General features: G+C 41.6%; 1 protein-coding gene across 4 annotated transcripts; it reads right to left on the bottom strand.

The window, feature by feature from the left end:
* Positions 1–56,845: 56,845 nt before the first annotated feature.
* On the bottom strand, positions 56,846–128,697 carry FAM53A (family with sequence similarity 53 member A). Of its 4 annotated transcripts, XM_068943598.1 has the most exons (7): positions 128,590–128,622; positions 108,546–108,567; positions 107,712–107,824; positions 107,375–107,621; positions 101,900–101,954; positions 98,812–99,614; positions 56,846–58,044 (listed from the first exon to the last, which is right to left on the bottom strand). In XM_068943598.1, exons 4-7 carry the CDS (start codon positions 107,450–107,452, stop codon positions 57,721–57,723), a joined length of 1,260 nt encoding a protein of 419 aa, XP_068799699.1. In that variant the 5' UTR covers positions 107,453–107,621; positions 107,712–107,824; positions 108,546–108,567; positions 128,590–128,622; the 3' UTR covers positions 56,846–57,720. The 4 variants fall into 4 exon arrangements, with proteins under 4 accessions (XP_068799699.1, XP_068799698.1, XP_068799700.1 ...); XM_068943597.1 differs by lacking the exon at positions 108,546–108,567 and having other exon boundaries at positions 128,590–128,697; XM_068943599.1 differs by lacking the exon at positions 107,712–107,824.
* Between the last annotated feature and the right edge of the window lie 15,482 nt (positions 128,698–144,179).

The following is a 144,179-nucleotide window of genomic DNA, read 5'->3' as shown; positions in this document are numbered from 1 at the left end:
AAAAAAAAGGAGCTTTTCCCTAGCAAGCAGCTTTGCTGACCCTGGGGAACAACTGGGAGGGGTCAGATTTTTCCCTAGTAGCTAAAGATAGTGCTATTTGCACCTCTGGGTGCCAGCCCTGTCTGATGGAGGACTTTTTTCCAGGAAGGTATGGGACAGGGAGGGGAAGCTCCCCACGAAGATGGGAATGTTTAAATTTACCTGGAGTTTGAAATCAGGGGAAGAGGCTTTGATCAAAGACATCCTTTTGCCAGTTCCTGACTCAGTCCAGTAGGAACAGAGCACGCAACCATACTGTCACGTATGGATGCTTCTTGGAAGCCAAAATCGGGATTTTACCAGCAAGCAGGATCCTGGAAACACCGCATCCCTACAGCTCCTGTAATGGGAGAACCAGTAACATCTCCAGATTTACTCCGTGCCTAGCATAACTATGGAGGATGAAGAGAGGCAGCCATCTCACTGAGAGAGCTCCCTGGCTGTACAAAGTCAGGGATGTCTTAATGATCAGCCATGAGCGTGTGGTAACCTGGATGCTCTTCCCAGCTGTACCACGACTTCCCCCATGCCAGCAGGTAAGCCTCTGCACCTCAAAGGCTCCCTCTATAAAGAGGGAATATCCTTTCCCACATGCCTTGACTGTCCAGGCTAATTAACCATGTGGGTAAGGATTTCATCTGGCTGCAGTTTTGCAGATAAGAGCGCACAGCGGGAGCCCTGATCTCAGCCAGGGCCTCTGGGCACAACAATAATGCAAATGATTAGTACTATTGAGCCGTCAGGGCAGGCAGCAGCCCTGCCTGTTGTGTAGCTCACACCACTCACATTAAGGCTCCTAAATATCTCTCCTAGTGATATTTACAGAGCAGCCAGAGCCGTGGATGTTGCTGGCCCAACAAAAGGAGGACAAGGCAGGTTTTCATCATGCTAACTTGCTTTCATGCTGACATGCAAGCTTAGAAATATTACAGAAATAATTGCTCAGCTATATCTTAGGCATTGGCTGGAGCAAGCTCTCTGCTGGAAACCTGTTGCAGAGGAGTTGCCTCCTGGCTCCCAAACAACAAATCTGGTTTAAACCTATTTTCAGTGCCTTTGCCCAAATCTTTGTCCCAAGGTTCCCTCTGCATATCAGACCCCTCTGCCTGTCTCTCTCTCTCCCTCCCTCTCCCTCTCCCTCCATCTTCCTTCCCACAGCCGTGGGAACAGACTTCATCACTTGAGAAAAATGCCCTGTTCATACCCCCTGCTGTTGCTTGAAGCAGACAAAAAAAATTAAAGTCTTTGAGCCGAGAATCCTTGTCAGGACAAGAAATAATACTGACCTCAGTGAGGACAGCGTGTACCGCCGGAGAGGTGGTTCAGTCTGTGTGTGCTGCAAACAGCTGTCTGCGCGACTACAATACAGTATAGAGTATATGGAATATAATTTCCCTCTCCATTTACATTTAATACAATGGCTTTGGACCACACATTATTAAAAAAAATGAAGTCTGGGCACTTGGCTTTCACTAATGGCTTGTTACTCCTCTAATAGTGTCTCTTCAGTGCAGAAAGAGAGACTGATTTGTGTCTCTCCCAAAGACTCCCCTAGCCTCCTTCCCTACCATGTCTGAAATTTGCCACTTTTTAAAAATAATAACACCTCTATATAACAGTGGAAGGACTTGACGCACATGGGTGGTCTCTTATAATGAAGGTGGGTTATCTGGGAAAAATATTTTAATGTGTTTTGCTTCTAATTGAGTTTTTCCAGCGTTTGGGATAATTATTTCTACCAATTAGCCCAGTGGTATTGTTAGCTGGAGGAGCCCAGTCCTTCCTCAGGCCTCTGACAGAGGTTTACAGTATGCACAATGGTGCATAGTCCAGTTTATGAGAAAAAAATTGCCCCTCTGCTCCCAAAACTATGGGAAAGGACTCCATTGTGTGACGAATATTTCCCATGGAAATCGTACCAAGAAGCCTCATAAGGGTTCACGTTTCAGATAAAAGCAAGTGGGTGGAGATGTTAAAATAAGGCTCAGGAAACATGAAGTTGTGCCTGAACTAGAGAATGGCTGAGGATCGTGGAGGTAGCGGTGAGACTGGACAAGGCGTCCGACAGCTTCCTGACTAATACAGCCTCCAGCGCCCACAGCGTTATGTGAGAAATGCTAAGCCCCACGCCTCTGAGACTGAGCCTATCCCTAAATATTAAAGAACAGGTTAAGACTTAACTAGAACAGTGCTTGGATTACCGTAAACCCACCTTGACCTGGATGTCATCCCTTCCCGTAAAGTGTTGATACCCACCAGGGCAGAGAAGGAGTCTCATACGGGCTCCTCACAGAAATACCCTTTCCCCCACTGGTGTTTTTGCCCTGAGGGAAAGGGAGAATTTCTGGAGTGGGGGAGTCTCTGTTAACAAAAATCAACCAGGGGAGAATGGAAAAAGGAAATGTCAAGGAACATGAACAAATAGTTCCAGCAGGTTTTGTCCCAGCTTTGAAATGAGAGGGGCAGTGGCTGGTAGCAGGACGTTCCTGTTCCCTGGAAAGCCAGGTAATTGCAAGTTTTCCAGCTCGCCCCAAGGTATCCTTCTGTGCACGTGTGGCCTGCTGGGATGCACGGGGCAGTGCTGGGATTAGCGTCCTGCTTGGATGCCTGGCACACTTAGGCCTTTTTTACACTGCTATTGCAGGCGTTGTGCAGATGCAGGCTAATACTGAGCGCATCCAGAGTAAATTTTAAGCCTTCCTTTACATGTATGAGAGGGAGACACTTGGTTTTCCTAATGCGTGAAAGCTGAATAATGATGCAATCGCAAGATTCCCAGAACAGTGGCCTTGGGCACAAGACTGTGGTGACTTTGCCTTACGTCAGCCTTGAGCAGGAAACTTTTTAGCAGAAGGAAGAGACTAATACTGGGGAGAGAGGGCTGGCAAGAGTTCAGTGCAGAGAGCCTGCAGCAAAAATATGTAACTGTTACGAGGGCAAAGACTAGGGAGGAGTAAGGTAAGGAGCTGTTAGCATATAGGACAACCCTGGGGAATTACAAGCCAAGTCCTGCAGGACCAAATCTCTGCCTGGGCAAAATTCAGCTAATGAAAGCACAGGAAGTTTTGGAGTCAGAGGCAAATGAGGCCTGTACTTAGCCCAACATGCAAATAATCTGGTGATGATGGCCGTACATATGAATGTGGGTCTAGTTTTTAAAAAAAGAACTCTTTCCTAACTCTATAAAGAAAGAAGGGGGAGGAATGCTGATTATAGAAGATTAGAAACTTCTCAGTGAAATCTTTTTCGTTACAAAAAGCTCACTTGCGGAAAAGGAAATTGTTTGTGGAAGCACAAGAGCCTCAGCCAAAACACCTCTGCATGCAGGATGGAGCTTGTGGCCTGCCCCACAGCACTCGGGAAAGCGACTTGTACCAGGACAGCCTGGTGAACTGCTTTTTTTTAGCTGCAACTTGCTCACTGTCGCATTTGCATTCGTTGCCATTTCACGTCAATGTCAAAACAGCCTCTCAGCCGGCCGCTGTGCTTGCACGAGGCTGAACTGCTGCATACCTTGCATGGCTGGGTGTGAATAATTGTGTATTCAGACTGTGGGCTCTGTGTGGCAAGGAAACCCCGGAAAAATGGCTCAGGGGCCAGGTGGTGGATAGTGCCAGAGCTGCCTGAAGGATACCAAGTTTTTACTGGCTTAGGACTGATCCCTAAATATGCAAATATAATCAAATAAAACTTACAGTAACTTCTATTACTGGTACGGAAGAGGGGCAAGAGAAAACTGAGTGAAGCTTCTTGTGAAGTCAAGCCAGAGAGAAGACTCTTATGAATGGGAAAAAAACCACATAATGTTCCTACAACAGGAAAGTACGTACAGGACAGTGGGAGGGGATTTTAAAAAGAAACCCTGTAGAGACAGCTCCTTTTATCAGCCTTTAGATGTGTGCCGATCCCTGTCTTCCTCCCTTTCACTCCCGTCCCAGTAAATCCCTGCGCTGGAATGGTCTTTGAATTACTCCGTTAGCAGTTTCAGTGCCTCAGCAAAGAAAGAGAGAATCTATTATTAGGAGAAAAGTCTCAAACAGCCTTCTTAGCATGTGACACACGTCATTTCAATGATCCCTTAAACAACAAATATCTCCATACAGAACCGGAGGGACTGAAACTGAAGTGGAGTCATTCACCTGACAGCTGGGAAGGTAAGGCTCAGAGACTTCGACCGATCTCCCTGAGCATTACAGAGACAATTTACGACAATATGAGAAATATAAGTCATTCAAGCCTACTGTCTTCACCAGGAGATCTCTTTCTTTATAAAACATATAAGTAAATATTTTTAAGAGATGTGCTTCTACTCAACATTGGTTTCCCTTGGAAGCAATGGTCCTGGTCTTACCAAGGATGTTTCGGACGGGACAATGTCCTGTGGGAATATGTGTGGCCAAGAAAGCTGCCTACACAACTAAAACTGGAACGAGGGAGAGAGCTCATGGTGGGGGTTTGTCCAAAAAGCCTAAGAGCCCTGGCTCTCCCTCCTCACTTGCTCTTAATTGATCTTTTCTACATCCCATGAGGTAGCCATGAGCATGGGACTGTGCAGCTTTCTGCCCTCTCCCTCTGCTGGGACTGGGCCTGTGCCCCATCCTGGCTTTTGAAGGATTTGTCTAACCTGTTCTGCAGTGAAGGAGACTCTACTATATCCCTTGTTAATCTTGTTTCATTTGAAATGTGAGAAAATCAGGGTCAGCGTTTTTTAAGGCAGAGTTGGATGCAAAGGAAGTTTCATAACCTAGAAAAGTATTGTTTGTTCTTCCATTCTTACTACTGTGCCGCTTAAGCTATACTTTTCAGTCCAATGGTATCCAGTGTTTGGATCTCAGTTTTAACTATCCCAGAACAGCCTGTATGGGTTTTCACAAAAGATAAGAAAGCTCTGTTACGGTTCCAGGCAGGAAAGGGTTGTTTTTCTGATACCATGCCATAATAAATGGCCTGGTATCTGTTACAGTAGAGATTTAGTAATCTTAAAAGATGTAGAAAGATAAAATCCCATCTACAAAATCTTGAAGCAATTCCTAAAAAAGAGAGGTCTGTCTCAGATTACCAGAAAGTCCCTTGTGACTTTCCACATGCTTCTATGAAGAGACTTAATAGAGCAAATCAGGCAGCAGTCAACACGGACGCCCTGGATCGGGCCAAATGTCCATCCATGCAAGACATTTTTTCACATACAAGTCAGCATCAAATGCTTCAAATGAAAAGTCATGCAGCTGTGGAATAATCTGTCTGCCAGGACAATTTCATCCTGAATTCTTATATTTAAAGACTTAAACCTTAAAGAATGAGGTCTGATAATATTTCCAAAACTCTGATTTTCATAGCTTTAGAATTATAGTTCTCTCTGCACTTACTATCAATATAAAATGTCAAATTCCAGTTCGAATCTTGCTAAATTCTTAGTTTCAAAGAAAGGGGTTTGGTTTCAACAGTTTCTTTAGACTTCATAAGTAAAGTAAGGAGAAGGAGAAAACTTTGCAAGTGCATCAGACACCAGAACCAGCTCGAGGAAAACATCACACTAGTAAAGATAAAGAAGAAGTATAACTTCAAAGGGTCAGAGAGTGAATGTCTGAAACAGCTGAAGAAAAGCCATCTCTCATCCCAGAAATTTAAGACAACCAGGAGAAAAAGAAGAATATAATCTTGAAGAATACGTGCTTCCGACATGCAAAAGCAGGTTTTCATTGGTAAAGATGTTAAACTGAAACTGTTTAATATCACTTTTCCAACAGATGTTGGCTACATTTGTGCACTACTCCAGGAAATGGTTGAGGTGGATGCAAAGAATCATGAATGTAGGTACTTGGAAATACTTTATAAATCGCTCTAGCTTTCCTGCAGGCAGTGGAGCTCTGCCAGTTGCACAAGCTGAAGATCTGGACTACTCATTAAAAGCTTCAGATTTACAGGAAAGGCATGTGTTCAGAGTTGGGGTCCCTGACCTAAAAACCCTAGGAGAGAGTGGCAGAATGGAGCAGCCCATATAAAAATCCCCCCCAGACAACTGTCTCAGAGATGCACGGATGATCACATTCAGGTCTTTCAAAGAAGAAATTGCTCATATTTCCAGAGGGTATGCTGGAAAAGGGATCTTAGTTTTGCACGTCTTTTTAGGAGGCAGAGAAGGGCACTGCTAATGAGATACAGGAGCCCTACTTCTGAGAAAGATGTGAATCCATCCTGGATGTTTGGGTAAAGCAGAAGCTGGTCTATGGTAGTTAAAACTAAGTAGCAGGATTATTCTTGGTTTAAAATACATAAAATCATTAATTTTTATACAGAAATTTCTGGGCAAAAATGTGAAATAAGGACAAAAGAGACCACCTGCGTCAGGGCAATGCTCCATCTAGTCCCATCCTCACCAGTATCTATAATAGCTTAGGGGAAAGAAAGATGGCATATATAGGGCAAGTATTTCCATGATAGACTCTCACAGACTCCAGCCTTTCCAGGATTTCTCAACCTGGAGGAACCTTGTATTTAATATCTGTTCATGGACTCTTCCTCCTTGAAATTGCCTCTTTGAACTCATTTATAATTTTGGCCTCCTCAATATCCCTAACAATGATTTCCACAATTCCACTGGGCGAAAAAGTAGTGCTTTGGTATCATTTATTTTTAAACCTGATACTGGATGCCCTTGAGTTTTTGGGTTGCATTCACCTTTTCTGCACTGCTCAGAATTTTGTAAGTGTTCACTGTACCGCCTTCAGCTGAACGGTCACAGTCTACGTGCCAAAGTTATTCTCTTCTTCTTTTTCCCTTTTTGCTTTTCTTTGTTCCAGTTCTCCTATATCTATCTTAATAAAAGGGTGACTAGGATTACGCTTAGTATCTGAAATATGAGAAGAACACAACATTGAGTATGTATTCTCTCTCCTTCCCCGAAAAAAGTGCGTTTTAAAAGAAGATAATACAGGACTGGTCAAGATCTTTGTAAAGCCTCATTGATTTTATTGTTTCTTCTCATGGGCTCTTAACAGTAAACCAGTTTTGCAGGACTGTGTGCTTAGATCCCATAGACTTGGCTCTTTTTCCAACAAACTTCAAAGCAAAACCCTCACTTACTTTAGCAGGCCCTCTTGCTTTTGCACTTGAGTTGTATAATTGTTAAGCCAAAACATCCTGTCTCAATGGTGCCAAGCACTTTAAAATGAAAAAATACTCAAGCTTGGAAAAGTTACACAAACCACCCCGAAAATTGCTGGCCTACCGTTTGCGGTCGACACATTTTAGTATTGGAGTAAATACTTTGTATGCCTCTGGATAATCCCTCAATAAGCCCTCAATAGATGTTTGCTCTCTGGGCTTGGACTCTGTAGCAGGCACCAGGTAGCTGATTACAACACAGGCTAAAGCTCCTGGGAAATCAGCTTTCCAGGATGCACTGCTGGAGTGGGATTAGCAAGGGAAGATATCATGCAGAGGCACAGATTTAACAGCATTTCTTCCACTTTAGTGACCACAACAGAAGACTACGCAGGCTCTGGCACTGAGTTAGTTCATCACTAATCCACCTCATTGCTCCTCGTGTTGCTTTGTCGGGTTCCCAGATGTAAAGACTTGCTTGGTGTGCGAAACCCCCAGCCTCGCCGCCTTGCAATGGTCCTGCCTACCCTTGCTCCCTGCAGGCATCCCCTGGGGAGCTGCGCGGATAGTTCTGGGCTGATGACTATTTTGCAGTTGTGCTGGGAGGCCCTGAGGAAGGACCTCCATGTCCACATGTGGTCTCCTGTCCATTAGGTGGTCCCTGACAGAGAACACAACGAAGTCCTTTGCCAAAGATCTTCCAGATGATGCAAAGCAGAAAGGATGATTTACACAACCAAAGGTTTGACGTGCAGACTGTTTTTACCCAGTAAAAAAGGACAGAGTACATTTGTCTTGGTTCTTTTTATCTGCCTGGGCCCAGGGAGTGTGGGTTGAATCCTGGGAGACACTTGGAAGAACCTTGCTATTCAGAATAATAATTGAGAATTAATTAATGGATATTTACTAACACATAGTGTTGCCATGTTCAACACACTTGGCAACTGGGAACCTTCAATGCATGCAGGACCAGACCTGTTTAATCCATTAATCCTCACAACGTGTTGAAGCAGCCAGGTTTTATTGTCCGTATTTTGCAGAAAGGAAGAGCTCAGGCAGCAAAACTGGGTGACTTATCTTTCACCACAGAGAAAGATGCTTTCTCCTTTAGCTCTTCTCACTAGTTCCGAGATCCCATGCTTTCTAAAATAAGGGGTCAAATTGAAAATGCACTGAACTCAACTGAAAGACAGGCCAGCCTTCGGATCAGTCAGGGTTCAGGAAACGGGGATTTACCTGGCAGGCCTAGGCTGGGATGGATCTTGCTGTGCCTCTCACATGACAGTCAGTTCTCACACTCGCACCCTTGCTTTATGTCTTTCAGGGGGATTCATCTCTCTCCAAATAATTCCTGGATTAAAAAAGCAGGTCCATTCTCATCCAGTGCTAAACTTCTCCTATTCCTGCTCCGGGAAGAATGGAGCATGCTCAGCCCAATAAACTACATAAGACCTTAGCATTTTTCAGAAATGGGCCCAGTGAGATGAGAACCAGCATTTGCTGTAACTAAAATGCATGTTTGTACTACACAACAGCCGCCTTTATAAAATCCAGGGCTATTGGTGCTTCCCTTTTTCAAAGGAAGCTTAAATTTTCAGCAAATGATAGATCAATAGAAAGCATTAAACGTAGTTCATGGTAACAAGAAACCAATGGAAGTTTATGACCAATCAATCCACTTAACTCTGCCAAAGCAATAAACCACCATTGGTGTTATAAATTATGGAGCTGAGTTAGCAGTTTTAAAATGTCATCCAAAATCAATTGCTACTCCAATTAGACCATTGGCTGTCAACAACTTAGTTAAATAATAAGCCAGTAGTTAGCATCTGCTTGGGAACACAGCTAGGCCAGCGCCGTTTCCCTGGCTACTTGAGCCGAATAAAATTTTGCATCTGTTATCATTAACATGAGTATGGGTAGGAAAGCAAAAAACTACACTGGAAATGAAACCAAGTTCCCCACCCACTGCCCAAAGCACATAAATCTTCCAAGTTAATGATGCCACATAATAGGTCTGATTGACTACAATGGGGGTCAGGGAGGTATGAGGAATGCGGGGTCAAGTCCCGTATATCACAGACCTCTTTAAGGAGGTGTGGGCTATCGTGGCCTCCACCGAATCTGCTGCCCAGCGCCTATCTGGCACTATTAGTCTCCATCTACACTCAGCACTCATGACCTCCGCAGACCCCCTTCCCTTACTTTGTCTCCATGTGGGCAGGAGGGGCTGCCCTGTTAAAAGGAGGCTGCGACCTCCTCAAGGACCTGAACCCAGCTCCTGCAAGCCTCCCCCCGCCCTCATCCATTCCCAAGACCCACAGACTCTCCCACCCACTTTCATTAGTATTTTGGTGGGGATGGGAGGAGGGTTGTCAGCGCTAGGAGAATACAGCCTGCCTGCAAACATGGCCCTGCCCCAAGGATGGAGCAGAGCCCGTGCAGGTACCACCACCCAGCTCTGGAGCATGGCAGGGAAGACAAAGCACAATGGGCCGCCTCTAAGCCTCACTTATGGCACAGCACAAGTCCGATGTCCCGGGCACCTCACTACTCAATACTACATCATCTATTCTATTCTCATGCTGATTTTATGTTTTTGACTCTCCAGAGACGTTAGGGACGTCCTCGGTGTACAACATCAACAACCACATTTTACACTTGCCAGCTCTCTGCATTTCCCAGTATCCTTGCTCAAAGCAAAAGCTGTAGGCCTGCTTCATTTGTGGTTCACACTCTTATACTAGAGCACAAAGCAATGAATGACCAAATGCCAAGTGCCCAGCCACTGCTATTCAAACAGCAGTGGTACACTTGGAGAGCAAAAAATTGAGGCCCGGAACAAAAGCAGGAAATCTTATTTAAAGCCATTCTCCACCACATTCTTCCTGGGCTAGTTTATTTCCTCCCAACTTTCAAATTACATTTTTGCTCCTAGTTGCATTTTTACCAGGATCTAAGCAAATAACTCTGCCATGCTGGAGCTAGGCATTCGGTAAATGGGTTTAAGTGCATCACAGAGGCAGCAATTATGTTGAGAAAGGCCCATAGCAGAAACTGAGGTTGATGGCTAAAATACAGTGTCACGTAGGTACCTTTACTTTCCAAGATGGGGCAAACTAAGTCAGTGTTACAGCATAGCTACATTCACCCAGAGATTTCAAAGCAGGGACAGACAAATATCCCAACACTTCCAAAGTCTTTTTCCTTGCACTCGCCACCGTGTTATATATGCGAAAAATAAGTGGATATAAAACCATCACATTAACATTATTCAAAGCGCAGCCCTAACCTTGCAGTGCTCTTTCCTCCGGAGCATGCTTTGTCCTCCTGTGTGTAGTTATTTATATTTCTTCATGCTGTCCTTTCCAGCAGGCTGTTCTATTTAACACCCCCCTGAGAGGAGAATTCCCAGCAGGACCTCTCTGCAACAACATTGGTTTTAACCTACCATTATAATGACCATAATTTAATGCCATTGTATTTCTCCCCCCCTCAATGTTAAACATTAACCTTGGGCCCACCATCGACTGCTGAAGGCATCTGCTGCAATCATATGGGAAATATTGGGCATTATTTGGCTCTTCAGGAGATGAATGCATACAACGGTCCATGCTGTGTTGTTTCAGGAACAGCAGAAAATGTCTGCGCTGAGCTAGTCTTGAAATTGGTCTTTAAATTGGGCTTTCAGAACTTCTGTTGCCAAAAGTTGGTTCAGTGAAGCACTAAATCTTTTCCCTAGCCCTAGGATTCAGAAGGCGCAGAGGTTTCCTTGATGATCAAACTTGTCAGCTCCGAGGACCTATTCTTTTGGAGCCCTCATTGTGTGGTAAGAAAGAAGAAAAAATGAGTTCTTGGAAGTAAAGACCCTCCTTCTGTTCAGGTTTGAATAAAGAAAGGGTCACTGCCCCTGAAGGCTTGCCTCTCTCTTTTCCTTTTCTTAGACCACATAAATAGAAGAGGAACACCATCCCATAAGCTGAATACCACGGGTTCCGATCAGTACACCAAAGCTTTTGCAACACATGAAACTCATATATGCTGTCACACGCACAGTTCTTTAATCCTATGCAGGAAACCTTGTGAATGTACAGATTCTTGTCTTTGTGGCTCGCATCTCCTGTGGCATAATATCTGAACATCACCCTTTCTTTGGAATAAAGATCTAAGAATTTTTCTAACTGTTTTTAACTTGAAAATAGATGGCTGGTGGTAAGATTAGTAGGTATTCATGGAGGAAGGACTAGAGCTGCTTTGAGCCAGAGAATGAAGTGGAGAGATCCAGCTTCCCCAAGCTGCAATTTTTTACCACAAAGTAAACAAAATTGTGCCTTGGATTTTCAGAGTCTGACTTGGAAGGCATTACTCAACTTTAGCTCAAGTCACCCCAGAGTAAAAGGGTCAGGATCTGGCTACCCCTTGACATAGAGCTCAGAGGACTGACTTGTCTCCCTGTGGTCTGCAGACCTCTCGGTATCCAGGGGCTACTATCTAGGATTCACAAATCTAAAGTGGTTCAAAACCATGATCCTGGGGCTGCAGGTGGGAATCCTAAAAAACATCTCCTTTTCCTTTGTCTTCAGAGGCCCTCACAGCTCTCCATCCCCTTGCTTCCTTTGACCTCTTGCCCCAACTTACCCATAAAATCCCTCCCACCGAGTCATTGGTGACCTTCAGCCTCCTTTCGCTCAGTCAGTATTTTGAAACACCTCATGTGCCTAAAAGCAAGATAAATCTAATTGAACTGTCCTCCTCTACCCTCTCACACTGCTCACATTAGCAGACTGCAGTACATGACAACAGGGCCCTTCATGTCCAGCACCTTGCACGCTGGGATGCACGTCCCTTAGGTGCATTCACGGGCACCTAAGAAACAGGTGACGGTCCTACTGGCAGACACATCATACAAGGTAATCCAGGGCCCAGAGAGTTTGCAAAGCAGACAAAACCTCTTTGCTCCCTAATGTAAAATGGGATGCTGATTAACCTCCCTTTTCAACAAAGAGTAACAAGAGTGTTGCACTTACCCAAAGCCACATGGGAAGCTGTGACAGAGCCACTGGATAAGCTCAGACAGCCTCTTCCACTCCTCTTTTCTCTGAGGGTAGAGACTATGTCTGCCCCTAAAACTCCCTGCTTTCCTTCATACCCTCTGATGAATATATTCAGTTTAACTCTGTTTTCCCTTTCTTTTCTTTTCCTGCTCCGTCTTCGGTCTTGCCGTGTTTATATCACAATGAAACTTTTTCTTTGGTTGAAAAAAATTGAAGCAGAATGGTATCAAATATGTCAGCCCTCTCTAGGTCATACGTACCTCTCTTGTTCCTCATTAGGTAATGGGCTTCTGCCTGCTGCTGTCTTTCTCTTACTTTACTGTATTTATAGCACCTTTCTCCCTCTTTCTTTACACTCCTTGGTGGTTGTAATTCATTTAGCACCGCAACCTTTCTGCCCTACATGCTTATTTTATTCCTTGATCTCATCCTCAGTAACGTGACCTCATTCTCCTTTTTAAAATAGTTCTTCTGGGACTCTCCTATCCTGATAAACCCTCTGGTTACCCGCGCTGGGTGGAGGTGGATCTTCTACTGGCTCAAGCCTTTACCACCAGGGAGCAGAGCTGCAGTGGCTTGGGATATTTGCCTCGTGCCATGCCAAGCCAACCGTGGGATCCAGTGTCACCTTCACAGCCACTGGCTGTGCTCACCTGGCAAGACATGGGAGCTCTGTCAACGGTGGTAGTGCAAGTCTCTTCAATCATGTATCATCTACTAATCCTCCCCTTCTGGCACTGACAGATAGGCAATCTTTTGGAAACTGCCAGCTGAAACCCTCCTACCCTTGTCCTTCAGCAGGGAGTCCTTGACATGCTGTGACAGGCAGTGGGTGGGAAATGGTGGGCTCCTTCCTTCCATGTTCTCACAGCGAAGGATGGGTGAGCATCCAAGGAGAGAACAAGAACTTCTCTGCTCTCCATGAGCAAGGGAAAGCCATGAGAAGCTCCCCCTCCATTGTAATATCTGCTGGAGATCTTAGTGTCAGCTGGAGACTTATCTGGTTTTATTCTGCTGCAGAAGTGAACCCATTTGCATGAGTGGATTCACTATGGCAAGGTTAAAAGGACACAGTCTCTTGCTGCTCTGCTCCCCACTTCCTGCTGCACACGGGGACCGATGCTCCTCAAACCCACCTCTGCAAAATCTACCATGAATTAATGTGACACTGGCAAAAATAAAGCTCTTAAATATGTTTATATCTTTAAAACATATATTTCCGTTGGCAAAAATGTCTGAAGTAAAAAGCAAAAGCAATTGCTACCTCACAGCAGGGGTAACTGAGTTTCAAATGTTTCGCCTGTCCTGGTAATTTCTCATAGCTCTGAATTAGCACACCTTACACTGCCCAAGTGGCATCAACATAGGCAAGCAGTACACTCTAATGATGGGAAAGCTCATGTAAGTGCTACTTAGCAGTACAGAACTCTGCAGAAATGGGACCAAAAACTGTCCACTCTTCCCATGGTAACAAATTCATGGGCCTACGGTACTTCCTGGTGCTTGGGCTACATGAGGATTATGACACACACAAGTTTGATGATAATAGCTGGCGCTTTTACAGTTTTTGTTTTTTTTTTTTTGTTCCCCCAGCAGTCTTCAGTCTTGGTAAGCTAATCGCAGAATATACGTATGTACGCACAGGGCCCAGTTCATCCTGCACTGAAACACAGTTGCTATTGATAAAATCACAAGATTTAAACAGCGCCAAGCAACATTCAGTGACAGACCAAGAAGGAAAGGAAAGCAGAACATGTCCAGCAGAGACTGTGCAGGAGCGTCTGACAGAAAGTTCATCCACGCTTTACTTCCCAAAGACATCATGAGATCACAGCCTTGCCTGTTCCCGTCGGGATGCAGAGCACCACAGCTCCCAGGCAGACATCTCTACAGCGCAATGCCGGTAGGGAGAATTGCCTGCTGCGTGATGATGATCTTCTTCAATGCCCTTCTTGTGATTCCACCAACAGCAGCCCTAGGAACTGCTGAAGAGAGAAGAATTTAAAAAAAAAAAAAAAAATCAGAGGAAAAGCTGACACCCAAAATTAACAATGGTGGGGAGAGACAAGCCCAGCCTGTGCCCGGGCTGGCTGCTCCTCTGCATCACCTGAGCACGTCCTGCAGGCAGACTTGAGCTGGAGCAGAAGTCATGGGGAGGCAGGAGCTTCTCCTGGCACGCTAAGGGGGTCCTAGCCCGTGCCTCATCGCCTCGCAGGAGGAGATCTGGAAAACGGATAATACCATCTCTTTCAACTTGGGACCTCAGAACAAACGTGAAAATATGGCTCCTATAAGCTGTTACAGTTCAGACAGGGCTGGTGAGACACCAAACATTTACTGTGTCCAGTGGCTTTCCTCATCAGCAGGAGAGGCCAAATGATCTGCAAGACGCTTGAAATTGCGTTGATAAATGCTCGCTCTACTGGACGAGTATGTTTCGGGGCAGCGCCTTAATCGCAGCCTGTGCCTTCTCAAAACGATTCCTCGCTGAGGTTGCAAGGACTTGGCACTCAGAAGCAGAGGAAATGGAAAGCTGTTGCACTTTTTGAGCGAGTAGCCCAGGTTGTTTTATTTTGCTGTGCTCAGAAGCAAACATCTCCAGAGCGTGTAACCTCCTTCATTATGGTCACAAACAGTTAATGCAGGACTGAGGACAGAAGCCAACAAGCATCACAACCCACTCTTCCAAACTTCCTAGATTAAAACCTGATTTTTAAATATTCTATAGATGCGCTTTTAACATTTATGACGCTCACTCACTCACACATATGTCTGACTACCGAGGTGCAGCAAAGTATCAGTTATAAAATTACAGAGGTGCTGTCCTATTGATGTCTCTAAACTATCTCAAACCTCTTTTTCTCACAGAAAGGCTATGGTATGTTTTGTTTTGTTTTGTTTTTAAAGCCTTAAATCTTTAAATTTGTGTGAACTCCAAGGAGTTTCCTAAAGTCAGCCCAAGACCACATTCAAAAAAGCCTAGGTAAGAGATCAGCTGGACTGATTTATTTTTCAGTCCGCAGCTGATCAAGGATATCGCACCCTACATGCCCTTGGGTGAACCAACCTGGCCCTACTGGCTGCCATATCAGGTTATGTGAATGCAATCTAAGTTCAGTAAGCAGCCCTAAGTGATGCTCCTTATGTTTATTTGACTCTATGAAGATACACGGTGATCTAAGTAATAAATCTCATCGTTACATAGAAACTATAGGGATCATCTCATTTTCAAATGCGCCCTGGATAGAGCCCAAGATATCTAATACTGCAGGGAAAACACATATTGAGTGTCAAATTAAAGCAACAGCAGCTCCGCAACAAACAGAAACTTCCTCCTGGAAGAGTCAAAGATGGCTGTAACTGCTGATGCTTTTAAACGTACCTTCAGATTATTAATAGAGCTGATTTGTTTAAAATAGTTCCCCTCCTGCCATTTCCTGCTCTAACTCATGGTCAAATGCTAAACCTACTGCGACTGTTCCTGCTAATACGCTCCCTGACAAATCACAGCCATGCATAGGTTTCCTTTCAGTATTTTCAATTTGCTTTTTAACGGGAGACAAATGCATCCTATTTGCTGACTGCTTCATGAGTCTTAAAGAACTTGCAGGCTTGCAATAGGATGGTGCTTATGAGAGCTGCTTGCAAACGTGTTTTATTTGTTTACTTGTGTGCCGTAGGATATTCATTGGCACTAGGTAGTGCTGCATCAGGCCATGCAGGAAGAGGTAAATCGGTATATTAGACAGGTGAAAAAACAGAAATTTCAGTGGGAGTTTTCACATTTAAAGATGACGAGAGTCGGGCACCGACATGTCATATCGACAAGATGTACCTGCTAACAATTGCTTTACTTGCACAGTTGTAGGACAGCTATTGCTACCTGGTTTCCCATCTTAAACCTCCTTTTGAAATACATCAAGGCCCTGATCCTGCCAAATTAGGCTCTGTTTAATTTCACACACCTAGGGTGAATTAGTGACTCTACAGAAGGGCTTTTCTGGCACATAAATTAGGCAAAAATATTTGTAACCGCTCCTAATATCTCTAAAAAAAAAGCCCTGAATCCTTTTGCAATTCCACTTGCTTTAAATCACACCAGCACTGATATTTCCTAGGGAGTTCAGAGACATTCAGGGGAGAGAGATTTTAAAGCTGCGACATTTCTGTTACATCATTTGAGCCCTTTATTCATCTGCTGGAGCTCCCTCCTAACATCAACATGGCTTGGCCTGTCCCCCATGCGTCTGGTTTTGGTGGCCATGTGAAGGAAAGATGCCTCTTTGTGGAGTTTTATGTGACTTTTGTTTTGTTTTGTTTTGTTTTCTGAGGGTGACACCAGAAGGGACCCAGAAGGATGCAGGGGATAGTGGTATGAGGAGAAGATGGGGGGAGCACCAGGGAATGGGGGCTGGGGGGGGGGGTTGTAAAAATATACAGTAGATAATATAATTTTGGCTAAGATGTGAGCAGGTTTGCGCTGGAAAAGTTTACTGCTGTCCTTCGCTCTTCTTTAACAATGGGTTTTGGGGGGATCTGGGTTTTGTATAAGCTGTGTGCACGGAGCTATGTGCACTGCAAAGCCCTTTCTGTAACAAAGAGCCAGATGCGCTGAATTTTATCAGTCAGATGGAGTTTGGGGGAAGAAAACACCCCAAAATAGATGGTCATTAGAATAGAAACAAAAAGAGAAATTGTACATTGACCCTGAACTCATATGACCACAAAAAGGAATAAATCCCTCATTTTTCCAGCATAAAAACCTATGTCATTTTCTAGAGACTAAGAGGCCTTAGATCTTACTGCTTTGTCTTTCCTACTGCTAGTAGGGCATTCAGCCTTAAGAAAACCATTAAGAATATGTTTTCCCAGGGTATCCCAGGCTTTCAATAGCGGGGGAAAAAAATGAATTAATATTGTTCTGTTCAACCGTTGGTTTCACAAACAGAGAGACGACTTAAGGATTTTCCTCTCTCATAAAAGTTCTACTTTGCATGCCTCAACTGTACCAATACCAATCAAAAGTCCTGCAAAACAATCCCTTTGGTGCTTAGGACGCATTTGAAATATGCAGGCACAGCAGATGAAAAACATCAGTATGAAATTATTGCATCAAGAGAAAGAGGTGAGGATGGGAGCCTTGCGGGCTGGCTGCTGGCGGGTCCGCAGCGTGCGCACGCTCTGCTTTCCTCCCGGTGCCCTTGGCTGGTCAGGCTGCTTTGAAAGACAAAAAAGAAAGTTGGTAATCATACACCGACAGATGGTTCCTTGGTTAGTTACTCTTTATTTAGAGGGAAGCAACTGCGATTCATCAGCTTTTTCTTTTTTTATAGCTACATCACGGTGAACTTCCAGCTCCAAATCTATTTCTAAGAAATATTGTGTGGCAAGATCTATTAATAACAAACCCTGGGCTGACTGGAAATTTATTTTTTCAATACACATATTCCATTGTTCGTTTCATCTGATTTCGTTTCACTTTTCTATGACAGAGCTGTCTAGAAAGTTTTCCAGTAAATGCTATGCTAAATGTGCAACTCCTGCTTCTGTAGTCAGAACTCATTAGATAACTCTTCCCTATTTTTGGAGCGTGTTTCTTTAATTTTACCTTATTTGCAAACTAGCAGCAAATGAACTATTTTGTTTTTATTTTCATTTGAAACAGTTTTGCTTGGTTACTTTGGGGCAAATGTTAGTTTTTTGTCACCTCCCTAAGCATTTCAGAGTTAACCTACTCCTGCGAATGGTCCTTTTGAAAGGTATTACACAGTACTGCGTATGCCCTTAAAGTTAAGAGTGTTCTTAAATGGGTTTGCTAGACGGAGGCTGGAATCCAGAATATGGCCCATTGGCTGAAAGTTGGAGGAGCTTTTCTCTAAAATAAAGAAGGCATGTTACAAACCAGCTCATGCCTAAGTGCTCATTTTCCTTCTGATCTTTTTGTGTTGATCTGGGAATTCATTGCACATTTTAGATGCCTAAGAACAGCAGTTTCTGCAGGATGCTCAAATTATGGAAAAATACTTTATTAAAAACAATGAGAAAAACTTTAAGGGGCTTCTGTTTCTTGTTTCCTACCTGAACAGACATCAGTCCAGGCCTACACCAGAACTAATGAGCACAAACAACTGCGTAAATGAAGCACTGTGTCCAACTATTCTTTTAGAAAAGCGGGGGAGACCTTCATTGATTTTTTTTCCTGTAGCATAAACTCATCATATCATAACTACTCACTTTTCCAGGTATTGAAGTGGGTTGAGAAAAAAGATCATTATCTTTACTTTTTTAAAATAGATTTTTTTTTAATAATTAAGATTTGAAAAACAGAAGAGGACTTTCTCTAAACCTATTAAACTATACTTATTATTCTTACGAAGAACTTAATGTGATTATTTGTTTTTTTAAAGCCTCTGAATTTTGTAAGGGAAAATCTCAAGGAGCTCTAACAGTCAATTTAATATTCTAATTCTAAAAGTATCTGAGTCAAGCCTGCTCCAAATTCTTTGATATTATGGCTTGAGATTTTAGGCTAGTCCATCACAGATCTGTGGAATTCGGATCTACATCAAAACCTGTCCATAGCTGGTGGGAATGGGCAGACCTGAGAGCTAAATTCAACACCATTTCCAGGTCACTCAGCACTAGGTAAGCTTAAACTTTTTGAAAAGTCTTCTCTTTTTCTCAGATTTTTAACCACTACCAAAATATGTGTCTCAAAGTTCATTATACAACAGGAAAAGTGAGAGGAATAGTCCCTTTCCCACCGGTGTTTTAGGGATATAATGCATTGTCGGCCTTCTTGCCAAAAAAAAAAAAAGTGTATATTGATTTCCTCTGAGGAATGCCATGTTGTCAGTAGACCGGATCATGGATATGAACAATTAACTGCTTTGCAAACTGTTCCTCTTCTTCCTATCGCAAAAAGCTCTTTTCTCACTGATATACCTCAATAGACAATTGGATGTTTCTTCTCAAAAGAAGCTGTTGTTTTATCCTTGGTTCACCTGCCAGAACTTGAGATCGCCCAAGCGCTCCTGAAAGGCATTAGGATAACACCATGGCTTTATATGGAGAAAGAAGGTGCCGCAAGGCGAGGCAATGTGAGGTCCCTTGGGCAAATCTATCCAAGGGACTGGACCAGCCATCTCAAGGTTTTTTGTTGATGTCCTCCAAGCAGGAGGACTCAAGGTAGACCGTCCAGTCCAGGCAGGACTCTCTTTTTCCTCTAAGAAACCAGCACGTTTCCAGCACTCTGCTCAGCCAAACTGCCGTGCCGTCACTGACTTTGCCCTCCACTGGCTTGGTGGAGCTCCTGGTCACTGCCCTCCCGCTCTCCTTGGTACGGATCTGAAACCCCCCTGGGTCACACAAGGAAGGGGCAGTGAGATTAAGAATGAGCTTTACAAAGACGGTGCCTTTTTAGACAGCTTAGGAGGCCAGATGCTCAGCTGAGGATCAGGCCATCTGTCTGTTCAAGCCTTACCCTGTGTCAGGCAGGTTACTGCTGGCAGAACTGCTGGGGAGGAGGGAGCCGATTCGGGATCACAAGACCAAAACCCAGCTACAAAGGGACACAGAAGGGTACTAAGCACATGGAAGAGAAAATGGTAGGTGGTATTCAGTGCTGATACTGGCAACACGGTGCAGTAGTAAGACGTAGATAATCCTAACTGCATGCACAGAGAAGGGCTTCTTCACCTAGCCAGGACCTGCGAAGGAGGCCAAGTCATTAAAAAAATGTTATTATACTAACTTTAAAACTCACACTGCCAGAGCAGTGTTAACTGAACTGCCCCTATAAATGAGAGTCAGGCCCAGTCTCCCTAAAGCCAGCTGTTCCTTTAGTGCAGTGATCTGTCTCTGTACTAGCTGATAAGCAGCCTATGCCCTGTGACTTATAATAAAAGGGAATGATGGTCCCTGAACAAACCCAGAGAAGAGGTATTGATTTGCAAATAGTTTAAAAGAATATTCAAGGGTCATGAGATGACCCTTTTTCAGCTCTGACATTTTATATCGGGGAGGATCCTATTGAGATGGGAATTCATATCCGAGACATTGTTTTGTCTTGTTTCATAAATAAGTTGAATAGCTTAATTGATTGACACCCACTGCACTTTCCCAGCTTCCTCAGGCTCAAAAGTATACTGCTGTTTTCTGCCATAAATAATATGCACTTTCAATCAGCTGCCAGGCACAAAAAGGAACTGAAATTTCTTCATACAATAGCTGCAATCTGGCATATGAGGCACTGCAGGTCTAAAAAGGAGAACAATATGTGGTATCACCAGGTATTCTTTTTCTTCCTGTGGCAGCAGAAGCCTTTTCCAATGAAAATGACCTTAACAAGAAAAATCCAGGGGTCCCCACAGGGAATAAGAAACAATTTTGTCCTGGAAGGCTTGTGTGCACCCAGAGGTTAGGACACTGGTTTGTAACCCTGTGAAGACTACCCTGGGAAGGATGTGCTAGTTCGTCAAAGCCAGTCCCTCAGAGGCACAGGTACTACATGCCCTCATCCCTCCTGGAGACTGAGCCAATATCATCTTAACTTGAGCCATATTATTTGTCCCCAGTAGCCTAATTTGTTCCAGCATCTCACTCCTCTGATGGTTATAAACCTCCTCCTCATTTCCAGCCTATGCTTATTCCTGGTTAATTGATATCAGTTGGTTCTCAGACCAGACTTATTCTTTTATTTAATAGCTCTTTTCTTTCCCAGATATTTAGGCCCTTGATGCATTTAAAGTGAGCGTTCATATCCCTTCTGCAGCCCAGAATTCACTAAAGGAAATAAGCCACACACTTCGAGTCTCTTTGAAGACAACTGAATGAGTTTGTCAGCAATTCAAGCGACTTTTGGTGAGCTCTTGGGCTAATTCATAGCCCACAGTTTCTAAAGCTGGGTGAAAAAGTGAGTTTGAAAGCATTCAGCGCTTCCTCTAGAGGAAGAAAGGAGTGGATATAAGAGCTCGCCTTACCTTCAGCTGCTCAAGTTGGAAAACATCAGCTTTCAACCTCACTGTGCTTTAATTTCCTGATTAGTAAAAGAGAAAGGACAATATAGACCTCAAATTGAGGTATCTATAGTGTTCTGAGATCTCTAGGTGAAAGGTCCAATTCCGAATGCAAAGTTCTTCCGTCTATTCTTCTTTACTGGCTGCTTCTTAAGGGCAAACACCGGGGAGGTGGCACTGAACCCAGACTAAAGCCAAGGGAAGGCTTTCCTATTGATCACAGAGGAAAATTTTATGCAGAAAGTTTCATAGACGGTGCCAGCTGCTGACATAAAGGGACAAAAACCGGGAAAGGAAAAGTATTGACTGAAACTCTTGCAAGACCAAATGCTAAAAGAAGTAGTTTTCCTCTAGAGGAAAAGTCAAACAGTTAAATCCTCTCCAAGGATGACCACTATATGCATCCTCATCTGTAATTAATAAATGTTGGGAAGGACACTTTCCCATTCAGCATATAAAATTATAGATGATCCCTTAATTCCCCAGACATTTGCAAGCCTTGTCTTGTCAGAATTGAATTTACTACAGCTGATTACCCTGAGAATGCACTGACCTTCTTAGCTCCTGCTGTGGTCTTTATTTTTTGCAAGGCAGATAATATGGGGACCAGAAACTGGGGACTTGGTAGTAGGGATTATGTGATACTAATGAGACAAAGCTTATTGTTGATGTTAGCTGTTATTACCACCAAAAAAAGTACACAGCTCCAGACAGATGGACTTCACTTTGTTATAACAGAAGGGAGTGAATACATTTTGACAGTCGCAGCATCTATTTAAAATCTGGATCACATCTGGTGTCTCTCTGAGGCGGACCATATCTGATCAATCAGAATTATAGCTCTTCAGTTTCCAGACAAGTTAGAAGAAATTCATTATCTGTTTTGAAGCCTGCTTCTCTTTCATCTATTAAAAAATGAAATAAGATTCATTGTCACTAGATCCCTTTAGCTACCGAAGGAAAAAAAAAGGACAGTAATTAAACTAACTAGCAGGCTTCATATCTGAAGACAGGTATAACTCTTTGAAACACTGTACATGCAGGTACTAGGCTCACACTGGGCTCTAGCCTCCAACAGTTTCTTAGTTAATAAAATAAATAGCATAGGACGTACCACAATTTCTGATTATTTGGTTAACTCGTGGGAACCGCCACAGAAATTTCTTCAGGCTCTGTCAGAGGTTGCTATTTGCGCTTCAGGCACATTTAAGACTCGAATCACTGGTGTCCTTGATCCGTCTCTCCACTTTTCCCAAAGGTTTGCCTTTTTATGTCCCAATGCCCAGCAAACAAGCTCACAGACGAGGGGCAAGATTGGACAGAAGGGACACTGGTGAGAGAAAAAAATTGTGTTTTGGGGAAGGAGAAACACAGGGTTTGGGTTGAAAACTATAAGCTCTGAAAAACAACTTAAAATGCTTACCAGCATTTCTGAAATATATTTCTCAAAATTCATCCCAGTCCAATTGCTGTTTTTGATCTATTGGTACTGGAGAAATCCGGAGAAAACATCTGCATTACAGTGATCATAACTTTCCAGAGAAGGATCAGGTGTGCAAAAGAGACTGAGGCTGGCATTTTCCATCATACATATAGCTTTAATTGCTTCTGTAGAAGTGACTGTTCAAGAGCAAATGATTCTAGATGTTTATGGATTATGCCCAAATAGGTAAAGTAAAAAATGAGACTATAATGAATTTCTGTCCCAAACTGATATAGTATAGTTTTTGATATAGTTTAAAACCAATCCAGGTTGCAAAAGGATGCAAAATGAGCAATAATAATGATGAATGCATGGATGGATGATGGTCTAGGAAAAAGATGAGGTAAACACTGAAAATGCGTTAGCGTCTTAGAGCTATAGAATAATAAGGATATAATAAGAATAATAAGGAAGAAAAAGGATACAAGGAAATGCATACATGGCCAAAGACTTATGAGCAGTGAGCAGCAGATGTCTGAGTATATTAGGCACAAGAGTAGCCCTACCAGTATTATAAGCCCATGAATAGTAAGAACATCAGAATTATCAGTAATAGTGCAGAAAGTCAGAATGTTACAGATATGCCCATTCCTTGTCTCGGAGAAAACAAGATGATGTGTCCATATCATAAGGAAAGGATGAATACTTTTCACTCTAGCCGTAACCAAGCTGATGTAACACAGTCGTTGGTTAAAGTACTATATGTTAATATTAGGACATCCAGATAGCTTGCACTTGGCTTACTAAAAGAGCTACTTCGGAAACTCTTGATGCTGATTTTACCAGAAGCTGTGGAAACCGGAGAGAAAGCATATGTTATGGCACTGTGTGGACAAGGTAAAGGAGATGATCAAACAAGTACAAAATGGCCACCTTGACACTTACTGAGGGTGAAAATAATAGAAAATTTTATACAAGATTTAACTGATAAAGAATTCAAGTAGGTATTGTAAATAATAACACTTTGCAAAATTTATGGTAAATAAAGCTTCTAAGAGTAACTTGCTATCTTTTTAATGGCTTTTCAGGTCTGGCTGATAAAGGTCCTGAGTAGATAAATGCAGAATTTTGAGGTATTCGACATAATTACCTCTCAGAAGTATGTATACTCTGAAACCTTAAGCACTTCAAAAGTCAGAGACAGTTAGAAACCATTATTTTAACTCGTGTTTATCTCCAGAGAGGATGAAAATATTGAGCTTTAGCCCCCTAATCAGAAAGATTTGAGGGTTAATAAAACTGACACAGAATTCAGTCTTATGTTCCTTGAAAAAATATTTGCTTTCAAACTTAGAAAGTTGGATGTGGTCATAATTAGAGCTAGTACAATTTGACACTATTTTTCATTGAAAATTACCAGCTATAATCTGTAAACTTTTGGTTAGTGGCGGTGATGCTGTAATATTTTTGCCAGTACCAGATTTTAGCAATTGCATAAAGCCTTGAAGTAGTGTGATCCAGAACAGCTGCAGAAACCCAAAGCTGATCTGAGATACTCTTTTCCACTCTTATTTTTTATGAACACTTAGAGAATTAACCTCCAAAATAGATAAATAAAGTATTTGTGAAAAAGTGGAAAAGAAACACCCAATCTCTGATCTCTCCTGAAATCAGAACCAGCCATGAAGCACAGTTTCTCTAAATATCTGAAACATTTTTTGATCTGTAATTTCTTTGCTGAAATAAGGCACATCATTGAATTCCTTGAGGTGAAGAGACAAATTCCCTTTTTCGCCTGAACTTTCTGAAATAATCTGAACACATGCTCAGCACACAGATACTGCCGGCCCAGATGGAGCATGTAACGGCAGGTTACTGAGTTCAGGAAATGACTGGGGTTCATTTTGCCAGTTGCTTTGTGCAGTTATTTCTGCATTTTCCAACAGACCTTTTACCATATGGAGATTAAGCTCACTTTCAGCCTTCAAACCATCACACCGGCTTTAAAATTTGCTGTGATTTAAGGAGTGGGTCTGAACCCACAGATTAGGACACAAGTTTACTTAGTTATCCAGATTCCCACTGCAGTCAGTAGAGACGTAGTCAATGCAGTCAGCGGGATCTGGAGAGCTATTTGCATAAAGAAGATGCCCACTTTGCTCAGCTGATAGCTGAAGGTTAAATCCCACCAAAACCTATTTAACATTTCAATTTTCAGAGAAAAGAATTGAATGCTTTGCAGCAGGAAAACTGAGCCTTCTTTTCCAAGCAAATTTTTCCATATATTTTTCTCTCTGTATTAAAATTTCTCCACAGAATGGTACAGAAAGCATTCCTTACCTATTAAACATCAAAACATCCTTCAAAGATGCTCTCTCTCCTCAACTTTAGGGAAACTCTTATCTGCTTCACAGCTCTGTCCGTTTCATGCATGATAATGTCTGAGGGGTGTAGCTACCCCCAAAATTTTGCAACTACCGTGCCTGTTTTCAAGAACAGAGAGAAAAAAAAGTTTGCATTGATTTCACTCTGCCTTTTGTAATATTCGTATAGCTGTTCATTCTTCCCTCGTCTCTCAGATGTGCCACCTGACTCTTTCGAAGTAAGGACAATTTTAGCATTCTCCCATTTATCGTGTGTGCCACTCCAGCTTCAGCCCGGAAATAAGAGCACATTGGAGCCAGGCTTGCAGGGTGTGCAAACCCCTTGTGCCAAGACAACCCGCCCCAGCAGCCAAAATAGAGCAGTCTGTTTTGCAGTACAGAGCTAAGAAATGAACAGTAATTTTGTTCATGTCAGCCTAAACCTTAACCTTCAGTGCTAACTCCACCGCTAAATGAATGAGATGGCAAGTGCACGGTATGAAAGTGCCTCAAGTATAAAGACACATTTGTTTCAGATCTCAGATAATCAAGATACGCTGTTAAATAACTGTTTATAGATATTGGTTATCACCAGTATTCGAGCACATCATGTTAAAAAAAAAAAAAAGACCCCCAAAACTGAGACAACACCTTGCGGCAGCACCTCTGATTGATTATACAAACATACTTCCCACACCTACCAATTTCACCCCAAACTAACGTCTGTTTAATACTCACTAGCGGGAGAAAAAAATACTCACTCTGGCTTTTGATCAGCAATTAGAGAAAACCTATTACCGTATCAACAACCAGCTATTTCTGTTTGATGACTGTCAAGCACTTTTGGATGAGACGTGTTAGTCAGCTGTTCTCATTTGGGACAAGTGCATGATACAGACGTATATTAATTTTAAAAAGCAACCAGATAACTTGACTTATACATTGAATTAGAAGGAATCTCATGGTGGATCTCAGCCATGAGATTATCTTCTTCAGACATCCCAGTTTGTGTTTGGATTTTAATGCTAATAAGATTTAGTTAGAGGAGATGAGCAAATTTTTAAGTGTGTTGACAGTATGTTTGCTTCGCCAGCCAGGCCAGTATCCAACTATTAGCACCTTACAAACTTCAGATCTTCACCCCTGACATTTTTCTTCAAAGCATCTATTTCAAATTCTTCAGGTGTTCTTCGGAGCCCTACTTAATTTTCCCATTTGAATGTCATTTGCTCACCTGCTGCACAAGCCCAGAGTTACAGTGCTAGTTGACGTACTTAACCGTACAGCACTGCAAGAGCCCAAGATGCTCGTCATCACAGTGTTTGACAATGTAAATATTCCCTGGAAGAAAAATGAAAGAACTTCTTTTTTTTGCACCGAAATGCTAGATCCTTATTGACTCTTTGGTCCTCTCCCCCTAAAAATTATTAAAACCAGAAGTGTAGCATGTTTTAATGACTTTCTTAAAAAATGTTATCAAACCTAAATATATTAAAGAAAGATATTGAGCTGGACACAGGGGGCAACAAAGTCTTGTAGCCCTTGTTCCTATATCCATGTTGGAATTCTTTGGGATTTTGGCAAGAGCCAAGCAGTCTCCAGTTGAGTCTCAGTAACTTGAGAACCATTATAAACCTGGCCCCAGGCCTTTGAATAGCCTAAAGCAGCCTACACAAGAGGAGCCCCTTCCTTGGGGTCTTTGCTGGAGCATGGTTTGCCAGCAGTCGAGGATGTGTCCTGCTCCATCCCACCACCACTGGAAGCTGCTCCACCTTTTGAAGTCAGCCAAGTCCATTTGCGTCACACACAATGCCTTGCCCGGGTTGGTTTCTTTTTTTGGGAGTGCTCCCGTTTGGCCAGTGCCCCGACCCCCTTTTCCCTGTGGCTGTGTTACTGCAGCCTGCACACACAGGGATTGCAGCTCGAGCACTGGTTTGGCACTTCAAACACCCGGCACCTGTTGTGGAGGTTAACAGATAGCGACAGGCATAATCGCAGCCTCGGCTGAAGCTTGAGCCTGACAGCCAGCCAATTCCGTTATTATTTTCAATATTTTTTTCCCCGCATGCACATACCTTGTCACTTCGCAAGACGGCTCTGCAGACAGCTGCAACCTGCTCCGTTTCGACAAGATGGACACATTTTCTCCTCTCCTTCCCATGGCTCTCACTCTCGCTCCCTGCCGGCTCCTCCAGCCAACGGCACTGATCCTTGGTGGAGGAATGACACCCGGGTTCTCCAGCAGCTTTTGTCCACCTGACATTCATCAAAGGCTGTCACACAAGGTGAGGGCACCTCCTCTGTCCTATTTATCACCTCGATGGGCTCTAAGCCCCATGGACTCCCCGCCACAAAGGCAGGAGGGCGAAGACTGCACCCACAGCGCTGCTAACATGGCCAAGCCTAAAGGCTCCCACAACCAGGAAGTTCTTCCTAATTTCAGTGCAAACAGCTTTTTTTATTTTTTCCCCCAATGAAAGCACTTTGACAAAGGTCCTCTGCCCAGGCAACTTAAGCCAGTCTCCTGCGTAGCCCAGGAAAGAGAGCCTTAAAATATGGTTTAGTACCAGCCATGGCTGCCCTCAGGCCTCTGTCCCCATTCCCCATAGCACACAGTTTACCGATGCCCAGTCCTACGGCCTCAGCAGGAACGTTGTTCTTGGCCGTCACGAAGTATGCAGCAAACCACTGGCCAAAATCTTTACATTTACAGCATCAGAGTTCTGAGAACTTCCATCCGGAAGCTCATCTGGATTTTTCAGTGCATTGTTCTGATTTAATTTGAGAAAAGAGCGCTTGCCCTAACCCAAGCTTTCTCCTCCCCTCCCTGGGGAGGAGAGGAGAGCAAGAGGGTCCAAAGATACCCCCAGTACTAAGAGCATTTAAAGTGCCTCTCTATTACAAAAGCTACTGACCTGAGCTAAGTAGCGTGGACCCTGAGCTGGCGTCCTCACCTTGGAGTGCTCAGCCTATACATCTCAGTTGAGTGCCCAGTATAGAAAAAAGTACTGAGCATGGTGGATGCAGTCTGGAAGGGGAGGGAGCGGGGAAGAAGTTGTTGCTTTATGAAGCAGAGGCGGTCAGCTTTTTAAAAAGACATTGTTTTTTTTCCCTAATTTAGCTGAAAAAATCGGCAGCTATAAATATTCATTTAAGGGGTCATTAACTCCGCTGCCCAAAATAAAGCAAACATGGTGGTGTTGAAAAGAGCTGTGACGGCCTGACAGAGTCAGCAACACTCCTCCCCAGTGAAAATTCATTGCTCCCTTCCACCCGAGCCGGCGTGCGTTTTCCATACGGCGATGCAACGTGGACGCCCCCATCCCAGCAACAGGGATGCCAGCCACGTTTGCAGCGCTGGAGCATGGCAGCGCGAGCAGCACTTGCTTCTTTGTGATGGAAGGTCATGGGCTCAAGATGTAGCTAGAAAACATGGCCCTACTTCCCTTTGCTAACGTACATGCATTAAAAAAGGCACCGGGCTTTTTCCTTTGGGTGGGAGGGACACAGAGGCCGCAAGATTCTTCTGCTTGATCTCGGACCCCCGCGTAAGGCAAAGCCGTGGGGAGGCAGATCGGCATCCGCTACCTGCGCGTCACAGCACGGAGCCAAACACGCACACGGTGACGGCCTGGCTGGGGGTGTGGGACCCGGTTTGTGGCCCTCACGAAGGGAAAAGGTTATTTAAAGGGTGTTTGCCTGGGATATGCACCAGCCTCCAAGGCACAGTGCTCTCTTGAGAGGCGAGGTACCGACAGCCCTGCCAGCAAGGGGGAGAGCGCGAGGTGAGGAGGTAGGTGCCAAGTTCTCATTAGCCTTTCCCAGCCGTAACGCTGCTGCTAAATTTAAACAAAATCTGTTCCCGTCTGTTTTGCACATCACGCTCTTCCCTGTCACTTAAGGCGAGCTGAACCCGATACATGCTCCAGGCTTTTTTTTTTTCCCCTGCAGCCTCTTCACCTGGTGACTGCACATTGCTCCAGAATATGCCCATGACTTCAGAGGACAGACCTGCCGCCGGGCACGGCCGGGGCACCTGGAACGAGCCAGCCGTGACTGTGCGTAGCAAAGGCTTGATGAACGCAGGAAAGCTGCTGATGTGCTGCACCAAATGTCTCCAGGAAGTGTAAAAATGTGCATGCTGCACAGCTTTTATATAACGCAGGGCAGCATATCTTTTTCACTAAAAATAAAGGGCTGTGTTTGAACCAAAACTATTCCTGGAGAGAGGCTAACTTCACTAATGCAGTTTGTGGAAGAAGTGGTAAAATGCCTGTAAATGGACTAAACTCGCCAAATCAGGAGGAAAATTAGGGAGTTTAAATCTATTCAGCATTTTGGCCCTTCACTTGGGATGCAGGAAACCTGTTCCTCTACTGCGGCAGGTCTGAACCTACATCCTTCATGAATTCCCCAAATACCAAACGGCAGGGCCAAGGGGCCAACCATGACATCGGAGGCACAAACCTACAGCAGAGACATGGGGATCCTGGGAGGGACACAACTATATCCCCTTTGTTCTTCCTGCAGTTATTCTCCGACTGGCCTCTCACCCAGGGAGCACGGCTGGGATCATGTTAAACTCACCAGCGCACAGATGACCTCCTACTGCTTCTTCCTTCAGTTCTGATCAAAGGGCTGGGGATGTTGGAAAACAATATTTCCGACCATCACCATCACCAAAGGATGATGACATACCGTCTTATTTTTTTTGATGCAGTAGGGGACAGTGAACTCGAGCGAAGCGAAGTGATGATCACCTAGGCAAATGCTTTGCCTTTGCCCGAGACAGGAGAGAAGAAGAAAACTTGCCTGCCTAGAGCTCCTGCATCTTCAGCTATATGTCAGGTCAAGGAAGAGCAATGAAACACCCCATCAGCCGAGCCCAACGTATTAAAAATAAACCAGCGACGCCGTATGAGATTTTCCCATATCACATAGTCAAATAAACCCCAAATTTCCATTCCTTTTCAACTGCACTAATACCATTGGAATGACACGCAGGGAAACATCAGGAAAGCTGGCGCTGTAAAATAAGCACCTGGGGTTTAGTTTGCGTACCAGTGTGGGCTCCCACATTGCATGGATTGTGGGCTATTATCCATTTCAACATATTTATTTTACTGTGTATTAGAAGCAGAGCTTTTAGAAGCTTGAGAAACAGTATGTTTGCGTAATGCCTTTAACAAACTGTTACTTAAAACATGCTGCTGCATATTGCTAATATTGTTACACCACCACCAGCTAAAAATCACATGGCAAGTCCTTAGCAGAAGGATGAGACAAAACACACCTATATTCCACACTGGGATCCAAAATTTCCCATTTGTCAAAGCCAAAATACTATAACAATCATAAGATTTCTGAATGAAATCTGAGCTGAGTAGGTGGGAAAATGTCAATTTTTTAAAATTTTCTTTCAGAAATTTTTGAGGAAAAAAACAATAATTTAGCTTACAAAGCATTTCTCAGAGAAAAACAATTTGTTAACAATTAAAGAAAAAACGACCACTTCTAGTTACACATGACTCTGTCAAAGCAGTTTGTACGATGTCTACCCCAAGAAAGACCAGGGTTAACCCAGTGCTTATTTAACGAAAGTAATATGTAACAACATTAAAGACTTTACAGCTATGGCCGTGGTCCTTTTTGGCCTGAGCTGACCAGTCAGGTAGAACAGAAACTGCCAGGAGTCTCTGGTGCCTGAGTCTGAGTTTTTCTTTCTTTCTTTTTTTTTTTTTTTTTGTTAAGGTAACTCTGTATAGACTCACATGTTCTCCAAATGAAGCCAAGCTAGGAGCATCCAGTGCCACCGAGCTCGGTCCCTCGGATGTGTTCGACAGCTCCCAAACATGGATCCAGCCCAGTCCTGTTCCCACTGATAATTCCATCCCAGGAATCCTCTGTTTAACCGCTTACGTTTAAAAATGGATGGAGAAGAGAGGAAATTTCCCTTTTCATTTGTTTTCTTTAGAAAGCCTAACAAGTAAAAAGGGAATTTTTAAAAATCTCCTCCTGCATGATATTCAGTGTTTGCAAAAGGGAAGGTGAGACTCTTTGGCACTATACAGGCAAGTTTGTACAGTAACTGCTCTGACACCTGGACCCAGTCTTTTCTCCATAAAGGCTTAGCAGGTTAATGCTGAATCACTCAAGGTGAACCTACAGATGATTTAGAGCAGCTGCACAAGATAAATGACTGAAACCTTCACCCCAGAATAATCTGGAAGAAGGCTCAGATTTCTAATTCAATATCTGTTTTTGCCATAGAGGATAAACGATTTCCGTCATCCAGAGCTGGAGCTAGTTCTGCTTATGATAACTTGTCAACAGGAAAGCAGAGAAAGGCAATTGCATTAGCCTTTCAGTCCCTGTGCATAAAAGTGTGGATGGATTTCTGGGCTGTTGCTTGAACCTAAATACCAGCTCAGCACCACATGCGCTAAGCTCACTAGATAAATAAAGCCACCTACATCATTTGTGCATAAAGGAAAATGGTGGACAGCAGGGAGAACCTGCCTGGTCCTTCGGAAGAGGGTCATATCTGAGCTAAGAGCAGGGACCTGCTCCCTGACGTGAGACTGAGGGCACTGCCACTCCATCAGCTAATTTCTCCATCACATCAAGGCTGGGTCCAGCCCCCATCTGTGCTTGGGAGAGCTCCTGGCAGACAGGCTGATCCCAGTGCGGGTGGGGATGGTAGGAGAACATCTGCTGCTTTGACTCTTCCCTATGCAGCACTCTGCCTGGAGCACCACAGAGCAATGCTTGAGGCAGCACTGGCCTTTCCTCGAGGTGGAAAATACTCCTTGGTTCTCAGCCGGTTGGTAGGGCCAAACATGCCTATGGCCCCAAGGACATCCCATATATATTATTTTTAAACATAGGGAGGTGACCCGCGCCTCAGTCATGATGCAGCTAACTGATGATTAACCAATTAGATTGATCTGAGTGTCTTAAACAGGATGAAGTCAGCATTTAAGTAGATCACTGACAAAAATAGAAAATCAAAAGGACCAGGGAGCTATTTTGATCTAGCTTTTAACTGTAAATGGTATGGCTGATAGCTGAGACCACTGGCTCCATTACAAGTAAAAGCCCCATTTAGAGTAAACAGATGACCTGACATAGATAGATTAGTTTCTGTTTTTACACTTTTTAAATCTCTTACTATGAGAAATACTCTTAACGGGGTCTACATTGCCTTATCCCAAGGTTCCTTACAAGGGAAGCATTTAACCCCTGTTGTCCACGGATAGTTTCTCGCTTTCATGTGTAGCCAGCTATTGCTGCATACAAATGGTTTCAGATGTTATCTTTTGATTCAGGACACCAATATCCCTATATGAAAATGCAGCCCATATTTTGTAGCAACGTCACAGGTCCAGTTCTCAGCGGATAAGATACGATTGCTGCACTAACCCATATTTTGGAATGCAATGTCCAGCCTCTGATCTCTCTGACTTAATATTTACCTCCCACTACAGCATTTGAGAAATGCTAATGGTCTCTTTATTTTTTCCAGCCGCCACTTGTGAGAGGGAGGGAGGGAAGTATTAGCGTCTCTGTTTTACAGAGGATCACTATCAGCAGAGACAACCTAAGGTCAAGGTTGTCTGAAATATCTACAGCCCAGACAGAAATAGTTCTAGGTCCTGCTGAAGTGCTTTAACCATGCACTGAAAGAGCTAAACTTCTCCTGGTGTAGAAGAATGCTTAATCTAGCAAAAACATCACAAGACCTAGTAGGTGGAAGCTGAAATAAAACTCTGAAATAGACTGTATTTTTCCCAGTTATAAGGATAACTAATTTTATTGTGATCTCCCAAAGATGGGGTCGAATCTCCATCATGGTGAGTCCTTTAGTTGAGAGCAGACGCCTTGTTCAAACTCATTCGGAAGCTATGAGCTGGATGCAAAATCATACCTTATGGTCTAAATTATGTAGGAGGTCAAACTGAAAGATCATCATAATCCCTTCTAGACTTAAAATTATGACAGATTAGTGTCTTTTCTGGGGATAGTTCTTGCTCTGAGCAGATGCTGAATTATTTCAGCATTCATGTGTTTTGCTGCTGGCTGTGATAGTATTCGTTGTCCCTAACATGCTGCCTTTCAGCTCTTTATCTTCAAGAGAATGCCCTGCTGGTAAGGGCTGACATGAACTTTGTTTTCCAGTCACCATTTTATTATAACAAGCATTGAATTCGTAAATGGACTGACAAAGTAAGATAAGACCATAGTAGCATATCAGTTTACAGCCTTGCTCTCAAGAAAGACATGTCCCAGAAACACCAACAGAATACATGGAGGAAATGCTTGCAAAGCGCTTCCTGACCTGTTTTGCTCATATTGCTCTGACATGCTAAGGATACTCAGGTATCTACCTGGGAGATTTCCAAAGAGTATCCAGGATGCCAGAACTGACGCTTTAGTAGAGGACATCTCTTAACATGTCACCTTGGAATGATGTCCATTGAGGAGAAACTTTTTATTAGAGTTCAGCCTAATTGCAGAACCATGCAATTATTTAGGTTGAAGGGACCTCTGGAGACCCCTGCTCTAACCTCTGCTTGAAACAGAGTCAACTTCAGAGTTGTCTGCTCCAGTTTTCAGTATCTTCAAGGATGAAGAGTCCCCAAACTAAAGCCATGTAAAAGAGAACAAGGATGGAATCACAGAATCACAGAATGACCAAGGTTGGAAGGGACCAACCTCCCTGCTCAAGCAGGGTCATCCAGAGCATATTTCCCAGGATCACATCCAGACGGCTTTTGAATATCTCCAGGGAAGGAGACTGCACTACCTCTCTGGGCAACCTGTTCCAGTGCTCTGTCACCCTCACAGGAAAGAAGTTTTTCCTCAGGTTCAGATGGGACTTCCTGTGTTTCAGTTTGTGCCTGTTGCCTCTTGTCCTGTTGCTGGGCACCAATGAAAATAGTCTGGCCCCATCCTCTTGACACTCTCCCTTTAGATACTTGTATACATTGATGAGATTGCCTCTCAGTCTTCTCTTCTCCAGGCTAAAGAGGCCCAGCTCTCTCAACCTTTCTTCACAGGAGAGATGCTCCAGTCCCCTCATCATCTTCGTAGCCCTAAGACTGAAGCCAGACTCTTCTTGGCAGTGGTAAAGAGTAGAACAGGGGGCAATAATAAAGGTTTGAAGAAGAGGTTCCCAGGTTGCAACTTGATAGATTCAGACTGGCCATTAGTACAAACCTGTTCGCTAGGTGGATGCTGCAGCTCCTGGACCCATACCTGGAGGGGAGATGGAAACTCCACCCTTGGAGATTTTCAAGACTCAGACAGATAAAGCCAGAGCTGGACTGATCTAGTGTTGGTGGTAGCTCTCCTTTGGATGGGAGGTTGGACTAGAGAACTCCAGAGGTCCCTTCCGACCAGTGTTTCTATGACTGTATGAAATCAGTAGATCAACGGATTGATCAATCAACATAGCTTTTGTAAAGGTAAATCACACCTCACAAATCTGTTAGATACGTTTGAAGGATTATCAGATGTGAGGGCCATAGCAGTTCAGTTGATTCACTGCACCTGGGTTTCCAAAAGCTTCAGTAGTTGACTTATCTCTCCCAGTAAAGGCTCTTATAGAAATGATACTGTCATGGATTGTCATAAACTCACATGAGATTAAGACACTGGCAATTAAATGTTGGCTTAATTATATGCATGCACACATACACATATATGTGTGCATGCGTGCATATGTATATATATGTAAAAACATACAAACTTACATATACTGATGTATATATAAGAGAAGAAGATTTTCTGGAAAGTCCTCCAAGAACTCCTTCTGGAATCTCAGCTGTTTAGTAGAGTCACAATGACTTAGAAAGGGGTGAGCAAGGAAAGGACCAAGGGAACAAGTGCTAAAAATTATCCAGGATTTTCAAATCTAAACCTGGACGTGAATAATTGCTGGAGAATCTCATGACACTGAGTGATCAGGCAGTGAAATGGTAGGTGAAATTTAGTGTCAATAAGCACAAAACAATGTATATGGGAGAAATCACCCTAGTTATACATAGGAAAGGGACTAGAGTCATTGTGAATAACTGTGAAAAATCCCAGCTCAGTAGCTTTGAAAAAGATAGAGACAGTGATAGCAATTACCAGGAAAGCACAGAAAATAAAAGAAAAAAATCCATTGCACACACCCAAATTTTGGAAATTTTGGACAGCCCTGGTCAATCTCTCTCAATAGGGAGACAGCAAAACTAGAAGAAGTTAACGTGAAGGGCAACACTGATCAAGGATCTGGAATGGCATCCATAGGCCAAATGACTGCATCAACTCTTTGGCTTAGAAAGAGCTGATGGAGGGATGGGTCTCAGGATGCAATGACACCAGAAACAGTAGGCTGCTACTAAGTCTGCTCCATCTGCAGGTTTAATTTCGCCCAGCCCTGGCTTAGGTTACTTGCAAAAAGCATGACTATTCAGATTCATACCAGTGCACCCAGACATCACCCATAATATCTGCAGAGGCCAGGGCAATTAGCAGCCTGAAGCCACTTAGGTATTTCGTTCAGAGATGGCCAAATTATATGTATGTGACAAGATCTACCAGAAACCCAGCATTTTAGTCTGCAGAGGTAGACTGAGATAAGGAAAGAAAGTAAAAGACAGAACTCTGACTCACAGGTGCTCGGATGCAGTAAGAATAAACGAAAAATGGTTCAAAACAAGCAGCGTCTTTCATAACAGCAGACCCCATAATGGGACTGTAACAACCATGTGTTCTTTGAGTGGCGTCAGGAACTGCGGGGATTTCGATTTAATGCCGTTACTATTTACTTATAAATAGTACCAGTGGGTGGAAACTCCTAATTCCAGTTTTGTATGGGAACAAAACATTCTAGAAGTCTCTACTCCATCCAGAAATATCAGCATCAGGGGACATGACTGGCTCAACAGCTTGGAGGATGAAATCTGGGCGCTGAGTACAGCAGACAGATAAAATATATTTCATGTGCCATATTGGGTCTGGTACACAAAATGTGGCTCACCTGCAGCCATTCCCAGGTAGTTCAGCTGAAGTAAAAGCAGAACGCCCCTTGGATCCAAAAAGTCTAACTCCCGGTCTCAGCCATGCATTGCTGCAAGAGACGGGGACCGGAACTGCCAAACGCTTCTGGGATACTTCGACAAAGTCATTTTGGGATTCCAATGGTAGGTGGACAGAAGACAGTCCTTTCTAGAAAGACGTTCATACAAAATGTTACATGCACTGAGAGATGTATGATGTAGGGCGTTAAGAGCTAGGATGACAACCTGGTTGAGGAAGAAGTTCCCACCCATATTCAAGCCCAGCTTTCCAGGCACTAAGAGAAGAAAAGGCCCTTGACCATAAACTTTTGAGTTTGATGAGCATCAGCCAAATGGACTTGGGCTTCTCCTTCTGGCATAGTTACTGTTGAAGTCACAGAGCGGCGCTTCTCAGCAGTAGTGCTTTACTGTTGGCATCTTACAGAGTAACGAAACACTGGTAATTCACAATTACAGGTCCTGCAAAGCCAAGCAAGCTCTGAAATAATGCTAAAAAACATGCTGCTTTTGAGTTTCGGTTGTGCCTGACAGGTTTCAAAAACCAAAACTCAACCACACAAAGCTTTGCAAACAGAGAGTGACAGGAAAGTTGGCCAGTACCCAAGCCCATCCTGACAGGGGAAACTGGCACAGCTGTTTCTGAAAACACCTACTCAGTTCACCCATGCACTGAGCAGTTTTATAACTTAGTCATTAACCACTTCGCCCCCACTGAGTCCCACATAGTCTATAATAATCTAATGATGTGGCTATCTTTAGCCAAATGCCTTAAAGAAATGCAGCAGATCTAAACCCTCACACACCCCTTTGGAGTCTTGTGAAAGAGCAGAAGGAAGGAGCTATGGAAAGAAAACTCCCATAGCATAGTTTAGTTTTCAAAGAGGAGTTAGGGTCCTCTACAGATGTGGCCCCAAGTGACAAAGGTGAGTTATCCAGAGTCAGATGAGGTATTACAATACCTGAAAATAGCTGCTGCTACATTTTGCAGTACTGTCCACTGGCAAGAGCTCACCCAGGACATGAGAAACTAGAGTTCCTCCTCCATCTGGAAAAGATTCAAATCCCCCTGCCTCCTGAAGATGTCTTAAACAGAGGGGCACTGGCACTACTGGATCAAGGCATATCCCGTTGAAGTTGGCCCAACTGGTAGCCAAGACTCGCAGGGCTAGAAAGATGCCCAGTGGAGAGAAAGGAGACCTGGCAATTCAGATATTCAGCACAGACCTGACTCCTACTCTTGCTCCAGCTGGGCATCTGTGTGACTAGACCATGCCTCCTGTTTTCAGGACTAAGTCTGCATCTCAGCTGTCATTTCCTAAACCATCCATAGTTTTCAGTGGCCTGTTAAATCTTAAAAGTTCAAGAACAGATCACTCAGAAGAAGATCAACTCTTTTCTTTGATTGGGAGATCTACTCAGAGCTGTTTGCTGCCACGGAGCCCCTTGTCCCCCCAAAGCAGGGCAAGCTTCAGGGCTGGGAGGGTTAGTGCAAGGGAGGATTTCCCGACCACCTTCTGGCACTTCAGCAAGCTTCCAGTGAGCATGAGGGGCTGCAGTGAAAAGCTGGAGAGAACATTTGATAAACAAGGGATTTCCCTGCCCCTCACAGCAGTGACATTACGGAAGGAAGCAAAGCAAAAATTGAAGGCTGAGATAATACTCTGCAATCTGGCTAACCCACCTGGTAGTGTTCCCTCTGCTCTTCCAGGCTGGGAAGCCGCCTGGGAGATAACATGCCCTGAACGCAGACCCAGGGTCTTTGCCATAGCAGCTGTGCTTGTACCTACTTTCCTCTCTCAAACGCTGTATTTTTGCATGTGTTTCAGTTGCAGTCAGGGAGCGGGTCCGGTAGGTGGCATTTGTTCAGCTGCAAACAGCCTGGCTACCTCCGTACAGCGAGAGGCAAGCTGCATGCTGCAGGCCTCACCGAAGAGTGCCACATGCTCCTGAAGGAAGGAGTTTTACTTCCATCTGGCAGCTCTTGATACAACAAAGCAAGTGATGCATTGTTAGTTTTAAGACAAAAAAGGGGAGAAGAACAAAAGATCAGAGAAGAACTGATTTCTGTCTTGTCCTCCTCCCTGGGGCTCTTTCCTGTTTATGAAAAGTTTGCTGAGGGTTGCACATGAGCTTCAAGTACAACCTCTGCTCCAAACAGCCTTGAGCACTTGGGAGGAGGAAATGACTCCAAATTTGGCAACACGGGGACGGTCCTTGCCTCTACCTCCTTCCACTAGCTTGAGAATAGAAAGCAAAACCTCTCAGAGGGGAACGTGCAGAGCATTGCTTTTTGTCTCAGCCCTCAAGCTGAAGGAAAATGCAAACTGAAATCGTGGCATCTAAAAAGACACAGGGAACCCACCGGTCTGGTTGAGTTAAGGATGTTGTGGTGTCAACAGCACATCTAGAAATGAGGCTCTTTTGCAATGCAATCACCTAGCACGGCGCGTGGTGAGGAGCCGGCCTGAGAAGCAGTAACCACGTGAGAAGTTACGCTGAAGTTCATGGAGTTGTTGCATGAGTGACTCGAAGGGAGCAAAGAGGTCTCACCTTAAAGCTGCTGAATTCTTTACAAGGCTCACGTTGAACGCTTCTGGCCTACAAACCTTGGGCGTACTGCCAAATATTTATGGGAAGACTTTCCCCTTTCCAGATTGCATTTGTAAGGAAGTAGTAACGCTACGGCACTTGCAGATTCCTATTCCTGCAATAAAGGTAATTATGCAGGGTCCTGGTTTCAGATCTTTTTGAAATAGGAGCCAAACCTCAGCCTGCAAACACAAGAGGCCACTTTGCCTTCAGAGCAGGCAAATCTACTTGTAATGGCTTGACTTACGAGCGCAAGTGTATACTTGGAGCATGCAAGGGATCTTGAAGTTGTGTGAGGAGATTTCATGGGATGAGGGACCTGAGAGAAACTCTTTCCAATGGCTCTACAAGTTCATAATTGCTTTTGTCAGCTTGAATGCCCACATGAAAAGCAGAAGCGCCCTGTGATAGGGATGTCCCTGGCACAGCCAGGAGCATGGATATACTGTTACTAAGGGCTTTTCAGGCCCCTCTACCCATCTGTTCACGTGGACCTAAGAAGGTTTGAAGGTAACGGCTTTAAACATGAACACAGCTGCAGCTCCAAATTGGTTGTACAGGAGCTTTTTCCTTTTGGAGCTCTAGTATAGATCCAAAGCATGCAGAAGAGAGAGAAGGGTGCTTGTTAACCAAGCCACCTAACTGTGGTATCTCCCCATCCTCCCCTCCAAGTTGAAGGCCTCAGGCTTGGCACAAGGAAGTCCTTTGAGGAATACGGTCTCCTCAGCTGCTGGTTCAGCATAGAGGCTGCCAGCCCACCCAGCTGCTGCTTTCTACCTCCTCACCCTGCCAGCAGTGCTGCCCTGTGAAAGACTCAGGGCTCAAGTAACACATTCCCCTTTAGGCCGCACTGTGTCTGCCAGGGGAGGAAGGTGGCCACAGCACCAAGGTTTGTTTGAAGGTGAGCCCCTCTCAGGGTACCTCTGCCACCTCTTATCCCTGCAACCCCAGCACTGGGCAGAGCTGGTGGGGAAAAAGAAGAGGTCGAATATCTTGGGGGGGACAAGAAAAAAGACAAAAAAGTTTGCCAAACTGTGCCATGGCATTGCCACCACCTCCCTGCCTGCCAGCAAAGCTGCTGCCACAGAGGCGCTGAGGATCAGCTCTTTCCTCGCTCCCACAGCTCCAGTGACAACCGTTGCCCACAAGAGAAGCAAAGGCTTTCCCAAGTGAAGCTGGGTGACCCTCATCCTGCCAGAGACCCTTCTATTCAAAATGACCAGCTAAATCTGCTCACCGTTGTGCCCTTCTGAGGCCCCTGTTATAAGAGGTGAACGTACAAACCAGCCCCATGGTACCGCAGGGAGCACACCTGTGAGCAAGCGCAGTTCAAAGGCACTCAGCAAACCAGCAAGACAACGTTTTCCTGCCCACTGCCAGCCCTGTGAATGCAACCTGTGGTCTGAAACCCCACTGCTCTCGGTGCAGTGCCACTTTGGCTGTAGCTATGGCTCAGGAAAGCTGTAGTCCTCCAACACCCTGATACATGCGCTGGCATGGGGCTACCCAGCCTGAGTCAGGAAGCAGAAAGACAACAGCTCAGCTTTCCAGTTCCCAGATGAGTCTCCAAGGTCAGCAGTAAACAACTCACTGAGCCTTGTAAACAGAGCATGTGTAACCAGAGAGACAGCAAAGCGACAGAGCCATTTTCAGACGGCTGGAGTATTTTGCAAGTCAGGGCTAGTTTGCGTGGAGCTGGTCACAGGTTTGTGTCTAGGCAAGGCACACACAGCTTCTCTGGCCTGCCTGGCAAAACCCAACATGTCTTACAAACTAGGAGAAGGACCCAGAGGAGATCCTGCAGGGTTCAAGCGCTCTCTGCTCTCAGAGCTTGCTGCGTGGGTGGGACACGGTGGTGACTGGGTGCCACTCGGACAGGGAGGTGCTACTGAAAAAGAAGACTGAGTTACAGCTACATCGCCTGAGAGATGTCCTTTCCCTTTGCTGCATTTCAGGCTAATTAACTCCATATTTAAACTCCACATTTACCTGCAGATAGGGCCAGGGACTGTCATCTTGCAGAGCTCTTTCTTCCCACACCATTAGCCCAGGTTTCTAGAGACTCTCTTCGTGGTCATGTCCCTCTCTGCGTGGATGACCAGCCTCCAACCAGCAGCGTGCAGGAGATTTCCTGGTCCCCCCATGCATGGAGCAAGGCTCTGCACAGCCCACAGGAGCAGTTGTGCCTCCCTGCCCAGGGAGATGAGCCTTTCAGCCACAGAAATGCAGTTTCCATACACCAAGTGCATAACTCGCTGTGCCCGCAAGGGCAGGCGAGTGCCCAAGGACACTCTTGAGCTGGGATGACACGTCTTGCCCCAGACAATGGCCACGCCAGTGCACTACAGGTGGCCGCAGCAACTGCAAGACGTCCTGAAACTGGAGCCTTTACAAATAGTTAGATAACATATATGGTCCATTAGTTTGGCAGGCCGACAGGCCTCAGTGCCAAAAAGCCCATCTCTACTCAAAAGGGACACTGTTAACAGTAACTCAAGAGGATGCAACAGAAGAAAATAAACAACAGTTGAGGCAGTTGGTGTAATTGGCCGGCAGACGAAAAATAAATTTATGCCCGCTTGTGAATACGGCTGCTGAGCATGATTCAGTGTGTAAATCGTGTGGCACAGAACACAGAGCAGGCAGGAATAAAATTAAGTAAGAGACAAAGGCCAGTCTGCCTCTTGGAGAATATCGCACCCCCCGTTTGTGCCTGTTTGCTTGCACGCGTTCCCTAACATCACAATGTGCGGGTTTCCCAGCCAGCCATAATATTTTTCTGGAGGGACCTATGCCTAGGCCACTGCTAAAACAAATACCACCACCCCCCCTACCAAAACCCAAGCCGAATTAAAAAAAGAAAACGTTCACTAAAAACCCCAATCTTTTCAAGTATGCTTTTAGCCCCTTACATGAATAACAATGAGTGAGGCTGCCATTTATTCCTTTGCGGATCACTTTTAAGATCGGCTTTTGTTCTGTGCTTTTTAGAGCAGCTCAGGTCCAATGGGCAAAAATTCCATTCCCAGGAGCACACAAGAGAGAACCAGGAGTCCTAGGCTGCACATGTCACCTTTACTTTTTTATTCTATACTATAAATGTTCTGCATGGTCTTAACACACTGAGCCAGTGTCTTCCTTTATGCAGTGCGGCCAACAGCTTGGATGCTGTGATTTTGCATGGAGAGAAACACCACAGAGGCTACCAGTGACGTGAATCATGTAGAGAAAAAGCCTGGACAGGATCCCTGTAAACGTGCACGTAACATTGACTTTGCAGTGCTGCAACTGGAGCTTATAGGGCGCAAAGGAGAAAACATCTCCCCTTTTCCCACCGTGACCTGGGTATGGACAAGGCAAGTTAGACATGTACTCATCATCTAGTCCAGCTGATGAGAGCGCAGTGGTTTGCTGCTGTCTCTGTGAAACGGTGACCTACCTTTGTTTGCAGGAAAGCTCCAGTTCTTGTTTGGGGTCTCAAAGGCAAAGGATCCCCAGTGCTCATGTTCCCTCACCCTCTCAGAGATGTGCTCGATGCTGGTCCAAGCCCATCATCCTTCACAGAGAGCTGGGGGTTTCCTTTGTACAGAGAGAGCGTGGGACCATCAGGGAGCTCTCAGGAAGACCTGATTTCCTTGCTGTTTTCCTCAAATGGACGGACTCGTCGCTCCCCTCCTGAATCCTTGTTTACATCGTTCCCCTACATTTCTCGAACAGTAGTTGACTAAATCATAGTGCTAAGCAATGAGGTCACTGTGGAAGATGTCATCACTGTGATCCTAAACTCCCTCACTCTTCTACTTGACTACCTTGTTTTCCTGAGCCATGCGGAAAGATGTTCCCACTGCCTCTCAGCAAAACGTAGATGTGAGAACTCTCAAGGGCTATGCCTTAGATAGCAACGACACCAGAATTTCCTTGACAATTATAACTCTAAGAGTTAGAATTTTCCCCTTTTCAATTATAGAAGAATATTTGGGCCAGATTTTCAAAGATTAGTTTAAGTCCCATTTAGGCACAGCAAGTAAATGGCCTGTTTTTTACCTAGAACTTAGAAGTGCAGTGCTGAGCTCTTTGGAAAATCAGGTCATAAATATCACAATGGGAGCTGCTGGAGGCAGATGCCTTCTGACAAACCTTGCCCCAAAACAGCTTCCTGGTCCTATAGAACTGTTCTCTTTTAAAGCTTCTAAAAAAAGCTTGGGAAACAATGTCACCCTGGTAGCATCAGAGACCTGGAGCAGGTGGGGACCACTGAAGTTAATGTTAGATATAGCTGGCATATTTAAGCAAATACGTTTTCTTGCTATGAAAGGATGCACACATTCATCAAAACTGAGGCCAAGCAGATCTGTAGCAGCCATGTAGCCTGGCCTTTTATGGTGAGTACATAAACCATTTCCCAGGTTGGATATAACAAAAGCACCAGCAGCATGAGCTTAAAGTCGCCCGGTATCTAGACACAAGGCAATTTAGGGAAAGGTTAATTAACAAACAATTAATTGTGTTTCTTTCTTATTTAAAGCCATATTGCTCCTTTAGGAAGTCTGTTTGTGGACAAATGTGGTTGCACACAGGCACGTCTGACAGCGAGGAGACTCAGAAGCGTATCCATTGTGCTTGCGTATCCATTGTCCCTCATCCAAAGTTCTCCAACTGTCCTGCAAATATTAATTGATGACTCACATGCCTGGGACACAGGTAAATATCAACCCCCCTATTTTGCAGACAGCTCAACTGTTGCATAACGCCAGTTTATGTCACTGAGAAACTAGAACTGAAAGTCACACAGTTATTTTCTGTTTTAAGCACCATATCCAACTCCCTGCATTATGTAACATTACTTAATGTAATGCAACCATTCTGATCCTGATATTTTACGTGTGTCTGTCCTAAATTCTGCTGCCTTTGGTGATTGTTTGTTCTGCATCTGTAGCTAGGTATTTTGCTTATCTGTTGGAGCTCTCTGTTATCTGGAGGCTTTTGTCATTTGGGGGGAGATCCCCAGTAGCCCTCAGTCCCTACAAAGCGCCATCAAGCCCCGCACACAGGTACTCAAAGGGACTGTCTGGACTCAAACTTTGAGAGCACAACGGGTGTCACTGGGGCAAGCTCTGAATTGGATACTCAGAGTTTAATGGCTTTTAATGGTTGTCCGGATGAACCGACCTGCAACCCAGAAAATAATGATCAAGCCCAGGTGACAAGCAAGTCTACCCAGGTAACAGCACACCTAAGCAATCACTTGATGTTCATTCTCGGTGCTTGACACATAATTTCTCCTTTGGAGAAACCCCATTGATCAGAGGATTTCTAGCTCACCACACCTCCCTGAGGCAGTGGGTGTATTAAACTGCATCTCTAAGAGTGAGAGAAAAGGTGTGATTTCAGGACAGACTGTTGCTGGAGTGACACAATCAGCCATGATACATATTTCAGCTGTGGTGCAATTTCTGCTCTTATATATGGGGGACCGTCTGGTGCTGCTTCATTACTAAAAGGTGCAATGCAGACCAGCTTTAAAATAACGGTGCTGTTTGCACCATGTAGTTCCAGCTTTCATCTCCGAGTTCACCTCCTCCTGTTTGTTTTCTCTTGTTGGCCAAACTTGTGGCAGAGCTCTGCCTGGGTTAACAACGCTGAGTTACAAAGGCTGGGTAGATAAGGAGCAGGAGATGGGTTCTCCGGTGGACACAATATCAATATTACCGTATCAAGGTCAAGAAAGAAGAGATCTCTTTCCCTACCCATCCCTTTTTTTTTTTTTTTTGGAAAAAGAGTGAAACAAGAACACTATTCCTGTCATAACTACAACGTAGCTGGTGACAAGCGATGCCAGAGGCTGTTACTTGAGTGTCTCCCTCCCGTTCCCCCAGGGTGCCATGGAGGATGTCCCAGGGGAATGAACTAGCTTTGACAAGACCGACAGAACACGCAGCCCCAGGAGACACGAGCCCCAGAGGATTCTAGTGGGAAACGCCAGAAAAGGCAGTTTTTGCAGGCATCAGCCTGAGGAGAGCTGTGATTTGCTGCCACCCAACCATCCACCTGCTTCCTTGTCTTGCTGCTGAGAGACGAGGGACAGGACAACCCTCACCTGGCTTCTGCTCCCACACTACACAAGCACGAGATGTGCTATTACCTAACCGGATGAGACACCATGTAGTCTTTACAAACACATCTTCTCAGTATTCGTTGTGCAAGTACCGTGTTCATCCGACTGCAATGGTGAAGCATGAGTTTTGACCCATATCTACCAGTTCAGTGATAGCTCTGCTGGTGCGCGAGGCTAAAATATCATCCTCTGTGCAAGTTACCTTGAGCTTCCGAATGGACCCTCTTCCACCAGGAAAACATGTTGTGTCTGTCCCAGATCTTCCTTCTGCCTAACCTGGTTGTGCTGGAAGACCTAGGAGCAGCCCACAGGTCAGTAGTAGTTAGAAAGGCGGAGGATATACACCGCTTACCATAGGTGCCTCCCTGCCCAGCAGCCGTTGCAGTGCAGCATCTTCTAGGTTCCCAGAAGGACCATTTTATTCTCAGAATGGGTCTTTAACCTTTTTTTTCTTTCTCTTTTTGCAGCCCAGAAGGGGAAACACTAGCCTCGCTGATAGAGCAGCGTGTTTCGTGGAGTGAAAAGCCAGCCGTACCGAGGAACATAAGCTCAAGAAGGAACTCTGCTCAAACTAATGCCCTATTGTGAGATAAATTTTTCTTTTAGCGATGAATCAACATAATAATCCATCTGTAACATTAGATGCGTCTGCTTGTATTACAGCAAAGGGCCATCTGCCCATCTGCATATATGTTCAAAATGCTGCCGGGACAGCCACGATGGTCTCTTAATGAAAGGCAGGCAGCAATTAGTACTTAAGTGAAATCATGCCCATGCGGTTCTGAACCCTCATTTGTCCTTCCCACTTAAACGCAACAAGTGTTTGCCACTTTTTTTTGTTTGTTTTTATCCTAGTAATTTCTTTTGAAGGTCAGTTGTTGGGGGTGGGGGGGGGCATGAACACGTTCCAATTCCTGCAACAGCAGGAGCCAAGTGAAGTTGTAATCGACATATGTCCGCTGTGAGCTGGGCAGCCCTGAATTAGGAGGGCAAACTGCTCATCGTTTCCAAAATACCCACCTGCTCGGGGGGCCCGGCTGCAGCAAAGCCATCGACGACGTGGTTCCATCTGTCTGATAAACAGGCTGCAGATTTGCTGCGAGCTGAATCGTTTTGCCTCTATTTACTTCCTTTCTTTCCTCTCGTCTTCCCCCCCCTCCTAATTGGAGCTCCCTTGAAAGGTGCAGACATCCACAAAAACAACGCAGCACAATGAGGCCAGCGCTGACGTTTTGTTAAACTGCTTCAACTGAAATCCAGGCCGCGCTTAGGCTAGGCAGGTGGAAAGGAGACAGACCTTGTCAGCCCCACGCCGCATCGGGGACGGGGAGAGAAGCCTTGAGCCGTGCCGTTTGCTGACGTCGCCTCCCGACAGCAAAAGCTTTGCCTTCTGCCCAAAAGCAACGCAGTAGAGTCTAACCTGGTGGAAAGACCCTCTGTCAGGGCCATCCCGCCAGCACACGCTGTTACCCTACCTTAAGGTGCGCTAAACAGTTAGCAGCGTCAGTGACATTAAAAACATTAAGCAAGCTATGAACCCGCACCGAAAACCCGTTTCAAGTACACGGTGCTTTCGTTCTAAAAGCAGCAGCCACGATGCTGAGGGTGCTCTAACACATGGGATCAGGGTCCTCCCGCTGGGCCTCCAGAAAACCGGGTGCAAGAAGGCACCTGATGCACTGCGGACCAGCTCCCCACCACCGCGCAGCAGGAGGGCGGTGCTGAGCTGGAGGCGCGGACGTGAGCCTGGGGAGCCCTAAAGTCCCTCCGCAGCTCTGCCGCCGGCTCCCTCAGCAGTTACAAGGTCCTGGCTCGAGCAAGGCACTCATGCACTGACCCTGGCGTGGAGATCGCACCCCAGAGTTAGGTACAAGGAAGCGGTGGCAGTTGTGTGCGTTGACATTGTTGCGCGGGAGAAGCAATCAAGAAAGTCGAGTCTTTTGGAGGAAGTCATCCGTTACTGTCCACAGCCAGGAATCACAACAGTGCTCCTGTTGCTGGTAAAATAAGAGGAATATTTCTTCTCCTACTTCAGAAAAAGTGATGGCTGAATTACTCCCAGTCTGGCAAGCACAGACGGCTGCACGCAGTGTCTAGGCCGGAATATATTACGGTCATCATTCGTTTTCCTCATTTAGTCACTTAACCTCATTAAGGAAACGCTGGATTTCTTTTCTAATCAGGCCTCCCATCTCACTTACAAAAAGGAGGAAAAAAAAAGAGAGAGAAAAATGTGATTGTGATTTTTAAATACATTTTTACCAAAAACATTGAACACCTTTTACCAGACAGTAAAGTCATCCTCGGAAAGCACCTTATTTTGCTAATAGCCTGGAATATCTCTATAGGAATCAGTCAAATATTTAGACGGGCTGCTTGCAAAAAGCATTAAAATTAGATGGCAAAAACCATTCACAGGAATTAACACCAAGAGAAATGCAGATTTTCCAGCAAAGGAATGACAAATGGTGAACGGATCAGTGTTCAAGCACCTGATGGGTCAAAAAGCACCTCCCTTCTCTAGGGAAGGAGACCTCCTCCACACAGACAACAGGGCCCTGTGCCACCCACGTGGCGGGCTGCTCCCAGCAGCGACCCCAAGCAGCAGATGGAGAGGGCTGAGAGGATCTGAAAGATGCACTCAGGCGTTTTGGAGGGGAAGGATGCTGGAGGACATTGCTCCCCACACACCTAAAAGTGCCTTTACGCAGCCCCTGTTGCTGCCAAGCGCAGTAAGTCTCCCACAGGCTACACCTCTCAAGCTCGGTTTGAAGTCTTGAAAAGCTCTGCTCTTCCATGTATTTTATCCGCCATCCGCTGTTTTCCTTTGGCTTTAGAGACCAGTCTACAAACCCACCCGTCCGAGACAGCCTTGCCCCTCCACAAACATTTATTTGTGGCAAGCACAGCTTCCTGCTCAGCCCCCAGCCGCCCTCGCTGCCTCCCCAACCCTCCCGTCGAGACCACCCCCACCTCGGCCCAACGACACAGTTAAACATTTGAGACACCGACATTTACGGGACTAATTGCGGCTCAAAGTTTGCACGGGTGGATTGCAACAACGGTCTGAAGTCGCAGCCTCTGAAACGGGCTGCGGCCGGATGAATTACCATTTCGATTTGTGCCAGCCCTGCTCCCACCTCTGCCTGAAGGAAGGAGGTGTCCCCGTGCCGGGAAGTCCTGCCGCCGTCACCTCGGCTGCTCCGGGGGCAGAGCATCCCGGCCTTCCTGGACCAAGGTCCCTGCAGGGCTCCACAGCAGCAGGCACGCTTTCCAGGAATCTTTTTTTTTTTTCCCCTTCCCTTTCCTGCTCCCCGAGTCGTGAGTTTCGCCACGACGCGGACATGCTTGCAAGGTGCAGCGGGTCCCCCTCCCGCGTGCAGCTCCAGGGAGGCCGTGCCGCCGGAGCAGTCCCCGGCGCCGACGGTGCCGTCGTGGTGCCTGGTGCCAGGGCTGCTCCCCGCCGCCCCGCTCCCTCGCGGTGCCCCGACAGGCGTCTCTGCACATTAGAAACCCTGTTTCAGAGCTCAGCCCTACCACACGTCGTCTCACGCTGGAAATGTCCGTGTCGGCCTTCGGGCCTTGGCGGAAGCAAGCTGCTGCAGATGCGCTGTAACCTGCCCAGTGATCCCCCCGAAAGGGCAACAACAGGAAAACCTGGGGCTTTCCACCCCGTTGCTGAACTAATCCAAAGTCAGGGGAATGAGGCCCGAGGTGCACGAACCCACGAAACCCCAGTGCACCAAGGAGACGGCTTAAAACAGCAGGGAATGGAGCAAAGACGGGGGGGGGGGGGGATCAGCCACTTTTCCGGGCACCGAAGCTGAAGCCCGACCGCTTGTTGCAACAACATCTCAGTTTTTTTTAATCTCTCTGCACCCGATTTCAAACCAAACCTTGGAATAGGAAGCTGAAGGTCGGCTGGAGGAGGAAGAGGGGTCTGGCCGGGGGGGAGTTACTCAGACACCTTTGCGAAGGCCACTTCTCCTGACCTGGGGCGGGGGGTCCAGCATTTTTTCCCCCCGCCTCTTTGAACAGCTTCAAGCTTTCGTGCATGCCGAAAGGTAAGGTTGAGGCTGGCGAACGGCAAGCCTCTTCCCCGGGCGCCGCCGCGGGACGAGAGCGCTGAAGCCCAGCTGGCTCCCTGCCTGGGCGCCCCATTTGCATGACTATCGCCGGGGCGGGCGGCCGGGGCAGCCGAACAGCTGGCCATTGGCAAAATGGATTATATCGCCCCATTGTGCCGCTGTCTGCCTCGCCGCCTCCCCCCCCACCCCGAGCCCGAGCCCGACCCCGCGCGCCCGCTTCCCCTCGGCTGGAGGGCGGCGAGGCCGCTGGCGCCGCTGAAGGCTCAGCCGGCCTCCAGCGACGCGATCTGCTCGTGGCGCTGGCTGTACAAGCTGCCCCGGGTGAAGCGAATGGAAACAGGTCGATCAGGACGGAGCCCTTACGGCGAGGGAAGTTTAAAGGAAGGTGTGAAAATGAGGGCTGATGGTACCCTTTGCAAGTGAATTTCGGGAAGGGGTGTAATGCTGGACACCGGAGTGTGTGAAAACACAGCATGAGACCGATCAGCTAGGAGGGGAGGGGAAAAAGAAAACCCCAAATAAAAAAAACCTTTAGCAGTCAGTCTTTTCCTGCCTGAGAGCTGCTGGGGTCAATGCTACTGTTCCTAACAGCTCTTCATATGCCGGAAAGATATAAACCTGAAGGAGTTCAAGGTCTAGATGGCTTCAAGCTATTCTGCGCAGCCACAAACGAGACTTACATCCCAAACCCTTTGCTGCTTACGGGTTAAATCACATTGTTTCCTGAAGAGCTATGCTTTTAGGAAATTATTCTCGGCAAGAACTCAAGGAGGCTGAGATACAAAGACTATCCCCTGCCATTCCCGCTAGCCCTGACTAAGCTAGACTGATACAAACGCCTTCCTTTAGAAGAAATATATTTTTCAGGCTACAAAAACTACTGCATATGACAACACCCCTGACATTGTGCCACAGGCTTTCTGGTCTAAATAATGATCTCCACTATTGGACTTTTCCTGTTCAAATTTCTCTGGTTTTGTTGATTTTTGTGTGGTTTTTCTCTGTGCTTCTGTCCCCGTTTTCCTCATTTACCCTACACAGACTCCAATGTAATGACATTTGAAATCAGAACGTTTGCCATTAGGTGTTAGGTGTATGTGAATGCCTATTCAGACAAATTGGACAGTCTCACCCTGTCCTAGATGACAGAGAAGAGCTCTAAGATCAGGCTGCCCAGCATTTTCCATAACAAGATCCTGTTTTCAGATGTGTTTCCAGCTGGCTTTAACGTTGCCTACTGAAAGGCAGGTGTTCAGGCTGAAGTTTTTCCATGAAGTTTCTCAGATATTTACTTCAAGCTGATTTCTTTCATTTGTAAATATGTATGTGTGTGTGTGTGTGTATAAATAGATAGATATAGATAGATGGATATAGATATATACCTCAGCATTCTTCATACAAAGACGACGAAAAAATATTGTTTTGACCAATTTAAAAAAAAAAAAAAAGGACTTCTTAATCATTTAGCTAAGAAGGCTGAACATCTATAGGGACTTAATTTTGGCAGAGTTCATGTGATCGCCACCAAGCTAATGTCAGAAATGCGCATTTGTGGTTCCTGTGAAGCTTCATCCAAATTTGACCTTGCTTTAAGGGGCTGGAATAAACATCAGTTTGTACATAGTACCTTGCGATCCGAGTCGAGCAGCTCAGCTCTGAAAACATTTCACTTGCGCTGGGCTAGCGACCCCAGCACCAGGCTGCTGCTTGGATATTTCCCCTCTGGTGGATCCGTATTATTAGACAATAAGCAAAGCAAGTAGTAGGCTGTTAGCCCGCAGTAAATGACTCTGCTTTGGATCCGAGATCCCAGCGCTGCTGCTGATCAAATCTGCAGAAATCAGTATATTCTCTCGTTCATATCTTTTTTTAGTGTCAGAGCTGTAATGTATCACTTTACATTTTAAACATCTGTGTTAAAGAGATGAAAATTGCTAAGTCTTTCAGAATTAGCAAATAAGAAATGTAAGGGTGCTTTTCTAATTTTAAATCGCTCTGATGCACTTTTCTGCATTATGCAAGATTTTCCATTCATACAACTACACGCTCCATCTGCCGCAGGAAGAGGTCTCGTTCGGTGCGTGGAACGAACCATTCGAAGGATGAAGCAGGGTCACACAGCAAAATCAGGTCACTGTATGCTGGCCTGCAGCCTCGTTAACTGCAAAAAAGCAAAAGCTGCAAGTAACCCAGAGCCACCCTGCATCCCTCTCTTCCCAGAGCTTTCTTTTTCTGCTCGAGAAGTATGTGAGAATGGGTTTTGAGGAAGGCCTGTCCGCCTGAGATTGGTGTGGTCGGCAGTGCTGAATTTTGATGAGCAATCCCATTGCTACTGCACACACACCACGTGCATGGGCTAGCGCTGACTTTTTCATTGCTGCAGGCATCTAACCCTGAGCCACAGCTCTGGGGTTCCCCAGAAACCCATTCAGACAGTGCTTGAGAAATCCCAGCCTGACACATGGCGGCCACAGCAAGGGATGGAGCAAGGAAGGGAAAAAGCAGAAAGGGGGGCAGCTACGACAGTTGAAGGTCACCCCGGCCTAGCTAGCTGTCCTGGAAGAATTCTCTTACTCCATAGTACTCCTGGGAGGAGTCTAGCTGAGCCTGGTTTGGAAAGTGAGATGCAAAAGTTTTGAATATCTAACAGAACAGCCCTCACTTTCAATTTATATCCTCACTCATATCGGGCAAGCGTTACCAGAATCAGGTCATTGCATGTCTTTATCCAGACTGAGACATCATGAAGCATTTAATCTTATGGTTTAGTTTTTGTTTTACCAGTATAAGAATAAAATGCCGCTTTAAGGAAGTTTTAAACTTGTCTCCATACTGTTCATGCAATATTTTCTGGAATCAAATCACTCACGGGACAGACCTCCAAGTAATTTTGCAATAGCAAAAAGCACACGCAAGCAGTGCTGCTAATGGTTGCAAGAAGCTGCAGATAGTGAATGCACCCTTATTTTTCCCTAGTAAATACCAGCTTTCAGTGTATGTGTGATTATCATGCTGACCAGATGGCGGTGGGAGCAATAGCTTGGATAAAGTTAATTACACACAAACCGCAAAACAACCGATGTCAAAATTCACTTTGAAAACACACCAGGATGGGCTGCTCAGCATACGGTAGCAGTGCTCCTCTAAAACTGTAATTTTTGCATTGAACAGCTAGCAAGCTCTACCAAGGGGTCCAAGAATAAGCAGCCACAGCGGCAGCGTCCCAGATCCCGGCTATCTGAGGCCAGTGCATTTGTAACGCTGAGGAGAAGGCACATGGAAACGTGGTGGAAACAGCAGCTTTCAGCTTCTGAACCAGGCAGCATGAGCACGTGGCAAGACGTGCCACCAACCCAGCCAGCTCATCTCCTGCAAGAGCAAGGCAGAAGACCAGAAGAAAACACCCCAGGGAATCAGCTGAGCTGCCCTGGATAATCCCTAATGAAACTATGAGTACTCCTGTGCAAGTCCACTGTGCAAGCACGAACATCTATACTTGGGTACCCGTAACGGTGTTTTGAAAATTAACACTGTACAGTGTGCAACATGCACATACTGAACAGAGTAAGAGAAACTATTTGGGGGATACGTGCCAATCACTGACAAAGACTTTGTTAAACTGGTATGTTATCAGAGGTTTCAGCAGAAACTAGCTTCATACCCAACAGCTAATCAATGTCTTTATCTGCAATTCAAAAGTAAACGCAACCTCGCTAAGGACAGATTTGGCTGTGATTAGTAGAGAGGTAAATAGCAAGGATTAGGTAGTCAAGCAAGATTTGGATTGCTTGGTGAACCTGGCCCACCCTGCCAGAATAGCCCTGCATACATCTAAATATGGATTTATGCACTTCAGAAAGGTAATTATTGGCCAAACCAGCAACACAGTGGCCTGCCTGCTGGCAAGTGGCAACTCTGAAGAGGGTCACAGTTAACAGAGAGCTCAGCAGGAGCTCCTGCTGCTGTTCCAGAACTAGAAAAGTTATTACGATCCTTAAATATAGGAACATCAAGTCAGACAAGATGGGGACTAAAGGAGTGCAGTTACTCAGGTATTTATCACCATCGTACAAAGGATTGCCACAAGCCATCCAGGAATGCCTTGTCTCTGGAAAACAAGCAGCCATCTGAAGTGCTCTCCCATTCTAGTTCATTCAGTGCTTGGCATTTCACTCACCCCAGTTTGTCTTTTTCTACACAACCAAGTGAAAAATATCCCTTTCTATATATTTTAGGAAAGGAAAGGCAAGGGAAAGGCGAGTACAGTCGAGGAGACCAGAAACTGAAATATTTAATGATTGCTCATTACTAAACGATTTCACGAGGTCAAGATTCATAAGGAGATCCAGCAAATACCTTTTTCCATGACTGCCTAGTCTGAAGTTATCTCATCTAGATCTCATTCTGAGCAATAGGGGTAGCAAGCATTCGCTAGCTATTCTTTCCAGTGCCAGATTCACTAATCCCCCTGGTTTCTTCAGTAGGGAGTTGTATTCAGTATGGAAATTGTGCCCCCAGGATGCTCCCATCATATTCCTGCATACCAGGCACTCTAACTTCATCGCTGCAGCAGAGAGAAAATCAACTATTTACTGAGTTACACCTGGGAACATGCAGTTAAGAGTTTACCCTGTATATCATCAGGACACGTCTTCTGCCTGTTTCTCACCCAGCTGATAGCTGATAGCTTGCTTGCTGGGGCTTCCACAGGAAGCAAAAAAACAGCCTCCCTTTAGAGTAAGGAAAGGACATCACATATGATAGCTCTTTTAGGCTTTTTTGCCCTGGCACAGGCACCCCACATCCAACGCACCTACGGTCTGCAGCTGATGCCCGCCAAGGTGCCAACACTTCTCCCAATACAGGGAGACCTGCAGCAGTTGCTGTCTCTACTGCTTTTCAGAGGGCTTACAGTTCTCTCTCGTCATTCAGAGTTATATTTCATCTCTAGGAATCTGTTCTCTCCTGAACCTTTTCGAAGTCTAGCTCTACACTGCCCCTCCGATGTCACTCCATCTTCATTTGTGGAAGAGCTACCATCTCTTCATGCATCTTGTCCGTGATTCCCTTCCCTTATTTTTATATTAGGCCTTTGGAGAAACTTTCACTCATTCTAGCCACAATTTAAGCTCAGTCTACCATGTAATTTCAAACTCACATTCTTTCATTGCTGCCTCATGGTTTCCCACATTTTCAGGATGCCAGTCATGCTGCTTTCCACTGGACACTGCAGTCATAAGGGCAGCATCTCAAGTACTCATGGGTACTCCTGTGAAACACAGGATTATCTCATGTGTCTTGCCAAATATAATCCCATTCATAAAGCCTAGCCTGAAGCTTGCTTTTCTTCTAAGAGCCAGACTATCTCCCAGATCCCTTTGCTGACAGAATGCTGAACAGCTGCTCCGCCCCCCCCCCCCCCCGATTTGTGTAGTTTAACCCTATCTACATTTAGCACCTGACTGAAAAGGATCCAGTCTTTCCCCACCATCTCCTGTCTGTCACACTGTTCCTACAAGCTGCCAAGATTATTTTGAATTTAATGCTATCTTATCTTTCACATCTCTCCAGCTTCCTGTTGACTACAAATTTAACATGCATGCTACTTTGTTATCCAGGTTGTTAATAAAAATGAAAGATAAGTGACCTAGAATAACTCTCACACAACCTCACGTCTTCTGTTTTGACACTAGGTGCAAGACAGAAGGAAACCACTCCCAGATCAGAGATGCTTGCAGACTAGTTCAGCCCAATGCTAAATATAATTCAGTCTCTAAAACCATGTTTTCCATTTTTGAAAACAGCCTTGTATACTTGCCTAAAGCAGCCACTACGGACGGATTCCATCCTATAATTGACTGTAACAAAGATGCCAAGACTGTCATCTAAAAATCTCTTTTGGGGCAGGTCTTCATGTCTTGTGCATGATGCAAAGCCAAAACCTCCCCACGTGAAACAAGTTTTAATCAGTGATTCCTTTTACTTTTGGTTCTCACATGGGATTGTATCAGGGTCTGTAGATAAAGTGCACAGATTCCTTTCAGCAGATTTCTTCATTTGCCAGCGTTACTGCACAGCTGTTCAACTACTTATTTTTCTGCTCACCCACCAAGAAGCTAAACTAGATAATTATTACTTCATACTTTCCTGAAACTTGTTCTTCATTATCTAAAACCGCTCCTCCTTCCACCTCCTCCTACACCATGAAAAGGCTATTTAGAGTTTTAACAGCCAGCTACCAGGAGGAGATTAGACTTCTGTGTTACTATAAGCAGACACACCTACCTTAACTTGGAAACCCCTTCCTGGCCGATGCATCTTCTGGCTTCAGAGCGATTAAAACTAATGCTACAGAAGGGAGCTAGAGAACTTTACCTTTGAGGCTAGGTAATTCCATTCCTCAGAATCACAGCCAGACCATATTTCATAAGTGGAATAAAAATTGTATGGTCTGCCATTCTTGCCTTTGTTCTATCACTGTCATCTTTAACAAAACCTGAACCCGTTATTAAAGGTAAGTATTTTTTTTTTTCTTGACAAAGCACATCTTGCCTCCTTTACTTATGCCCTACGAAGCATTTTCTTCTTTTACTTCTTCCAAGAGCTCATTTTCTTTGGGGGAAAGGAAGAACCAAATGGACTGCTACATCAGCTTTCTCATTCAATGCCGTTACAGCTTTAACAGGAACACTTTCAAACAGGTAGATTAGCTTTTAAGTGATCCCAGCTGCACTAGTGGCCCTCGCTACATCCCTGCATTACAGTTGATTCAGTTTAACTTACCTCTGTTGCTCAATTAAGAATACACAAAGAGGACTGTTGTTCTGCAACGAGTAATTGCAGTCCAGGAGGGAGCTTGGTTGTTCTGTTACCTACCATGTCTGATCACCACGCTAGAGCACGTGGCCCATCTGTCCACATAGGAGACTGGCTGTATCTCATTTGGTACTTCTTGAAACCTAATATTTTTACAGTGTAGAAAGCATTTCTCAGGTGCATACAATTTTTTCTGGTAACTTTGTGCACTTGCATCCCACCACCTGTATACACAAATATTTTCTCCTATGTAGCAGGGAGTAATGAGACACACTCTTAACAGGAACTTCTGAAAGAGCTGAGGTCCCTGCTCCAATAGCAGCTCCTCCATTTACTCATTTAGAAAAAAGGAAAAATCATTCGATTTTTCCTCCACAGCAAGCATCTTCTCTTTCTCCCACACAACATGTATTAACACATCAAGAACCCAACAAGTCTCTTCAGTGCTTTTGTACCTTACTATACATGTAAACCAGTATCTATATATGACCAGCAGCAACAGTGGTCAGACATGCAGTATGAATCAAAAAAAAAAAAAAACCAACAAAAAAGCTACTTAATAACTAAGAGAGCTACCCAGGCTTTTTAACTTTTCTATCAATATTAAGATACATAAGTTGGTTCGGGAATTCAAGGCCAATTCTCATTATGATCAAAGGCCGACCCAAATCACAAGGCAAGAGCTGTGTCATACTTTCCCCCAGCCTTTGTCATATGCCCCAAGATACTCACTTCTCATTTTAGTCACACTGTTTTAAGCTTATTTAAAATAAAATATATTAAAATATTTTAGTTTTATGGCACAAGTTACAGTATGAGCTGGCTCATTTAAGCAGACTAATGTGATGCCATAATTTAAGCTTCCCTATTTCTATGCAATTGAAAATCATTTTTAGATTAATTTCCCCCTTGTAGCTGACTGAACAAAGTATGTATGTGTTGTAATAGTCTGCAGTATTACGTTTGAGATGATTGCAGTGTATGTATTCACACTTTTGGGATCCAGGGCAAGTTAATCCCCAGCTCCCCAAATTAACTTGACTTCACTTTCTTTTCAGATGACCAAAAGTCTGCCCTCCCCCTCCACCCAATCCTACACATACACTGTGATACAGAACCTGCTGCGGACTGTTCATTTCCGTTAGTAAAATTCATAACCAGACACAAATGCAAAGCAAAATGTCATTTTATTTAATTCAAGGACTAGTTTCCTTCTAGTATTGCTGAAGGGATCACCTCCTGGGGAACTGATCATTACAAAGTCCCTGTCTAAAAGTTCAAGTGCTCTTGTACATTCTTTTGAACCACAGAAAACATAATGACCAAGTAGGTGGGCAGCTCCTTGCAGTTTTATCCCACCTAAATTAGCATCGCTTCAGGCTAGAAAACAATTCAAGTAGTAAAATCATGGAAAATGTTAACCTTTAAGGTTACTACCATATTTTGATCAAAGAGTCCTGAATGTATGAAAAGAACATTTGTACATGTTATGAAGTTTTTTCAACCAGACACTGTCAAAGATGGCAGTTAAGTATTTTGGACCAGTTGTCAACCAGATATTTAAGAGTTCTATCTGAAGGTTTACTACCAATTTCATTATGCAATTCACTGTTCACATTAAGCTCTTTAACAAAAGAAACATATACCCGCACCAGAATCACTGTAGACAGATTTAGTTTTATAGAATGCCCTTCTGAAAATTCATTTCAAAATAGAGATGCTTTTTCTCCAGAACTGTAAAAGCCATAAAAATGCAAAATATCTGTTAGGAAATTTTTAATCAAAATTATTCCTTAATGTTCAAAATAACATTTAACCTCCTACTTCTTTTTTTTGTTGTTGTCGTCGTCGTCATACACATACTGATCAATAGACTAAACAGGTAACAATGGTTCACGTTTTTCCCCCACCTGAAACATTTCTTCTAACACAAGCCCAAGATAGGCAATACAGAGATTCAGGGACATGGATTATGCATGGCAAAGGTAATCCTCTATCATTTTAATTTAGAACAACTCTGATTCTAGCACACAATTTTGAGTCTCAGTTGTTTTCAATCTGCTCCAGGTCCAAGTCCCCACAGTCTAGAGGAAAGATGCCCTCTTCAGTGCTCTCACAATCACTTGTGTCCTCATCACTTTCACATACTGCAGCTGCTTTCTTATAATTCCTTGCTTTGAAGCTACCTTGGCATGACCCATGACGCCTCACTTCATCCAGCTGTTCTTTCATTGGACTGGAACCAGGGGTGATGATGTTCATAAGATCATTTGAGTCACATGGGGATGACACAATTGTCTTCATTTGTGTGTCATCATCATCGTCTTCATAATCAAGGGAGCAAAGACTTTTGGAATTTTTTAAAGTCTGCAATTAAAAAAAATACATGCTTATATTAATCATGACTGTACAGGAGGAGCAGAATAAATTCCCTAAATTCTTGAACAAGTTGACAGTGTGTACTCAGAATTAAAGCAGCGTGTTTGTTTAAAGTAATCCTGGAAACAGTATGGGGCATGAAGAAACAAGGAAGTAGGAAGGAAGGGTGTTTACTTACTACACCATCTGTTTTTGCACAGATATTCTGCACATATGAATTCTAGTTCGTGGCATTATTTTCAGTCCCCTGTTTATGCAGAAAAGTCTAAAATTTTAGCTTTAATCAACTAAGTGAGAAACTCCAAGTGTCTGATTTGATGTCTGAGCTTTCTGGCAAATCCGGAACACAGCATCTGGTAACATCATTCGGTTCAAACTGCACTGCACTTCTCGTGAGGAATTTGTTTCTGTTGTCAAGAATTAACTTCAAGTTCCCAAGGGTGTAGCTGCGGAGCCCTCGGGCCTCGCTTCATAGATGGTTAGTCTGTAGCACAGCAACTGGCACGTTTGGATAACCTCAAAGGGGAAAAATCTAAGCTTCCACTGGAAGTGGGTAACTCCAATGCCAAACAGCTTCATTTGTCTTACATTTGGGTACCATTTGGACAGTGATTCAGGAATGTGAGAACTCTAAATCTAAACAAAAAGTACCTTAAAAATAGAGGGGTGCTCAGCTTTATTTAAGCAACGGGAAAAAAGAAAACCTTAATCCACGTGCTACCTCTGCCTCTCAGATACAAGAATAAAATGCCTCTGCTCCCAACATAACCATAAGGGAGCCTTGACTAATTAGAATCCAAAAGAAACACTTAGCAGACAGCAGAAGTTTGATTTATGAATGAGACGCTTCTAAAGTCCACCTCCTATGAGCAGACAGCAAAAGAAGAGGGTGAAGCAGTCAGGGCTTCTCTTGGAGATGATAAGAGCCAAGAGAATGAAAGCGTGGCTATCAAAATCTTACAGGTTAAGTGACTCCAGTCTCACATACACATGGCAATTGTATATTACAAGTGAATCTGCAAGAAACAAGACCAGCCCTCACACTTCCACACCCATTTTCAGCTTTTCCCTCATAATTTGTCATTTCTTCACTTAAGCATTTTACATTTGTTGATATATTCATATGAAATGGGAACACTGCAACATTCACAGTACATTCCACACGTTCTTCCAGAACGCTGGATAATCCTTCTACCACTGCATACTAGCAGTCACATTAGCAGCTTACCAATACCTGTTAAGTGGCTTTTAAATGACATTTCCCACATTCAGAGAACTTAGAAATTAGCCAGCCTTGTCTGCGTACGACTGGATGAAGGAGAGGGAATGAGGAAGAAGAGGTGAAGTGATTTGCCTGACCCCTACGTCAGTGATATATGGAACATTTTTGCAGACAACCCCACAGACTGTCTTGAAGTTCATACAGTTCCTTGGACATGTCCACATCAAATCTACACAGAAAGATTATTCATTTGAGAAAAAAAAAGACTCAAGTAGAGGTGAAAAAGCAAGACAAAAAAGTTGAAAAGCAAAATAAGCACTTGCGACTTCTGGAACTGAGTCGTGGCACAGCTATACTGAGGTGTCAGAAGCAGCACTGGTCAGTGAGGGTGGTTCAACATCAGTGTCTTACCATACCTAAGGCATTGCAACAGTATCTCCAAGTCAGCACCAAATGAAAACATTTCAGTGCAGATTCTTCATTACTGGTCAGAGGTGCCATTTGTTACGCCCATGATGTGCACAGTTCTCTGAAGAATTTTGGTATCATCAGCTACCCTTACGTTAGAATTAACGGACAGTGTTCTCTTATAATATACATTACACAGTTAATAATTCATAGGTTAAAGGCCAGCAGGATCTGAAGGATAATCTAGTTTGCTTGGACAAACATGAACTAGGCTTCCTTCAGGAGTTGATTTTATGGAACTCCAAGACCTGCATCTGGAGATCAACTTTTTGGAAAAAAGTTGGTGATCATAGCTGTATCAGGAAAAATTCACTAAACTCCTTGCTAGCTAGCCTTTGTTAAAGCCCACATCCTATTTTTAATGCGACTATCTTCAACAAAATTGTTAACCTTGAGTAGTCAGAAGGCTTTATCATCAAATTTCTACCCATGAGAAAAATATCAGTTCTGATACACAATACATTCCTGTTTCCACAACACATTTCTACACAGTTCACTTAAATAACGCTGGCACAAGCGTTTGAGCCCCTTTGTATGACTAAGGGGTGTGAATTTCTCTCGTATTTAGTTAAAAGCTAAAAAGCATATTTTGAAGTAGATAGTATTAAATATCTGAATCCTAATTGTACCAGACTGCTTTGAAAAGGACACATTTCCTGTTGTGCATCTCCATGTAGAGGACAATATTTTCAGTCCTTTAAAACTTATAGTAGAGACTGGGAAGGAGAGAGATCAAATAAAGGAAAGCTTTGAAAGTTCTGCTTTCAACGTCTTAGAAAGAAATTCCTAAGTCCCCCTCTAAAATATCTTTTATTCAATTTGCTGCTGGAAATTAATCCAACCACACAGCTGTCTTTCTAGAAGGTTTGTGTACATAAATGGAAAATTGCCTGTTAGCTGTACTGTGCCGAAGCCTCTTGAATGGGAACTTTTAGCTGGGTTCAACACAACAGCAAGCGCATTCAACTGGTTCTTTGTTCACCCACTTGTCACAACCGCACCAAACTAAAAATAGGTGGATTTATTATCTCGCAGCACAATCCCACTTCTTTCACAAGCCAAAGGTAGAAATTGCAATGCATTCAAGCCCTCTAAACAGCAGCTTTACATGTTACACTGGTACAGTACCACACCTTTCAAGCACAATCAGGCTCAGTGGGGAGCCCGGGAGTACTCGCTCAATGGTCCTCGGTTTATAAAGGATGCTGGACTAACAAGACAAAAGAATCTGCAGTTGGCAATGGATAGAACTCAATCAGCTAAAAGTATTCCTTTGTGCAATGGAAAAAAGAAAAAAAAAAAGAAACTTGGTTTTAAAAGAAGTGGGGCGATAAAATGTCTGAATATTAAAGAAAAAAAACTTTGTAGAGAAGACAATGGTGGGGAAGGAAATAAAAGAAATCTCTCTAGACCTTTCCTATACAAAGCAAACAAGAAAGGCCTAAAGTAGCTTGAAAGGAAGCTAATGTCTGCACTCTACCAAACCTCTAGTTCAAAAACCCGCAATACATCACTTTGCGGATATAAAAAGCAATAAAAAGGTGGTTTTTTTGTTTTACTAACAGAACTAGAGCATTTGCTACAGTAGTCATGGGAAAACTGAGTCATTTATGTATGTTAAAACCTAGTGTATGACGGGAGCAGCAGTTCTCGTGCTTCTTCCCCATGCCCCCATCATACACCCATCTTCCCCCCTCAGCTTTGGAAGGGGGTGGAAGACAGAGCTGTGCTGGGAAGGTGCAGCTGCGGCAGCTGGCACTCGGGGCAGGGGTCGACGGGAGCCACCAGAAGCCCAGCGCTAGTCACAGAGTCGAGACAGGCAGCTCCCTGGAGCCGCACGCTTGGAGGAGAGGGAACTGAGCAGACAAATGAGACTAGAGAAAGCCCGACTAGTTATTTGGCTTGCTCTGTCCCACCCTGAGACTTTTGCCTGCCACTGCGCAACACAACGCAAGAGATACTGCTTTAACAGACCTCGTACGTAGGGATCCTTGGCTGTTAAGGTCCTCTAGGGATGCGAAGGAGTGGGTGATGCAGCTTTCCTCACGTGGAGCAGATCCTTCATTTTATTAAGCTAAGAGGGAGACTTAAGGAAGAACTTAACTGAAGAATAAACTTCCACAGAAAACTGGCCCTAAACACCACACTGAGGTACGTTTAGGACATGCTATCGTATGTGTGATGTCACATCCTACCATAAACAGATGTAAACAGAGGAGTGTCACTCCCAATAAACTGAATTTTCTGTTTATGCATCTAATGACTTGTATTATTACCTGTGACAATTCAAACTGCAGACATGCCCAATCCCTGTCATAAATCGCTATAAATCTAAGCTGGTTGTGTACATTAAAATGATTCAATCACATTCCTAATCCCTGCATCTTCTACAATACATACATAGAACAAATGTAAGGAAAGAGTTATGTAACGGCAACAGCAGATTGAAGCTTATTTTACAAAAGAGATCTGTACATTGGCTGATTTTCTATTTGTATACTTAAAGCCTATGAATTGCATTGCTATAAACCTCACTGTGGAATAAGGCTCTTGCCATTTGACTTGTCGTCTCTACTGTCTTGCACAGCACTGAGCATCTTGTGAACATTTCAGTCTTTCGGCTTGGAGAAGCTTGCAGTCAAGAAGAAATGCTGACTCAGTATGAAGTACAGCTGACAGGAGGAAAACAATATAGTATTCTTCATCTATGCCTGGAACTCTCTAATATACTCTAAAGCATTATTCTGAGTTTAGAGTTATAACAAAGTTGCCTGGGAGAGAATTGCTCCCTCCTCAAATGAGGAATCAAAGACTTCAATAGGCATTAAGTTTATAAATTAGAATGCCTAAAAAAAATTTAAACCAAAAACCATTACATATCCGTAAACTAGATATTTGAAATGAAGTCAGAATGTTTCCTTCTATCAAGTCGCAAAGCAAAGTAGTTAACACAAACGTTTCTCTATATATATATTCCATAGAAACAGAATTGAAATCCCTGTCAAATTCCTGATACCTTCATGGATTAAACTTAGCCTTCGTTTGAATTCACTCTGGGGGATGAACATGGCGTCCACTTTTCATAGCTTTAAAGTTCTCATTTTCCTGAAAATGAGACCTATATTTTTGGATTAAAAAAATCTAATTCTTATGTCACTTTTAAGGAATAGGAAGTAGGAAAACTATGGAATCCCAGATAAGAACGTGAAAGAGCAAATATAACCTCTATCATTCTGCTGTGCAATTAGACATTTAACTGTAATAACCACTTTCTGCATCAGAGATAAGATTACCACTGCAGTTTTCATAGCCAGAGAAGGGAAGTCATATTTGGAAAGCCAAGGACCCAGTTAAAAATCAATGCAAGCTGACACACAGCAGTACGGCTATGACTTGAAATGAAAGTTGTTCAGTACTTTGTCTCTGCTATATCTTCAAAGGTAGTTTTAATTTTTTAGATGTAGATGCCCAGGAAGAGAAGTAAACTGACATCAACGTGTTTCACATCAGATGCTGAACAGCATCAGAGTAACAGGCTTTCATCTCCCACTAGCCAGACTGTTCTAGATTTAAACATGCAGTTTTCTGGTGTAGTCTACCAAGAAAGCTGATCTATTTATTGGCCTAGATTTTTATGCTTATATTCTAACTTGTGCCACTGAATCCTTATAAGCTTTGTTTATGAGCTGTAAGAACTGGTGATTTAGTTTAGCTTTTTATTTAGTGCTATTTGAAAAAATTTTGTCCTAAGAGAGAAATACTTAAGTGAAACGCTCAGTTCTCTAGTTATACTCACATACGCCAGAGCTTCTGAAAGACTAATGATGCCAGAGAAAAAGGTAACAAAGATGCTAGAAATAGTTCGCTCTTGTCACCTAAGTCTTCAAAAACTGTTTGTTCACGGCCTCCACAGAATTTCAATTTAACTATGTATTTTTCTATTCCTTCCCCCCAGATCTACAGCGCAGACATACCTGGCTTGTCCACAAGCTAGCACAGGAGGCTCACTTGACAGCACGTTAATGTTTTTGGACCAAACAGCATCACTGTCAATCCAGGAGCCCTAAACAAGGCCCCATGATTCATAATCTCTTGAATGAGGGGCAGGAGACAAGGATATCCAGCATATCAAAAACAAATCGATAGAAACTACCGGAATAGCTTCTTGTAAAGGTCTACAAAAGAGAAACAAATGGACAAAGATGAGAAGGGGGGCGAATAGTTTTCACTGTTTTTCTTGTCACTGGCTTATTTCTAAGTGGTTCACCAGAGCTAACATAAAAATCTGGTGTCTGTCTTGGTCTTTAACCTCTAAAAGACCTGAAAACCTGCAGACAAGTGTAAAAATCTTGACCCCTTCCCCAGAGAAATGAAGTACCACCCTATACCAACTTTTGCTGTCAAATGTAAGATGAGGAAGATAAAAGGAGAGAGTGCTACTTAAGTATAAGCTGCTTTTAGCAATGACCAGGAAGTCCTCAACACAAATCATGTCATGTGTTTCTATTTCTTATGAAATAGAAAGCAAGAGCACTTGGGGGGAAAAAAAAAAAAAACACACACACACACTTATGAAGAGGACTTAGGAAAAAGTGACTTTTTTGTTAAGAGGAAAGAGTGAAGGAGATCTAGGCAATCAGGTGTTCGAATGAAATTAAATTACCTTAACTGTGAGTTTGTGATTTAAACTCTAGGCTTGTGTTACATGGTTCTGTGCTTACTAGATCATTACCACTACCACGCATACCTAATTGTCATGCTAAATGCTCTACCACTTCACTAGTACCCCACAAGAGAGAAGTTGAGCCAAATTGTTGAGTTGTTGCAGAGATGCAACAACTTTGCTTCCGAGAGGTTTGCACGGCTGCAAGCAATTCTACAGTCCTAGACAGCACCAAGAGCAGACACATCAGGAACATCTGGACAGACTTTTGGGCAATGGCTCACCATGGACACATGGCAAGAGAAGCACAGACACCATGCAAGATGTGTGCAAACAAGTATACGCTGGCATTTAACAGCGCTCGAGTTCCTCGCATCCGTTAGTTCAGCAATCCACCATTTTACGGTGTTTGCCTCCCTTATTTCTTCATATATGGAGCTGAGGCAAAGAAAGACCAAGTACCTTGCCTGTGGTTAAAGAGGAGAGCTGATAGAGCAGGGGAATTAAACAATATTCAGTTAACACGCTAGCAGCCAGGCAACCACTCCTTACAATCAAGTTAGTCCCCCACATTTAGAAAGAATGGTGCCTATAACAAAGCTTTAAAAATACTGGATTTCTAATAAACTTCACTTTTAAAGTTATACGTACCATTTAAACTGCCATAATACCTACGAACTGGTCAGGTACTATGCAAAGAGTCAGGGAAGGACAGCATCCATCCTAAGAGACTGCAGGCCATGCAAATTGATTACCTACACTGGCTAGGGGGCTTTAGGGCCAGATTCACATGCAGCAGCCTTCAGAATAGTACAACAGCCTACTTGTTTAGCTGGGAAACTTTATAAGACTCAATTAAATCGTATCTATCACTTTTGTTGCATTTCATCTTGCGAAAGGCACTGCATTCAAAGTGGCCATGTGCGAAGTTGCAAGCATGGCAGATCTCAAGTACAGCAGGATTAAAACTGCCGTGGATTCTGTTCTACACCCTATTTCCTCCCTCCTCCCTCCCAAAGACATAAGAAGTGATCCATGACAGGCATTCCACATACGAAGCCAAATTTTACATTCAAATTCTACATTCAAATCAGATATTTTATTAGCATCTTGTTCTTAGAGTTGCTTGCAAAGATCATGCAAAGAACTGAGGAAAAAACTCATAGGCCCATCAAATCTCTCAGCTAACCTTCCTTGTCCTTATTGTGCACACGGGCTCAGCTAAAATTCTGTGTTAAGTAACATACATAAGACACTAAGCAATTTAAGCTAATTAAAGTATAGTTTGAGCATCTCAGTCTAAAAGGTGTTTCTCTATACTGAATCTAAGTAGACAAAAACACTACCACCATTTTACATTTGTTTCTTTCAACACAGGTTTTGGTCAGTTATGGTAGTTTAGTATAGGAGTAACAGACACTTGTGGAAAATGCTAAACCCCTGGTACCTGAGTTTCCTGCAAGTCCAGGACTATATTCATCATAGGGGTTAGGATTTTTCTTTAAGATGAAAATTGGAAGCTAAGTGAGATAATGCAATACTTAGGGTAATACAGTAAAGAATATGATTCGATAGCGATTCAATAGCAGTTCACAAAGAGGGTGAACATATATGACAGTTTTTCCTTTATACATAACCCAGGCCAATGTTAAACCGCATTTTAAAAGTTTAAAGTGTGGAATTCTAATCAAGATGTTGGTACCTTACCTTCTCCAATTCTTTGGATTTGTGAACTGCAACCTCTTACACTTACTGTTTCAATAAGCACAAACCACGCAACTTCTTATTGTGGGAATATGTGGAATTACATTACAAAACCATTAGGCCTACTTATTTCATATGCTTGTAATTAAGTGAAAATAGCACCAGTCCAGAAAGAATAAATACCTACAGATGCTATGAATTACTCCATTAGCTGAAGTAGAAGAGGTTCACATGGTAGATTTAACTGTTCTACACTGGCAGATGATCAATATAGCATCAAACAAAGTGCAACATAATGACATTTGCTTTCTGCAACTGATTAATACAGTGGAAGATTTTGGCCAAGGAGAAAGATGACTAGGCCAGACAAGACAACTAGTAGACACACCAGCAGCTTTTCATCTGAAATGCACAGATCTATTAACCACAGTTTTCCCCAAAGGGAAAGAAAGTACCATAAGAAAGAGACTCAAAAGGGTATTGAAATAGCAGGAAGAGCAGTGCAGGAGAGCTCTGTTCTTGCTCAGGTAGCAGCGACAATCTCGGGTCTCTCCCAGGATCACAGCAATTGCCCTGCCTTAAGGCAAACAACCGTGTCTTTGCACATCTTCACCTCTCCTGTCTGACCCTGCAAATACCTCCAACGTTAGTCCTCAAATACCTCTTGGAGACAAAGAGCTAGACAATCTAGGATTGGGCCACTGCTATGCTTGAACTGCACAAACCTGAGAGACTTCAGCCTAGCAAGTTTACACGAGCAAGGTGAACTAATAAGTAATGGTGTGATGAAGAAATAACCGCGTACATTTTTCTTCATACAAGATGATGAATAAGCCCGCTTTTTGCGGTAGAAGGGCACAAAGGGAAACACTGTGACCACATGTTCTACCCCAGCAGAAACTGTTCATATTTCTGCTACAGTTGGTCCATCTTTTCCAATTAAGAAGTTTTTAACCTTTCTTTTCAGGAAAGAAACACAGGCTCTGGAAACAAGACACAACTTAGCTTCACTAATACAAAAGAACGACATTGTAGAGACTCGGTTTCAATAATGTCTAATCCAAACACATTTTACAAAGGTATGTCCAATTTGCTGCATTTTAAATTAGGAAATACGAGACCACACTCGCATCATTCAACATCAAGCTACACACACAAGCTCCTTCGTACAGAGAGATTAACATATTCCACAGTCGCTTGAAACGTGGATCTCTGAGCAGGACATGAACACTGTTTAACAAGAGGATGATGGCTTGCAGTACTGTCTGCCAACATTGGAGGAATCAAAAACCAAGCCCACCCTGGGTTTGAAGAGAAGGAAAGTTTCATGCCTCTGATCAGGTGAGGAAAGCTACCTGTGTAGCTACCCGTAACTTATACGCACTACCTACACAAACCATATTATTCTTCCAACACAAATTATAACAGTCTTGAGCAACTGTAATCAGCTCTGGAACAATGCAAACAAAAGCTTACATATACACGCCGCAAAAAACCCCGAGAGTTTTACTAGATACCTAGATTTGTAGCTAGCTGCTTTCAAGAAAGGAGAAAGTTGTAATTGTACTTCCACAAAACTCCTAACAATCAACCACATTTTGAAGTTCACTTTACCGCGCCAAATTCTGTTCTCAAGTAACATGGTTTAAGTTCATGATTAGGCACCACTGCAACACAGGACAGGATTTGACCCTCGTGGCTTCAGAACGTGACCAAATTGGCTTCATTTCCTGCCGTTTGTCTCTCATCTATTTTTACAGAGAACTTTCATTCCTGAGCAGTTTAGCCAGGGTCTTATTCCTTCATAACTTTGCTAAGAATTGTTGACAACTGCTTTCGTAACTGGATCACATACTCGCCAATTTTTGTACCGTTTACCCATGTACCATCTCCTCTTAAAATTCTAGAGTGCTATTTTTTTTTTCCCAAGTTACATATTAACTCAGTACAATGGGTTAAATTTTTAAGAAATTAGAAGAGTAAACTCCAGATCCTGATCTTAAGGCTGCCCTCATTAGTTACTGACAGATGTCAGCCTCACCTATGTTATTGGGTTATGCTGGCACTCTATCATAACTAGCATTTTAAGGGTTCCTATAATTGCGCCATAAAGTTCACCTCTGCCAGGAAGGGGGATGGGGACCTCAGCTTGGGAACGGTTTCCCCTTCCTCCAACCAGTTTCCCACTACAGAAGCACTCGGAGATGAAAATCTTAAAAGTCTTATCATACAAATACACATAGATATGCGTGCGCATACATGCGCAAAGTTCAAGTGGCACTAGGAGTGTTCTGCTCAATTCAAACAAAACCCCACATTTTTTTTAAACAATAAATTCTTGTAGAAGTATAATTCAAAGTGTAGGTGGATTCTAGCCACTAATTATTTCCAGAGACGAGTGAAGTTGGGCACAACGTGTTTTAAGCACAACAGAATCAGCACTGTTCTTCTTCAATCTCTTTAATATAGGTACTGTATTTCTCTAGCTTCGTATCTGATCTCACAGACTATTTTGAACAGTTTTGAAACTGCGGGGCTCAAAAAGTGCTCTTGACATGAAGCGACAAGTCTGCTACAGATATTTAGTACTGAGGCAACCTGTGCTGAACTCCGATTAAAAGTACACACAGTTTGGAGAAGTTAGTTTATTAGTTCAAATATCAAAGCTGAAAGCACAACACTTCAGCACTAGATCCTTAATACAGTTTCTATAAAGGAAACGTATATAGGGTCCTTTATCCTTCAGTGACATTGAAAAATATCAACTTTAGTTTCAAAATACATTGCACCAACTCCGAAGACAAGCAAGTTGCAAGCAAATTAACTCTTCTAGGTAAGACAGAGTGAACACAAAAATGCTATAGCATTTATGATGACACCAAAACTGGACCAAGTCTCTTAGAGTATGTCCAACTTCAGTTTTTCCTGTTTTCTAATATAATCAGAGTCTGCATAAATCAAGTATTACACACATCTTGTTTTAAAGAAGTCAAATTAGCTTATACTATCAACTTGCAAGCTTCCTAGCACAGTATGAAAGCCTTTTAAGTTTAAGTCACAGTTCCTACTATAAGGAAAACTGAAAATATGAAACTGTTCAGACGTTCCATTTATTTAAAATATAATTTCTGGCAATACTTAAGTTACTTCTGCAGACGGACTTCTCACTATCATTGTACACGCAAATGAGTACTTTCATATATAGGAACTGCAGTTAACCAAGAAGCTGATCACTCAACCTTAACACTGAACAATCACTTCCCAGATCACTTATCCAGAAAACACCTGTTTATATAGCTATACTCTATTAAAGGTTACTTCTAATAGCATTAAAAAACATCTGAGGTTTGCATATATTTGAAAAAAGAGCAAACAAGTCAATATTTCCCCCTCCCAAAAAATCCAATAGAAGAACAAATTAACATCCCTAACGATGCAGATGAAATTAAATCAGTTCATTACTCTCACACATTTTAGATGTGTTTCGCTTTTATCACACTTACGTGCAAGTATATACATGCAGCAGTAGGAACTGATCTGTATAACGCAAGACTAGCAAAAAGACGAAGTGACAGTTAAACTTAAGACTTTCCAAAACGATTATGAAAAACCTCACTGCAGAGGAAAACCTCAGGTGAATATCAATTTGTTTTAGGTCTCTTTCGGGAGATGGTGAACAAGTCAGAAAGTGACTGTCAAAAGCAAGGGAAGTACATCTATCTTACCATGAAGTTTCACAATAGATAATATTCAGTGTACAGAAGATCAGAGCCTAGTTTCAGAATGAAAGGAGTTCTTCCATTTTGGTACTATGGAGATTCACTACTTCAGAACTCTGATTACCATGTTATCTTAAGAGCACTCGATGTTAAGAGTATCCTCTCTCCCCAAACCACATCGAGTTAAACTCAAAGTCGTATAACTCATTTTCTCATGAATAAAAAAAAAGGGGGAGGGGATTTCATTTTTGCTAAGAGATCTGAAAAAAAGTTCTTGATTAATGATGACCTATCACGAAATCCTCTTCTGCTAGCCATCACCTCCTGCAATTTAGAGTGGGGAGGGGGAATCCAATTCCCTCCCTGCCACCTGCCTAAACCCAGATGGTAAAACCTGAGAAAAGTGCTCTCTTGCCTTTCTATGAACCCTCTGGTGCAGCTTATGCACATTAACTGTAAGTACAATACATAACATTGAACCATAGCTCTTGGAACTCCATATTACATTGTACTCCAAACAATATCACTAATAATTCCCACATAATCCAATTTTATCACACACACACTGAGTAAAAACTAAAAAAGAAAATACCCTCAGCTAGCTGAAACCTTGCTTGCAAGTTAATAGGTGGCCCCTTTTCACATAATGTCAAACGCAGCTGGTCTGGTACTCATCAGCTCTTTCAATAACGAATTCTTACTTGTACATATAGGAACTTCCCAAAAAGTAAATCCGCAGCAGATACTAAACTACCTCTTCTCCTCAGTACATTGCTTACAGGAAGAAATCCTGTAAACACACAAGACCAGTCTCAGGTCAGATACAGAGCAAGATAATGCTCATCACTGACAGGATCAACCATTTTATCTGCAAAACATTTGCAATAGAATGCTATTAAAAAATGGGGGGGGGGAAGTGTTTAAAACTTTATCCTTAATGAGATTTCCTTTCCTCCACTATCCTCAAGTTTTATGCTCATGGACTTTCCCTTACCAGCAGAGCACAGGGAACATCCAGCACAGGGTCTCACTTCATTAAATGCCATTCTGGGCCTAATTTCACATTAGGATCCACTCTGTGGAGGCCAAGCAAGCAAAGCACCAGCTGCTCTCTGCGCTTGCTACCTCAGTAGCATTTTCATTCACAACTCCTAAAAACCTCCAAGCGCCCATTCAAAACCAAGTAGCCCCAGCCGGGGCTCTGCTGTCAGAGGACAAAGTGCTGGCTTGTCTTCAGCTCACTTTTGATGCTTGACTATCATCTCTGAGCCCAGGCTACCGCTATCTCCTTTCCTTCTTCCCAAGCCGGCTGGAATTTGAACTTTAAATGGATGCCCCCGTGGCAACAATAGATAAAAAGGGAGCCTTTGATTGCTCATGCGTTGCCGAAAAGAAAGGAGGAGATTCATCCTGGCTGCGACCTAGCAGGAACTCATCAAGCCCGGCTCCCTTTCCATTCCAATGGGATGCCTTCGCCTGTAGCTACTCATTCAAGCTCCCCCGTGTCTATGTTTCCATTCAAAGAGGATGAATTCTTCAGGTTTCCCTCGTTAAAGAAATTAAACGTTGATCCTATGAATGAAGGGCAACACCAAGCTTGGAAAGCTGCCAAAAGGTTCTGTAACGCTCAGCACTTTGGAGTTAATTCAATACTTATTGATATCTAGCAGGATTCACAGCTGCATTATTTATAAAGCAAAAGAAATCACAAAGCCATATTTAGAGCTTGCTAATAAACTATTTTTAGCACCATCTGTTTTTCTAGTACACCCTTGCCTAAACAAGGGAACAAACTTCTACCCAGTTCCCTCTTCCTTACCCATTTAAAAGGGATCCACAGCACAAGTGAGGATCATACTGAACATTTACTCTGTGGCAATCCTCCTAATCATCATTTGGAAATTAAAGCCACTGACTGAAGATAGTTTTGTAACTGAAGGCAACATATATACTGCATCAGCTCAAGACTGAGTACATTACTATTTTTTTTTTAATGCAAAGGGCAATGTATTCTATATAAAGAATGCTACTATCTGGAAAATAACTGATCATTAACTGCATTAAGCCATCTGAAAAGCGTTCACACTCCTGGCAGCGTTTTTTTTTCTGGGCAATAGTTGCCAAGTTTCGCCCTCGTTAGAGCCAAGGCTATTTCGTAACAAGCACGATCTGTCAGGCCACGCCGCTGTTAGAGAGGGGGGAAATGGAAAGCACAAGCGGCTGCTGCAGGCACCTTGCCTCAGCAGAGAGGAGGAGGTGTTTCCAGCTGCAGCTGCCACCCAGGCAAAAGCTCCCCCAAAACTCAAGTTAACTCTTCAAGCTCACGTTTATAGTCTGGTCTCAGTGTGGGACGCCACGCTGGTGGCCTCCACAGCGCGACAGGAGGGATGAAAGTGGAGGGGTTGCCTCGAATTCGGAGCGAAGCAATGCTTTGGATACTTGCATACTGATTAAGTTCTCAGAAATGCATTCGATAGCAGCAATACATTCACCGTACCCTCATGACTCATGCAAGTTTCCTTTCTAATCAAAACACCAGCACAAATATTGGAAAGCTTAATTATATCAGACTAAGAAATTCTATTTTGGAGCAAGGCAGAAAACTCATCTAAAATACGTAGAAATTACCTGTTGTGAAGGGCAGTAACAATAAGCTTATTTATTAGAGTTTGCAGCACAACGAGGGGAAGCATTCCCAGAAAGTAGGAGAGATGCTGCAAAGTGAAGAATACATCCCAGCATGTAGCACAGGTCAAAATTAAACTCTACAAATGTGCAATACACAAGCATACAGCTGCTTTAGTGGGTTCTAAAAAAAATAAAGTTCTGAGGACTTCAAAACACTTTCAAGCACTCAGTATAAGGGCTCTAGCATTATGTGACATGTAATTTCAGAACGTGAAGAAAAAACAACATAAATGCTGTCCAACCAGTAGCCCCGGGATGCTTCCTTCCAGACTACCACTTTTTCAGCAGAGAAAACAGGATACAGCACTTTAATGCAAATGCCACAGACTGCCAGGCAGGTGGAAGGGCTACTTCACTATGTGATACAGAAACAGACTGTTGCCAGAATGAGAGCCAGGAGGCTGGAGTTTGCTCCTGGTAAAAAGCACTTCCGTAGTCCTTAGCAGCAACCATTGCTTCCCATCTGCCAGGCTGCTGCCACCAGATACGTCTAAAGTGGTCTGTCCCTCTCAAGGGGGAAAGCCCCCCCAAAAAAAAATAAGAGCTATTTGGACATGCCACGTTCCATCTCAACTGAGAGAAGTTCAGTCAAAACTGTTACAAAGGACAGAATCCCAAACCGCAGTTATTTTTGGTGTCCAAATAAACTACAGACAAAAGTCAACATATTATTGCAACTATTGCAGTAAAATTTAGGCGTGATTGCCAAGTATGCTTAAGAATAAAAACCAAGAGCTTGCAACTTGTACTTCAATTTCCTAAGACCGTTGCATGACCTGCAAAACATGGTACAACATGAGAACAAATTAATGCTGGTGATGAACTAGGACTGCAATGGGAAGACCTGGAAATTTTCAAAATGCAGTTTGTTGCAAGCATCGTACCAGAGCATCCAACTTCCATGTGGGCAAGAACACTCGCTTGTCTTCTTCTTGGCACTCAACATCCATTTTAGATATAACCATGTGCTTTTATACATATTTGGGAGGTGTGGCCTACCTTATTCCTTTTTATAAAATGTATACTTTATTAGCTAGCACAGGCGTGCTTAAATGCAACTACACAGTAAGGCGGGACTACTGAGTCACAGAAGAATTATGCGGTCTCAGAACACAACTGGAGAAGACTGACAGCAAAAAGAGCCAGAATTTTATCTTTTTATTTCCTTTTATTTCCTAATGCATAGCAGGATCTCTTTCCTCCCCTCCAGTCTTTGGTAGGGAGAGGTCTAAGCAACTGCGACCCACAACTCCAATACTGAAACCCTTTCTCAGCCCATGTCCTGTGTAATAAGCTTATGTTAAAGTGGTCTAAGTCTAGTTATACCTATACCAGACCACATCTTGGCAAAATCAGAAACTAAGACTTGCAACTTCTCCTGGTTAAGTAGCTAATATTCCGCAAGCAAGTCCTGAACTCGTCTCTGCCCTCCAATTTTAAAAATAAAGCTCCAAGAGAATCAAGGCAGTTTTCATTACGTATCTTAACAGGAAAAAAGAGCAAAGGTTTGCGTGACAGAAAGTTTTGGCCTCGGTAAGATCTGGACCCCTAACCACTTAGAGCAGTATTACTTCAGTCCTCATAACTCAGCAACATGCTTCCATATCAGAGCTGCCAATAGCAGGGCACGGGGGAAAGTACAGAAAGGCCATAAAATTTATACGCTCTTTCAACAGAAAGACACACAACTGTCTCCTGAAGCTAGTTAGACCGAACATATGAGTTCTAGCTGACAAGGTCACCTGTGTTAACTTATTCAGTGTTAACGACTCCTAATTTGGAGGGGTATCAGCCTTCAGAAAATGCTTCTGCCAACAAAGTGATATGCTTGCAAGCTTCCTTGACAGTTTCCAACAGCTTCTCACTTTCCACATTTGCTGTATTTTCAAAAACATCCTGGTTCAGAGTGCATTGCAAACATGTAGAGGTTGGTATTATACTGCACTTCAGCTAAAAGGTAGGATTCAAAGCCTGTAGTTGACCAGATTCAAAACATGGAGGTGTATTCCAGGTATCACAAGTGTTCTTTTACATAAGCAAGCATTTTTTGCACACTTAAACAGTCAAGCATGACATTTTTACCAGATTTAAATCTACCTTAAAGTTTAGTAAAATCAGTTTTGAGTCAGACTGTATCCCTACAGGATGCACACACACACACACACGCAAACCACACCACCATGCACATCCGAGTGTTAGCTTTTACATCCAGGTCCTTATGGCTTGAGGAGTTCAACTCTGCATGAACCCCTCGCTAACCTAATACGAACTTTTTTTTTTTTTCCTTCCAGTGATAAGGCAGCAACCAAGTATTTCGGATCTCAGTGAAGAATCTGATAACTCTTTGAAGGACTGGGATCAATTCAATTCTTTTCAGTTTACTCAAGCCACTTCAGACCGTTAATTGCTACTGAACTACCCAGGGTCTATGCTTTCTGCAGTTAAAATAGCTTGGGCTCAGCAAAAGAGGGGGTCGAAAATTTTTACCACTTCACTGTGGTGCTTGAATGCTACCAGGGTCATCCCCTGACTACAACTGTGGGCAAGGGATGGAATTAAGTTGTTTTGAAATGTGAAAGGCAGAATACAGTATTTTTAACAAAGTGTACATACTATAAGTTTGAAGTAAGTTTAGAACTGTAAAAGTTAAAAACATTCCACTGCAAAGTTCAGGTAGTTGGCATTTTTTTAATATATTAAATTCAATTAATCCATTCCTATTTACCTGACCTAATACAGGACACACACACAAAGTACTTCCATTTAACAAGCTTAAGAGCCACTTAGCACTACAACTGCACGCTTCCCTGCCCAAAACCACATAAGATTATGCCAGTTATATGAACTTTGCAAGATTAAAAAAAGTTTTTGCTTTGAGACATGCAATTTTAATAAGTTTTGGAAATTCACTTTAAAAAACTTGGTTCTATAGTAATGCATGCATTTATTAGAAGGGCTATCCCACCTTTTATTTATTTATATATATGTACATATGCACACATGTACATATAAATATTCTAAGCATTCAACAGAATAAACACTATACACTAAACACTTAAAGCAGTACTCAACCACTTTGAAATCTTAAAGTCCGCATCGTGATATGGACTTTAAGAGGAGGCTCTATGTTGACTATACTTCAAGCACATCTGATTTCAGCCACTCTGAGCAGATACCATAGCAGCTGAGAGTAACCTTGAAACTCTGCAAAATAGGACATGGCAGTTAAGCCACAAAGCACCTGCCACAAGATCTTAAATAAGATTTTTTTGTACTATCTGTAAATCAGACTCCTACTTCATATCATTTTAGTTTTTAAACTACCGTTTCAATCTAAATATCTTTAAAATGCCTACCCTTTTTAAAGACAGATTTTAACACACTAAATTGAGATGCCCAGCATTATGAAGTTTAGAACAGTGTTTTTTCCTCAGTAAGTTATGCCACAGTATTCTTACTCTAATATTGCAAAGACCTCCTACCTTTTACAGTAACATGTGCGTTAGTCTAGAAGAAGCAAGGTGCATAATTCAAGTATCATATCAACAAGTCTGTCTTAGGAATATCTGGACTCTGCAAAAACTTTTCCCAGAAGGAAAGTTCCAAGTGCCTTTAGAGGGCTTAACCTGCTTGTCCCATTGTCTTAAAAATACCACACACTTCCAAAAATCCTGGGTAAAGAAAACGTACAAGTGCGTTTAGTGGTCCAAACACATCTACGCTTTGAGTTGCGATAAACTTGTCCATCTCTTGCATAAGAAAATGGACAGCATAAGCTAAGCACGTTCCACAGTTATAGCAGTGATTTCACTGAAGTGCTACAGCATCCAAGCGCTGAGACACTGAACCAAGTCCCAGTACCTACGGGAACCTGACTCCACTGAAGTGCAAGTTCTACCACTCCTTCCCTGTACACTGACACAGGAGGCACATTCTTTATCTACTACACCGAATCCTCCACAAGAAGCCTCACGTCCTTGTGGAAATAAAGTGAAAACTAATCCCTTCTGCTGATAAAGGCAAGTGATGACAAACTGAAGATGTTCAGCTTCTCCCCCGCTTCTAGTGGCAGCAGTTTCACTCCTGACAGGCTCGGTCTGCCTTCCAGGCTACACAGAGCAGTCTTGGGGCATCAATTCACATCCACACTGAAATACACAGAGACAAGCCTTCTTAGCTCATCTTTGTGGGTTTTCTAACATTGTTTCCATGCATTATGGAGCTATTTTGAGTTTCCAGGCTTAAAAGTCAAGAAATATGCATGTCCAATTATGACACTGCTCTGTTAAAAAGAGTAGACAACTTTTCCCTGTAAAGGCTTATTATTGGTATTTGGATGTTAACAATTGTAGAGCTTACGTTATATTCCTTCACTTCTCAGAAAAGTCAATTATAAGAAAGTTACTCAAGAGCAATACTGTACAGATGCAATGAATGCTTCATCAAGTGTTTCCAGCTACATCTTTAATAATTTTATCACAGGAATGCAGAATTGTTGAGAAAGCTACCATCAAAATATGGACACTTAGAGTAGACAAAAAAAGTAAGTTTTCTATTCCTCAATATTTTTAATTACAGCAAACTATGTAATGACACCTGGAATGCTAGGCAGTCTAAATGCTGAAATTAGTTACTGATTTTGAAAAGGTCTCCAAAGCTTTTACTCAAAATTTTATATTTTGGTCCACTTCCTTCTTGTCGCATCATAAAAATAATGATCAGAACCACCCTTGCGCTAGAGATGCTTCACCTTTAAGCAACTACTCAACTGAAGTGACCAAGAGGTACCTTTTTGCAAGCCCCCAATACGAAAATATGCCTTTCAAATTTTTTTTTTTTGAAAGGAGGAAAACTGATTTATTAAGGGCTTACCTACAGAAATCAAAAAAATCAGAACTGTTGAACTAGAAAAAGGCACCAAGAAGAGTGTCTGCATGCAGAGTTATTTTACAATAGTCATTGTGCTTCAAAATTTACACCCTTCCTCACTTGATAACACCGCTGCACAGGTGAGCCTTGACTCATTCTTACATATATATGGGGGCCTTGCTAAGACTCGTCCATTTAAAAATATGGGGTTGTCAAACTGACAGTATGATTAAAAAAAGACTTTTCAAAGATTTTAAGTTTCATCTAATGATATTGCAAAATCATTTATGTGAAAGAACGTTAATGCTGTTTTTAAAATAAAACTAGAGGGTGTTCTCCCATTACAAGAGAAGGAGGCTTGACAGGTCTAAAGATGTTCTTTGTCAAACTGTCCTATATAGCTTGCATTAATTAAGCAGAATCCAATTAAACAAGCTCAGTTCAAACGAGTTCACTGGCATTCACCCAGGTGGAAGCAACGGTCCTAGGTCAGAGGAAGACAAAGTTGTACAAGAGAAGTTGCAAGTGAAGTAAATCAATCCCTATTCCTTTCCTACTTTGAGATAGTCTGCATTTTTGTTCCTCCTACCTTCCCTCTTTAAAGGGCCCAGAAGAGATTTCAGATGAAAAATTTATATGAACTAGCAGCAAGGTTAGCTCTCATTGAAATCAGTTTATAGTTTAGATTCATTCATCAATTTATATATAAAGTTTTTGAACACTTAGTACTCAGACACTTGGTTGAAGCTTACAAACTTGCCACATTAATAATGAATTACCAGCACAGAACCCAACCATTGAAATGCTTAGTGCTTGTTGGTTAAGACAAGGAGAAAACAGTTCCATCTTACAGTACTGAAAGTGTCTCCTCGAAGCTGCTTGGAGGCATTTAAAGAACTGGACGTACAATTCAGAGCATACAGACTGAGGGGAAAAGTCATTTCCAAGGGAACTGAATGAGGTAGGTTAGTAGCTTTTTTCCCCTTTTCTTTTTTTTTTTTTTAAATAAAGTAGAAAGTTCAAGATTCTTTAAAAATGCTATAGGTAGATTAAGTGTGTCATATTAGTATTGCAATTTAAGAAAAAGCCTAATGGAAAGCTACCTCAGCTCATGTTTCTAATAAGTGTTGCAGCTGAACCTGCAATAAAGTCTGAGCTAAGAAATAAGCTCTTCACAATTCTGCAGTTTTACTGTTAGAAGTCAGGGCACCAGTTTAGTCATTATAGAACTGTCATCACATATACACTGTCAGGCAGATCTATTTTTTGACCTAGGAAGACTAAGCTTAATACAGAGACATATTCCACTATTTACCCTATTGACTTTTCCCATCTAGAAATTACATTTCAGCTCAGACTACCTTCCACTGCACTTCAGAGTTAAGAACCACTTTTCAGGAGCTGCACTTTGTTCTCTGCCACCTTGTTATGAAAACAGACCTAATCTCCAAGGTACCATCTTATTTGCTTGTTAATGCAAATATTTACTTGAACTATTTAATTGCATATAAAAACTAGACAGGTGAAACCTGATCAAAGTATTTTCCTGAAAGTCAGATACGACAAGGCAGCAGATATGTTCACATGGCAAAGCAACCCTATGCGATCTGTGGTAGGATCTCCAATATCGGGAGCAGTGCAGAGGAGCAGTAACCATGACAACAGCCAGTCACCTAGAAAGCAGCTACAACACCTACCAGTACCAAAAACCCATGCTTGAGTCTGAACTTAATCCTGTGTTGCCCAGCTACAAGTTTGCCCCCCCACCCCCCACCCCAAACTAATACCTTTAATCTCATAATCTCTGAAGAGCAGGAGGTTTGGAACTGGCTCGTTTTCCCTTGCTCTCACATAGGAAATGAGCAAGCGTCTTCTACAATATGTCAATGTTCTTACTTGCTACAATTACTTTAATAAGTGGAACCACTCACTCAACTGCGGTGCACTGTTAGGGAAAACGAAATTCAAGTTCTACGCAGGATCCAGAACTAACATTTCTTTCACTCCCTGAACAAAGCTGCTCAGTTATTAAAAATAGCTGCTGACATAGTAACAGAACATACCAAAAGCAAGGAAGATTCTCCAATTGTTATTGTAACATTGAAAATAATTACCTCTAATTTCCATGGCTAGCAGGCCATTGCAACAGAGGGCAGTCTATTTCTGTAGTGCTTTCATTTCAAAGTCTGATAATCATACAAGCAAGCATATGGGAAACATTAAAACTTGAAAGTCACAGTCCTTAACTTTCTACAGAAATGAGCTATTTCTGTAGCAAAGGCTTCCCCTTTTTCCATAAGTTAGTTCAGTACATATACACTGATGGGTTTTTATTCAAGTTCTCAGTGTACTACAAGTGGTTCATTCTCCTTCACCTCATGTACTGATCTTTGGGAACATTATCCATAACTCAGAGAAACCAAACTAATATAGATTTTTCAGATAGGACCACTGCCACAAACGCTCTATATGGTCCTTTTTAATGGGAAAAAAAAAATCTAGCTTTATAGTTACAAATTTAAAGGAACTTTTTGTTTTTAAATCATGTATTAGCTTAACTCAGGTAAGTCTTCCCCATGAGCAGGGCAAATCAGAGAAAAGGATAAGTCTAAAATTAAGACATTAATACACTTAGACTGATCTTCTCTGCACCTTTTTTCCTAAACTCAGATTAAAAAAAATACATCACCTTCTTCTACCACAAAGACAACACAGCGCAGGAGCACAGCTGCCTCCTGGCCAGCAAACCCACTAGTATATTATTGGATCTATGGTAGAATCTGTAAGGTATTTGTAGATGCTATTATAAGCTCTGGACTTGTTTCTCCCCAATTCAGAGAGCGTACAAGAGAATTACTCATATAGTAAACTTTCAGGAAACAATTTTTACTAGTGTGTCTCTTAAAACAATCTGAAACAATATAAGGCTTTCATGTTTCACATTCTCAGAGTAGGTTGTTTCTTAACTCCTTCTTCTATACATATATAAAAAGGAAACAGATTAGAGAATTACTCAACACCACCAGAGATTACAGGACCTTCAGAAAAGCACTTTGAAACTACTTTTCTGCCTCTGCTCTCAGAAAAAGGGGGCCAATTCCCACTCTTTAGCTAAAGAAATAATTGGCAATACTCAAAAACTTTAATCCCGCTTACTCCTCTTGATTTTCTTCCATATAGACTTCTATGAAAATTACAGGATTGATTTCTGCAATAAAGAATTATTTTTTTAATTAACAAAAATTCACTAATCCTTTGCTTCAAAAGGCAAAGAATGAACCTCAATCATCTGACACTTGATTACCAGAAAGTCCCCCACACCGGGCTTTTTCTGGAATCAAATCCTAACCAAAGGACTACAAACTAGTGCTATATGTCCTTCCCCTCTTCTCCTAACACACCAACAAAAAGGAACAAGCTTTAGAGACTTTCGTGGCAGAGCTTACACCTGGTTATTCTTCTAAAATATTGAATAATTCCACTCTTTCTGCAAACTAAAACCACTCTTTGTAAAAAGGAAATTTCCTTCCACACTCAATTCTTCACTGCTGTAATTTTAGTGACATAAACTTATATCAAGATTGCAGCTACATTTTTATAAGCCAATTTTATTTTTTCCACCAAAAAGATCCCCAAAAGTCATTCATACTGAAGTAGGCTTACAAGTATTAATCCGAAACAAGTTATTCTCTTTGATATGTGCTTAGATACCATGTTTTGAGTTCAAGAAGTCTGCTTTTTGATCAAAAAGCCCACAAAAGCTGAGTTTTCTGGACTACTCTAAAATCTAGGACCTCCTTATCTGCATGTATTGATCTCACAGGAAGTTTCTTGGGTGGAGACTTGAAACAGTTTTAAAAACTCTCTGAATGTTGTATCTGAATTACTAGTACTACTTCAACTTTCTTGCACATGCCTATTGCTGTTGTCCAAAAAACTCAGAACTAAACCAGAAGATAATTCCAGAGAAAAACCTCAGCCCGGGCACACCTTCTGCCCGTTGGAGCTGAAGAGATCACAAACACAAAATCAACCCTCAGCACAGCAGCTCATCGCAACATTTAACATATTATTTACTCTCATTGACACAATCAAAGACTTTCCACGGCAGGATATGCAACGGAGCTAAATAACTGGACTTCAGTCAGTGCAGAGTGGCAAGCCCATAACTGCATGACGCAACGAGTCTCGGAAGTTACACCTTATTCCTAAACAAAGAGTGTTAGTTCTTCAAAACCGCACTATGACATATCACTTCGTGAAAGAAAGTTAAGATATAGTCTATGCTGAAAATCCCCAATAGCAACTAATTTGAGCTTCCCTTGCAAATAAGCTAAGTATTTGAATCTCAACAGCTTATTGTACAAAATGTAAGAATAATTTTTTTTTTTTTTTAAAAGTCTACTTAATATCCAGTGGCCATCATTATCAGGTAGTTTTATAAGAACTATAGCTATTCTAGTTTATGCACTTAACAGCACTGGCATGTTTACCCCAAGCACTGCACACAAACCTGCTCTCAATTCTCTTATGCCATCTATCTCAATAGCCAGCTAAAAGCGTACACACTGACTTTGCCAAATATATGCTGCGGCAATATCTAGAACCTCCTATAGGATTAAGGCCTAACAGACACACTAAATAACTGCAGAGAGATGAGGTGAAAGACTATACATCTGAAAACTGACTTAAAAAGGGGGTGGAGGGAAGAGAAGTCACACTAACATGGTTCACTAAAGCATGGCATCAGCCATATAAGTAAGAATTATAAACCTAACTGGAATTAAGAACTTTGTTGAAATTGGAGTGATATCATAGGTGACATTTATAGAAGAGTGCAAGGTCTTGCCATCATAACGCGTTCGGAGGAATTCATCAGTTGGAAGGTCACAGCAGGATGAAAACATAAGTGGCTACAGCCACCCATTTGATAGAGCTGTAAAAGGAGATGGGTTAAAGTAAAAGCAGACCCAAGGCAGAAGAAAGTTACAGTGTTTCAAGACAGGAATTTGAGCTAGGACAGGTTCACAGGAAGACTACCTCGGAAAAGCCCTGCAAAGAGAAGGGTAATCAGCTACATAGCTGCTCTATGAACACCTACACATGCGAGTAACATACTGCACAGAAACAGACAGAGAACTAGTGCTAGAAAACACATTGACTTATTCATGACTACTTATATCATTTATGTTTGACAGATTACTCTTACAACCTTATTCTTCTCATCAATTAGAAGCCAGTCATGTTGGGAATGAACACTACAGTCCAGTTTCAGTTGGAATGAGTAATAGCTGGTGCTCACGTGCTATTCCTCGAGGAAAGCCACATCAACTTCAGGTTTGTACACTTGCCTTTGCAAGGTGTTGAAGCCTAGAAACACATGGAATCCTTTTGAACAACAAAAGGATTTAGTTTTAGTAAGTCTGGCCACATACCTGACAGCTTTTACTTTTTGGAGATCTTGATGCTGCTACAGTATTTAAATCTTACCAAGACTGTTGCGGAAGAGAAACTGGGGGTGGAGGAAGAGGTGAGCACACAAGAACAAGCTCATCTTAAATCTCAAAGTGTATTTAAAAAGATCATCAAAATATTTTGAACACAAGTTGGTCAGTGAAGGGTGAAAGCAGCCTAGTACAAAATATTCTTACAGCTGTTTTAAAAACAGTTAAAAACAACAAAAAAAGGAATTGACACTTAAACAGCCTTTGTGACAGAGTAGCATCCCCAAGCGAGATGTCACTGGAGAAAAACACATGGAAACATTTATGAAAGGAACTTGTTCCATGCTCTCGAAAGTGAGGCTCCAAGAGTCTTTTACAGTCTCTCATTAAAAAAAAGGCAACAACTGGATAAAACTTAAATTTACTAATTCCTAGTCACTTCATTTAAGTTACTTAGTTCATGATTTACTGGAAACTGCATTGACCCTGTTTCCTAAAGGAAACAGAAAATGCACATTAAAACCAGAAGATGAAAGTGGAGAAGAGACATAGCTAATAATCATTCATGCATACTCAACTCTGAGAACAGTCCAGAATGTCTTGCTTATTGGTCCTCAGGCTTGTAATGTTTCAATTGGAGAAAACTTTAAAAAAAAAGAGGACCACACAACTCAAATCTAGTAAAAAAAACCTTCTTAATAGAGTTAGTGATACTCAAGCCCTTTACCTCACTTTTTAGGGAAAAAGGGCACCATCTTCTGCCTTATTTCTATATACACAAAGCCTGTTCAAAAGGCAATCAAAACCGTTGTGACCACATTGAAGCATTTAAATGACTGATCTTTCCCCTTCTAAATTTTAGGTTTAATATCAAGGGAATTGAGTACAGCATTCATAGTTTGCTAATAGTTCCATTTAGGTTTGTTTTTATGGATTAGATCTTATTACAGATGTGACTGTTCACTAAGAAAGCATTTTAACATCCTGCTACTCCTTTTCATTTCCTTTCCTGTAAAAGAAACCCTTGGTTTTACAGTTTCCAAGCATGAACTTCACAGATAGAGTTATTTCTGCCTTCGTTTAGAGATAACACTACTAACATGCATTACAGACTCCAGTTTTGTTACCAAAAAAAAAAAAAATCCGATTTGAACCCTACTCTGAATGGATAAACATCAAGTGATCCCCATGAAATGCATAATGTGAAGTCTGTTTCATAATAAGGGAAGGATTACCACAACTGAGGAAAAAAATACCAAGTACGACAGCAACTAGAAAAGTCAAGCAGTAGTGTTTGCAAAATTTCCTGTAAAATATATCAAAGCAAAAAAGTAGTTTTTATAGACACACGAAAAATTCAAAGTGTCCCAAACCTGTCACTCGTTATGCTCTGCAAGCAATACCTTGAAGCACTAGTTTGAATCTCTTTCTTATTTAGGTCAATTCCTGCCACTCCAACAAGTTACCATGATGTTCTGTCATAGGGAGAGAGAAACACCTCAAATTGCCCCTATTAGTTGAAGTGTGTCAATTTATTGATTTTTGCTTTGCATGACTGACAGCTGCTTTCATTACTACTTAGAAGAACAAAAGCCTATGCCGAACTTTTCACTGGTGTGCGGTGAGCTCCCTTAGACTCAAGGCAGGGGAAACAAGCATGTATCAGCAAACCTGTACCTGAAGAAATAGTATTCATGCTTAAAAAGCCATTTGAAACTAAAGGTTGTCTCAAGAGGAGTTTCACAAATAGCGCTGTTCGGTGAAATAAGCGGCAGAGGCAGGCACTGGGAGCCATCCAGAGACATGGAGCATGAACTAAAATGCTGTAGAGGATAATAGTCCTTTCTACCCACACATCCCACCACCCCTTCCTGAAGTACAAAAACATGCTCTTTTCTTAACCTATAGCTTGAAAGCACTAACTTACAGGAGAAAAAGAGTTATCCACAAGTTCTGCTTGGGAACAGAACTTTTGGCAAAATTGTTTTGGGAGATCCTTGTACCCTTCTGCCATCATCATCTGGTTGATGACTGTGCCATACATCCTACCTGGGAGACTAATACCTTCGCTCCCCCAGGGGGCTTCTCTCTTTTTCGAGCCTGGGCTAAAACACAAAAAGCCGGAATCACTATATTAAATTGTAATCGGCTTGGTGTAATATTACAAGATAGAGAAACAGTCATCCTGGAAATACAGTTTTAGTTTAAAAAAAAAAAAAGTTCCTTCCATAACTAATGCTGTTTCAATCAACGATAAGGATTATCACATTTTAGAGAATTTCCATAGCAGGAGGACCCCTCTGTTACAGTAGGATTCCAGGAAGGGAGGAATACAGAAATTAAATTAAGAATGTGGGGGAGTTTCCCCACAGATGATTAGATGATTAATACTCTCAGGCTTGGTTCTCAAGGATGCTAGGGCCACTTTCCACCCTGCACGTGTCAAGGACACTAGGTCCCAAACCTAGCTACTTAGGGAATATTTCAGTAAATTGCACCAGGCAGCTTCTGCAGTAGTGGAAAGTAAGCTCAGTAAGCTGCTCTGTGTGCAGGAATTGTGGATACCAACCATCTGCTGGTCATGCCACCACACAAAGGAAGATTGAAGAACTCAAGTCTGTTGGATCCTTCCAGTAGATGAAGGGTATTTCTTGCCACGACAAAAACGAGCACAGCTAGATCCTACTCTTAACATTCACAGTTTTAAGGAGGCACAGCCAGTTTTCTGGGCAATCGTTTGCTACAAGGGAATCCAAACAGTCTTGACATCGGACCAAAGAATTTTAGAATCCCAAACCGGAAAGAAAGTGGCAAAGCAAGGCGGAGCTTTGTGTACGACTCACAAAACAAAGCCAAAAGGGAATTTCAGAACAGTAATGTAAAAAATTAGAACCTGAAGAATGGCAAGCTGTGTAAACTCCTTAACTCAACATATGCCCTCATCTCACACAGTAATATAAGAAGAATTACTCCTGCTCTCAAAATCCAGTTCTGTTGTCCTTCCTCCAAGGTAGGAGGTCTTACAAAAAACAGGGTATAACTTGCTTACAAAACACACAGCGCATGCCCGCACATACGGATCCAGTAATGGGGAAAAAAAACTGGCAACATACGAGTGGAATAAATTTTTAGACTATGCAGAAAGAGTCACAAGATATTGTATTAGCCTCCTAGTTTCTAGGAAACAGAGATACATATTTTGTAAGGATGCTTGACTGCCACTTGATCAAGATGCTGATTACCAGTAGAACAGTTGCATACTTTAGACCAGTACCATTTAAGAGTCATTCTAGAAGAAAAAGCCTTACATGCCCATGGAAAGGTTTGCCCAAGACTTGTTACCTTAATAAGCTTTTCAAGTCCAAGTACTTAAGTCCCCCCCGCCCCCGGCAAAAGAACACAGCTGGGCAGAACAGCATCCAGATGCAATAGTAACACAGAGGCACAAACTCTCAAAGGCTTTCTAACTCCTGTGTCACAAATCAGACTAACCCGTTCAGACAACAATGTTCAAGGTAAGAAAAACAATCTGTCATCAGAAAATAACTAGGTCAAGAAAATGTTCTGCTGTGGTTAGAAACCACAAGGCCACTTCTTAATAAACTTTATGACCTGCTCAACTCTGCTGGATTGGAAGGCAGTTCGCAGTTATGTTGTGGTATGAAAGCTTTAAAATTAAACCTATTCCTGACAGCAAGATCATTAAGGTACAAGACCGGGGGGGGGGGGGGGGGGGAACACACACACCCCCTCCCCTCTAGTACCGCTCAACCTAAAAACAGGTATTTCTAACCAAATTAAGGACTTCATTAATTAGTAATTAGAGTCATAAGTAAAAGAGCTTTTTCATAATCTGATCTGGATTATCCAAGCTCCAATGCATCTGAAATGGAACCCTGACCGAATAGAGATTCCTTCCTTCTGCACCCACCAAATTTCTGGAAACCTAGGTCACTCACACTGTTCATGACAGGAAGAGGTGAAATCATCATCGAGTTTAAAACCTGGAACATCTCTGACCACTTTGAAAAAAAATGTAGGTTCATCCTCAGGTGTCTGGGCAGACTTACAAGGACGCATATATTTAGTACAGCCATGAAGTGCTATGGGCAAGACTCACTTCCATTGAAATAGAAAAAGTGAGCTCCAATGATTTAAGCACCTTCAGACTTTTGAGCAGAAATTTATTATTACCAGATGGAGACTTCCAGCTTGACAAAAATACTTGTAATGCTTTTAAACCAAGCTCAAGTTACATAAAGTTCATTAGGTAACCCTAACTCTACTTCAAGTTTCAAGTAACTATTGATACAGCATGGATATTTCTGTTGCTCATCGACATAAAATATGAAACTAGTGTCATATGCACACAGCAGTTACTCAGAACATATAATCAACTCCTAAACTACAATAATGGTAGAAGAGTCCCCACCTTAATATATGATTAAACTTTAATCTCCGCTGCCCGAGAATAAGCTCACAATAACTTTGTGAGCAGAAAACCCAATAGGTAACCTTGGGAAAGCAATTCACATTGCTTTTTTATCACAGTATAAAAGCTGTCATTCAAGACTTCATTATTAGATCAAATTATAAATTGGGTACAAAAAGTGTTCTTCTAACCCATTCTACAAAAAGGTAAAATACCTGTTAATTGCTAAACCTTAATGGGAGCAGGACATTAGTTATCCACTATTCACTAGCAGTCCCGCAAATCTGTTATTGTTCCCTCTTATGGAAAGTTCTTCAGGACTGTCATATTCTGAAGCTTAGCAGTCAGAAGATGACTCACTTGCTTTGAGACAAAGAGTTATTAGTAAAATATAATGCCCATTTCACACAGAGGTGGTAGTCACCATTGTATTTGAAAAGAAAAACAAGGAAAAGGAATTCAGCTTCCCTTCCTTTGAGTCCCCATCATACAAAACTCAAACCACAGGGGTGGCAGGGGAAGGAGGTAGGAAGGGGGGAAACAAATGCTTCCTAAAGTGGTTTCTGCTACAACAACAAAAATACTTGATTTTAAAGCAGACTGGATGACTGCAGAACATCAACACGCTACAAGACGATCACAAGAAAGCATAGCTTCAGAGAAGACAAAGCATCATCTATGCCTACTTGAAAAAATTAAAAAAAACCCTTATTTATTCCTCATCTAAAAAGAACTACTATTTCACTAGGGGTACTGCTATGAAAAATGGTGTGCTATACAGCAACTGAGATGTAAAAAAAGCATCCAGAAATTTAAACTTTGTCAGAATTACAGAGAAGGTATTAGCAAACATTGTCATCCAAAATCCCCCAAAGCTACTGGTCAATTAGTGAAATTGAGTCTAATCTGCAGCAAAAGGCTGCATTTTGGCATTTGCCTAAAAATACCATGAAAATACCAAAGTAAGAATTAATCTGGGTTCTCCAAACACTTGAAGAATTTCACAAGAGTGCACGTGAAAAGAACAAAGGGTTTGCAGTTAGCACTTCTTCCTTAGTACATCTTCATTTAAGTAGCAAGACAGATAAAGGATAAGAAAAACTGAAGCAAGTAATGAAAGAGGGATCATAATTCAGAACCAAAGGAGAAGCACAGTCACAGAGCTCTTCTCCATAGAGCTGATTGGGAGGTTTAATTTGCTTTTTCAACAATAATTTTGTTGAAGTGTAAGGGGGGAAAAATGACTCAATTTCAACTATATCCTAGATTCAAAAAAAGCATTTAGAGGAAGCTTACAAGAATTGAAGTTTTAACATCTCATTTGGGGAGTTTAAGGTAAGAACGTTCCACTTCACCCGTGGAACCATGTTAACTATCTAAACTAACATGTAACTTCAAATGAAGAAATGCTAATTTATATTAGTTTTATTTTTGTTTAAACTTTTTGAACAATTTAGATACTCTTACCTTCTCTTAGGAAAAGAATTTAGTTTTAATTGGACTCAGCATGCATCATCAAGCAAAGAAGATCCAACCTTGTCATCGCAGTTTACGGCTTAACAAGGTCTCTTACATCTTGCTCTTGTAATAACTGCACTCTAAAGTTAGCATTGCTCTGACAGGAAAATCTTACAGCTTACTCAATCACACTACACTGCAAGCATAAAGATTCATGAAGACTTAAAAGCTCACCACATTTCCTCCTCCGTCCCCTGTTACAATTAGTCATGGCACAAGGGTCTTATTTAGACAATGCTGCTACACATTCTGGTGAAAGACTCAGCTATTTATACAGCAGTAATTATGATTCCACCTGGTACAGTGCTTAAATATGTTAGTTATTAAAAGAGGTTAAAATTTAATTATATTACTATATGAGTTAGTGTGTAATAACCAGATAATTCCCACTCCAAGATTCTCAAACATCTCATATCATGAGCTATCTGGGAGGGGAGGGGAGAACGTTGCTTATAAAAATTGTAACATATTAGCTTTCAAACACCACAGTGCTATTATGAACAAGAGCTTTTAACTGATATTGTTCACAGTCACCTTGAAGTGGGAAACTGAGAGCCTTTTCCTACATTTATTACTTGCACACAACAGACATGCAGCTCCTTTGTTTAGATTTAGAAGGATGGAGTTTAAAAAAAAAGCATACAACTAAGCCTGAAGTGACAAAATCCACACTCTTAACGGAACAAACTACTATCAGATAATAGCACGAAGCCCAGTGGGAAACAGATTCATAAAGTTAATAAAACGTTTTAAATTAAGTGAATTATTTAGTTTAAAGCCAGAAATTCAAACTTTACAATAATAGTCCAACACCTCCCCTAAGACTAACCCCCACCCTACTTCTATTTAAACATTGCTCATGCAATGGACACAGCAAGAGACAGAAACTAGATGCCTCAAATCATTACTAAAATGGTCCAGAAGAATAGGAACAGCTAAAGGTATGTTTAAGCTACGTGAACTGTAAGCACTGGAACAAATTTGAAGTTCAATAGTTTCAAAAGTAGCGCACAAAGCAGAAGCATCAAGCTCTCCGAGAGAGACGCTTTCTTTCCTCAAGTCAGGAATCAACATTACCTTTTCTGTGTCCAGTTACTGCTCATTCCCCTTGAATAGAAAGAAAATATCATTTTGAACACCTCTGTTTTAGAGGCTTAAAATTAAAGGGGAGGGGGGGTTGGTTGGTTGCATAATTTTAGAGCTCAAGTCCATTTATTAGTTTTGCATATCTTCACTACAGATCACAGGAAGAGATTTTTGTTCTCATGCAATACAGGTTACAGAATATTTTTTGGCAACTTTTAGAGATAATAGTTATTTTAAGCTTGAAACTTCAACACAGAAAGAACTATCTGTATAACACTTCACAAAAAAGAGTAAACAATGCTTTTTAATGACTGAAACTGTTCACCGCTTTTCCAACAGAGTTTAATTTTGATTAACCTATTTCACTACAGGACTTTGAATATATTTAAATTATTTAATGAGACAACTAATGGCGAGAGAAATTAATCCAACTATTTGATTGGAAAGGGAGGTCTGAGACTTTAGTCTATGCAGGTCCTCAGAAATCTCTGCAAGAAGTCCCATTACAGTTCTAGCCCTTGACTACTGTTTCTTACAGCGAAAGCTACTGCTCAAGTGTAACTCCTCTAAACTCTTCTGATAAAAAGATCTCAGGAAAGAGAAAGTGCGTTTGTACACAATGTTTGTTCACAGAAGAGAAAACAACAACTGGACACAGGCCCCTGATCTCTAGCTGTCATATTTGCTACCCTTCCTCCCACCCCTGTAGAAGTTGCTTTCAAAGATGGGATATAAGAGCTCTCATACACTTCTTCTAACCAGAAGACCAGTAATTTAAGTTTCATTACCACAAAATATTATTTGTTATCATACCAGTAAGAAGATCCAAAAATAAATGCCACTATCTAAAGTGAGTCTGAATAAACGTTGTGTCTTAAGCAAAACTGCCTTTGCTTCACAAAAAGACTTTATCTGCTAAGAAAGCCACATCCCTGGAGGCAGCATTCAACTCAAACTATTGTACATTATTTTTCGTTGAACTTGAGGATATGGAAGGCATAGTCATACTATATAGTAGATGCATATCACTCGGCTCTGAAGGAGCCGATTTAACCTACAACCTTACCATAATACTTGAAGTTTATCACATGTCTGCTATCCAGAGACTGATACAAAATGTTCCAGAGTATCTGTACTGTTTCACTGATGGGAATGGTGCTGGGACTGTCACTGGCCATCACTGTAATTTGTTCAAGGGGTCTCTCCCTTTTGTAACTGCCACAGGAGAGCAGTTACAGAAGCACTGAAAGAAACGCTTTAACCTTCTACTTCTCTTTGGCGAGAAATAGGGTCTTCCTTTTTTTTTTTTTTTTTTTACTTACTCTCTAGCTTCTGAACTCATACAGTAGAATAAATGTAATAGCTTGGCCAAGCCTTAGGAGAATGAAGTTGACTTGCATTGCGTTATTCAAAATCCTGCAGGCCCGTTTTCACACTGTTGAACCTTACTAAACATACCAGCAGTTTACTGTACCTATTTTCATTCAGACATTTGTCTTTCAACTCAAAGCTGCCTTTAAAGAAAAAAAATTAGACTTTGCAAATGGTGAAGTCTTTGGTACCCTGAACTTAGCAAAACATTGTACACGCAAAGAGGAGAAGTACGTTTTCCCTTAAGGCCCACTGCTGAATTTTTCTTTCTGCTATAAATTGATTAAATTTATATCTACAATCACAAAAAGTGGATTTTAAATCACTGATTTTACTTACCTGAACAGTTTTGAAGCTTAGCCCCTTTCTACTGACCAAGACCATTGAGCTTAAATTGCTTTACACCTTTTGAAATATAAATAATCACCTTTCCCTTTCTTGATTTATGATCACTTACACAAATTATTACCATGTTAAAAAAAAAAAAAAGGCCCAAAGCTCTTTTTCAAAGCAAAGGTAGGCCAGCATTAACTTATGTTTTTCAAATGTTTAAAGGTTCCTCTAAGAATAGGGATCAAGTCTTCAGACAAGAATCAAGATTTTGTCCCTGGCTCAACTGCTGCATTTACAGCTGTTCTTTTCCGTCCTTAATCTTACTTTAAGAGAAGCTACTGACAAATTAGATAGTGCTGCATATTAACACTTGCTGCATTTTATTGATCTCTATTACCCCAGTCCAATCCCTCACTACTCAGAGCTCGTTTGTATTACGCTTTCCACATATCATAATCCAGAAAACAAGGGCATCAAGGGTGCCGAAGACATACTGCATGCAGTGCAAGGACATCTATCAATCGTTTTACCCTAGAAGGAGTGGTTTTGTATCACTGCATCACCGAATTGCAAAGCGCTCTCTGCAGGCAAAATAAATCATCTAGTTTCTGACAAGAGATGCTGTGCTACACCTTCTTACAGAAATACTTTTAAGAGTTTTATCGAGTACACTTGCAACTCCCATTCATTTGCATCTTCTCCAAATTGTGCTATATGGAAGCAGTGTACCAGGCAGAGAACAGGCTATGCTGACTCTACTGTAACCACGAGCAGCAAATACTTCTACCTCAAATAACCTGTTTGTTCCCATTTTGACAGGAGGCTAGAAGAGACAAGCTTTACATAAGCAACTCAAACTATTTAAAGCAACGCACTATTTAGAGAACACAATCCGGACAAACTTCATAAGCCAATACTTAACCTACTTTAGCCAATCTAGGCTTGACTCATAGGGTACCCTGCTAGCGTTGTAAGGGATTCATTGATATTTTTATCTGGTGCATGCTAAAATAGCAGTCTTGCAGAAAGTCTAATGTAAGTGAGGCTACCTAGGAAACGAGAGCAGTTACTTCACTATACTATTCACATGTACATTTTCTACTTTCATATTCGAGCTATCTATAGCAGTGACACTGTGCAACTTGTGAACCGAGATTATATATTGTAATAGTTCACTTTCATCCACTTTTACTGTGCCCAACAGGGCACACCTAGAAAATAAAAATTCAAAAAAAAAATCAGGGAGAAAGTTTAATCAAAATAATCTGTGAAGCAAAGTGTGTGAGGCCACAGTACAGCTAATACATCCACCTGCAAACATAGTGACCACTATAGTGACTTCAGAGAGCAATAGTGCTCTCTGCTTTATTTCTTTAATAGAAATAAAAATGAATGCCTAACAACCTTCAAATGGCTAACAGTGTATTTGTTACTTTAGTTTAGATGGTTAAACAACATTGGTATGACATCTCATCCTAATACCTATTCACACTAGCTTCTGTAAACTGGTCCACATAAAGTAAAAATAAAATAAGCTGATGCAAAGATTCAGTAAGAGAGATCAGAAGTCATCTCCTGCAATCTAAGCTCAGTCACAGCACTCCTGATGTGTTTTGCTCTTTATAAAGTATTCCCACCCCCATCACACCCTTCGAGGAAGGTTATTCCTCCCCCTACATCCCCACCATCCATCCCTACTTTGTGTGCAATTTTAAACTGGTGCAGAAATCACTGTTGACTAGTCCCCTCTCTAATCCTAATACTCCTACTCCACAAGCGACACTAGTCTTGCTGCTTTGGCAGAAGTGTTCAAGTCTTTACATCTCTGATGCTATCTTCTACGAGAAGCCCTTCTTGCCAAGCAAATCCACTGTGTCACTGTATGGGCTGAAGCATAAAGTCAGTAAGGATATAGCATAAACTATTAAGTTCAACATCCTGTTAAGGACCAAAAGTTATCAAAGCATCTTGCTAATATAAAAGCTTAAACTCAGATTACAAAAATTACTGAACTGTCATGGGGTATTGCAGAGGTCCAAAATACAAAGGGTTAAAAACAGATTTATCAGATATTAGATCTCTCAGTAGTTATGAGAATCTGAACTACTGATGCACACTTTAAAGTCCCTAAGACACACCGGCAGAAGCGAGGCCAACACGCCAGCGGAAGTATCACGTTATGTACGCATTGTTCCTGCACACTCCTCAAAGCAGCATCTGTTCTGTTAGGCAGGACGCCAGGCTGCACAGAATTTGGTCTGACCCTGGGTGGCACTTGGATCTCTCTCAGTACCAAGAAAATTCACTACTGTAAAATTCAAGTCCCTTCAACCCATTCAAGTCGAAAGCAGCAAAAGCACCTAGTGATAGGAAGTCCAAAGCAGCTTCAGTTCCTTAGTTCCTTCGCTGACTAAAGAGCCTTTTCACTCTTCAAGTTGTCTTAGTCTCTTCTATTTTTTTGAGCTTTATTATTCAAATTAGCATTGCTCTTCGTAGAGGTCCAGCAGCAGTTTTGCTGACAACACGGTCTCTAACAAAGCACAGCGCACATTTTTGGCACTGCTACCAAAAAAAACCCAATATAACACACACCTTATTTGTTAAATGTTAAGAGTACAAAGACACATATATCACTATCTCAAAGGGCCTGATCTACTTTATGTGGATAAGGAGGGGCATAAGCGTCTGAAATCTTACTAAGAATGAAACTTGCTTCTACACCTTGATTTGAGAATTTAGAACGGTAACAACAGCTAGTGATAAACATGAAAGACATTTCAACAGCCCTATCATTTAAAGAAGGTTATGATTTGAGCCGAAAAGTGTTAAAAGAAAACTAACTTTTAATTAAGTGATTAACAGAAGAGGCTAGAGAGCAACATTTACTCTACTGCAACTTGAATCTTTTCTCACTCAAAAAGTATCTAGTGTTAACACATCAGATAATATACCACTAGATATTTGAAACTATTCCTTAGACTGAAGGCCTCTTCAGACATGTTAAAAACAGAAGTTCCTTTTAAAGCACAATACTGAGGTTTTTTTTTTGGTAGGTTTTTGCAGGGGGAGGTATTAAACAGTAGTGAGACTTCAGACTTCAAGGTATCGTTAGTCCAGCTTTGAAGAACAGTTCAAGCTGAAACATTGAATAAATTTGCATCTTGGCAATAAAACTTGCTTATGTACCGAAGAATGTGCACGAGTTGGCTGTTCTTTACTTGTTGCACCTATTTTCATTATTGCCAAAAGAATCGACTGACATAACTCTACATAAAGCAGAACATTACATATATAAAATTTATATTTTTATACACATATATATAAAATTAACACACATATATATAGCTCAATAGTTCAACAGTTTTCAGGGTTAGAGGAACTTTCCAATAAAGGGTTGATATCCTCCTACTTGGGTAGGCAACGAGTCTGAAGAATCTTTCCTTTGCCACACGTGTATCTTAAGCAGCAGGGCGATCAGATTCCTGCCACATTTAAGGAGCACCAATACTCCTCACCAGAGCCTGCTTTCTGCTCAGAAGACTGAACAAACACTGAACAGGTCCAGATACTAATTGCAATTCTTCTACAACCCACACAGCTATTCTAACATACATAACTGAGCAGAGAAAGGCATTGAGTCCTTAAGGTCTGAAGAGAGTCAGTACGTTTTGTTATCACTTACTATAATCTTTTCCACTTGTTTCTACAGCTGTCTTCATGGTCTGGAAAGGCAGATGCTGCCTAAATGTATATTTTCAGCCTGAGGTCCAGAAAAAAAAGCCTTCCAGAATTTAACACTATGTTAGAGTCAAACAATGGTATATAGCAGTCTACCTGATCACTTCCACCTACTTCTAAATACATGAATTACTTGTTTTACTTAAAATTAATGTCGATGTTTCCATGTAAATTTAAGGCATGGGCATATTCCTCCCTGAGAGGGCAGATCATCTGCAGTAGAGAGGGGCCGGCATCAAGTAAAGAGGTATGTAGCAGAGGAGAATCAAGGTACATAGACAGAAACTGTTTCAACCACGAAGGGCCACTCGATTCTTTCTCCTTTGTTCTAAAGACTGGTACAAAACAGAACATTCAAGAGGTAATACAGCAATGAACAAATTGTAAACAAATACTGCAATTCAGGGTACATTACTAATCTGAAACTACTCTATGAATTTTATACTTAAAAGTATTAACAATGGGAGCCTGGCTTTCAGATTTAGACTGACTGATTTTTCTAGCCTTCATATTAGCAAATTAGTAGGGACTGAAGCAGCATCAACTCAGGAGGAAGAATTCAACTGGCAAAAAAAATAATGAAACATAACTGATGCAAAAAAGTCTCCCCCTTTTTCTTTACGTCTCCCTTGAACACACTGCTATTCAAGAACTGCATTCACACAGAATAGCTCTTGCTTCAGACTAAAGTAAATCACTTAGTTTTGATAAATACCGATTCGAGTGAATTACTACCTGAGAAACCTTAAACAATTTTTGCAAGCATTTCAGGGCAGACCTCTTAAAATTCCAGCCTGTTGGGAGAAACTGCTGCAACAGAACTGCACTCAAGACTGTCTCTTCTTTTACAGTTCTCACGGCTCAGACACACCACTGCCAGGTAAAGCAAGAACTCTTTCCTGCACCTTCAAATCTACCACAATCAGTATTAATTATCTAATTACTGACCTGTTTTAAGGCACATACTTCACAAGTTCCAAGACTCTCAGGAACATTTGAGGACATCAAAACATTTGCAGTAAGCTCGGAACAAATATCCTCAGACTTGGAAACATTTGTTTTCACATCGGCCTTTCATAAACTGACTTACAAGTGAATTTGAAATCACAGGAGATTTATTTTTAGAAACAATAAGGAGCCTTCAAAATACATGAAAGAGGTCTTACTGAACTTCCCCTTATCGTAATCCTGATCTTCAGTAAACTATGTGGATATAGGACACATCTATATCTCACTGCATGACACTTCAAAACAAGTCTTCTCTAGTATTAGCTTATATTTTGCGCAGCAGTAATTTTCAGGAAGTATGCTTCCAGAGAAATATATTTCAAACCACAACACTGGAAGTTTCAAAGCATATATGTTTGTTAAGATCTAGGGTGTAAGGAGAAGGTAGGCTAAAGAAAAAACTAACAGAACGTAATAGCTTAGTAAAGTGCCATTCTCTAAACAAAACCAAACCCCTTCACCTCCCAGCATTTATTGAAAACTTGATTCAGATCTTACTGAAGATTTACTTAAAATACTGCCAGTTTTTCTTTTTAACAGCTACATTCTCCCTAAAGTTCAGTTTGTTTAAAAGATAATATATTTTCAAACTGTACTTTGTGCTTTTAATTAAATACACATTAGCATCTTTAAAGGAAGATTCTAACGAAAGAGCTGAAAATAACCCCTTCCGGTCCAGATGATGTAGAATGAGTTTTGTTGCACAAACTACCCAGCTTACCATGAAAACGGGTTTTCAAAATACGTCTTATGGCAAAAAGTGACTAACAATGCCCAAATACTACAGTCAGATGTGCTCTTTAACGCAGCAGCAAATCTAAAGAGCTAAGGAACTTATCTATATACATGGGGTTATATTAAGTCTTCTCCAGGTGCACTACTAAGGTTTATTTAGGTCTAAGCCGAACAACTGAAAAAATGAATTTGCCTAAAATACTGTATCTTTAAAGCTCGGAGAACGCAAGCAGCACATCTAGCCAAGAAAGCAGAAATCTCCAAATTTTACATTCAGTTTAAACATCAACCAACCTGCATTAGAACACTGGCAGTCGAAAGGCAAATTCACTAATATTTCTGGAGTAGATTTAGCAAGCTAATCTCTGCAGTGATTAACATGAAGGAACAGGTAAGCTCTGATTAACTAACCAATAAACGTGCATTCTAACCAAAACCCAGAACAGCGTCCAGTCACATCCAGAAAAGAAATCTGTTACCAAGCTTGTCAGTAAGCAAGCAAATCACTATGTATGGCTTGTCACCTAATTGCATATCCTACAGTTCTTCCAAAAAAGCAGTCTCTTTAATGAAGAAAACACTTAAATCTTATAAAGTAAATTGTCTTAGAAAGTTGCAGGAGGAAGAGAGATGTCATCACACAGACTTTTAGCTAAGCAAAGTGGAAGTAATCAACAGTCCAGTTCCAGTATTTTACTAATTTTTCTGCCACGCATCTCTGTGTATAAGCTAACAATAACCAAGTACCAGAGATCAGAAGTTTTAGCCAGAGTCCCACTCCATTCAGCTTTCCTTCTGCACAAGGCTTCAAATGTGGGGACACTGCTGTGAAACTGTATCTTTCACTTACTTTTGTTATTGTTACTTCTGCAAACTGTCTCCTTCCCACCATGGCATAGCTATCTTAAGGGAAAATTCACACAACCCTTAAATCCGGTACCTACTGAAGATGCAGCAGGTAGTAGAAGACTGAATTTGTGCGAATGTAAAACCCCCCCCCCACCCCAAGTGTTCTCTCAGCTCTACTTCTGAAGAAACTAAATAAGCAGCTTCAGCTTTAAACTTTAGCAGTGATACCCCCATGGATACAGAAAGTGAGCTATGTACTATTACATGCAGAGTACAGACATGAATTAAAATTAAGACCTAGTTTTTAAACCAACATCTTTACTCCCAGCTGTGGAGAGAGGTGGAGTTCTGGTGAGAGTAAAACACCCCTCCTGAGCGGGCACATCTAGAATTGCTGTATTAGAAAACTACTTCCATCACTTATAGCTTACCAGCAGTTTCTTTGGTTACATACATTTAGGTAGGGTTCTGCTTGCTCTTCTTTAGCTTTACGGATTTACTCACACTTTTAAGGAGAGGCTTAACCCAATAGATTTGCACCACGATAACTTAAAAATGGCTGCACGCTGTTCTTCGTTAACTCACTGGTATTAACTTTTTTTTTTTTGCTACCCAGTCTACCTTCTTCCCTATGCTTTATTGCATTTTCAAAACAAGCCCTTTTTTGGCCTCTGCTTAAAGCATCTTTTCACAGCTCTTTGTACTTTATCAAATAGACTGTACTTCAGAAAGCGGGCTGTAAGGCATGGCTTTGACAAGCGTGAGAAGCCCTGCTGTACTGCTGAAGATATAGATGCCAGTACTAGAACACAAACAAAGCTGTAACAACTACAAATTAATTTGGTTTATCTAGAAACCGCCTCTCTGTAACAAGTTCTTTTCACACACCGAGGAAAAGAAAATCTCACCCGTGTCATTTTAAAAAAGTCTAACGATGGCCTGTTCCATCGTACATCCTCCTCCCGTCTGCGCTTTAGCCGACTTTTCTTCTCATTCAGAACGCAAGGCTGCGAGCGGCATCTCAACAAGCCTTGACGCCGACTGAGCTCGGGTGTGGAGGTGGGAGTGCTGTTAGCTGAAGGCAAGAGATTCCCTGTCTCGGTGATGTGCTCCTGGGAGAGGGAGAGGCGCCGCCTTGGGTTAAAGTCACAAGGCCCTCCAGAATTCCAGCGGGTGCTCGAACTTGTGCTTCCCTCGCTACTGTCCACAAAACCACTGCTCGCCGAGGAAGGTCTGGGTACTGGTGACGTATTGAAGCTGGTGATAGTGAAGACGTTATTTAGCGACAGTATGTTTTGTGGCAGACTGATACTTGTGCTTCTCTGTAAGGTCGCACTTCCGTGACTGTTGCAGCGTTGCAAAGTAGCACTACCACCACTATTACACCGTCTCTTTGACACAGGAGTCCAGACTTTCGAGCTGCCAGGTTTCCACGGGGAGCGACAGCGAGCCAGCTCATCCGGCTCAGAGAGGGATCTACAATGGCGTTTTGTTGGTGGTGCCAACGGCTGACCTGAATTTTCGTTAAGGTTTAATTCACTTATCCATCCCGACACCATGGACGTACTGGAAGATTCCTGCTGCCATTGCAGACTACCATTATTGGCCGTGCCTGTACTGAACGGGCACACTGGGAAAGGGTAAGCTGAATTCCTGGTCGTATCAGTCTGGATTGAGCAACCCCCATTTAAAGCTTTCCAAGGACTGTCTTCTAAAAAAATAAAAAAATAAAAAGATACAGGTGAAAGATGGGAAGGAAAGAGATAATTTGTTTAAATTCAGTTTAATGCAAAACCACTAATCAAACAAGTTTATAAGTGTTAGCCATAAACACCCAGGTCTTAATCAAATTTTCACAACATAACCACAAAATCCCTTTAAAGATGGTAAAGTTCTAGAAATGTGAAGACTAAAGTATTTCAGGAGACATTCCAGGCATTCTAGTATACATTTCAATACTTTAATAATGCCTTTTCCTATGAATTGGAAGATTACAGCACTATTTTCTTAGTGAGCAGTAGGAACTTCCTCATCTGTTTCTCTAGAGACCACCATATAACTACAGTTAAAACCTGTAATGCTGAACAGCCTGAGGTACAACTAAAGCAGATTAACAAGCATTGTGAGAACCAACTAGGGAGGTTTTTTTTTTTTTTTTTTAAATATATGAGCAAAATAAACTGTTTATAGACTGCTGTCCTTTTGATAAGGTCTTTCCCTAAAGAAAGGCACACGCTGGTCACTGAAATTGAAGTTTTAAAGAGATAGGCATTCATGCTCTACAGTGTGAAAAGCTTTAAATTAGAAACAATAGAGTTATTTCAGGCTGCAAATGATTTCATTTTTTGCTCATACCCACAAAGTGTCTGAAAAATCCTAATTTAAGGTGTAAATAAAGTGAATAGCCTTTAAGATCCTCCAGCAAGGTTTAACTGTGAATACAGACATAGCCAATAACGCACAACTTCTCATCTGAATTGACGCTAGGTTAGAAAAAAGCCTGCCAGCCAAGCCGCTCACTCCTTTGTGAAGCTTTTCTTTGAGAATATTTAGCACATTTTACAGCTGTTCCTCCACATTACACAATAAAATGTAAGAGGAACTACAACAGACTTTGGATTTGCAAACTGAAAAGCAGCATAACTGTTGGCCAGTTACCAGTGCTTCATGCTTGGTTAGAAAATTTGCTAATTTAAACCAATTAGCCAAGTAAGTTTCAGTTATCCTAGGCTTAAGAGAAGACTTGAAACATTAAATCATCAAATTCTCCCTAAGTATATTTTAAGAATCTAGAATATGGTATAATATTTAGTATTTTTATTTTCTGAGAGTTGGCTCTACAAGCTAAGAGTTTGAGAATAACCAACAGATTAAAGATGTGTTGAGTAGCTTCAAAAGTCACAAACCCAAACAGTTGTACATGCTCCATGGCCAGCAAAGTATGTCATGGATTATCCTGTTTATTTGGACCTTATTTAGAGAACACCCTATTGTCTCAAAATCATTTAACTCCGCAGACAGCTGGCCTATTCAAACAACATGTTTTATTAGAATTCCTCTGTCCTTCCTTCTCCATTCTTTCAGATGGGTACAACCACATACTGTGCTTTGCCTTAAGCATGTAAGCTCTTCAAGGCAGGGACCATCCATAATTCAATGCAAGTAAAATAACCAACACAATAGGATCTAGATATTGTCTGAAACTTCTATCTACTGCTGGAACACTTAGCTTGGACTGCATTAGTTTTTAAAAATCCATAGGAATCTTTCTCCAAGGTTGAGGGAATGCATTTAAAGTTTACATTAAAAAAAACTCAAGAGTTTTATGCAAGTGTTATAATTGCTCACATATTATCAAATAAGGTATTATACAAAATATCATTTCCCTCAGGAACCTCACACAAACTAAGAATAACATTTTAAGAGGAGTCCCATTGAGCAAATAAGAGACTACCATGCTTAAAAGACACAAAATATGCAAAGTTTTTGTACTGTTTTACTAGGGGAGGGATTTAAAAGTTTTTTGCACATCAATAAGCAGCATTCTTATTTTTGTTAAGTAAAATTTACTGTCATTCTAACAGGATCAAAAGGCTTATATGCTTGCGTCAAAACACTGGACTTCAACTTAATCTGCACCATGCAGGATATTCTGTTTGGCAAAGCATATAAGAAGGTGTGTGAAGAGGTTAGAGTTGTCTGCTAGTAGAGGTTTGCAAAGAGATGCTTAGCATAAAAAACAGCAATTGCTGTGCATCTGTACACCACAGCCGATACTGAACAAAAAAAAAACGTTACAAGGCCTTTTACTATGCAAAGCAGATCACAAGTACAAAACTAACAACCAGCTATTCCCAGTATTGTTCAAAGACCAGCTTAAACCAGCAGGCTCTACAACAGCGTGCTCCATCCCCCTCACCTTATTTACAAAAGAAAGGCTGCTTACTATACCAATTACCTCAGTAAAAACGTGCCTAAGGTTTGTGAAGAACTTACCGTTGATTTCGAAAGGGAACAAGCTGCCACTTTTGTTCAACTTCTCAGATGAGTACTGAAATCAGAGAAAAAAAAAGTTTCAACTGTGTGAAAGACAGCCAGCACGCACCTCAAGGAATATGCATGCAGTTTTCAGTTTCCCTATGCATCTAATATCCTCGTTAAAGGACTGGGTTTTGTTGGGTATCTCGAAGATGCTTTTAAACAGCTGGCATTTAAAAAAAATAGTTAGACTTCAAAGGTTTAATTGAAAATGTTTTCTGATATATCACTAGGTATCAAAGTGTTTCAAGAGTTGCAACAACAGCTCACACAAAATACAGAATTAAGAGAAATAATTCACTCTTAATGAAACAGCTTTGATCCAATTTTCATTTCAGTGGAGAGAAAATTAAAATCTGACAATTGGGTTTTACATTTTCAATCTCGGAAAAAAGAGTAGAATACTTTACCTTAAAGTAAGAGACAGAAATAGCCTTAACTAAATTTAATATACAAATTGTTGAAGGCCCAATATGGAACAGTCTTCAAAGCAAACTTCACTAGCATTTTATATTTTTAAAATTAAGTATAACATCAAAACGTTTTATTTCTTAAAGTACAAAAGCCATACAAAATCTAACTTTCCTACCCAAGAACGTGATACCTGCAAAAGATGAGACAGTCTTAGAACTCGGCTTAGTGTCTTAGAACATGGGCTTACTAGTAACGTCTTATTAATGATAAGCAACGTAGAGGTCATGCCTAGAACAAGGTTTCCACGTGAAGGCCTTCAGAATTTAAGATTAAACTCAGTCAGTAGCTCCTGCATATCAAGACAGGCCGTAAGCAGGAAGTTTTCCATTTTTTTAATTTACTTTATCTAAAGGAAAAGCAATATTCAAAAGGCATTCTCATACTGTCCAGATTTTTCAGGCACAGAATACATCTTGCTACCCAGTCTCCTATAACTACTTTATAGATGTAAGGCCCTATCAGAGCCCAAGGATTGCTCTTTATCGTCCATCACCACCTCAGAACGGGGGAAGAAGATTGCTAAAACAAGAACAAGCTTGTTTTATTTGTATAGCCAAAAAGAGGTAGCACTGTATATAGACTTCCTTTCCAGATACAAGTTCACTTTTTAAACAAATATCCTTGGCCTACAAAGCTCTTCTTCTGTGGTACATACGAACAGATGGTGTGCAAGTAACAACTTTGAATCCTTGAACTCCACACTTAAGATACTAGTGCTAATCTACGGTAATATTGCCTTGCTGTGTTTGTTTTGGGATAGGGAACGAGGGTACTGGCGAAAGGACAGGACAGCAATCAGATTTTTATCTTGCTTATCAAAGTCTGCATATAAGAGACAAGCCATTGCTATGATTCATGCTTTACGTTTGCAACTGTGGATGTATTTACAGCTTCAAGAAAAAACTTTTCTGAAGTAAACAGCAGAAACCCAGAGTTTTAGAAAGGGCTAACAAAACTGCAAATCCCATGGACATTAAAAGACTTGAAATATGAAACCTGACAACAGCGGTAAAAGTGACTGCTGTTCCTACTAGTTTGCCTTTTATAACTGCAGTTGCTAGTTATATAGATTACCTGCATTAATAAAGCTAGTATTGATAGTTTACTCAAACAAACTAGTAAGGTACCATACGTAACATAAGAGCACATTGAGACAAAACAGCAAGAGTTAATTTCAGCTTTCCCTGAAGGATAAGCAGACTGATAGATTTAAGAGACCTGGCAGGTTATTCAAGGGATTCTCTCCTCAATTTATTCCCAAATTAAGGGCAATACTAGTCTATTCAACTATCACATAATAGTTAAGAAAAATGCACTTTTAGAACAGAATACCGTGTCAGACAGTCTTAAAGCAATGTATCTTGAACCACACAAAAAGGACAATAAGAATGACTTAAAAGAATTATTAGGCTTGTTTAGAGACTATTCATACAGGTTAAGATCTCATGTCTAGAAGTAACAAAATCTTCAGATCAATCCCACGTGGCCACATTAGATGAATGCTTAGACATTTGTAAAGAGGACCTGATAAAAGATCCATTTAGTTTAAAGTCTTTATAAAACACAGTCATTTGATTATCTGCATTCTAACCACGTTATAAAAGCCTTACCCAACTGGAGAGTAAACCATCGGATCTTTGCCAGTTACAAACTAATGAGAGCTTTTTTAAAGAGGATGGGGGGTGGTGGGGGGGGGGGAACGACCCCATACATTCAGACCTTATCTGTACTACCCAGCATGACTGCCATGTTCTTCAACACAGACAGCCATCCTGCCTTTACAGCCACATTAGATTAGCTTCTAGTGAAGTCAGTGCTCAGTTCCACAGAAAAGCAGTCAGAACAATTTGTAGAACAAAAAGTTCTTATCACTTATAACAATTCGTTCTCATAAGTGATCAAATGTACAGAATTCTGTTAAATTACAGCAAATGCTAATTCTTTGGCAACTGAGGCAAAAATCCTGGTAATTAAAAGAACGTCATATATGACATCACATTCAGAAGAGGGAAAGGAAGGTGCATGATTTCCAACAGGAGCCTGAAGAAAATAAGGGAGGAATCTCTGTCATGGTACGTACTTGGCTTTCCACAACTGAAGCTAAGACTGCTTGGAAACATTATATGATAGCGTATTCTAACGATATCTTAAAATCCAAACTGGAGTAGGCTCTACTAAGTTGTAAATTGTGGGAGAGATTATATCTATGCAGAACACAAAGGTCTCGTACGGGCCATTAGATATTACTGTAAGTGGGCACTGAAAACTGTTTACCAGCTCTCCTGGATTGGCTAGACACCACCTGCCCCATTCATTCCCTTCTGCGTTAAGGTCTACCTGCAGTTTCCGGAATGGAGAACCCTTTTTTATTACTATACTTGAGAAAAGATAAGCAGAGTTCACAAAGCAATTGGTAAGAACCTTGAGAGTGAAGTCTGTTACCCTCTGTGTGAGGGAAACCTCCTTTCACACAAAGCCAAGTTATTCAACCAGGTAATTTTCCAGAATAATAGACTCAACAGGTCATGAATGTCTGTTTACCAGCTACTACTTTTTGAATGGATTTAGAGCAAGATTTGATGCATCTTGAAAACTTTCCAGGAAAAAGCAGGTTCTAAAATAGCTTAAGAGACACTACACTGCGAAATCATAAGTTTCACTCAAGAATGAAATTAGGTTTCCTTCAGGCAAGAAGGTGGGTCTATTTTGCAGTGCTCTTCCAAAAGTAAGCTCTTCCTGCATTTGGTGAGATTATGCTCAAAAGGGATCAGATTTTGTGGAATGAGACAGAGCTGGAATTTTTACCTGGTCAAAGCATTCACTCAAAAGGGCACCCAGTCTTGAACTAGGCAAGCGGAGGAGGGCCATAACTGGGCCCAACAACGTATTGTGTTACTATAACAGGCATTGTGTTATTATAACTTACACTGCTAATTTTAAGCATTCTTTGTTAGAAAAAATTAACTGTAACAAAAATAACTTAGGCTGTTTTTGTACACACACTCCCCCTACTACATTAAAAACTTAACAGCCAGTACTCTCCTCACTATCTGCAGAATAAGTTACATGAAGTTAAATAACTTCTTTCATCTCATTTCAAGACATAAACTAAATCTAAGATTTTGAAGATTAAGATTTTCTCCAATTCTCAAATAAATTGAGGAGGAATTCTGAACGCATTGCCATTCTTCCCAACTTGTGGACACCAAAGCTAGAGTTAGTATTCCACCGCCACTACAGAGATGTGACTTTCATTGTTTGAATAGGCCTGAATTCCAAGCCTTCAGTTCTCTACCAAACATCCTCCAGATATAACGAGAGAGGAAGAAGGGAGGAGAAGCAGGTGGGCATACAACCTTTTCCAGCATCTGGAGAAAGGGTTAGTTAAGTCACATCTTAAATTCAACACAATCCTTAAGTAACGATCTCGAATAAAGTTAATAAAGGTAAACTTCTTTCCACTAGTAAATCAGCCATTTATTTGCTCCTGAGAATCCTTTTTAAAATGACCTAGTTGCATACTCAGTCCTGCATTTCTACACCTCACTTCATGATTTCCACACTTTTTCAAGCTGCCACTGTGTATAGGTAGAACCTGTTCCCAGCCTCAGGACTCATTTTCTTCATTGACTAAAGCATTCTCAAACCAAGTACTTTTTTACAATGCACTAAGGGTCAGGAGGAGAGGATGAAGGAAAAAAAAAAAACACACTAACTACACATCACTTGCCAACTTCCACTTCCATCTGCTCATTCTTCTCCCTGCCTTACTTTGAAGTACTGATAAGGATAAGAATAAAAAAAAAAAAAAAAAGGAAAAAACCCACAACACATAACAGCATGCCATTAGGCTAAACAAAGAACATGTACATTTAGGGTCACAGGTCTATATAGACTCCATGCAGCGTAAAAGCAATAATACAGCCTTCTCTGCTTTTACAAGTCTCTGGCCCAAAAGCTACAGTAAATACCAGAAAAGGTATACCTCAGCGTCCAAATTTATGCAGATCTGTCCCAAACATTACAAGTTACAAGCTGCTGCTACACTTTTAGGGAGGCAACCATTACAGGTCATTGTCTACTCACAGCTGGGTCTAGAATTTAAATAGAAATGCCATCAGCTCAAAAATACAGCAGATTCCCCTTCAACCTGCACGTCAAGTGTTTCACCAACTTAGTTAAATAAAGACAAGCTGAGAGCATGCATTTCTATATTAGGGGAGATATCATCTTTCCAAGACCTTACATATGCCTTTCAAGAGCAGCACATATTTCAGGCAAAGACTGTAGAAACATGCAAGTTATTAGAAAAGCTCTTCATAAAACTGTTTCAGTTTAAAAAACCCTTCAGATTAATATCTCATATCAGACACCCTTACTTTTGTGCCAGGTTTTACATGTGTGCACAGAAAACATTGGTGCTTTTCTTCAATATGGACAAAGAGTTAAACACTTCGCACAAGAATTAAGTGTTGCTCATATACAACCTCTACCTCATTCAGTATATGATTGACCTGGTCTTGGCTTGTGGAGTAAAATAAAGAAACTGTAACTGAAGTACAGGTTATAAAGGAGTTTACTGTAAAGTAGCTCAACATGTCCCACGTTAAATGCTAGTGTTACTTAGTATTAGAAAAGAAAAAATAACAGAATTAGAATTGAGCAATACTTTGACATGTCATCATTAAACTTACATTCCTCGTTTTTTCATGTCTCTGATCCCTCGAGTTTGATTTGCAGAAGAGTTGAACATTTTCATTTGCAATTGCAATTAAAGTCAATGAAACCATGTCGTGAGGCGAGCCTCGTGCTACAGTGCATTACACTCACCCACCTTGTAAAATCATCCCAGTTTAAATGGCTTAATTCTGGTCCATCTGCAATCTTAAATTTGGTGTGTATTTCTGGGTTAAGCTACTTTGCATTGCACATTTTCATGTTATTTTGGCATATCCTTACCAGATTAATATTGTACGTTTTACACGTCAGATCATCCAAGCTCTGGTTCTGCAGCTTTTCTGTTATTAGTGTTACCATGGTAGTTGTTCCTTTTCCACTGCTCACACTGAAGTGTTGGAGGCTCTTCGGTGTCTTGTTTCAATACTCATGAGCCATTTCTGTTTGGGTTTAAAGTCTCAAGATTTAGGCTTCCATCTTATCGCCAAAGTCTATTTCCAAATGCCGTCAGTGTATCATGTCTGCTTTTCTGTAAAATTGGGGCAGAAAAAGAAAGTCAGAAACATTCTTGTGTACATCACAACTGCAGTGTTGTAATAATTGGACCACTGACACGTACCCACACGTGCAAGCACACCGCTCACAACGTGACCAGTGCTGCTTAGCATTTCAGATTACAGGGCTCCTTTCATGAAGCAATATTCCTAGTGAAATTTCATTGGTCACAACTCTCTAAAAGGAGAATGAAAATCATATGTATGTAGCAAAGATGACATTTTCCACTTTCCTACAATTAGACTGATTCCACCCAGAAACTTTTGTCTCAGACAAAGATGCAAGTTTTCCCCTCCTTTAAGCTACTAGTAAAGTCTTAGCTAGGGGAACTAGAACAGCCCATGAAGCATGCAAATACTTACCATACTGTTCTGTATGGTTAGCATTGCTTGCCATTCTAAGAGAGAATCTACCCTTTCGTTTTGTCACTAGATCTTTCTCAAAAGAGAAGTGGCACGTTAGGTAGCTCAAGTGCTATACCCATTCTCCAAGTCTTTAACTGCTTATAAAACATAACTTACTAAAAAAAAAAAACAAACCATACACACACACAGGGAATATAATTGCCACCTGTCAGTAAACATCTGATCTTGAACTTGCAAGCAGAACAAATTAACAAACATGCAAAAACATCACTGACAAAGGTTTAAATATCTTTATTCTGGGAGCAGTTGTTTAAAATCAAAAGCACTAGGTTCACTAGCTGCCTCCTCCTGTCCTAAACATCCCCTATATAAATTCTTTCTCTCCCTCTGTACTCTCAGCATCAGTAACCCATAACCATTACGGTATTATTCCTCACTGTCTGCTAAGAACAAAGACATCATCCCACACACGCACACGAACACCCACACACTATTAGCTGGTTACTTTTACTAGAGTAAGTGTTCCTCCTTACCATCCTCAACTCCAACTCAGTTCTAAAAGAAAAGAAAAAATAAATTTAAATAAGTCATTTTCAAAGCCAAGTCTATGTTAGTATTAATGGTAATTTCTTCACATCACCTTCAAAAAGATTCCTGTTCCTATACTCTGCCTCACTAGCTTTGCCTTACAAGCACTGCTGTCCCCAACTCATGCCGACTATCAGTATGTATTAACCATTCCTGTTCACAATTTAAATTGGTCAAGTGTATTTAGTGACTGCACCTACCTTTACAGAATAAAAAATAATCAAAAAGACACATAGATACATCCAAAGTCAAACAAAGCAATGACATCCTAGGGAAAAACATTTCTGATGTTAGCAACAAAAGTTTGTTTTCATTTGATAGGATTTAAAGCCTGTAGTAAAAAGGAACAGCAGAAAATAATCAAAATGAACTTATGTGTAATTTCTTTTTTTTTTTTTTTAAAAACACACTGCTACTAATCAGCTATTTAAATTACCAGTAGTTACAAAGGAAAAAGTCACTCGGGTCCATGACCCAAGTTAAACCCATCTAAAACTAAGATATTAATGGTATTAATAGCAAGGTCTGATTATCTTTCTAAACCTATTGCCTCCAAGTACATCCTCAAATATGATTTCATATGCTAACACTACACTTTTTCACCTTTTATATAAAAGCTTTTATATAACCACCTCCATTAGCCTGAGAGCACTCTCAGAATCATAACTTCTGCTCACCCTTGTCCTCATTCTGGTATCTAGCTTCACTTGCTACAAGACAGGATGCTCACAAATGGCCAACCACCTTGTAAGTAAGGCTAACTAGAAATCTGGAGACTGGAGAGAAATCTGCTTCTACTGAATGTATCTTATCTTCCAGGAAAGCACCCAAAGACTTGAAATATTTACCAAATCTTGTTCTGAACTTAGATCAAGCCACTAAGTCAAATGTCAAAACCACTCAAGTTCCATACACTCACTGCTAAAAATTACATATACCCTTTTCAATGTAAACATCTGCCATGCAAAAAGTGATTCATGAAATGCTAGTCCAAGGGCAAGCGTGTGAACAAAGCACTATTTAAGGTAGCATGATCAAAATGTATTGTAATGTAAAGGGACTTGTAGGTCTCTTTCAAACCCGGTGAAGTTGAAACTAGATCTAGAAATTAGAAGGCAGGCTCACTGGAAGTCAGGAACTGTACACTGTGTGATGGCATCGGACTGAAAATATACCGAAACTCAGTAACATACTAATTTGGCAGAGAGACTTTCAGATTCATTTTAAGGTTTAAGATTTGTGTGACTAAGAGGCTACTATCAACACCTGTTGGTCTTTTCACCTGTTCCTTTGCTTCCTTTTCTGCATAGAAGGGACACAAGAGTTTGAATGTTTCTCTACTGAGAAAAAAAATAAGCAAATCCAATAAAACTATCAACAAGGGGGGAAAAAAACCAAGCTTTTGGTCTGTTAACAGACTACTATAATGCAGTTATATTTTGCCTAGTTTCACTGAAAAAATTTGAAGTCTGCATTATATGAACAAGAGTAAGGAGAGAAAAGACGAGAATACTAGTCTTTAAGTAATGAAGCAAGATATTCAGTTGCATGAGAGGGTAAAGGGAAGGAAAGACTTCACAATCACAGTAGCATGGCACTTTCAAAATCAGGTTGATCCGTACAATGATCATCCACATATTTAGACCCTATTATATATAGAAAATACCAGAGCTGTAACCATTCTGGCCTCTTCTGACAGTGCGTATTCCAATCTCTTTTGAAATACAGCAAAACACAGCTTTTAAATAATTTGCTTCTCATTTTAGAAACTATGTTTACTGACATCATTGTTCTTTTTTTCTATTTCCATCAAGAAACAGATTTCAAGATTTCCATCCAGAAAGGGTTTCTTTAAATGTATGTATTTAAGAACTATACGGGATGGAGCACGTACCACAGGGATAAAAAAAAGTCCTATTGGCTAGATAAGTCCTCCTCTCAGCTCGCAGTTCCTTCTGCTCATCCAATGAGGAAATTCTATTTTTCCATACCAGGCACAAAGTCTAAAGTACGAGTTTCAGCTCAGAGCAGAAACATGCTTTGGAAGTGCACCCCCTCCTCATCCTCCTTTACTGCACTTCAGTTCACATCATGGACCAGTCTCATCCAAAAGGAATCTGCTCTGGAACAAAATCAGAAGGTGCACTCCAGCCACCATTAGGTGTTCAGCACACTGCCCTCCACTAACACCAGTTTGAGGCACACCACCACAATGTGCGTACACTGCAGGCACCAGTAGTACTGTTTCACTCCGCCAATCTGTTCCTACTGGGCCATGCCTCTTGCTAATAATGACATAATGACTGATGTTTAAAAGAAAACGGATTCAAATGTTATCATAACCAGACTCTTATAAATGAAAGTTATTCTAGGTTGCAGTTTGCTACATCTCAGCTGCCACCACTCTGCCATGCGCAACTGCCAACACATGTTCCCATTTTCTTCTCTGGCTATTTGTTACCCATTGCGGTATGCCAGCACAAGTGTTTGTGCAACTACACAGAGAATTAGATCAAGGAATTTTTCTAGTTGGAAAAAGTCACAACACTTTGTTTTGTTTCTAGTAAAGGTTGTTTTCCAGCTGGATCAGTTCCCCAGCCTGTTTCACCATGAAGAAATGGACACAAACACTCATGCAGGCACGCTGTGGGAGGCTGGAGCTGCTGACTGAAGTCCCTGACTAACTATAGCTTCAGAAAGAAAAAAGCCACACGAGAAAGCTATTTGACATCAGCACTTCTCACACCAAGCCAAGAAGATTCTCCCATAATTAGGGATTAGATCTCCCATTTCAAAGCAAGATTGGAACACATTTTGTTCCTATTATGCCTTTTCAGTTCATGCTCCTTTGACTAGGTAAACTGTTAAAAGCTTACAGGGATCTGCAATCTCCCCTTCAACCTCAGCACCTTACCTCCAAGTCACAAAAGTTCAGTTCACCCCAATTCACTCATTTATACTCTAAAAGGAATTGCTTCTCTCATTTTGTTGATTAATATTGCCTGTTAGGGCACAGGAGATTAAGAATCACTCTCCAACTTCACTACGCCATTATTTTAAAATGTCACTATTGTAAGGCTTGACAATATGCTAATACAAGCTCTTGGCCATCAACACGTCCTAACTGCAAGTTCTATACACTATAAAAAAAATCCCCCACAGTAGCTTCACTTTTTGTTGTTGTTTCAAGATCCACTGCTGCGGTTTGTATTTAATGTAGCCACAGAGATGGTAAGCTCTTTATTCTACGTACTTTTTCACCAAGCGCTCTTCTCAGAATTGGTTAAAGGCAACCAACGTTATTTTTCAATCTCTCCTTATGATGCCCTTACGCTTATCAGGTCAAACCCCTCTCAAACTGCTTGACACTTCAATTTAATTGGATTTTCCATAATAGGCACCATTTGATCATCCCTGCTAGGGCAACGTGGATCCTGCTGAATTTGCATTCTTCAGCTGCCTCACAGCATGGATCTTAGTGCAGTCGAGCCGTGCCTACCCTTCCAACCCCGTTCCCTGCTTCCTCTACAACCTATAATATAGGTGTACTCCACAGATACACATCTGTGCTGTCATCAAGATTCCACAGTTTTTAGCAGCTGAGCCAGGCACACAAGCTCACCAAACACGGAGGCCCTCCATGTCTTGAGGCAATAACAACACCTCTTTTAAAGAGAGCTGGATGAGGTCTGGAAAGATTATGGCCATCTTTCCCTTAGCACATCATCCATTATGGAACCTGATTAGATTTAAAAAAAAAAAAAAAGAGTGAGAAAGCTGAGCTATCCAAGATAAACATGCAGAACAAAGATGACCTCAGTCTCTCCCTGTGTTCTGGGAGAGAATCTTATAGAGATCCCATAAACCATGGGCATGTTGGGGAAGCTATTTTTAGCTGCTGGAAAACAGGTTAAAAGTTAATGTAAAAGAATAAAATAAATGGAATATATAAGAAAGCCTCCAAACGCATCAGCAAGCCAAAGCTAACGCTTCTCACAGTTTGAGCTCTGATGGAATCAGTATCACCACTATCTCTGATTTAAAGCTTTATTCTATGACACAAATATTCTGAAATCTGCAGAAAGTTTAGATTTATTATTCCATCTCCATAGTACTGCTAAAGAAATGACGGTTCATTTCTTAGAAGTTAGTTACAAGCAGTAATGCCTTTAAAATGTTTGCGAAAGGGTGGAGAGAGAGAAAAGAAATATTTATGTCACAAACTCTACATCATCTTAGTGATGTCACTGGGGTCTTTTTTGGGAAGACTACTAAAAATATGGAAAAACCTCCACCAACTAAAGGATGGCAGAGATTCATCCAACTTAACAACCTACTTTCAAAGTGATAAAGAGTTCTGATTAAGAGTATAAAGCCAATTCAAAAGCCTCTTCTTGGCTCTAAAAGAAAAAGGCTGCCAGAATCATTTCCAGCCCACTCCTCCTCCCCTGCATACTGCAGGACAAAATGTTCCATCAACAGTTCATCTCACTGGGAAAAAAAAAAAATCACATTTGTTTTAAATACTTTTAACAATTTATCCTCTGTTTCTGGAAGTCCCATCTTGGATAAAGATCACAAGATTTCAAATGATTTCCCCATATGATGAGTGTGTGGGGGTTTCTTCATGAAACCCACTCCATAGTTTTGCTTACAGGACTCATATAACCAAGTAATAACAAGAAGGTCCCTCTTCTCCACTTCTTCACATTATTCCCTACTTTTCACTTAAAGAACTGTATAGAACCCTTATTGCCAACAATCCTGTAAAGACTTACTCAGCCAGATCCCAGCAGAAAAAAAAAAAAGAATTAGCTAGAGTCAAAATTCCAGTTTGGATAAGTAGGTCTTTTAAAATATTATCTCTGCTTCTGCCTCAGCAAGCCAAAGCAGCTAATTACCCCAGCAGTACTAACTCCAGATCCAGCTAGCAGACTTTAAATGGAAGATACTTTGGTTTTTGCCTCCTGGCACTCTCTGCAGCATCCAGGAAGCATTTCAAAAACTGAAACATCACACACAACTGTTCAAGTTAACACAGTATCTTTTGCCTGTCCCATCCCAACTTAGTCATTTCAAGCATAACCAGACGATCAGCTTTTTACAAACTGTAAAACTAGTATTTTATACCATATGAAAAAGCTACACAATAAATTGCAAAGTTCCAGCTTCCAAATGGAAGCAGAACATTTTACTTATAAAACTACCCATCTCTTTACCATAAGAGTACTAAAGTTCAGAGAGGCTAAGCATTCCTCATAACTTAGGTCTCTTATTATCAATTTTGACTCCAGGAAGGTTCCTGATAGCATCCTTAAGATAAGGATGTATAAGAACCCAGCTTCTCATACTGATACAAGTTAGCAATATTAAGCCTCAGCAATCTCCCAGGTTTACATCCCTCTTTCACAACTGAGAAAGACATCCCGTTCACATTACAGACAAATTATCGTGCATCTCCCCAAGTATCTTTGTCAGATAGGACAAGAGATGAGCTGTGCCTCATGTCTTATCTAAGATGTTTTGTCACTTACATTTTCTTCCTTAAAAGAATCCAGCCCCATTTAAACAACAGGCAAGGATTTCATCAACTTTGTTAAAGGATATTTACACCTAGTATTCATGGAGCTCCACTTGAACAGACTATCTGCATTAGCTTGCAACCACTCAGCTCCCCATAACATGCAAGTCAAACTCTTTTTTTCTCCCTCTTCCCAGCATTACCGCAGAAAGCACAAAACTACTTTTGTATCGTGTTGAGGGACGGGAAGTCCGGCCTATCGAGGCTTTTATACCTGAAATCCAAGCCCTTTGCTTTTACTTCTGAAATAATGACTATTAATGCATTTAGTTCATAATTATGGTAAACTAGCTTAAACTAAATATTATTGTCTTCTAGGTTTTGTCCTGCGTTACTTAACTAGACAGTCACCAGCTGAGAGTATTTCTATAACTTTCAGTCCATGACATCATGAGAACAAGTTTATTTGGATCTTAGGCTGTTCTCTTACATAGACTATTTCCAGCTCCATATACTGTTTTTATAAATACTCCAAAGGAAGCATTTATTTAGTATACAAAGCCTCTAAGATAAAAAAGCCCTCAGATTCACTAACAAATAATAATTCATACACTTATCGGTTCAGTGTTTGAAGAACTATACATACCACCAACCTAAATCTACCATGCTCCCACTAAAGCATACCATCCAGGTTATATAAGGCCCACAAGATTTTATTCTTCTAAGGCTTGTGCTGGGGCCCTGAAGGAGAATACAAAGGTGAAAACTAATTGGCTTTATTACTGTGATATTTGCTTTACTCCATCAGTCAGAGAAGAAAAGCCAGATAAAAAAGTAAAATAAGAACTAATACCACCTACTTTTCTGTATTTGTCCTTAAAATGAGAACAAACAAGGGGCACATACACACCCTTAAAAAAAAAACACACACAAACAACAAAAAAGACACACACCATAGATACTCCGGCTTGACAGCACATAGCACAGAGCCCTAAACTGTAGGATACCAATAGTGATGTTTACTGCATATACACCCCCATGAAAAATTCAACTAATAGCAGTACTAAAGTACTATTATATTATTAAACCCTATGGGCTTGGAGTTGAAGAATTACGCAAGTCTCCCCCATACCTCCTGCTCCCAAAACACACACACAGGTAATAAACCTCCTCATTTCCCTTCAGGTTTACTCTGAAGGGTTTCAGACATCTGGTTGGCTTGTTTAAAATAAAAAGCCCAACTAGTAAGTTTGTTTTTATGATCCTAGAGCACGGAATGTTCTTGCTGGAGGCCTCAGGCCAGGTGAAAAGCATTTGTGTTAAGATGCTACTCCATAGCATTGCAGGGCTCTAATGAGCTGTATAACCGGCACATGGGAAAGTCTCCATAGCGTTAGCTTGTGACTACTAGGAAACTTAAAAACAAAGAGCCTATGGTAGTCCAAGTATTTTTTCAGTAATTAGTATAGCTAGTGATTTAAAGATACTGCTAAATTTAGAAGAGCTCATGTGTTAAATAACCATACGTTTCAGTGCCTATAAGCAGCGTTCTGTAAACACACAGGTACTTCCCCCTCCCCCCCCATTACTGGCCTAACACTTCATATTTAAATATGAACTACATACTACACCAACCGAATGCAGTAAGAGAAGTTCCAATTCTTGATGCCTCGAAATAACTCTCCAGAAGATTGTTGTGTAATTTTACTGAATGAGCATGTATATTTATGTAGTATGTATTCTTGTTTTAGCAGCTTATGACAGCTATTATTTACATATTTTTATATAAAACTCAAAAGGACTCTAACAAAAGAAAGCAAATTACAGAAAGATCTAGGCAAAAGTAACACTTTACAGGTTTGCATACAGTAGTTAAAGCTTTCTGCTATATCATCTATCTTGAAAGGGCATGGAAGCACGCTGAACTGATATAAGATATCATGCTTAACAGACGAGTCAAGTTCCCTTCCATGGCCCAAACTTATTCTCAATCATAACTGAACATCTGTAATCTGTTACTCAAGAAACCTTCAAGAGAAAAATTTTAATTCACCTGGTAGGTGACAACACTTCAAGACCTTTAAAGAGAGGTACACAGAGAGAACATCATTCTAGTTACATGATCCATTAGAACTCAAATTAAAAAAAAAAAAAGGCCACATAGCTTTCAAGTATCAAGCACTTTTTTTTTTTTAAATAACATAAGCAGTCTCAGACATCACACTATGAATACCAAAAAGCAAAACTAAATGGTAACTTGAAAAAGTTGCTGCTGATGCCCTTTAGTGACTTATCCTTACTGTGCTAAACTACCTCAACTTAGCATATGTTTGTTTCCAACTTTCTTTTGCACATCTCCAGAAGCTTTCTAACGGTGAAATCTTTGAAGAGGTCTGCCTTACATATGTACTGCTTTATTACACACAAATCTGGTTTTCTTTTTGACATCTTTCATGAACCCTCAGAAAGAAATCAAATATGCTCCAAGCATGAGCAGATCAGAAATCAAAATCCACAACCGTCAGGGAACAAAATACAAAGACAGTTCATGTTGTGTGCACTTTCAACATTCATTTCAGATGTTGCCTGAAGCATCATCATGGACATCCCTCTCACCAGGCTTAAGCTACTTCAATAAAAATAAATTCAGTTGAGCTATGTAGCTTAAGATTTCCTAGTTCATTAGGCCATTCCAAAAGCAAGATAACCGCTTTCTTTGTCTATGCATTCACTCTTTAATAGCACACTGAACAGCTGGATTCAGGAAGTGCTGTGTTCGGGGTCAAGACACAGACTAAGGGGTGCAGAATTGCAGTAGGTACTGAGGAAAAACCATTTGCAACAATTACATGAACTAAAAGAAATCTCATTAGACAAATGAAGTTTTATCACATAAGAGAAGACAGTTACGCTAGGTCAGAAAAAAATAGTTTAAAAATGAACTCCATTTCATTTTTTTTTTTTAAAGTACTGAAAGAAGTTATTTTCAGACCTTCTTGCTTAATGAAAGAGATCAGCGCTTTCATTGTGCACTACCTCAACACTATCAGATGTTTAATGAATGAGTCACTAATTCTACAAGTGAGCTCTAAGGATAAATTCACATGCCAAAGTGGATTCAAAGAAGTCACTAGGACTGTAGATCATGGAGTCTACTCACAGTAGAGGGTATAAAGCTTTAATGCAAAAAACATCCTTCTGTATGGGAAGCAAGTGGACACAAGGTGCTGATCAGGGCACAAATATTATGGACTGTACCTCAGTTTGCACAGGGCAGAACAATCGTTTTTTAGTGCGGTCAAAAGTGCAAGGCAGTCATCTCTGTGGAAACGGGGATGGGAGCTACTGTTTTGATCTTCACTGATCTAGACAGAAGTTTGGCAGCTTTAAACAGTAGAAGATAAGTTGCTTGGCTAGTAAGTCAAACATATACATCTGCAGGCAACGTAGTCCAAGAGAAGACAGGACTACGAGTGTTTAGAAGGGAAATCTGTGTCCTCCCACTTGGGCAATTATGTTTACAGATCACCGCATTCTGACAAGATCAGCTTCTGTTAGCCAAGTTGAAGGACAAAACAGTAAAGATTTATCTGATAAAGTCAACAGTAAGAGATGCAAGCTTCTCCTTTCAGCTCTTCATGTGAAAGCTCTCAATGTTTCAAATGAACTTTCAACACTGATAACAAGTATGCTTTATTTAGACACGCTTTAAAATAAGCCTCTGAAATTACATCTGGGATTCTGACGTTTCACTCACGCCAAGATTTAGGTATACTAGTTTGTATAAAGCAGTAAAATGTTTTCTGAAGTTCTGAAAAGCCAAGTCACTGAGTTAAGGAAGTCAGTGGCTGAGCACCTGGAGCCAAGAAGTGTTGTAACAGTAACCAGCTTTTGACAGCTGCAGCCTTTTCCGCAGGTGCAAAAAGTATTTTCTCCATTTCAGTTTGGCTCAGTTTAAGTTCAATAACTAGTTCAGAATTTAGAAAGAGATTTGGTTTTATGTGATCTCTCAGACCTCATGTTCGACTGAAAAGTAAGGGAGGGGAAGGGAAGGTTTCCCCACCTTCTTAGCACTTTCAAAGCCCTCATGGAAAGGGCGATCACAGACAGCTAGGATGATCAGAGTCAAATATTATTTTGCTTTCAATTAAGTTTATTTGAAATGTAAATACTGTTTGGAAGATTCAATATTAAATCAAATGGATTAATTGATTTTTGATTTAAAAGACCGATTAGCAGCAGGTACATGAAGTTTAGTCTCAGGTCCCACCCAAAGCAGCTAAAGCTTTATATTTTATTACATTAGAAAGTGGTGAAGCTTCATCGATTTACACATATTTCTTAAATATAGTCTTAACAAACAGATATCACTGGCAGCTGGATGCATCTAGCTAAACAAACACCAGCACTGCATCCTAAAAGTACAATCCCCATCATCTATCTTTGATTATTAAAGGAGCTTGCAATAATTAATTTAGCTGAAGATGTTAGAAGCTAAGCGAAGAAACACCAGCCTGAGGACAGGAATCGCATCCCCATTCCATGCCAGCCACCACCTCCTTAGCAAGACTAGGGGGCTATTTCTCAGTCCTACCATTCCATAGATAGAAATGAAGATCCGGGATAATGGTATGAAGCTACTTCTGTCCTAACAGTTTGAGAGTTACTGTGCAATTCTTTTTTTTAAAGATATGGCATTACACAAATACAAGCAAACAAAAAGCCCTTTACTTTTTTTGTAAAGTTAAAAATAAGCAACTATACTTCCTCTCATAGCAAAATGCAAACAAGTGCTAACGTTCTAAGCAATGCTCAATGCACGTTTTACCATTCACATCGCCTCTAACTCCTCAACTCCAAGAGATGTTGCCTTACTTTTTTGGAAGCACGTTGTCGGTTAAAACGATCACTGAAGTAATCTTAACTACAATGCTAGTAACAAGTATTAGGCAGTTTCGCAGAAGGATTATCAAACTAAACTCCCACTGAATTTAAGACTCCAGCATGATTTTGAAAAACAGATGTCTGTCTCCTTAGAGCACATAATGAAAAGCCTAAGAATAGTTATAAGACAAGTTATTACAACTTGTAGCTAGTTGCATCAAAATTGGAAGTGAACTTTTTCTAGACAAACTGCAGTACTTAACTGCACTTGAACATATCTGGGGCATAAGCATAAACTGCTGCACATGTAGGCACTGTAATCAGTGCCATGATCAGAATGAGACCGAGGAAATTACCAGAAGGTGAAGATGCAAATATTTTGAAGCTTTACACAGACAGAGGTTGGAGGAGCAACAAGTGAAAAGTATTTACAGAACATGACAGAGACAGAGCTCAAGGAAACCTTTCTCTGTGAAGGGCAAGCTTTCTACATGAATCAAGTTGTGATGCAGTGAGGTAGGGGAGAAGTCACGAGAAGCAAGTTTTCAGAAAGAGTGTTGATACTACAGAAGACTCAACAAATACTTAATTGAAGTACCCTAAAAAAGAAAAAATAAAAATCATGTTATATTTCAATACCTAGCTTGCAATGTAGAAGGAAGCTTATCCTAAGAAGGGGGTGTTTAAAACAATCCTAACTTCAAAGTAACGACTGATGGCTTCAGAGTGACTCCACAACACCTGGAATTATTTGCAAGATAACAGATTTAGGCTGCTATATCATAAATTTGAATGTAATCAGGAACTTTTTAAAAAAAATTTTGGACATCAGTTTCAGAAGCTAAGTCTGCCTTCACTCTAGGTGTGCCTTCAGAACAAGTAAAGAGTCAAAATTGATTTTACTCATTCCCAATTCCTCAGATTTCAGCAGAATTCTGTGAGGAGGAGGAAAACGAACAAAACCAAACACTCACACACTGTTGCAAGCGCTAAAAGGTAACAAGGAGATGAGTAGCACCCACCAGGTTCATTAGGAATCACGTGTCAAGTAAGAACTCTGCTTTGATAGAGTAACAGGCTTTAGGGACAGGACAGAACCTACAGAGTTCATATATCTGGAATTTCAAAAGACTTCTGATGTAAGCAAAACGGTCTATAGCGAATGCAAAACTTGTCAGATAACCATACCAAGACAGCAGTTATCAAGGGCTTAGCCAGCATGTGACAACGTACCAAACAGGAGCCCAGTTCAGTTCACTGATTTTGTTACCAGCAACAGATGGTGGAAAACAGAGTAAGCTTGTCATACAGTGGACAAAGCTGGGAAGAACCGTAAGATAGAACTAACTTTCTGCATAACTGAGAAACTGGAAATCTGTTCAAAAAAAAAAAACCCCAAACAATTCAATAGAGACAGGTACAAAGTACTCTCAGGTGGGAATAATTAACAGAGCAAATAGCAAGATGGGTCCTTCAGAAGAAAGCTGTGGGTTACATTGGACCAACAAGCTGATCATGAAACAAGCACTAAGCTGTTGTAAGAAAGTCAAATGTATGGGGGTGCACAAACAGGAATGTCAGCTCCTGGGCACATGAAACAGTTTCTCTACTCCACTCAATACAGAAAAGCCTCAGTTGGAGGACAAAGCTGGGCCTTTAAGAACCACGCTTAAAGACCAATGTGAACTAACTGGAGAGTTTAGAAAAGAACAAGAATGGTTAGAGCTGAAAAACCCATGACCTCCCAGGAAGAACTGGATACACTAGGTTTATTCAGGCCAGAAGTACCACAAGGCTGTATGTTTGGAGGAGGGAAAAACGGAACATGCAGGAAACAGGAACATGACAAATACTAGTTCAAATATTTTTAAAAGAATAGCATAGGGTAAAAATAGCGGTCCTTCACATACATCACAGTTAGGGAGTAAACATGAACTACAACAAGGAAAATGTCTAGTTTTACACCCAAAAATGTTTAATACTGAGCTAAGCGCTGGGCTGAAAAGAAAGCAGAGTTTGAGAACTAGTCAAGCAATAAGAATCACATTAAGTATGTGTAAGCCTGTCATGGGGCAAGGGACTCAACTAACCCACACACTTCTCAGCCCTACTTTCCTTAGGGCTATCTCCATTTCAAGCTACTGTAATGTCTTTGCTTATCCTCTTACCGAACATGTGTATTCTGAATGAGCTAGAAGTTAGCCTTCTGATGTGCAAATTACAACTTCAGGATTCTTAGCCTGACATTCGCACATTCAGTTTTTTCTCTTTTTGTTGCAGAGTAAAATAGCCACAGCTGCCACATATTTTCTTCATACAGAAACAGATCAACCCAAATTATCTCTTACGGTAAGTAATTTTCTAGCAACACTGTGGTACACTTCTCCTCTGACTAAGGGGCATCAGAATCAGAAGGCTGAATATACACAGCTTCCTGAGCTATCTAAGAGCCTGTAACAAACATTGCAGCACATGACGCAAAAGCTTTCACTGATGCAGTATCACAATGTGTCCTCACAAAAATATATTCACCTTCTACTACAATTACAGCCTTCAGCTTGGTTAAGACTTCCCGTGTATGTAAATTAAATCCTCCAAAATGAAAACTAACATATCCTAGATTTTACAGATGGGGAGTTGAAGCAGACGGCCCTAGCTACAGTCAGTCAGTCACAAGGAAGTCTGTGGCTGAGAGAACCTAAGTTACATGCTCACATTCAAGTTGTAAAGATCTAAAGTCACCAAACTGCAGAAGAAGGAACTCTGAGGAACAGTTTAAGCGTAAAACAGTCATAAAAAGTTAGACACAAGCTGTTATAAAGAAAAACAACTTAGTATTTCCAGTACTAGAAATAGTTTTCCAGGGACCCCTCTGATTAGCTATAAATGTCATCCTTCTGACTAGATCTGTGAAGCAAGAGAATAGGAAGAAAAAAAAAAAAAAAAAATCACAGTCCATGCTACTCTCCAGGAGTTCAGCAATTTCTTACTCAAATATTAGACAGGTCTGCTCAGGATGTAGTGCTAATGGAAGACGATGAGATAAGCAAGTACACACATAACTAACTCAAGTAGACTACCACACGTTCCGAGAAGTGAACACGCTAAACTTTATCCATATGTTCCAGTGACAGTAATATCTTCTTCTAAATAGTAACTTTGCCATTATATCTTATCTTTCAACAGCCCCTTACAGCAAGGTATGGCACTTAAGTTTAAGCCCTCAAGTTAGGTAGGCTTCTCAAACTCATCAAGCCTCAACTTTGTTTAAAAGTCACAGAAGTGAAACAATAATGAAAAGATAAGGCTTTAGGTTTCCATTCCTTTCCCTCCCCCACAACAAGAAATAAATCCCGTATTTTAGCCAATTTACATACATAAATAACTATTTGATGGTGTTTTTGCTACTCCTTTCTCACTAAATACTGCATCACATTAAACTCCACAACGCAGCAGTAGTAAGGCAAGTTTACGCACTACTATGTTCAATTCACCCAATTCCAAACAGGATATCATGAATAATAATTTGCCACTACTATTAGACTGGCATAACTAAGCCAAAAGGTTTCTGGTTCCGTTTTTTAAATTAGGATTGTATAATTTAACTGCCAAAGGACTACCTTGCCATACAAACAGATTCTAAGCGCCTAAACACAGAAGAGAAGTCTACTATATTGTGAAAGCAAAGCTGGCTCACACAGTGATATAAAAGCTACCTGCAACCTCCTCAGCCATCCATGTGTTGTATAAGGAAGAGTGAGCTGCAAAAGAGAGAGAAACCAGCAAATGTGGGAACGTGCTTGAGGCTGAATGGATACACAACTCCACACTGATTCACATTCTACAGCACGCCTAAGCCTCTAAATTTAAACACACTCTTCATATTTTGCACACTAGGGACATCTTTTGGACTCAGGAAGTTGACAAAGCTACAGGGTTTGACGGATCCAAAGGACACGGGGCTTTCTGCCACTGGCATGTTGGACTTCCACACCTCTAAAAATGAGGGATCAAACCAACTGAGTACTTGAAGAAAGGAAGACAAGTGCATTTTTCAGTGGGAAGGCAGGGGGGAATTAAAGATAGCAGCACCTTTAGAACAAGGATTTGCCCTATAAGCAAACTTTGAATGACAGAATTAAGAAGTCAAGCATCACACAGCATCCACTAGCAGCCACTCTGTATAAAATGCAAGCTAGTCAGGGATACTTTATTACTACAAAGCGTGCAGCCACAATGAAGGTGATGCACAATGTGTACTATGTGTACAGTACTAAAGGTATGATTTAGTACCATTTGCATCAACATAAACTACATAGCAAAAAATTAAAGATGTCACAATAATAATCTGTACAGCCCAGTTAGGTTAAACACATTTACCCTACAAATTAAGTTTTTTTTCCCCCCTCATCCAAACTCCTCAAAGGCATTAATGCTGCTCACTAAGTTATTTGAGATGGAAATTAGAGACCTCAAGTTAATAACACTAGCAGAAGTTCCTATTATTCCCATTCACGGCTCAAGGGAAGAGGCGGTAGAAGAGAAGAATGTTATCACGGTCTTGTCTGAAGTCTCATTGGAGAGTAAAGAGAGAGAGAGAGAGTGTGTGTTTTTTTTTTCCCCCAAAACCTGGCACACCCCAACTTTAAAACAAAAATCACTAAATTGCAAATGCAATCTTTCACAAGCCAATGAGACATGTATTAACAAATCAACACCAAACCAACTGCCCAAACAGTGGCTGTTAAGAAAAAACAGGTATTCTTCAGAAAAAGGGAGCGCAGACCCTGCCTTCCAGCACTGCAGATCTCAAGTAGTCTAAAGCACAGAAGTAAGGGTAGACAATGCTGTAGCAATTCTCACCAAACCTTCTGCTGGACCAGTTGGGTTCTAACAATAAAAGCTGAATAAATGGAGAAATGGCTTTCTCCCTTCTCAAATGCTTTTTCCACAGTGACACACATCTCAGTATACTGAGACAGTTTTGCAAATGACACTTCTCACATCAGCTCTAGGCAAATATTGTTTGATTTCACACTCTTAGTTCTATCTGTACAAACAGACTTACACTTGTGGAAGAGCAATCGGTTCCAATTGTTACTGGGCAAGGCTCTTTGAGTTGGTCCAGAGCTCTAGTCCTACAATTTGACCAATCCCTGAAAGTATTTTTCCAGTACTTAACTACATTAGAGTTTAATTTTTCACTGGAAATTGCAGTGTTGCAGTACTAAATTCAGAGGAATAGTGCTAATATTAGCTAATCGTAGGACTCAATCTTATTTCTAACACACAAGAACTATAAAATACATGATATTGTTTCAATAAGTTACAACCAAGTTCAAGGAGAGGAAAGTAAACTAGTTTTATTTTTATAACCGAATGAATTTTTTTCGCATTTAAAAATAATTTAAGTGTTTTATATTTTTAAAAGCATAATTTTAAACTATTTGCATAAAATACCGCTATCAGTAACCTAACAGTCATAAGCTAAATAACGCATTTAGTAACAACCCTGTCTATTTCCCACACCAGCAACCTAAACAGTAACAGAAATGCTGCCTTCAGAAGTTACTTCTGCCCACTACAAAACATGAACAGTTTAGGAGTTTCTTGCCAGCTTAGTGATAACGTTATTTCCAAAACGGAACCAACATAAACAAACTAGCACAAAAGGTAGAAAGGGCAATATTGAAGAGCTGATTTTCGATCACCTTGACATCAGATTCTTCTATAATCACATAAGGCTGCAATATCCAGTTTGATCACCACAGACTGTAAAAAAACAAAAGTCTACTGGGGAGTTAAAAAAATGTTTTTTTTTTTTAAACAGACATTTTAAAGAACATCCCTAAGGCAATCCATTTTCTGAAAATCTGACTGTCTTGATCCCTCTAGCAGAGGGCTTGCAGTTAAGAGAAAACAACAAAGTTTGGATTTCTGCATCAACTCTTTCATCACTGGATTACAGTATTTCACTGACAGCAAAGCTACTGTTAACCACAAAAACTTCATGACATGTCTAGAAATAAGTTGTCAGCATAAATGGCTACTTCTCAGGTATACACAGTCAAACTAAAACAGGTTGCCTACCAAAAAAACCAGCCATTGAATTACAAGGAGTTTACATAGCTTAGATAGCCCATTTCACTAATTCTAGGGAAGAAATTTGAGGCTAGGAAAAGAGCTATCTTTTGTTCATTAACCTTGTCTCCTCCAGAAGTGCTCATATAGCACTTTGCATGTTTGGTGTGTGTCCCCACCATTAAGTTTGTTTCTTCTAGATTCTACATAAAAAACAACAGATGTTTCTGAAGAATAGAGGAGTTCAAAACAACTTGGAGGAAATAGTGGAAGTGGACAGGAGCCTCTTACATGTTCTTCTATGATGTATTTCAAAATTTTTAATTTTGGACATTGATGCAATAAGACTAAAGACCAGTTAAGGTTTTGTGAACATTTATCTGCAAGACCATTCTTACATAAATATCAGACCTCAGAAATGTAGTAGTCTAAAAATAGCCCAAAAGGTTTATGTTATAGAAATGAAAATTTAAAGTAAACAGAGGGTTAAAAAAAAGAAAAAAAAACACACACAGAACACAACAAACCACAACGCCTGCACATTTGCAGGGGAGAAGGAAACTCACCATTGCCAAAAGGCAGATTTGCTGTGTATATTATCACCTCCAAAATATGCAAAAAGAAATGTAAGTCAAGATATAAATACTAACACTTTCCATTAGTGAGAAGTCTTGTTAAACCTTTAACCTAAGAAAATTCAAAGCACAAACAGAAAGAATAAATTCTTAGAATAAAACTCTCAAAACAGCATCAGAAATGTAGGAGAAAAAAAAACTTTGGAAAGTTTTAAGTGCACATGTTTCTAGAGGGAATAATCTATCAAACCACAGGAGGCAACTAGAACTGCCATCATCACTGTTAGCACAAAGGAATGTAGATGGGGGGAGCACAGCACAAGAGGAAGGGGGTGAAAGAGAGAAGGGAAAAGGAGAAGAGAGGAAAAAAAGGGTGCTGCAATAATGGCTACCAGACTGTAGAGGAATTTCTATAAGAAAGAAGAAATCCTACATAGCATTTATTTTTTTTTTTTTTAAATCAGATGTAATAAAATGAAAATGATCTCAGGGTCAAGCTTTCTGTTCATCTGTCAATTAGATTTTCATAAATATAGCTTTATGACATATACTAAGCTTCCAAAGCTTAACTCAGATAGTTGAGAATACAAACAATCTGTCTTCTTTCAGCCTCCTAATTCTCCCAAACCATAGTACCCTGCAAAAAACTAGCATCCAAGAGGAAACAGAGAAGTTCTACTATACCAGTTTTAAAACACCCAATTATATGACTTTACATTCTCAAGAAATCTGCGGGTTACAAACTGGCTGGCACAGCCTTTATAGGCCAGCCAGAGTACCACAACACAGAATACCCTAAAACGATAGCATTAGGGAGATGATCCTGCAGATTAGTATTTTAGATTTATGTCCAATAACTACTATATAGTTCCATATAATGGAAGAGTAGACTCTTGTTACTGACAAAAAGACACAGATCATTGAAAAGATCAAGATTAATGCAGATAATATTTCCCAGAAATTCAAATAAACCTGTTGTAAACTTCTTTTTTTTAAATTAGGAGCGCCATGTTAACAATATAGAGCCTAGCTTATTTTAAACTGCTTGAGCTGCCACGTGTAGGGAGCTAAAACAAAATCTCTTGCCGCTGAGTGCAAGTCTTCCAGGCAGTTTCAGAAGTGCAATAGTTGTAAAGATAGAAGCCCTTCTGGCTTCATCACGTACGCTATATCACTAATAAAGCCAGATCACAAAAAAATCACATTTCATTAGGAAAGTTTTTACTATTCAGGAAACATTGTATTCCAGATTTCATAAGTCTGCTTTGCAGCAAACAGATAATTCACAACTAAAACATATCCAAAAACATTTTAGCTTGCCACACCACACGCAAACTTACTGGTTGTTGCCAAAAACGGCTTTGACGAAAACATTTTACTGCAGCGAGGCATATGAATTGAAGGCAATGTAACAGTAAAGGCTGTAATAACTGTTCTCAGGAGCTAATTTTAATGTAAGCACAGTGAACCAGAAAATAGATTTGACCAGCTGGCTCAACTCATCCTGAGGCCTAGAACTCAGCATGCACATTAAAAGCCAGTCTCTTATCTGGTCTGACTCACCAAGCCACTCTCAGCCGAGCAACCCAAAAGTTCTAACACTGCTACAAAGCACTATTTTTGTAACAGCTATTTTCTGAATAGTTATGATGGCTACATGATTTAACTAAAGGGAAAATGGCTTAACTTTCAGATCTCTGCCAGAAGAGTCAAGATAACTGATGCATTGCTAAATGAGAGGATCATCTGCAACAGCCAGCCTGTCTCATGAGACCCAAAGTGACCTCTTTAAACGGCATCCAAAATTTCAAGTACACAATTTTATTTAGCCTTCAACACAGGCTGCACAGGAAAGGAGACCTTTAATAAGTCAAATAATCAGAACAAAGCCACGTTACTGCCCTTGGAAGGGCTAGAATAATACAACCTGAGAGCATATTTACTCTTAAATCTCAAACTTGCTCTTTTTAATCCAACAAGTCTTTATACTTCTAAGCCATAAATAAGAAACCGACTTTCATATTGCTGAGGGGAGGAGAAAGAAAAAAAGGCACAGTTTATTACCAGGAATAATAAAAACATTTGCAGCAGTTTGCCAAGCAGCTATTGTTGCAAGCATGCACCTACTCTGACGTAACTCTATCCTTGAGCAACAGAAGGAAGAACCGTCTCCAAACACTTCGGTATGTACATATATACACACAAACATGTTTTTCTACATCTCACAAAAGGCTGCCTGCCCGGAGCTCGTGTCTCCACGATCGCCAAAGCCTGTTCCCCTCCCGGAACGCGCAGTACAGGCCAGAGCCCTCGCCTGGAGCGGCAGCTCCGTTTTGCAAGGCGCAGCACTGAAACACAGCAAACGTCAATTTCCATCCCGAGGAGCAATTATTAATGCTAATAAGCCTTCCTTCCACCAGTGCATTAGGCAGCTCCCGTGTTGCTTTTACGCGAACTCTGAAACTAATGGAAGGGCAGAACAGAGCTAACCTTTACCTCGAGCCTCTGCCGAAGGATCATGTCTCCCTAGCCTCAACGGCAAAAATAAATATACATGTGTACATATTCACGCACGTATATAAGGAGGTGGATGGGGATCGGAACCAGCAGTTTCAGAGCAGCACGGGGGTGCTGCTGGCGGGTGACCCCCCCCCCATCCCTTCCCGCACCTCCTCCCCGCAGCCCCCCGGCCGCAGCGCCCCCCACTCCGCGAGGGGCCTCGCCCCCCCCCCCGGCCCAGCTCCTTGGCGCACGGCTCACGGAGGGGCCCAGCCCGGTCCCCCCCGGCCCGAGGGCGCCCCTCCGCCCTCAGGCCCCGCGGCCGTTGGCGCCCCCCCCCCCGCCGCCCCCAACGGCCGTTACCTGCCGGCTGCCCTCGCGACCCCCTCACCCTCCCCCCCACCCCGGCAGGGCGCCCACAGCCCGTACCTGCGCCCGGCCGGGCCGCCTCCCCTCCGCATATGAACAACGCTTCTCAATGGCAATTGAACAAAACACAACAGGCTCCTCCCCCTCCCGGCATCTGCCCGCTCCCATTGGCCGAGCTGCCCGCCCGCTGCCCTTTGACCCGCGCTACCATTGGGCGGCCTGAGCGTTGGCCCCAGCCCACAAGGGGCGGGGGGTGGGCCCGCTCCCAACCGGGACGCGCAGCTGTGATGCCGGGGGGGGGAGGGGGGGCGGGGAGGGCACACTGGACTACAGCCCCCACAAGGCATTGCGGCAGGGCTACTCCCTTCTCTCATTGGCTACCTAGGGAGCATGCGGAGACGGGCCCGTGAGGGGCGCGGAAGCTACGCCCCTTGCCCGGGGCGATGACGTCAGCGCGTCCCCCGGATGGAGCCGCTAGGAGGCCGCGCGGCTCCACCGAGCGGCTCCGGCCTTGCTGCGCACGCCCGGTGGGGCGGCCCGCGCATGCGCGCTGGCGGCAGCGCTGGAGCAGGGCGGGAAGCGGTCGCGGCCCCTGTCAGCTCATGGCGGCCTCGTCGGCGGCAGGGCCAGGGCCCGGGCCGGCCTCTCCCCACGGAGAGGCGGAAGTGGTGCCATTTTCTCTTTCCTTTCAAAAGGGAGGCCAGGGGAAAAAAAGAACCACACATCTGCTTCTTATTCTGCAAGAAATGCTCCTATGAGAGTTTTTCAAAAGCGGTTATGAGTCAGCTGTAGCGAGGAAGTGGGATGTGTTTGGAGCAATTACCTTGTACACTTGTCAGGGCAGAGGCTGCTTTATGTGGGTGCATAATCCCCGTGATGAGAAACCCAGCCCTGATTTACTGTTGCCTGCAGGCTTGACGTTACTGCGGTGCAGGTATTTTTTGTTAATGGTAACTGTTAACAAGCTCTTTGCATCCCTTTAACAAGCATCTGCTATTTCAGCCTTCTGCAACCTGTTCTTTAGTGTTTGCACATGGAGTTAACAGAGGGCTGTGTTTCACTCCCTCACCTTTCCTTTTACCCAGAAGTTTTTTGGTTGACTTTATGTCCCCATCCTGTAAGTTTCTGATGAATTACAAAATGGTGCTGCATTCAGCCTCTAAGATAACGTTGCCATGCAGAGTCTAAATCATAACTCTGTTCCTGGGACATCCTTACTTGTGCTTGCGTATTTTCCAGGCTTTAAATTTTAACTAGTTTCATTAGGAGGCTGATAATTTAGAACTAATTGTATTTCGAACATCGTATCAACCTTACTAGGTTTTGCTGCTTGTTCTTCACCACTCTCATCCCATCCTTTTCATCTTACGCAAACCCTGAAGTACCTGGTTTCTTGAAGCCATTTGCATATTTATTTTATTTGTATAAACCTTAGGCTGAAATCTTTTCAAATAGTTTTTCAAGGTACCTTTCTGAAATTGTACAATGAATATTTAAATTAGCAGACTAGTTCTCTGAAGAGCAACACTTACCTTTCTTTAGAAAGATCTTGGAAGTGATTGAAAGACCACAGACAAAAGTACACCGCTCTCTCCCATAGTTCAGTCCTGGCCCTTGAAATACTTTCTAGTTGTGCTCATTTTGCTTCTGGCTTTATTGTGAATTCTAGTACATGGGAAATTGTAGTTCATCTGCTTTCATGATCCTATCCACATCTTTGGCAGGGATTTGGCTCCATCCTGTAATCAGTTTTGAACACAGAATTCCCCACTGAAAACAATTTATCCCTGAAGCATTTTATTGCTAAATCCTTATCCAAACTTAGAATTAACCGTTTAGTAAAAACCAAAAAAAAAAAAAAAAATCATAGTGTAATTTTATCTTTCACAACCACTGTATCTAAGTATTCTACCCACTGGAGTTTAACAGACTAAGGTGAGATATTTTAATGCAAAAATTAGATTTGCCCTTACCTACAACTTCAACTTTTCCAAACCATTTTCATAGTGTTGAAATATTAATGTTGCAGTGAAGCCACAATACTTTCTTCCAACCTCTTGCACTATTTCTGCTGCAAGTGAGGTAAAACCAGAGGGAACTTCATGGTTCTAAAACTGCTTCTCGATTGCAGCTGTTTACTTCACAGCCATTGCGGCAGCAATGGAGGAGGCATGTGAAAAGGACTACAGCCTCACTCCCCCAGCAATCTGTGCTCCTGCTCTCAAGTTCCACAGTCTGGATACTACAGCTAAAGTAAAAACTTTGCAGTAATTAAATTACCTGATGGATTAGATAACTCTCAAGTCTTCTTTCTCCTCTTCTGTAGCGCTCAGATCTTTCTCCCCTCATCTTCTTTTATCACCTTCCATTCTTTTCTCCAGCTTTATCAGCCTTTTTCCATTGCCTCAATGGCTGATACTCTGATCTCATGAGGTGGAGCTGCTTTCAGCCATCTGTAGCCCTAAAATAGGTGGGGAACTAAGCCCACTTAACTAGTGATGTTGCAGAGGTAGTACCTCCTCTGATCAACTGATTACTTCCCACTGTTTATCACAGGGGCAAGCCACGTGCAACCACAAGGGTCCACAAAAGCTAGGGACATAGGAGTAAACAATCATATCTGAGACAGGGCAGGTGGCAGCTTTAATAAATAGCATTCCGTACTCAACCATAGTCTTCTCTTATTTTATACCCAAGAGTAAAACTCTGGCAGGGATCCAGTTTATAATTCAGATCTTGGGAAACAGACCCAAATTTCCCCCATGACAAGGTTCAGCAGTAATTCTCTAGCACTTTAAATATCTAATTACAAACATGCTATCACATGTTAAAGTGGTCGATGTCTGTTCACTCAGCTGTGTGTCTCCAGGAAGAGCCATCTGTTTCCAACAAAACAGTGAGACGTGAATGTAGACAGGTTTCTAAATGAAAAAAAAAAAAAAAAACCTAAAGAGATAGTAACGCAAAGCTGTCTTCACAATAAAGCACAGACAGAAATAGGTGCAATGAGACAATCAGAATTACCTTCAGGAGGTTTTCACCTATGGGAACTCATGTGTGGCATGATGGCTCTAAGATACAATTTATGGGTTATTTTATGTACCCAAAGTACTGGAGTAAGCATGTGCGTATCTCCACTACATATACAGGATGATAGGATCAGTTTGGTCCAACTTCATCCCTATTTTCCATATAGAAACAGCAGTTCCTCTTACATCCCGTCTCAAAATGCGTAGCTCCTAGCTCCAGTCATTCAGGAAGCAAAGGAAATGTTTTTCTCTCTGTAGTGAGAACATGGGAGATGGGCATGAATTACATGTTGGCTTTGCAAAAACGACAGATAAACCTTAACACCATGTGTGTGGTACTAAGCTGCTGCCAGTCTGGGTAAATTACCACCTAAGATCCAGAAAGGAAAAGAGGAGACTATGCAGCTCAGTACTTTTTAAATTATTATTTGCAGATAAGGAACCCAACAGCTATATGATCTAGTTATTGCTTTAAAAAATTAAAATGCAAAGATCGTTCAGACATTCTAAAATGCACAGTTGCTCATAAATTCAGATGGGCATTTCCAATACGCTATTTCAAATTGATCAGAAAAATATTTTACTTCGCATACTAATCATTCTTTACTCTTTTACTTAGCTAATATTACTAAGCCAAAAGTTTGCTACCTACATTTGCTACCTACGATGGTCATTTCTAATGACTTATAGAAGCAACACAGGTAAATGGGTGAAGATGTTGATAGCAAGTCTCAGGGGAATTTATTCCAAATCATGGTATTTCTCTTTGTGTCGCAATCATTATTAGTCATTCATCTGTTTCACCATGAAATACGTACAATGGAAATAGGGCCTCTGCTTCAGAAGACAAGTTAAATTTTTGAAGGCCTGTCAGAAAGATTCCAGAACAAACAAAGCCTTTGCTGATCCTGTTTACCTCAGGGTCAATTAGCAGTCCCCCTAGGAAGCGAGCAGGCAATCTGGCTTCCATCTCCCGACCCATGGGGTCTCCACGCTACTGAGTGAGGAAAAAGAAACTGAGCTGACTTTGGAGTCCGATGTAGAGCAGGTACAAGAGACGCAGTTTATGTGTTGAGGGGTCCTATGATATCCTGCATGTTTTCAGCAGATGTTTGAGCATAGTGAGCCTCATCAAAGATGCTTTTTATACTTCTGCATTCTCTCTGTGCAGCAGTTTCACAGCTGAGCATGCAGGTTCTGGGCATAAGAGGAAGTTCTGCCACTAACTATGTTTATCAGTTGGTGGTTTTAATACTAACCTCTTGCTCTGACTGCTCAAGCCGATTTGTTTTCTTTATGAGGTGCTTTTCCTTAACTTACGTTCAAGGGTTTGTAACAAGTAAGATCAAGCAGTAAGAATGCTAAATAAATAGCCTGGAATTGAGAAGCAAAGCAGTGTTCAGCATCTAAATCTGGAACAGAGGGTCAACATCTTGGGATATTAGAGTCAGGAGTCTCTCATATACCGCTACAAGTTGGCTGGACATTACGTTCCTTGTGAACTCTTAAAAGGATGTTGAAAAAGTTGAGTTAATCACAACCAGATCAGGTTTTATTGAATTTCATGGAAGGGTGACTCCGTCCTGTGCCCCTTGTTGGCTGCTGCCTTTTCCTGCACCCAGCGGTTCACCTCCATTGCCTGCTACTCCAGCTACACAGTTGCCTGCTTCTTAAAAGGAGCCATCTGGCCAGGATATACTTCATTTTCAGGGTATGAATTAGCCACAAAATTTGTTAAAGGGCAAATCGAGCTCCAAGTACTGAGCCGATACAGCATTATTCTGCTTTTCACTGCAATTCCCTAGGAACAGCCCCACTCATGAGAACTCTAAATTGCTAAGAGTTCAGCCAAAGCATCTTCTGCCTACTCAAGTTTCTAGTCCCTCCTACATACATCGCCAAGTGCCTTGTTCTTTTTGCACAACATCAGTACATAGGACTTCCTCCCTAGACCTTCCCTACAGTTGCCTGCTTTACATAATGGCTTATTCACCTCCAAACGGAGCCTTTTTTCAGCCCCTAGCTCTTCCCCAACTCGGCTTTCCCTGAAAAGAGCCTGGGACAGCTGCATCCAGGTGCAGCCATGAGGGCTACTTGAGTTCTCAGGTTCCCATGTTTTCTGTCAGGACAGGGCTTGCACAAATCTTACAAACTTCTCTAGTGGTTTCCAAACGAAGACGCAGGAAACACGGATCACAACAAATAAATTAGATTAACAAGCACTGGTACTTAAAATATACTGTGCACAACATATCTCACTTGATACGTTTCACCATGCTTAATATAGTATTTCCATATGAGCCATTTCAGCTGCTGCTCATTTTTTACGATTTTTTTTTTAAGGAGATAGTAGTTATCACTGTTCTGGTACTTTTTCTGTCATCACCTATCCAGAAATTTGAGGGAGCAAGAAACAAACTAGCTTTTATTTATAGTCCAGTGGAAACAATCCTGGATAAGTAAAGCACTTTCCTAGTGTAAGAATTGTTTATACCTTCACAGATATGATTTTCTTTTGTTCTACCTCAAAATCTGATAAGAAGTGGTACACAAGATGTGCAGTGGGCAGAGGCATTGTGTCAGGCCTTAATACCTTTTACCAGCTTATAGGAAACAAAGTTTTTTGAAACATTGAATGTCCCTGGGAAATAAAGTGGTTTTGTGAACAAATGTTGCAAACCAGTAATCTGCTTATTTCATGTCATCTCATTCCTAAATTTAGTGTGGTTAGATAAAGGAGGAACTATTTTAACGATCACATCCAAATTTAGGGCCAAATTTTCATGGTACATTTCAACCAGGCAGAGTGGTATATACCCAAGATTTTAGACATGAATTCTTAACATAAGTTTGTGCATGCTAATCATCAGGTATATTCTCGTATTGAAGGTTTTTCTCTTACGTGTTATATTTCTAGATAATTTCCCCTGCAGATGGAAATTCAAATGCCATGTTTCTACTCATACTCCCAGACCTGCCTCCTCTGCTCAAACTAAAATTGTAGCCTGTCTCTCTGAAATCCCATTCCAGATACGTAAATGACAGATCAAGCCCAGAGTGACTTAAATAGAACTTTTATTTTTCTTTCCCTTTTCTCCTTGACTAATATAATCTTATCTCACTCATATCTATTCAGTATGCTGTTGCAATAGTTGTTGTAGCCATGTCCTTCAGCCACAAACGCATGCTCCGTGTCTTTCTGTTCAAAGTCCTTCGTGGCCTATTCCATCTGTACCTTTCACTAAAGCAAAGGCAGCTTCTGCCTCTGCAGCCCCCCAGATGCTGTGGAACTGCACCATAAGATCACCTAGTCTGACCTTTACTCACTGCAGGCGTTTACATTTAGCAATGATGCCTATATATTAAGCCCACAGGTTTCAATTCAACTAAAGTGTTTTAGTTCTGAAGAGGCTAACCTATGCTCTACAAAGAGAAAACAAGAGTGATCACCATTGCCTGAGGCTTTTACGATGGCCCAGATGATTCAGGAGGTCAACCAGGCCTTTGGCTGTAGAGGAAGGGGATAAAAAAAAAAAGACAAATGCACTTTCATGTCCCAGTTCTCTTGACTGGGAGGGAAATTTCTTTCTGACCCCCATCAACCCTGTGGCAGGGAGCAAGATACATCCATCAGTCTTGTAGAAAGAGGGGTTTCCTCATCACTTCAAAGCACTTGCTTAAACTATTCTGTATTTGAAACTATGAGCAGTCCACAGTGCCTCTGAAGGGAAAAGGTAATGTTTGAGTGAACAAATTAAAGAAATCTGTTTTAATGAAACCTGGTGTCTTTTGGATGTGTTTCAAGGCTGACTGACGAAGGTGCAAGTCCTGACCGAAGCTTTTTCTGCAGCTGGGATAGGTGCAAGGCCTCAATTTTTCTTCTGTGTTCTCTGGTGTCTAATACTATGGGAGCTGATCAAGTAGCTTTGCCTTCTGTGGAAGCACTTCCGAGGTCTCTTCTATCCGGTCGGCTACTTCCATAAATTGTGTATGACTTTAATCATGTTTGAGGCCTCTAATCCTTCCAAATTCAGCTAAAGTTGTCCAATTGGTTTAAAATACGTTACAGCGAGGACAGACAGGCGTGTACAGACACAGAGTAGATGAGTTGATAACTGTGTTGGGAAAAGGAAAGTGAAGGAGAGATAATTTCTCCTTCAACTTTGAGACGTTAGATTTGATTCTAGCCATTACCTTAACACTGAACCAGTAGTGTTACAAGCGTGGTGAAGGCCATGCACAAAGTCTTACTCCTAAAAAGGACTGCGCAGGAAGACTCTGATACAGATATCAGGTTCAGCAAGAGCCGGTGAGACCCTCCAGCCTAAACCTAGCACACATGGAGGCTCCAGTTTCCTCTTGAAGCTAAAGAAGCTTTTCATGATTTATTTTAAATAAATGGCAAGTGCAGTGCGTTGCTCATTAAGCAGCATTGCATATTTACAACTGAAAAAATACATCTTGATTTCAAACTGGAATGTATCTAACAAACTGAGAGCCACCAGAATCCGTAACGAAGATCAGTCACTGAACTTCTGTTTCTTGCTTATTAAACTCTCGATGCAGACCTCTTGGCTTTCTCCTGTGCCAGTCTTCAGGTTTCGGAGAAACTCCCTAGAAATACCTGCAAGGCTATACGGTTATCTCCTCTCATTTCTCCTCACAAGCTCTTGAGATCTACAGAAGCTTGACAAAGCCTGCAACTAGTGTGCTCGAGCCACTGCTAACCATGCTGAGCAATGCACAGATGCTCTCTTTTCCCTCATCGCTGCCCATTTCTCTCTTCTCATCTCATCCTTATTTTGGCAATTCTTCAGGCAAGGAGCGTATTCTTATTCTGTGTTGGTACAGTGCCTAGCATAACAGGGTCCTAGACCATCACTAGACTTCCTAGCTACTTTAAGTAGATGTAAAAATAATAATTGTAAAATACATGCAAGAAATGGCTTTTTTTGGGGGGGGGAGGGGGGTCTGTAAACCAAGGATTTTTCACTTGTCCAAAAAAAAATCAGTTAAAATGTCATACATACGGAACTGCAGATCCCAAATGGAGAGAGGCCACTGTAAACAGCTGAAGGAATTTTCCTTCCCCCAAGAGAGCTATCATCATATATGTTCTTTGAGGAGGAACAACTGCAATTTTTGAGTGTATGTTTCCTGTTTCAGTTCGTTTTGAATGTCCTAAAGCCCACAGATATTTGATTTATGACAAGAAAAGTATCCCAAAGTTTGTCATTAACATAGCTGTTTTAATTTTTTTTTACAAGCAGCGCATTTTTAAACTCGTTATATATACATGTGTGTTTATATGATATATGTCTGTATGCTAAGGCCTTATGTGAAAAAAATTAAAAGCAAACTTCAGAACAGCAATGTAAGGCTCTGCCTGTCTCTTTTTTTCCTGGTTACCAACCTTGTACAAATTAAAAACACATTAGCCACTTTGAAAATAAATCTGACTGCAGTTCAACCTCTTCTCTTTGGAGTTTTAGTTTGCAGATAGCAGTGGCATTCCACTGGCTAAGCCACTTGAGTGAATTTCCTGATTTTGCTTGGTCGCTTAATTTCCTGTTGGGCTCACATTTTGCCTAATTCAAGACAAAAAGACCCCTATAAATGGGATGAATGATTGAAATTGCAGAGCTGGACATAGTAATTTGATTGCAGTTCAGTATGTGCCTCTCTGAACAGAGGTAGAATTTCTGAGACATGCATATAAGTAACTCTAAAAATGTCTTTAATTCAGCATTTTCTCCCCTTATTGAATTACGGATATATGCATCCATATAACTGTAATTAAAGGTCTTCTCTTTGTGTTCAGATTTTAATGTGTGTCAATGACAAGTTTTCCCCTATTATGACATCAGTTTTCAGTCTCTAAAACAGGACAAAAATAAAACAATAGGAAATCCTACGGTCTGTTTTTCATAAAAGCTCTCTAGCACTACTTAGGAATATATTTGAAGCAGATCTCCTGCTCGGCATCATTTTTTTCCAGTGATAGCTTTACCTTCAACTTTTAATTACTCAGGACTGTGAATGGGATTAAATAATGCTTTCTCGAAAGCCGATAAATAATGGATTCCTAATACAGAAAATTTCGGTCTCTAACCTGAGTGTTCCACATATCTTACAGCTTTATACATTGCCTATCACAATACCTACATGCTGTACAAAATTACTAAACTAGAAAATCTTAAAATAAAATTGTGGGCTCTTTTCTCATGTTCCTTCCTCAGTGAAGAATACTGCAGTATCTATGCGGGCTTTATTTATAGGTCAGCTTAGTGGAAGACTTTATGAATTAAAAGACATGCTTTGCAATTTTATATCAAGACCATCAGCCAGGGCTCAGCCTGCTCTTTTCCAGGAAGGATTTCCAGGGCATCTGCATGTGAGAACGCAGCCTTTCACCAGCACTAGCAATGGTCCCAGCAGCAGGATCGGGACTTCAGACTCTGCATTGATTGAGGCTAATGTGAAAACTAAACTCATGATGACACCCTGTTAGAAGGTCTATTTCTGGAATATCCGTTATTCATGCTGGTGGAAAGGACGCCAAATTATTTATAAAGGTGAACTGAACACATGTGAAAATGCAATGTAACCATGGCTGTAGATGCTTGGGCCATGATTCTGAAAGGCCTGTTGAGAACCATGTTTCCAGCAGGCTGATTTGTGCCTTCTTCCCTGAAAAAATACTATTATTAAGCATTACTCTCATGTATGCCTTTTTTTCAGGTAGACTGCTAGTGGCAGGGGTTTTGCTTAGTTGTATGTCTGGTTAATGGCCTAGAAGATCATCACTATTTAGAGTTATTTCTAACAGGAACTGAGATCACAGATCAAATTAATGTAAGAAAGAACAAGGCAAGACGAGTCAATCCTGTGTTAGGAAAGACTATGTTCTGCCCTGTCAGAGCCTTATCTGGTAAATATTTTTACATCTCTGACTACTTTAAGCTGGCTCCTGTTTTCTTTATATTGACAAGCTGTGTATTTAAAACTACATCAATAAGACCACATTTAATTTGGGCACATTTTTAACCCCTTGCCTTTTCGATCCTTGAAAAATCCATTTTACATATCAAGGTCTGTATTGTAAAAGTACTGTGCCTAGGCATCCTTATGGTCATGAAACCAATGTACTGGTTTTTTCATGATTGTGGACCTCGTCTGAAGGTTACGTTATCTTTTGGGTTCTTACAAGAAGAAATAGATAGGCTGAGATAGGAAAAATATTCTTCAGAGCAGCCACGTAGACATAGACCTAAGAGCCTCTTGAAACCTTACAGACTTGGTCGTTCTGACAGTGGGCTTCAAATTTCTGTCTGTATTGCAGCAAAATTAAAAATGAACAGGACTAAGTTATTATGACTGTTTTGGGTGCTTCTATTTTTTATTTTATTTTATTTTATTTTATTTTATTTTATTTTATTTTTAAGCTAGCTAGCTAGGAGCAGCTATAGTTGAAATTAAACCCATCACTTCCACATAATTGAAGAGGGATTTACAGAAGATGCAGACGCTTTTCATGCCAAATGTTGTGCATGTACAGAATGAGAACCAACAATTACAATTAATTTCTGAGCCCATATTCAGCACCAAGGAAGCAGCAGTGTGCATCCTTATGTGCCCCACATGGATGGGGGAAGGGTTTTTATAGGATTTTGTACGCATTTTTTTCAATGATGTCAGAACTTGGAACTTAGGCAATGACTTAAGAGTTCTTGTGCGTGCACTTGTCTGGGCGGGCAAGAAGCTGCACTGCTCTAGCAAAGCCTGTAGTCTGGGACTGCAAAGAGTCAGGCAGCAGTTGAGAGCTTTAACTAAAGGTTACAGAAGACAAAAGCGGCGACTGTTGCATTCCACCTGTTATCTGTGGGAGTCAGCAGCGCTGCCTTCCCCCTCCAGCTTCCCTACAAGTCCTGGCAGCGCCGAGATAACGTTTCGTTTAAGATCTGCTGAGGCCAGGTTATCGATAAAGTTGAGAAAACGAATACCTTGAGGGAGCAGGACTAGATTTTCAGTTTGCTTAATTTATGGGCCAAGTCTAGTCTGGCACAATGAAAGTCCAGCTGTCAGTGTTCTTTGTCATCCGGCTTTTAGAGGATGTCATTTTGCTGGGGCAAGACATAAAAGGGGGTTTTAAGAACACTTTGCAGTCAAGTCGTGGTGGCTGACTACTGTGTTCTCTGGTTACAATTAACAGCACAGTCTAACCGAATCGCTCTGATTCTGTTTGTTCACAGGCCTGGGGCAACTGGAACATCTCTCTTTTGTCCCAGACTCCATCACCATGGCAACAAATGGGCAAATATTATAAATAATTTTTTTTTGCAAGTTGCCTGGTAAGTTTTCAAGACCACACACACACCCACACACCCACACTACAGGTAGTTCAAACTTGGGGATTAGCATGTTAAAACCACGGGCTTAACCAGTAAGCCTGGCCATGGCCCTGTTTCGTTCCAATGTCCATAACAAAGCATCTCAGCAAAGTCCCGTCTCACATTTGTGACTAGGTAAATATGTGGGCAATGCCCAAAGCCAGCCTTGTGGCTGTTGTCACCAGTAATTAAAGGGAAGACGAGGTCCTCTCCAGGACCACCCTGATCTTATCCTAGTTCTGCCACTGGCAGAGACAAAGCTCAGCTCTTGCACTGGGGTTTAGAGGTGGAACTTGTCAGCTTGTTAGCCACAGTCACCTAATTACTGTGGCCCAGGAAGCAGGACTCACCGTCCCTTCTGATGAACTCTGGCCCCAAACGGAGGGGCAAAAGCACCAACATCAGTAGCTCATCTGATAGAGGGAATGGAGGGAGGGGATTCATCTTCTGTGACTGCTCTGTGCGGGTCAAAACCCTCGCGTCACCGAGAGCCCCCGTGGGCAATGCTCTGTCTGTGCAGCAGCAATGACAGCTGCGGCTGCTGGAAAGTGCAGTGCCTTGGCATGGTCATTAGACTGATGGCTCATCTGGCAGCAGACCCTAGACGCTTGGAGAATGCTCTCATCTGTTGCCTCTGGATCCAGAAGCTAGCCAGAAGGCCTTCAGTTTTCCCTAACCTACAATTTGTTCGGCACCCTGAAACATCTCTATCGCTAGGGTATTTCATGGGAAAGTTTGCTTTTTGTGGGGCTACATGCTGCAGCTTGCCCATGTGTTTTTTCCCCTGTATCTAGACCATCTATTCTTTTCAAGTGACAGATACTAAAAGTAGTAAGCTGTAAAAACATGTACCACCAGAGTTGTAAAGAAAATCTCTTGGGAGACAGTAAAACAAACCAAACACCTTCCCCTTGCCCACGGTGCCAAACCACCTCCTTTTCTACCTCCCTGCCAACAACTCGCTCCTTCCACAATACCCACAGGGAGGGAGGTGGTAACAGATTAAAAAGTCAGAACGCCAGGTTACTCCCTCCTCGAGGTTTCCCAGCATGTACTGACGGCCTGGGGAACATGGGGGAAGGGGAAAGGAAAGGCTGGCTGTGCCCTGTGCAGAGCCAAGTAAGCATTCAAGCTTTATAAAATATATTAAATTCCAATCTCACTGGAGCCAGTACTGAAAGATTTCAGCAAGGCCAACACTTGACCTTTAGCAGACAATAGCCATGGCCCTAATTGGCAACTGCTCATTGTGTGTTTTCATGTGTTTTGAACCGGCGGGTTTCATGCTCATTCTCCTGTAGGCTCAGGTCTGAGGCTTTAAGTGGGAAACAGCAAAGGTTTGGTGATTTCTGATTGTTCTATAATGCCACCTGCTGACTCCAGGGCGACAGTAGCCAGTCTATCAAAAGTCCTTTCACAGAACCCTGCTTTAACTTTAGTGCTATTTATATTAATGGGATCATTCAATGCATTTCACTCACGTTCTGATTTAGAGTCCAAGGACAAACTGAAGTTACAAATCCTAAGTGATCACCGCACGATATAGTAGACGTTAACTATAGCAGCTTATTGTGCTTCAGTGGATTGCAACTGCAAAATATAATGAGGGGGTGATTTAAAAAGTCTTGGTACTCAGAGTAATAAAATGTTCTGTTTATAACGTGCTATGCTTTTTCCATGGCTGATCCAAGCTGCAGGTGTTTGTGTATCAGCACTACAATGCGTCTTCACTGAAAAAACAAGGGAGGAGGGCATAAAGCGTAAGTGGCTACTTTAGTTCTACAGAGAGGCCCAGCTCTTACTCCTTGTAAAAGCAACAGCTGTACTTTCACAGACTGCAGCATCCATTGCAATTCATGTTCTGTGCAGAGATGCATGGAATAGTAAAGAGATCCCCATCCAGGAAAAGGCTCCAAATCATTTTCTACCTTGCTAAGCCTGGAAAAGTTCAAACATAGATCTAGAATGAGTGTCACACCACCAAACTGATCGTTCCACAAACTGGAAAAAATCACAACCTTTCTATGAAACAAGAATTCTCACTTCCTGGGTTCATCCCATTACACCTTTTTGTCCTTGTTCTTCACCATTTCCCTGTCTTAAACAAAATCCTGTTTTCACCACCCATCTCTGCCTGAACCTTTTTAGCGAAGTATCTGCCTTCCAGGTATACAGGCTCCCAACACACCTCAGCTATTACAGCTGCTCTGCCCATGCTCCTGTTGGCCGCCTCCCATGCTTTCAGGTTCTTTCTCTTAGCTCTGGTTCAAGCTGTTTTGTTTTTTCTCCTGGCACCAACATTATCGGTCAGTTCCATAAATAACTACTCATTCAGGTCTCCACCAGCACTTGGTGCAAATCTTTATGTCTGGGTCGTGAGTTCCAGATTGACATTCAAGGTCCGTTTTTCAGAGGGTCTCTGGCATAGGCAGTTTGACGCTCTCCACCGCAGTGGAGACAAGCACTGCAAAGCCTATGCACCGCTCTCTTCCTTTTGGCACGTTAATGGGGTCTAATTTTTGTGCTGGCCTCCCACACATTTAATAAAAGACGCACATTCAAGCAGGCTTTGTGCCCAGAACGCAATTAAGCATCCAACTGTCCGATCTGTGTGGCCAAATCCTCAGTGTTCCCGGAGGTTCTCAGGTGCAGGTTCACACTGGTTCATCAGGTTTCCGTGGTGGGGGGGGAGGAAATGTAATTTAGCTCTTTCAGCCTTAGTCATTGAAAATAAAAAGGGAATAAGTGAAGCTTGTCTTTGGCTGTAGGAATGGCAAACAAACCAGGCATGATTCTTGATCTTAAAGTGAAATTTGCAAGTGAACAAGGCCTTATAATTGATGCAGATTTAAAGATATAAGGTGAGGCTATTCTGTGTTTAGGTTTAAATGACAAACCTTATCTCACTTTTCCCATCCCCTCCCGTTTTCTTCCTTTGCACAGCAGAGTGCTTAACAGTACTTTCTTCAGACCCAATTCTCAAGCCTGTCAGTCCCCACAACTCCAGTGAATTTCAGAGCAGCTGGAGATATTTAGCAATCCTGAAAAAAATCCTCTCCCTCATCAAACCTTTCTTTCAACAATAACTGACCACAGAAATGTCATAATACCTGAGACAAGCGCTTTTGTTACATGCTCTGGGTCATTCTGTGGCACTAATATGAATATTACACATGATGAAGGCAACTTAAAGCCAGAACACAGAAGACAACTGATGCATCAGCCCACGTGAACATGTGGAGGGATACAGGGTCTGCCTGAGTGATATAAAGAAAGAAATATATAGTGAAGATATATCAGGACTGCTTAATTGGTCCGTGTACTCTGAAGCTCGATTAGCCCAGAGAGGACCATACCGCAACAGAGTGCAGACACAGCCCGGCCGTGTCACTTTTTTGCGGTGCCAGAAAATGACGCCTGCTCTTGTTTTATTTAGCAGCATAGATGTCACCAAGAAAAGAAATATTTCCCACCTCCTAGGACTTACCAGGGAGCAAAGCCTTGAATTCTGCCGTGAGTTTAACCCTGACTCTAAAAGGCTAAATAAAGAACAACATGGAAAACTTGGTATCTTCACTTTTCTTAGGTAGTGAGAACAGGTAGATTAGAACATCAAACGGGGGATGGCTGGTGCCAGCAAAATAGTCTAGGATGAATGGAAAAGTAAAGAAAATCTATTTTATAATTTTGTTAGTAAATGACAGAGAACCATTAGTATATTTGCCTGCTTACTATATGAGGGAATATCTTAGTCCACCTAGAGATGGATCCATTTAGAGATGGATCTTGACCTCTATGTCTAGTCACCCTAGCTTCCTTTGCATGTGTTTGGACATTTCATTGACAGCAAGATTTTGCCCCTCATTTGCAACTAAGTAAGGAACCTAAAGTGTATGAAGGAATAAAAGCTGCAAAAACACTCAAACTTCAATGCAAAATAAGGTACCGCAGAAGCTATAGGTCGTCAGATTTTGATTTGCATTTCCAACTGTTGCAGAGGACCTTGAAAATATGCTATAATTTGACTGAAGACAACTTTATCCACTGATATCTTTGACTGTGAAGAAAGGCAGATGATGCTCTAATGAATTAGCCAAAGTTTGAAAGAGATGAACAAAGAAGGAGGCAACATATTGGAGAACAAACGGAAGCTTTGCACACCCTGGTATCCCGATCTGTAGGTTTTTTTTTTTTTTTGGTTATAAGTAGAAATTGGTGAAATTGCTCCAGA

The sequence above is a fragment of the Struthio camelus genome, chromosome 4, assembly GCF_040807025.1.
Source record: "Struthio camelus isolate bStrCam1 chromosome 4, bStrCam1.hap1, whole genome shotgun sequence".
In the NCBI taxonomy this organism is placed as follows: Eukaryota; Metazoa; Chordata; class Aves; order Struthioniformes; family Struthionidae; genus Struthio; species Struthio camelus.
This window is presented reverse-complemented; position numbering and strand designations above follow the sequence as displayed.

Excerpts from the sequence above, each read along its gene's own strand:
- FAM53A (XM_068943597.1), bottom strand. The coding sequence starts at position 107,452 with ATGGTAACACTAATAACAGAAAAGCTGCAGAACCAGAGCTTGGATGAT. Across the intron at positions 101,955-107,374 it reads AAACGTACAATATTAATCTG|TACTCATCTGAGAAGTTGAA; the intron begins GTAAGGATATGC and ends CTCTGATTTCAG. Across the intron at positions 58,045-98,811 it reads ACTTTTTTAAAATGACACGG|ACTTTAAAAAATTCCAAAAG; the intron begins GTGAGATTTTCT and ends TTTTAATTGCAG.